This window comes from Arvicanthis niloticus, chromosome 1 (assembly GCF_011762505.2).
Source record: "Arvicanthis niloticus isolate mArvNil1 chromosome 1, mArvNil1.pat.X, whole genome shotgun sequence".
Classification (NCBI taxonomy): Eukaryota; Metazoa; Chordata; class Mammalia; order Rodentia; family Muridae; genus Arvicanthis; species Arvicanthis niloticus.
Genome location: NC_047658.1, coordinates 3,272,166 through 3,394,061, shown reverse-complemented (window position 1 = coordinate 3,394,061; position 121,896 = coordinate 3,272,166). Strand labels below are relative to the sequence as shown.

Here is a 121,896-nt window from a genome sequence, read left to right as displayed (position 1 = left end):
TAGTGTAGGTACTTTAAAGAACAAAACCATATGGCCACCATATTTTCCATGAACTACAACTCCCAGCATTCCAGGAAGTTAGCTGGACCTTGGGCAGGTAGGGTCTACAGGTTAACTTTGGGTCTTACACAATTTCCAAAGTTCAGTGTGCAGAGCTCCACTTGCCTCTGCCTCCCCTGTGCTGGGATTAAAGGTGTGCACCACCACACAAAAGTCTATTTTTTTTTTAATGTTAATTGCACACCTTCAATCCCAGCACTTGGGAGGCAGATCTCTGTGAGTTCAAGACCAGCCTGGTCTGCATAGTGAGTTCCAGGACAGCCAGGATGAGATAGAGAGACCCTATCTGAAAATCAAAAATAAAAATGTAAATAAACCCAGGACTACCTGCCCAGAGGTGACACAGCCTACACTCTGTCAATCACCAATCAACAAAATGCCCCGGAGGCCAATCTGATGGAGGCCGTTTTTTTTTTTTCTCAGCTGAACTTCCTTCCCTCTTCCTAGATCACCCTGTTGGGGTTCAGGAGTCGCCCCACAAACCACACAAACACCCATCTCACGCTAACACTCTGACAGGGATGGTTTATTGAACACACACAAAAAGACTGATCAACCAAGGCAACAGCTTCAGGCTCCAGGGCAGAAAGCTGCTCACTGGACATTTCTCGGGCCCAGCTTATAAAGACTAAACCACAAAAACCACAATTAGCTTGTGAGCAGTTGCTGGGAGTGCTGCCAGGTGGGCGGCCCCGGCTCAAGCCATTTTAAACCAAACAGTTTATATTTAATTTGATGGGTCCTGTAGGGTTTGTGGGTCCCATTTCTGCTCCACCACAGGGCTCGGGCTGCTCGGGGTGGTAGGACACAGGAAGTGACCATGTTTACCCCACACTGTTGCTGGGCGGGTGTCAGGCTGTAGGGAAGCCACAGGACATCGTTCCAGGAGTTAGACAGTTAGTCTAAGGCACAGGACCACCGGAGCTGGCACGGGGGTCCCTGGGGCTTGCAAGGAGACCAGGGCCATCTGGTTCTCGGGCTCTCGGACATCCAGGTGTTGCTGGAGCCTCAGAAGAGCTGAGAACAGAGAGACCCCCACCCCAGGCTGGATCTAGCCCAGAGCCGGAGGGGGAGAGTGGGGGAAACTCCGGCTGGATCCCACGGTGGGAGTACTTGGCTCAGCGGGTGGCAGTCTTGGGCTTGGGTTGGGCTCAGTGGCGGCCACAGCCACGGCCATGGCTGGGAGCCAGAGAGGCCTTCTACAGGAGATTAGACGGCGATCTAAAAGGCAAAGGGCTCCAATGGGCCCCCACGGTGGATTCCGATGAAAAGAGGCAGTCCATGGTTTTAAGGCATTTATTGTCATGGCAGAAAGTAGATGAGTAAAACCGTACCCCACTTCTCAGGGCAGGCCTGAGGTTAAATACTTTTTGCAGGGAGGAGTGTCTGGGAAGGAAAGTTTATTGGCTAAGCCCTTCAGACCTTTAGGCACCTCATTAAAATGGAGATCTGTCTTGAATCTGTGTGATCTGTGGTCATGTCCTCTACCTGTGGAGGGGCTTGGGGCGTTGCCCTTACGTGACTGGTAGCCACAAACCTATGGAGGGCAGAGGCCTCGTGCCAGGAGCCTGGTGCCTGGGAACAGGCAAAACGCCTACTGTCCCTTCAGGGTCACCAGGGTTTCAAGCCTTAGCTCAACTAGGAACAAGGCTACCTTTCATGGTCCTACTGGGTCCTAAGTGAAGCTTACGGTTGTGGAATTTTTTAAGATTAACAAACCTCATCACACAGAACTTAACAGGGTATGTGGTCAGCATGACACTGTTCTGAGTCAGCCTATTTTCTGTGTCAATGACGGGTAGGCATATCACAGGAACAGTATGAAATAGCTGGTGGGCATGAAACAAAATGGCTGCAGCTATGCTGGGGGTGGCAGACCTCAACAGTCTTAGCTTGTGTCGAGTTAATTAAACAAAACTAAATAGCATGCACAACTACAGAGAAATCACTGAGCCTCCTGGGTAGTAAATGAAAATAAATAACCGAGTCATCCGATAATGGTTATTGTTAGAGTCATGGTGACCTTTGCCCCACAGGTGGACCTGTGTCTGGGAGGGAAAGCATGAGTTTGTGAGTCACAGGGGTTTGAGTTAAAATCTTGGCGCTCCTAGCTGATGTAATCACTTCTTCATTCTCTTATTCACTAATAAACCGTCTGGATTTCATCACTCCCGATAGGGAGGCAGGATGGTCAGGCAGTCAAGGCCAGTCTTGACTGCATATGTGAATTTGAGGCCAGCTTAGGCCACCTGAGAGCTTGTTCAAAAATCGCAGTAACATAGGCCCATTGTGGTGATAAAGGCCTTTAATCCCAGCTCTTGGGAAGCAGAGGCAGGTGGATCTTTGTGAGTTTGAAGCCAGCATGTTCTACATAGCAAATGCCAGACAAGTCAGGGCTACATGGTGACACCCCATGTCTTAGTTATGATTTCTATTGCTGTGACAAAACACAATGACCAAAAACAACTTGAGTGGGCAAGGGTTTATTTCAGCTTATAATTCTCAGGTCACCATCCTTCACTGAGAGAAGTCAGGGCAAGAACTCAGGTAGGACCCTGGAGGGAGAAAGAAGCAGGAGCTGCGGAGAACCACTTCTCCCTAGCTGGCTCCTTTCAGCTTACCCAGCCTGGTTTCTTATGTACTCCAGGACCACCTGCCTGGGGGTAGCACCTGCCAGGTGGGCTGGGTCCTCCTGTATCAGTCATTAATCAAGAAAATGCCAGGCCGGGTGGTGGTGGCGCACGCCTTTAGTCCCAACACTCCGGAGGCAGAGGCAGGTGGATCTCTGAGTTCAAGGCCAACCTGATTTATAGCGAGGGATCCATGACAGCCAGGGCTACACAGAGAAACCCATCTCAAAGAAAAAAGGGGAAAAAAAGGAAAGAAGGAAGGGAGAGAGAGAGGAGAGAGAGAGAGAGAGAGAAAGAGAGAGAGAGAGAGAGAGACCATAGAGATATGCTCACAGGCCAATCTAATGGAGGCAAGTCCCCAAGTCCCCAACTGAGATTCTTGATTCTTTCTTCCCAGATATGTCTAGGTTTGTGTCAAGTTGATAAATAATAAGTACACTCTGACTTACACACACACACACACACACACACACACACACACACATGACCACTAAAAACAAACCCAAACAAAATAACTCAATTTTAGCAGCCACCGTCATTCACCAATCACCTAACCAAGTGCCTGGAATGTACTGGCCCTCAGGCCACGTCTCTCTGAGTGTGACACACATCTGTCATAATCATCTTCCTTTTCCAGAGAAGAGCTGTGCTCAGAGAGACAGAGAACCTGGTAATGAAGCCAAGAGGCGGGTCCCAGCTGCCTCCTATCTCGTTGACCTTCGGCCTCCGTCCCCTCTGATGTGGTTGAGGGGCAGGGCTATGTGTAATGCCACGCCCTTCTTCCTCAGCCTTCAGTCTGTACTGGTTATGGAGGGCAGGGGACCCTAGAATTTTCTATGCTGAAATCGTGGGTTATCCCCCTCCCCTCCCACCACTACTAATAGGGGTGCTGGAGGAAGAGGCTGACGGGGACTCTAACAGGTGGTGGGGCAAAGGCAGAGACCCAGCCTGTGGAGGAGGAGTGTGGCTGGTGCCCCATAAAAATCCTGAGGGTCCTCAAGGTTCTTCTACCCAAAATTCCCCGAGAGGTACAAGGACAGGACGACATGGGCTGTATTCTGGACTCGGGCCGTGGCCTCATTCCTGCCTGGGGGATGCTTCTACTAACAGGTGCGTGAGAGAATTCGGCTTCACCTCCGGCTGGGGACAGAACAGGGACACCCTCAGAGAGTCCACATAGCTCATCACACAGAACTCCTGGTTATGAAACCGGGACTCCCCAAATTCACCAGCCATCTTTTTGTTGTGGAGTAGGATCTTTTTAGAATAGTCTTGCTAGGTAGGCCGACTCGGCAGCATTGGCTCAGAATTTCCTGAGACCCTCCTGCTTCAGCTCCTCCCTCCTCCCACCGCTGGGGTCCCGGGGGTGTGCCTACACAGCCTGGCTCTTGACCAGCGGTCCTCAGTCACATCCTTTCTGCCTCCGGGGAGGTTCCAGTTCTTTTGACAAAGGAGAATTAGAAGATCAGAGAGGGACTGTCACATGCTAAACATTCAAGGCTTGGAAAGATCAGAATTAGAGGGGGCTGGAGAGATGGCTCAGTGGTTAAGAGCACTGACTGCTCTTCCAGAGGTTCTGAGTTCAACTCCCAGCAACCACATGGTGGCTCACAACCATCTGTAATGGGATCTGATGCCCTCTTCTAGTGTGTCTGAAGACAGCTACAGTGTATTCATATACATGACATAAAGAAAAGAATTAGAACTGCAGAACCCTGTCCAAATTATCACAGCTACTAAAATCATCACAGCCCAGCATTATCTCAGAGCCTGGAAGACTAAGACAGGAAGATTGCTGTGAATTCGAGGCTAACCTATGCTCGAAGACCACACTAGTCAGGACTATGTAACAAGACCTTGTCTCAAACAAACTAACAATAAACATTCACATATCAGGGTCCTGAACACTAGTCTCAGTTGGTCCATGGAGGTCCTGGGTTCCATCACCAACACCAGATAAACCAGGTGTGGTGGTATACACAGTAATCCCAGCGTTAGGCAGAAGGCAGGAGGATCAGGAGTTCAAGTCATTTCTGGTTACATTGTAAGCTCGAGGCTAGCCTGGGCTACATGAGAGCTTATCTCAAAAAGAAAAAATTGGGGATTTAGGGGTAGGCAGTGTGATAGCTCAATGGCCATGAAAGCCTAACACCTGAATTTGATCTCCAAAACCCATGTAAAGATGAAGGAAAGAACAGAGTCACACAATTGTTTTCTGACCTGTGTGTTTGTGTGTGTGTGTGTGTGTGCGCGCGCATGTGCATGTATGTATGTGTAAAGGGGTGGGGGGAGACATGGACGGACACACACACACATACACAGTAACAAAAAAAAAAAATCACAATAAGAGAATTTCAGCCATCACAGTGCATGGTCGCTGGGACTAAACACATCTACCTACCAGTCAGACCTACATGCTATCAGACAGGGAAGTTTACCTTCCACACCCACTGGTCTGCATTTCATGGTGTATGTGTGTGGGTGGGGGGGGGTGTACTACAGCTCACATAAGTTACATAGCTTCCTCAGGTCACACAGCTTGGAGGAGAGAATGAAGCTTTGAAGTACAGTAGCATTCATGTCGGAGACCACAGAGGGGCCTCTCATAACAAGCCGCCCCTCCTGGTCCAAAGTTCCGAGCCAGGGGTTGTGATCTGGGCCCGTGATGCCAGCGCTTGAAAGGTTGAGGCAGGAGGATGATGAGTCTGGATCCAGTCTGGGGCCCATAATGAGACCTAATCTCAAAAAGAAACAACAAAAAGGTCCAGTTCTGTCCATTCTAAAGCCACCTGAGGTGGGCGTGGTGGTGTCCACCTGTAATCCCAGCACGTGACAGGCAAAGGCAGGGGCCCACGGAAATCTGGAGGCCAGCCTGATCTAGGTGGCAAGTTCTAGGTTAGCCAGGGCTCATTGTTAGACTCTGTCCCCCAAACCAGCAAAACATAAATAAAGCTCCAAACTCCATTGGGCTTAAAGCTTTCCTGGTCCCCATGTCAGGGCTTTCACTGCAAGGGGGATGGAGACTCGCTGACATCTCCCTATTCTCTCTGGGTGTGCTTCTTCTCCTTTACAGCTGCTCTCTGGGTGTGAACAGAGAAAGGGGGGAGAGGAAAACAGGCCTGAGTGCTTGCACCTGACTGCTGTAGTTATGGGGGAGAGAGTGTTTGTGCTCGTGGATCTGTCTGGCTGGGGATGCTTAGCATCATCTCCCACCATCCCTAAGTCTCTCCGCCCAAGAGAGCCTCCGCCTCCCTCCACAGTCCTTGGCTGTTCATGTCCTTCTGAATGGTGGCACTGTGGGTCATTTCCCAAGGCCCCTCCTGTGTTAGCATACCTGTTCTCCACTGCTGCAGTGCAGTGGTCCTCATACAAGCATTCTTCCAAAGGTCTTTCACCAAGCCCACACCCCAGCCCCATTTCAAGTCTTGACCAAAGAAGCCTCAGATAGAGCTACCTCAGCCACCCTTGACAGCTCCAAGACTCCTTCTCTGAGCCCCAAGGAGCTGGAAGAATCAGCAGGGTGAGGTGGAGAAGTATCTCTTTGTGTTAGGTCTTGGTAGGGAATATGGTTTCTTCACATCCATTTTGTTCCTGGCCTTTAGAAAGGTCAGGGGTTGGGACTGAAGAGATAGCTCAGAAGTTAAGATCACTAGCTGCTCTTGCAAAGGACCTAGGTTCGGTTCCCAGCACCCACAGCAAGGCTCACAACCTGTATCATTAGCATTTGTGTGAGTTGTGAGCTGTGGTGTGTATGCAGAGGTCGGTAGAACAGCTATGCAGACCAAGTTCTCTTCTTCCACTTTTCTGTGGGTTCCAGGTTATCTGATGGTTCACGGCATGGCTGCTCTCCCTGAGGACCTGGGTTCAGTTCTCAGTGTGACTAATAGGATAAAGTAGCAGTGTGTCTTCTTAGTTAGGGTTTTACTTCTGTGAACAGACGCCATGACCAAGGCAACTCTTATAAGGACCACATTTAATTGGGGCTGGTTTACATGTTCAGAAGTTCAGTCCATTATCATCAAGGCTGGAGCACGGCAGCATCCAGGCAGGCAGGGTTCAGGAGGAGATGAGCCTTCATCTGAAGGCTGCTGGCAGAATACTAACTTCCAGGCAGCTAGGCTGAGGGTCTTAAAGCCCATGCCCACAGTGCCACACCTACTCCAACAGGACCACACTTTCTAATTGTGCCACTCCCTGGGCTGAGCATATACAAACCATCACAAGTGGTATCTTAGCAGGTCGTGGACAAGGTGTGCAGCTAAGAGATTGCAGCACGCTACAGATATAGCACAAGAGTGTCATGGGGGGGGGGGGGGAGAGAATGCACTGAAAGGCCATTTCAGAGAGTGGACATGAAAGAGAGATGCAGACAGACAGACAGACAGACAGACAGACCAGGACAGACAGAACGATCTGAGGTGGACATGAAAGACCCCTGCAAGGGGACCCTCACCCAAGTCCAGGCCTGCACACCCCAAGGACACACGAGAGACCTTCTTGATGCAATTGCAGAGGAGGTTTAATGATGAGGGCCCTCGGGCCAGAACATATCTTACGCAGGAGATAGAGGTTCCGACCCAGAACCCAGGAAACTTGGAATATTTATGGATAGGGGTTGAGGAGAGGGGAAAATTTGGCGCAGTTACATATGATTGGTTGCACTTTCGCACGGCTACACAATTGGCTGTTTTACAAATTTTGAACATAGTACTGGGAAGACCAAGGAAAGGAGGGGTAACCAAGAACAGTGGAACATTTCAGAGGAATCCAGCCCAAATAATCTAGAGTCATGTGAAAATCACTCTGCACACTCATTCTTCTCAAAAATGTGGTTTTTACCATGTCATTGTGTCCTATCCTGCCATTTCAGATTAACTATCTTTACTTTTTCTGGCTATAGCCCCACCTAGGTGGCAGCATCTTTATCTGTAGTCAGAAATGTGTCTTCCTGCCTTGGGCCTCTCTCACCCATAGGTGGGCCTATTGTTTAAGGCTTGATTCAGGGAATAATGTCCTCCCATCCGGAATGTGCTCCGGGGAAGTGAAGACCTGAAATCTTATTTTCAGTTCCTCGTTCTGGAATCTGCACTTTTCTGCTCAGGTCTAAGGCGAAAAATCTACACATATTTCATAAAATGGCCTTTATAATTTTTCACTCTACAGACAGAGCCTTTTAAAGGGGGTGCTTGTCTCTACTCAACTCATAGTGGCTGCCACGGAGTTTGAAAGGCAGGCTGGTAGGTTACAGCAGTGACCCAGAACTGCCTGCTGTGTGAGGGGCCCGGTAAAGAAACTGCCGACAAAATGGCTCTGTGATAGGTGGAAGTTTTTATGGTAGATACGAGCGAAAGAGAGCAAAAGAAGTGAACTGAACATGGCCAGGGACGCAGGAGGGATCGGGAGAGCAGTGGAGATGTAAGCAAATGATAGAGAGTACAGCAGAGAGAGAGAGAGAGAGAGAGAGAGAGAGACTCAGAGTAAGTAGGGGCGAGAGCAGGAGCAGAGGGGGAGGGAGTAAGAGGGAACAGCGAACAGCGGGGAATGGAGAGTAAGTAAGCTCGGAAGGGTCGGAAACAGTGGGTTGTGAGGATTGTAGTCCCTAGGGGAGGGAAGTGTCTGAGCCTCGCCTGTGGCTTTGCGATGTGTAATAAGACACCTGTGGTACTCAGGGAGCCTGGAGGCCAGCAAGCACTTTGATGTGCTGACAGACACCCCAGGTTCCCATACATTCCTTCTGCCTGAGGTAAAGAAAATGACTCCTTAGGGCTGGTGAAAACTGGTTTCACAAGTTCCTGAGGGATTCCTGCTTTCATCTAAAATCTTCCTACTTTCTAGGTTGAGATCGGTTCTGCAGATTTGAACTGCCTAACACCTGTACACCCAGATCTAGGGTATTTGATAACTCTCTTCTGGCCTTGATGAGCACCAGCACACACACACACACACACACACACACACACACACACACACACGTCTGTCAGGAGGATTGCCACAAGTGATTTCCAGGTCAGCCTGGATAGCCTGGACTACACAGTAAAGCCCAATCTATAAAACAACAGTAACAACAAAAAGAATCAGTGCACTTTTGTTTTGTTTGAGACGGAGCCTCACGTAGCCCAGGCTTGCCCCGTGGTTGCCTTTGAACTCCTGATCCTACTGCCTCTACCCAACAAGGGATAGGATCCCAGCTCTCAGCACCACAACCAGCCTCTCTAGAACTTGTATTAATACTTTGCTGTTGCAGTGGGCAAAATATCCCAACAAGCAAGTTAGGAAGAAAACAAAGGTTCATAAGGGGTACAGTCCATTGGCGTAGGGAAGGCTGGCCACCAGGAAATCACGGCCATAGGATCAGGAAACTGGTTGGTCACATTTTCTATCACACACAAGAAGGGGAGGCGTAGAGGAAGTAAGGCCAAGCTATAAACACCTAAGTCCTGCCTCCAGTGTTGCACTTCCTCCTGCAAGACTATATCCTAGTCTGTCTCCACCTTCCTAGTGTTTCTTAACCTTAATACTGCGACCTTTTAATACATACAGTTCCTCAGGTTGTGGTGACCCCCCAACCATAAAATTATTGTTGCTACTTCATAACTGTAATTTTGCTACCGTTGTGTTTTATAAAAAGATAGAGTAAGAATATGTTTGGTGGAGGTGTAGTCAGGTGAGGGGGGAAGGGGGTGCCTTTGTGGGCCCATGCTGAGGCATCCCTTCCCCCTGAGGGACCAGCCACACAATGGATACAGTATAAAATAGAGTTTATTTAGGGCATGGGGAGGGGAGATGAGAGGGTAGTAGAGGCAGAGAAAGGCGGGGTGGGGGGCGGGAAGAGTAGAGAGTAGGAGCACCACCCCGAGCATGTGGAGAGAGAAGGGGGAATGGGGAGAGGGGGGAAGGGATGAGAGGACAGAGTGGGAGAAGGAAGGCAAGAGAGCGAGGAGGGGGCAAGCAGCCCCTTTTATGGTGACTCGGGCATACCAAGCCATTGCCAGGTAACTGTGGGGTGGAGCTTAGACAAAAACAGTAACTAACAGCTACTGTTATAAATTGTAATGTAAATACCTGATATGTAGGGTATCTGTCATCTCTGCAAAAGGGGGTCACGTCCCACAGGTTGAGAACCCCTCTCCTTGAGGTTCTGCAACTTCTCCCAAACAGCACTTCTTCACGGGGACCAGATCTTCAAACAACTCGTCCACACCAACACTTTCCCCAGCATCTGTAACATTGGTTCACTTGTGGGCAGGCCACTTGCGGGTAGTATGTCTCCTGTGGTCTCACTTGTCCCTCGATGTCTCTTCCTCCTTCCTGCTTCCTCCAAGGTGTCCTGCTTGCCTCCTGCACCTGCTCACCCACCTCCAAGCTGCCCCAGATGGAAGGAGCTGGCACCCACCTGCTTGTTCCTGGAGCCCTTGAGGGAGTTCTCAGCACTTCAAGGTTCCAAGAGCATGAAGCCCAGCCGCCAGCCATGTCCTCTCCCGAGGGCCTCCCGGGACTTCCTCGCACTGGCCAAGAGGTGCCTCACACTGAAGATAGCCTGGTCATCAGGGATATGTCAGCTCAAAACTCAGAGAGCCACGCTGAGATTCTGGACGCTGTCAAGTCCCACAGGAGTCTGACAGAACACAGTCAAGTCAAGTGTGAGTGGGGCCCATGGAGAGGGACCCGTTCTCAGAAATCAGACTCGCCTCACCCCTCAGGGCCCAACAGGGTATCTGTCAGTGTTGCTAATCACCCCTGTGACAGACCCGGTTCTCTCACTAGCTGAGACTAGCTGAGACTGGATAAGTTATAAAGAATGGAGGTATAAAGTCAGGTCTTGTAGTAAGGGTTTCTATTGCAGTGATGAAACCCAATCACCAGAGACAACTTAGGGCAGAGAAGGTTAATGTTAACTTACATCTCCAGTTCACGACAAACAGAAGTCAGGGCAGGAACCTGGAGGCAGGACCTGAGGCAGAGACCATGGAGGGACAATGTTTACTGGATTGTTCTCCATGCTCACCTGTTTTCTTCCGTAACTCAGGACCACCCTCTCAGAGGTATCACTGCTCCTAGTGAGCTGGCCCCTCCCATTTCAATCATTAATCAAGAAAAGGAAGCCCGGCAGTGGTTAATCCCAGCACTCAGGAGGCAGAGGCAGGCGGATTTCTGAGTTCGAGGCCAGCCTGGTCTACAGAGTGAGTTCCAGGACAGCCAGGGCTACACAGAGAAACCCTGTCTCAGGAAAAAGAAAGAAAGATAGGAAAACAACAACAACAAAAGTGACCCCACAGACTTGCCTATGGGCCAGTCGTATAGAGGCATTTTCTAAATCGAGGTCCCTGCTTTCCTGAAAACTTTAGCTTGAATCAAGGTGAAAGAAAAACAACAAAAACAAACAAACAAACAAAACAAAAACAGTAATCAGAACAGTGGGAATGGAGACACGGGCCTGTAATCTCAGCACTTAGGAAGCCGAAGCAGGACTCGAAGTCTGGGACTATATTGTGTGTTTGAGGCCAACCTGGGATCCATGAGATTCTGTCTCAAACATACACCCTATATTTTAAAAATAACATTTGTGTAGAAGGTTCTAGAGGTTAAGGGCTAGCTAGCACTTGGTGAGGGTCTTGTATTTGCTGTAACCTGCTAGATGCTTTCATTTAACAAGATACAAGAGGGAGAAAGGCAGGAGAGTCACCCACCTGAACAACTCAGTGAGACTCTGTCTTATAAAGAGCAGAAGCGAAGCCACAATAAAGCTCAGTGGTAGAGCCCCTGCCTAGAATCCCCCAATGAGGGGTGGGGGCGTGGCTCAGTGGTAGAGCCCCTGCCTAGAATCCCCCAGTGAGAGGCTGGGGGTGTGGCTCAGTGGTAGAGCCCCTGCCTAGAATCCCCCAGTGAGGGGCTGGGGGTGTGGCTCAGTGGTAGAGCCCCTGCCTAGAATCCCCCAGTGAGGGGCTGGGGGTGTGGCTCAGTGGTAGAGCCCCTGCCTAGAATCCCTCAGTGAGGGGCTGGGGGCGTGGCTCAGTGGTAGAGCCCCTGCCTAGAATCCCCCAGTGAGAGGCTGGGGGTGTGGCTCAGTGGTAGAGCCCCTGCCTAGAATCCCCCAGTGAAGGGCTGGGGGCGTGGCTCAGTGGTAGAGCCCCTGCCTAGAATCCCCCAGTGAGGGGCTGGGGGCGTGGCTCAGTGGTAGAGCCCCTGCCTAGAATCCCCCAGTGAGAAGCTGGGAGCGTGGCTCAGTGGTAGAGCCCCTGCCTAGAATCCCCTAGTGAGGGGCTGGGGGCGTGGCTCAGTGGTAGAGCCCCTGCCTAGAATCCCCCAGTGAGGGGCTGGGGGTGTGGCTCAGTGGTAGAGCCCCTGCCTAGAATCCCCCAGTGACATGGTTCAGTGGGTAAAAAGCACTTGTCACCAAGCTTGGTGAGCTGAGTTTAGTCCTCAGGACCCACAGAGTAGAAGTAGAAGAGAACCAGCTCTACACACTGTCCTCTGACATTTTTATGTATCCCCCAAACTCCCAACAAACACATTTAAAATAAAAATAACTTTTAAAAAATATAATAAAGAAACTTAAAAGAAAATGCACCTTTCCTCTGGCGGCAGCCATCAGGTGAGCCAAGATGGGTGCATACAAATACATCCAGGAGCTATGGAGGAAGAAGCAGTCCGACGTGATGCGCTTTCTTCTGCGGGTCCGCTGCTGGCAGTACCGCCAGCTCTCCACGCTGCACAGGGCTCCCCGCCCCACCCGGCCTGATAAAGCGCGAAGACTGGGATACAAGGCGAAGCAAGGTTATGTCATTTACAGGATTCGTGTCCGCCGTGGTGGTCGCAAACGCCCGGTTCCTAAGGGTGCAACTTGCGGCAAGCCTGTCCACCATGGTGTTAACCAGCTGAAATTTGCCCGAAGCCTTCAGTCTGTTGCTGAGGAGAGAGCTGGGCGCCATTGTGGGGCTTTGAGAGTCCTGAATTCCTACTGGGTTGGTGAAGATTCCACATACAAATTTTTCGAGGTTATCCTCATTGATCCATTCCATAAAGCTATCAGAAGAAATCCTGACACCCAGTGGATCACCAAACCAGTCCACAAGCACAGAGAGATTCGTGGGCTGACATCTGCTGGCCGAAAGAGCCGTGGCCTTGGAAAGGGCCACAAGTTCCACCACACTATTGGTGGTTCTCGCCGTGCAGCCTGGAGAAGGCGCAATACTCTCCAGCTCCACCGTTACCGCTAATACACATGATATTTGTATAATTCATATCCAATAAACAATTTTAGGACAGTCAAAAAAAAAAAAAAAAGAAAAAAAGAAAATGCACAGTTATGTTTGGTGAATGTGGCACACACCTTTCATCCCAGCACTCAGGAGGCAGAGGCAGGCAGGTCTCTGTGCATTTGAAGGCAGCCTGGTCTACAGGGCAGGCTTTAGGACAGCCAGAGCTATATAGGGAGACATAGTATAAAAACAAAACAAGCAAGCAAAATAAAAAATATTCTCAGTTTTAAGAGAAATAGTTTAATATAATTGTGCCTAACTTTACTGAATACTTGGTAAGCTGGTATTATTATTATTACTAGTATAATTAATTCTGTGATTACTGTAATGGCCACATGCAATGGAACACATATAGCCCCAGTAGGGCTATACTAATGAATGCATGAATGACAGAGAATGAATGAATGTGTGAGTGAATGAATGAATGTGTGAGTGGATGCATGTGAGTGAATGAATGTTTGAAGGAATGAATGAATGAGAGTAAATGAATGTATGTGTGTGAATGAATGTATGCATGAGATGCCAGTGTCTCTGAGAGGTCACCTGGAGGTCTTGCTCTCTGTTCCCACAGACAACCCCAGCCTGATCCCACTGGTGACCTTTCCAGAGGCTTTCAAAGGCATAATCTACAGTGACCTTAACTACTCTGTGATCCTGCAGTGGGTGGCCATCATGGACCCAGAACCTGTGCTGAGCTGGACATTTAATGGGAAGCCATGCGGAACTGGGGAGAAGCTATTTATCCGGCGACTGTCCCCAAATCAGTTGGGCACATATCTGTGCATAGCCAAGAACACAGACAAAGAGCTGGTATCTGAGCCGGTGACTGTCTCATTGAGCCGTAAGTGTCCCTGGGATCTTTACCCATATGGGTCTGAAGCTGGCTTCCCGTAGCCACCCCAGATCTTTATAACCAAAACATCACTCCATGTTTTCTTCTGTATGGTAGGCAGTGGCTTATTAGTCTTTTTTTTTTAATTTTTAATTTGTTCCATGTATTATGAATGTCTGCATGAGTATCTCTGTACGTATGAAGGCCAGAGACTGACAGGTCTCCCTTAACGGCTCCCTGCCTGGTTCACTGAAGCAGAGTTTCTCAGCTGAACCCAAAGGCCGCTGATACTAGCTAGCCTGCCAGCTTGCTCTAGGATCCTGTCTCCGACTCCTTGTCACCTCCCAGGCACTGGAATCAGGAGCAGGTCATCTGCCTGACATTTACATGTGAGTCCTGAAGGTCCCAACACTGGACCCTCTTTGCACAGAGAGTATTTTATCCACTGTACCATCTCCCCAGCCCTTCATTAACCCATTTTATATACGACAGACTTGGGCTTGGGGTCCTTGGCCAATACCCTCCCCTTATACCACCAAAGTCCAACTTTGTGAAGGGATGAGTTTTAGTGGGGTTACTTACATAAATGTGGGTGAGGAGTTACTAACAGGATCACATAGGACTCAAAGGCAGCTTCACACAGCTTCGGGAAGTCCGGAACTAGCTGTAGGTTCTAGGTAACCATGTGTATGTAAGTCATGGCTGCTGACAAGTTTTCAGACAAGCCCAGTTGAGGAGACATTCGCAGGCAAACTTGAAAGACTCTGGCCAGCCCCAGCATGAGTGACAGCTTATAAAGCCGGGAACCTGGAGGGCAGAATGGAGGCAGCTCCACAGGGTCGGGAGTATCCTTTCTGGTGCCTCAGCTTCAGCACAGGACACCCCAAGACCAAGTTCTCACCCCGAGAAGGGGAGGGGAGCAAGGAGAGGAGGAGGGGGTGCGTGTCCCAGAGGAACAAAGGACTGCCTCTGGATGGAAAGGAAACGGAGTTGACCCATGGGGAAATGCTATTTATAAAAGCACAAGGGGAAGCCCTGTGTTAGGGCGAGGTGTTTAATTTTAGTTGAGCATGTTTATTAGGGCAGCCAGAGGTAGCTTTGATCGCAGGACTTCAATACTTTGATAGCTGGATCTAGATAGTCTGCCTCAGGGGGAGGAAGTGACCAAATGAGGGAGTAGACTTTTTAGCTTTAGGAGTATAATCTAACAATTTTTTAGCAAGGCAGAGGGAATAGGGGAGAAGGGCAAGGCCTGCCAGAACCATGCTAGCCTTGTTCGGCTAGCCTGAATCCTTCAAGTTTGCCTGAGGGTGTCTTCTCAACTGGGTTTGTCTGAAAACTTGTCAGTAGCCACTACTTACACGTGGTTACTTAGAGCCTACAGCCAGTTTGGGTTAGTTATAGCCTACAGCCAGTTCGGGACTTCCTGAAGCTGCTTGAATTGCCTGCTTCCTGTCTTACAGACCTTTCCCTCCAGGATGGAGGCTTTGACACCCGCCCTCCCCCAGGACTTCCTATTGTTACACTTTGTTTTTACATCCTGTGTCTTTAGAAGTTTCCCAGGTGGTGGCTCACACCTTTAATCCCAACACTCTGGGAGAGGCAGAGGCAGGTGGATCTCTGAGGTCAAGGCCAGCCTGGTCTACAGACTGAATTCCAGACCAGCCAGAGCTACACAGAGAAGCTGTCTCAAAAAACCCAATAATAATAATAATAATAATAATAATAATAATAATAATAATAATAATAATAATAGGAGTCGTTTCCCTCCAAAGTGGAAGGTTATAATCTCCATGAAAACTCCTACATAACAAACCCAGAGTTTGACACTCGCTGGGCATCTTTTGACTGTTCTCCATTTAAAAACATTTTTAAATTTATTCTTTGAGAATTCCATACTGCATGCAATATATTTATCATATCCACCCCATGCCCTCCTCAGTTCCCTCCCTAGTTCTCCTCCTCCGACTCCTCTTCTTCAATTAGTGTACACGGATTCTGCCACCCATCGGAACACCGCAGCCTACCAGGGTAAACTCCTAAATCCAACTTCACTTTTTGGAGAACAGGGTCTAGGGTTCATGAGGGTTCGTGGATTCAATTAGACCAACTGGTCAATGGGCTTCAGGGATCAGCCAGTCAGTTTCTGCCCCCAGCCCCACCACAGGCAAAGCTGTGGCCACCCTGGTTACCAGGACCACTCCATCTGGGAACCACCCCCACCGCAGAGACCAGAGCAGGCAAAACTGGGATGCGGGAACTTGGAGGTGCCATCTGAGCTGGTTCTAACATATATAAAAAAGATTATGTGGACTCTGGGCAAGAAAGGGACAGAAAGAAGTGAGGGTGTGCCAGTCCACGTACAGGGGCGCTACCCACAGGGGTCTGCAGCGCTCTGGCCCGGCTGGAGCGGCCAAAGCATTGTGGCTATCCAAGAAGGAGAGGGAGCTGGAACAAGTCCAGTTGCCATGCCTACGTGGTGCAGGCAGGCAGGATGCAGCGGGTGGCCAGGAGCCAAGGGCTGGGCCACAAACAGGAAGTGGCTTCGGGAGAGAATTCTCTTCCCCAAGGTGTTAGAGCTATAAGACTCCCAGACAGTCGCTGGTGAATTACTCGTGTACTTTATTCCGTGTGGATGGGGTCTTATATACATTTTGCGGTGGGTTGGGGGTCTAAAGTCTGAGATGATAGGGCAGCCTCATCTGCGTGTGGAGGGGCTTTGGGTGCTGTCCCTGAGTGACTGATTGTCTTGGTCTTCTCCATGGGTGTGGTGGCCACGTGTTCCAGGACAGGAACCTGGTTGGGCATAGATTAAACGCCTACTGTTCTCAGATATGAGAATCACCGGGGTTTCTGAATCTGCTGGACTTTACCAAGTTTTCTGTCTGGCGGCACGGTCCACTGCCCCACAGAGGTGGGGAGAGGGAGAGAGGGAGAAGAGAGAGGGTGGGGAGGGAGACAGAGATGGATGAACTTGGTGTGGGGAGACCACAGTGTGCAGAGAAGTCTGAGTTATAAGTTGACAGGAATGGGGCTGTAGAGGTGGAGGGTGGCTCCTTCAGTCTTGTCTCCCCTTGGTTCCCAGAAGCCACCGTGGCTCCCACAGCTCCGGCCCCCACAGCTGCTTATCCTATGAAACCAAACGACTACCTGTCCCTCTCAGGAGGATCTGCCATAGCCCTCATCGTAGTGGCCACCCTGGGAGGCCTCGTACTGATCGGAGCTGTCTGCTTCTATTTAGTCCTGGCAGTTAAGGTAATTCTACCAGTGGAATAAGCTCAGTTCTATTCCCATCCTTATAGATGAGGCACAGAGAAGTCAAGACATTAATTCCAAGTCACACAGCCAGGGAGCAGCAACAATTTAAACCCTGACAGAAAACAAAACAAAACAAAACTACCACCAACCCAATAGACCCTAGAGGTGCCTATCTGACTCACTAATACCCAAAATGACAAAGAGAAGCTATAAGTGCTTGCTTGGTTGCTGTGGCTCACATCCCTGTTTAAGGGAGCTGTGGAGAAGTGCTCAGTGTGTCCATCTGGAAAATGGGGATGGTCATAACCACACCCGGCTCACAGAACAAGAGTCTGGACACCTTTAAGCAGTGGTGGGCTTTGTGAGTGCCACATCCCATCCCACTTGTGTCCTGTGAGGGAGGCAAACAAGGAACAAGAACGGATATCAAGGATGGAAACTCAGGAAGGGGGATGAGGAGCATTGGGGAGGGGGAAGAGACATCGGGGAGGCGGACGGGGCATCAGGGAGGGATGCCAGTGAACCCAGATGGGGAGGGGACCCACCCTGCAGAGAGAGAAGATAGCTAAACAAAGCCTTGAGCAGCAGATAGGGTTCAGTTGGCAAATTCACCTGCTGCCAACCCTGAGGGTCTGAGTTTGATCTCCAGGAACCAACATGGCGGAAGGAGACAATGCCAGAGCACACACACACCTAAAAACTGTAAAATAAGGGTTAGGGCCTCCATATGTGAATTTGGAGGGATCACAGAGCAACATGTAACAGTTATGTTCTCCCTCCCTCCCTCCTTCCCCCTCCCTCCTCCCTCGCCCTTCCAATCTTTACTGCAGAACTCATAGAGATAAAGACCGTGCAGCTGAGTCATGAGCGCATGAATCTCTACCTGAAGCCGATCCCAGAACAGGAGTCTCAGGACAGGATGATGTGGCCCTTGTCAAGCTCCCTCCTCCCTCCCATTTGTCCCAGGCTAAACAAAACCTTTTCCGTCCTCCTGCCGGCCAGCACCAACACCCCCCATCTTCCATCTTCGCAGTCCACCCATCCAGGAACACTGCCTCTATTCTTCAGCTTCAGAGGGACTGCGAACAAAAGAAACTCCCAGGCTTAGGTGAAGAGAGGGGAGGGGTAACAGGAGCAAGGATTTGGCAGAAGACACCATGAAGATTTCCCAGAATCCAAGGTTGTATCTGTCAGCGTCTGCAAGGTAACGAATTGCCTCTGGAACCTAACAGCTGAAACAGCAGCAGCAACAGCGTTTGTGCAGAGATTCCAGATCTATGGCTCGGCCGTAGTTGGGCTCCGCAGGTGGTGGCTTGCTGCAGCGTTTGTGGTCCACTGGCTGTCTGAAGGGGTAGCATCAGTGGGGACAGCTGGCCCTGCTTGGTATGTCCTCTCTCATGCTCAGAAAGGCAAACCTCAGCCGATTACAAGGCCTCTGACTGAGAGCTGAACACCATCACTGCCGTCCCATTGGTTGGAGGAAGTCACCAATGGCTTCCCAGCCAAGAGGTGGAGGAGTTGGCTCTGCCTCTGCCTGCTCTCAGTTTCCACCTTCTCTTATTACAAGCTTGCTCTCTGGGAATTCACACTCTGTGTCTTCTTCACAGCCTCCTCCCTCTTTCCTCCTTTCTCTTTCATCCCATTATCCCAAAATTCCTGTCGCTGGGAGTTGACTAACTCAGCTAGCTGCTGGGCTTCCTTACCACATGTAACATCTGCTGGAGTGATGGTTTTGTACACTGTATGAAGGTGTGGCTCTGTCCTTTTCCTGCCCAAGGCGCCTTTCTGATTGATTAAAATAAAAAGCCTATAGCCTATAGCAAAAGGCAGGATAGTAAGATGGGACATCCAGCAGAGAGAGAGGGACTCTGGGAAAGAGAGAATCCAGAGATTTGCCACCCAGGCTCAGAGGAAGTTGGACGTGTGGAACTGAGGCGTGATAACCAGCCATGTGGCAGACATGGAATAGTAAATCGGGCTAATGTAAGTCTGGGGCTAGCTGAGAGCAAGCCTAGCACGAGGCCTCGACATTTATTAGTAAACACTGTCTCTGTGTGGTTATTCTGTTCGGGAGCTGGGGTAGGCATAGAAAAGCCAGAATGGTTACAGACATCCCTGGTTTCCTGCCGGGAGGGGCACAGAGATGCAGGATGCCGTCGCAGGTCCTGGGATGGCAGAGAACATTTTGCTCTGTCTTGTAAGCTGAGCAAAGCGCAGAATATTTCTTCTGAGTGTACAGGTTGTTCTTGCTTATTTTCTAAGTAAAAATGTAGATTGCCGGTGTGTCTAGAAAAGGGGCGGTCAAGGCACACCCCCAGAAATCCACGGTGTCTCATGAACGGCATTTTGTGGGGGGTCTTCAGGTTAGGGTTTATGAGACATGGTCTCACTTTGTAATTCAGGCTAGTGTCCAAATCATAACTGGTATACATGCTGCTTAGTGAGTTTGAGGCCAGCCTGGGCTACATGAGATCCAGTCTTAGGAGGAGAGGAGGAGGAGGAGGGAGAGGAGGAGGACCCTGACTCAAAAATAATAAAATATTTTTTTTAATTTTTAAGATCCCAGCACGGTCACCCCTTCTTTGGCCTACACTTCCTACTTTTATCTGCCTTATTGGGCTGCAACCCCTGCTCAGCCCTGCACAAGCTGGGAATTCCAGTCTGCCCTCCTTCCCCAAACGCTGCCTACACTGAAAAACTCCAAAGGAACAACTCCAACAGCCCAGTTCTGCATTCTTGGCAGCTCTCAAAACCTGCTCCCTTGATGCTGCCAGCCACCCAAATCTTGGCTCAGCTTTTGATCATACTTGGCACAGACCCAGCTTGAAGCTGACACATTATCACCCTTTTTCTACAATCCATAAAACTTCCCCTCTCTAGCCAGGGTGCGGGACTTCTCCAGCCCTGCTTGTTCTTCGGGACTGATGAACCCATCCAGAAGCAATGCCTAATAAACCTGACTGTGCCATACTTTTAATTTGGTCTAATCTGGCCTATACCTGCATCATCTAGGGAGAGAAAAAGCCTAGAGACCCCTTCCTTGATATCTGTCAAAAGCACTGTTGTGTCAGTCACTGTTTGAGTGACAGCTCCGTGGTGTCAGTCCTCTCTAGTTGACTCTGAGTCCCCAAGACAGAAGCAGGTGTTGGGAGGGTGGGGGCTGAAGAAGGGCTCCTTAGGGCAAAGGGAATTAAGAACCCTCTCCATCCTGAGAGAATCTCTGTAAGCTCAGGAAGTGAGCAGAGGAAGTCCCTGAAAGGAACAGGTACATGAGGCCCCTCCTTACCGTGTATATACACATTAAGGACTGAAGTGGAAACTTCCGTTTTCTCTGGAAAGTTAGTTACATCAAATGATGTTTTGCTGCGGCACACATGATAAAGCAGACACACGAAAGGACGAGTGATGAAGGAGTATAGATATGACCCCACAGACCGTGTTCATGCAAATGCCAGAGGACATGTTGGATCCCTGGCAGCTGGAATTATGGGCAGTTTCAAGCCACCAGATGGGGTGCTGGGAACTAAACCTGGGTCCTCTGTAAGACCAGCTCATGCTGTCAACCCCTGAGCTGTCTTTCCAACACCCAGCTACTATTTTTAATAGACCGGTAGTGAGTGTTTAAGAGTGCTTACTATATTAAGAATTCTGGGAAATTGGCTATGCTCCCTGGGTGTGGTGACATCATTTGGCAGTGATGTCTGCCACTGTGAATGCCGAAAAGGAGCACTTTTATTGTTAGTGATGTCTGTTGGAGGTTTAAACCAGAAGACTCTATAAATCTGAATTTGTTCCCTAATCCTCGGCAGTGTGAGCAAATATCAGGTGCGATGGCTCTTCTAAAATTCTGCTACACCTGAGGAGATCAGAACAACTCTGGCAAGTTTGGAGCCTGCTATGGCCTACTGTGATTCACTTCGCAGAGGACAGAAGATTTATTTATAGCCCGCTCTCACAATCTCGACTCACCCCGTTAGTGACTCAGAGCACCTTCTAGGTAATGGGATCCATGTTTCAGATGCCTGACTGAGCCGGGCGTGGTCTCTGCCCACACAGGACTTTTACCCAGCCCTATCGGTCTGCCAGCCCCGCCCCTATCTACAGGCTCCACTTCCCACTTATCCAGCACCTCTTCCTAAAGGTTTTCTTTCTTTTCATCAGTAGAAATTTTTCTCTAAATTGTAGTCTTTTTTTTTTCTTTTTTCTTTTTTTCTTTAAATTACTTGTTATTTGTATCAATGTGTGTCTGTATGGCACTTGAATGCCCTGCCTTGGAAAGCTAGAAGAGATTCTCCTAAAGCTTTTATTTCAGGGGGCTATGAGCCACTTGGTGCTGGGAACTGAACTCCTACAAGTGCTCTTAAGGGCTTGAGTTGTGTCTCCAGACCACGGCCCTTCCTCCCACTCCCACTCCCTCCCGTATGTGTGTGTGTGAGTGGGGCGCGGGGAGAGGGAGAGACAGATTCTCTGGTAGCCCCAACCAGCCTTGAACCTCCTATGTCGCCAAAGGGTGATCTTGAATTCTTGAATATCTTGCCTCCACCCCCCACCATCACCACCACCAAGTACTGGGATTGAAGGCATGAGTCACCGCCTCTAGTTCCTGGGTTGAGGGAGGGGTGGCGGGAGTGGAGGGCAGGTGGCAGGAGGGGCGGGACAGGAGCCGGGGAACCAGGAACAACATGGGGGGAGGGGGGCGGTGGAAGGCACCCTGCAGGCTAGGCAAGCACTCCACAACCAAGCCTGTGGCCTCTGCTTGAAATTCTCTATATAGCACCCCACTGCTCTGAAGATGCCCCGGATGGAACCTAGTCCGATAAAGCAAGCAGAGGAGCCATGGATTGTGCAGGGTTAATATAAGCCTTTTTCCTGTAAATGGAGTTTCTGGAAAGATCCCGAGAATGTTACAGGTCTCCTGGTGCCCCATAAAATCTCCCTGCCTCCCATCCTGCCTCAGGAACAGGTAGAACGGAGAAGCCCAGGGGTTCTTAACACCAGCCAGGAGTCTTGGCGAGCTTTCAGGAGGAAGAGCCTCGCCCACTACAACCAACATCTAAGGGATAAGAACATGCCGGGAGATTCAGCTACAAGCAAGGCTCAGGCACGAGAGAGGAAAGCATGCACGACTTTAGGAGGGAGGGGAGGGCGGGTGGGGTGGGGGGAGAGGGCGGACAGCCGATATCACCCTGCCTCACTCAGTCTGTTAGAGAGGAAAGGAACTGGAGAGCGCCCTGCTGACTCATTCATCAGCGGGATAGTTCTCCGCATATTTCATTTTCTCTGGGCTTTCAAAGGAAAATGGAGGAGAAAAACAGAGGGCATCATCACTGGAACGGAATGTGCACCAGAGGAAGTCGGAGCTAGCGCTGTTGCGGAGGTTGGGCCAGGGAGGCTGGGTCTGCATTCTAGCACTTTCCTACAGAGCTGAGAACAGAAGGGAAAAGCCCCGCCCCATTCTCCACCTGCCCTCAGACAGCGCCAAGGAGGCGGACTGGGGATTGTCCCGGCTGGTCAACGCTGGAGAAAATGGGCTAGGGGACTGGAATAAGGTCCTTGCAGGGATGGCTGTCTCTTTCCTTCTTTCTTTCTTTCCCTCCCTCCCTCCCTTCCTTTCTTCCTTCCATTGTTTTATTTTCTGACTGGTTCTTCTGTAGACCTAGCAGAGAATGGCCTTGAACTCCTAATTCCTCTGCTTCCATCTCCCAAGTGCTGGATCTCCACACCAAATTCATGTAATACCTACCTCACCCAGAGCTGGGATCACATGACCTCACAGCCAAGTTCCAAATTTGGAAGTTGTTTTGTTTTTGTTTTTATTTTAAGTGAGATCACAGAGTTGTTCCTGTGTTAGGAAGGAAGACTCACAAGAAACAACCCTGAGTCAAAGCGGTCAAAGAAAATGTTCCCAATGTAGGCGGCGGCTAGACTGTTACCCAGGTTCAAGATCTGGTTTGTGACTTGCGGGTTTTACAGGTTCAAGCTGGGAAAGAGCAAATGTGGAAGCAGAGGCCTTTGGGTGGAAAGATGGCTCAGGGGTGAGCAGCGGGGGCGGGCAGCGGGAGCGAGCAGGGGTGGGGGGCTGCTGGCGATTGGGGAGGACTTAGGTTTGGTTCCCTGTGCTCATACAGAGTGGAGTGGGTCACATCACCTTTATTCAGCTCTGGGTATCAAACGGCTTTTATTGGCCTCTTTAGTTGTCACACACACACACACACACACACACTTGCATAAGCAAAATTTTTAAAAAGTGCAAAGGAAAAATTAAAGCAAAGATCTTACACACTTGAGTCTTGAGCAGGCTCCATTGCTATTTTATTTTATCATTTCTCCTCCCTTTTCAAGCTTACTCCATGTGATTTCATGTAGCCCAGGCTGGACGTGAACTTGTTTTATAGCCAAGGATGCTCTTCTGCCTTCAAAGATGACAGTCAGGACTCAGGACACCATACATTTCTTTCCTTGTCACACTGTGTCCTGGAACTGACTCTGTAGACCAGGCTGGCCTCAAACTCAGAGATCCTCCCGACTCTGCCTCCCGAGTGCCGGAATTAAAGGCATTTGCCACCATGCTTGGCTTGCATCTGGAATTTTTAAGAATTGTGAAGCTTTGAGCACCTAAGTAGAAAGCATGCTATCACTTGCTTTGCTAAGACAGTCTGCTCTTGTCAGCAGTGTGGCAACATCTTCTTAAACCAGACATAAATACCCTTTTACCCATTCGGGAAGCCACAGAGCGGATACCACCACATCTGTGGGGAGTGTCAGTCAGCCCAGCACACTTTACCACTTTATTTAGTTTTATCTGGGTGCTGAGGAATCAAACCCAGGTCTTTAGGCTTGGTTGCAAGTGCCTTTACCCACTGAGTCATCTTGTCAACCCTTCCCGCTATTTTTCATAAACACTGGCTCTGCTCTGTGCTGGCCAGTCCTAAAATTCTTTTCTGCAGTGAAGTCACAATTAAGAAACTTCGTCAAGCTGCTGGCATTGATCCTGGGATGTGTTTCCTGCTGTACCACCACTGACAAGGCCACATCAAAGTCACAGCAGTGCCACAAACCAAATCTGTTCCTTCTGAAATTGCTCTGTGGACTGAAGTTCCCCAACACTAAAAAGCCACATTTATGTTGAAGATTTCACAAGGCTGATGGACTGACTGACTACATGATTGTAGAGAGTTAGGATGGTGCCAGATCATCCCAAACTATCTTTAGCCCCTTATAGCAGCCATTCCCTCCCCAAGTCTGTGTCTGATCTAATGTCCTTTTGACCATCACATGAAACCTCTGGGAACGTATTATCTTTAAAAATCACCCATTCTCACCAACCCCAAAGCCAAGAATGTCATCCGACAGCCTCAGAGATCTTTCTGGTTTGGTGCCCTTATTTGCTTACTGCTGTTGTGATAAACACCAAGATCAAAAACAACTTGGGAAGGAAAAGGTTTCTTTCTGCCTACAGGTTACAGTCCATCATTGAGGGAAACCAAAGCAGGAATTCAAGACAAGAGAAACCATTCCCTGTCTCACATTCCTGCCTAGGGAGAGTACCGCCCACAGTGGACTGGGTACATACATTAGCAATCAAGAAAATGCCTCCTAGATTTGGCTAAAGGCCAATCTAACGAGACAAGGCTTAAAATAAGGTTCACTTTAGCAAGGTGTATCATGTAGACAAACAAGACAGTCCATCAGTCATGAACCTAATATGTCTACCACCATATAGCCCTGGCTGCCCTGGAATATGTAGACAAGGTTGGCTTAGAACTCACAGGGATCCCTCTGCCTCTGCCTTCCAAGTGCTGAGGTTAAAGGCTTGCACCACCACCACAAGGCCTGAGACCCTTTTGTTGGAACATAAGAACTGGGATCCATGATCCCAAGCCTGGTCACTCACAGTCAGCTCCAGAATCACCTCTCTGTTCTCTATGAGACCAGTGTTGTGTTTTTCATTGATAATAATGGCGTCCAATGGCAGGCTCCAAGAATGACCCATTTTCCGTGAAAGAGTCTCCCAGATTGGCACCAGGCACAGCTCATGTTCAGACACTCGGCATTGTCTTCTTGGCTGGGCGTCAGTGAATCACTTCTGAAGACCAGACCTGCTTTGGTTCGGCGGGTAGTCAACTGCTTTCCTCTAAGCTGGTTGTTTGGCCATTCTTTTTTAGTTTTAATTTATTTGTGCACATCAGTGTGTATAGCTGCAGGTACTGTGGAGGTGCTCATGGAAGCTGGAAGAAGGTATTGAGGTCCCAAGACCTGAATTAATAGGCCGTTTTGAGCTGGCCAATGAGAATGCTGGGAACTGGAGTCCTCTGGAAGAATAAGAGATTCTCCCAGCCAGCGAGCCACCTCTCCAGCCCCTGCTTCCTACTTTGTTCAAAAATACTTATGTACGTAAGTATTCCTACCATTTGGCCTCTTCCTCCTCCACTTCCTCTGTTTATCGAAACCTCCATTCTAGGTCTGGGTATCCAGCCATAAAGACACTTGAGGCACATTCTGGCTGGAGAGGTGGCACAGAGGGTAAAGGTGCTTGCAACCAAGTCTGATGACCTGGGTTCGATTCCCAGGGCCCACATGGTGGAAAGGACCAACTCTGGCAAATTAACTGTCAGTCAGAAAGAAATTCATTTTCCAATTTCTGACAGTTAGACATCTAAAAGCCAGCATTCCCTTGGGGACTCGGGAAGCCAGTTCCTGTGTTCTGGGTTCAGGATAATCCAGAGATTATTGGAAGAAAAGAGAGATACTTCAGGATGAATTTACATTCTCTCAGTTGGTGGGGGGTTGGGGTGGGGATTGGGAGGGGGAATGGGGGGGGGATCAGCTTCTCAAGGACTGAACCCTGACAGTGTCCTAGTGTCTTTTCATTGTTAAATAAAAGGCATTTTTAGGAAGTCAATTTTGAAATACCAACACTTCTTATCTGATCTAGGGCATGACTAGGGTGAGCCATTCTCAGCCAAACAGCCCTCCTAGTTTGCCAGACTTGTCTGGAGACTATTACACAAAGGCTCCACAAAGTCTGCTTCAAAAGGCTGCTGCAAAAAGCTGCTTCAAAGCTAGGTGCCATCGCTCCAGATCCACGACAGATACAACAGTTCTGCTAAAATTCTGCTACAAGCTCCCGCTTGCCAATAGGAACCATTCTCCTTATCTCTAAAGAAGGGGACATTTGGCTCCTCCGCTAACACACTCCTGTGGTGCTTATCAGCCTATCAAGGGCTGTGCTGGCCTCCAGGCTCCCTCAGTCCCCAAATCCCCACACTCCAGCTCGCAGGCTCCCTTCCTCTCAGTACCCATTCCCTGATAACCCTGAAGAATTTCCCTCTTTCCTTCTCCTTGCTTTCCCCAAGAGACAGCCTGGGTGGATTAAAATAAACTTTTCCTTTTCACCCAGAGAATGGCCATTCCGTTTCTTTACCCCACCCTTCACATTCATTAATCTCTGACCTCCAGATGTTCAACCGAGGCATGGCCATATGCACGCTCATATGAAACATAGATACAATAAATAAAATGCAACGTATGTTACATTTATTTACTTTTGAAGAAGCACTTTCATCCACCCCGGCAGGCTGGAGACTTCAGGGGGCTTGCAGTAGGCTTATCCAGAAGGTCAAGAAATAAGCCTGATCATAGGGTTGGATGGACCTGATTAAGTCAGCCAGAAAAACTCAGGGGAAGTATTTATCCCCCACTCTCCTTGTTAGCCTACCGGTGATTCTCCTGATCTGCCCTTGGGCACCTAGCAACTGCTTACATCATCGTCTGCATCCAACCAGGTGCGTCAGGTGTGTGCTGTGTATAAAAGGACTACCGCCAAGCTAGCGCTTCCACTACCTCTCCCCTCCCCTCCTCTCCTCCTCTTCCCTCCTTCTCCCCTCTCCCCATCTCCCCTTTTCTCTTCTCCCCTCCCCTCCTCTCTCCTTCTCCCCCTCCCCTTCCCTCCTCCTCCCCCTCTCTACTCTCCCACCTCCTCCCCCTCCCCCACATCTTCCAATCTGTCTCTCTCTCTCCCCCTTTCTGTCCTCTGTTTCCCCCCACACAACCCCCACCACCACCTTCTTTGTCCTCGCTGCTCTCTCTACTCGCTTCTGTCTGCCTCTACCCCTGCCCTGGCCCTCACTCCCCTCCCTTCCCCCAATAAACCCCCTTTATACCAGAACTGTTGGGTTTTGTACCAGATCTGTTGCTTAGTGTAATTACTCAGGGACACATTGACATGGCCCGCCCGGTACCCCCTCGCTGCATGTATTTCATAACCCTCTTGACCCTTCTTACGCAGTGGGAGGAGCCCGGAGAATGGCTGCCATCAGTGGCAGACACCTAACCAAAGCCCAGACTCTCTCACTAGCTTGGAGACAAGAGCTGGCATGGCTCGGGAGAAAGAAGAACTAGGGACTCCGGAAAAGAAGTGAGGGGAGGGAGTAGCATTCGGCACCTCAGACGGTTTCATGTTTTGTGGTGACATTAATTTGATTTAGAAGTATTTGAAGGGAACGAGGAAATCAAAACCACCCTGGCTTTGTTCCCACTCTGCAGTAAACAGTTAACATTGCCAGTCGGTTTTACTTACTCATTTGTGTGCTGATATATACCTATCTGCCAGTGCTCTTCTCCCACCCCTAACACCACCATCTTTGATTGGCCAAGCCCACCTAGGGCTAGGCTGCAACTGAAGAGCCATTCACTGAAGGAATCTCCAGTGAAAGGGTTTCTAAAGAAGGAAATGCTGGTTTCCTCATTTAGAAAGTGACACTGAATTAGGGAAGCAGGGGCTTTGCTCATAAGCTTTATAACTTGTGGCAGATTCTCAGAGTCCACATTGTGTTGGGAAGAATAGACTCCTGAGGATTGTCCTCTGACCCTCACACATGTATCAAGGCATGCATAGGTACCACGTGCACCCTCACTCCCACTACACGAATACGCACACTCACACACACACACTTCATTCACACATACACACTACATACATATGCACAATCGTACACCCTCACATTACACTTCATATACACTACACGTACATACACTCACACATACTACACAAACACAATCAGGCACACACACTACATATATATGTACACTCATAGACACTCATATACACACTACATACATAAGCACACTCACATACATACACACACACTACATACATACACACACCCACTGCAAACACACTACATAAATACACTAACTCATACACACCCAGGCATACACATACACACATACATACACATACACACATACATACATACATACAAAAGCAGTTTAGAATCTATCAAAATTGGAAACAGTCATTAAAGAACAACAACAAAAAATAGTTATTAAGAAAAATGTAAATGTTGGTCTCAGCTTCCCCAGGAATCTGACTTTTCCATCATTTCCTTTCACTTCAGGAAGCTGACAAGCTTTCTCTCTCTCTCTCTCTCTCTCTCTCTCTCTCTCTCTCTCTCTCTCTCTCTCTGTGTGTGTGTACATGCGCTGGAGCCCACGCACAGAAAGACACAGGACCAGAGACTCAGTGACAGAACAGCCTTTGTGTGGGGAAGGACTAGAGACACTGTATTCACAGGGCAGAAAGTGGGAGGAGAAGGGAACGGAACTTTTTCCTTTTTGGGTGTGTGTGTGGGAGGTGGTTTAGTGACCTGCCAGTTTATGTCACAGCAATGGGGAGATCTGGGAGAAGGGGAACCCCACAGTCATGACAGCATGGTCAGAGAAGGAACAGAGTCTCAGTGTGGAAATGCCACAGGACACAAGAAAATCCAGAGATTTCCAAAAGACTTGCCCCTTGGATTCCCATTCAGAAATTAACGGAGCAGGAATGCAGTTTGGGGGAGCACATGCCTGTCCTTCCTGCATTCCAAGGTGTTGGGAGGAAGGTCAGGAATTCAAGGGTGGCCTAGAACAGTCGTTCTCAACCTGTGAGTTTGAACCCCTTTGGGGAAGAATGCCAGATATCCCACATGTCAGATATTCACATTATGATTCGTAACAGTAGCAAAATTACAGTTATAAGTAGCAATGAAAATGATGTTATGGTTAAGGATCACCACAGCATGAAGAACTGTATTGGGAAGGTTGAGAACCACTGACCTAGAATAGCCAGTCTAAGGCCGGCCTGTGCTTCAGGAGACCCTATCTCTTCTTGAAACAGGCTGGATTTGTTTATGTGGACCAAACTGACACAGAACTCACAGATCTGCCTGCCTTCCAGAGTGCTGTGATTAAAGACATTTCAAGCCTAGCTCCCCCACCCCATCATTTTTAATTAGAAAAAAAAAAAAAATCCGGGATGATTTCAGATGGCCTAGGCTGGCCTCGAACCCGCTTTAAGCCCCTGATCCTCTTGCCCCCATCCTCCCCACCCGACTCCCGTGTAGGGATGACAAGCTCACAGGACACTAATTGCCAGGGTGGTAGGCTCAACCCGCCCTGCGGGCTAGTTCGGCGTGTGCGCCTGCGCAGTGGATTTGGGCAGTCCCTAGGCGGCGCCGGATCAGCTGAGATTCTGGCAGTTGGCGCCAGCTCTTTGGAGTGGTAAGGCGCTCGCTTGATCGCTGCTAACTGGGAAACTCATGGACTACAAACAGGTGGATCGGACCCGGAACCACATGGCCCAATTCTCCGGTGCCTCTCGCTTCCCGGTGTGGCCGATGTGGCCGATGTCGTGGATGCTGCTGCTCTTCTGCTATGCGCTCCGGGAAGCCGGTAAGTAGCCCCGCGCCCCTGCTCCCCGGCCTGTGCGCACCTCAAGAGGCCCACCCGATCCCTTCTTCCGGGCCCAGAGTCATAGGTCTGGATTCCGGATATGAGATTCCAGAAAAATCGGGCATGGCGGCTCACACCAGCCACCCTAATACGGGGGAGGATGAGGTAGGAGGGTTGCCATGAGTTCCAAAGTAGCCTAGGCTCGGGAATGAGACCCTGATTTGCCCCGCTGCGCCCGCGCACATACACGCACGCACGCACGCGCAAAGTTTTTTTTTTTTTTTTTTTAATTGTAAAATAAATGACATACGCACACTGAGAAAAAGTATCTGGGTGACTCACGCGAGGAACTTTAACCCTGGCCCTCTCCCGCAAGCTCTTCGTGACTAACTCAGAGTTGATTTATTTGTTCTTTAACTTTTGTTGAGTTGGAGACTGAAGCCAGTCCCTCACTAGGGGATTCTAGAGCAGGAGTCTACCCTTGGGCACGCAGGGTGCTGAGGATAGACCCTTGACCCTCACACAACCTAATTAGGAGCTCAGAGCGGACCAGCAGCAAGTCACACTGAGCGCTCAGAGTGAGGGGAACAGCATGCTTACTTACTTCATGGCTGCAACCAAAACCCAAAACAAAACAGAGAGGTGGTGGGTCAGGCCTTTAATCCAAATACAGAGGAGACAGAGGCGGGTGGAACCACTGACAGGGGTACCCTAGGGTCACCATGGCGGGGCCTGCGTTCCCAGAACTGGACTCTGAAGTCGTTATCAGAGTTCTACAGAAATTCAGATTTCTACAGTGGCAGAAATGCATGCCACTGTATTCCCTAATGTTGAGGGCCTACTGTGTGTTGGGTTAAACACAGTTTCACATAGGGCCTAGCGGAGTGACTATGAACGGCCCAGATTCAAACCCCACCTTATCGTCTTATGCCTGTGTGATCCCCTAACAAACTCTTCGATGCCTCCATGTTTGCGTTTATAAGTGGTGCCTGCAGCCCAGTGTGATGGTGCATGCCTTTAATCCCAGAATTTAGGAGGCAGAGGCAAGCAGATCTCTGAGTTCCAGACCAGCCTGGTGGATGTACTGAGACCCTGTCAATAATAATAATAATAATAATAATAATAATAATAATAATAATAAATATTATGTGATTATTATAAGGCAAAATTATTGTACATTATAATAGATTTTGTAATATAAACATATTTAATTACACTAATAATATTTAAATATGATATACTTAATTATATTATAATGTATAAATATTTAAATATAACGATAGTATATTATTATTATTATTATTATTATTATTATTGAAGTAAAATAAGGGGCTGTACTGGCTCTTCTGTAGAGGACCTGGGTTCGGTTCTCAGCTCCCACATGGTGATTCTCAGTCCTTTGAATCTCAAATTCAGGGGAATTTCATGCCTCCCTTTTGGCTTCTATGGGCACTGCACACATGGGGTGGACACACATGTAGAGAAAAATCTCTTATAAACATCACCTGTCAATAAAAAAGCCAACGGGCTGGGGCAGGAAATAGGGAGTGGAACACTAGTAGGAAGAGAGGATTCTGGGAAATAGTAAGAAATAAAAAAGAGATCCTGGAGGGGGACGAGAGACGGATGTAAACCAGCAGAGAGACACTGAGGAGACTCTGAAGAAGCAGCAGGCAGGCACTGAAGGAGAGGCAACTGACCACATGGTAGATATATAGTCTAAATATATATGTGCGCGTGTGCGTGCATGTACGTGTGTGTGTGTGCGTGTGTGTGTGTGTGTGTGCGTGCGCGGGTGTGCATGTACATATGTGTGTGAGCGCACGTGTGTGTGTGTGTGTGTGTGTGTGTACGTGTGTGTGTGTGTGTGTGTGCGTGCGCGGGTGTGCATGTACATATGTGTGTGAGCGCACATGTGTGTGTGTGTGTGTGTGCATGCGCAGGTGTGCATGTACATATGTGTGTGAGCGCACGTGTGTGTGTGTGTACGTGTGTGCATGTGCGTGGGTGTGTGTATGTGCATGGGTGTGTCGGTGTGTGTCTGTGTGTGTGTTCTAAATGGGTTAAATGAACTGCTCACGGAATGAGCCAGAGCTTCTGGCCTTATTTATTCTGGCCTTAGGTATTTAGTAGTAACTAAGTAAGGAAAAATGGATTTAAAAATTATTTTTATATGTACATACATGCTAGCAAACACTAACACACATAAGCTAAAAGGAAATACATCTTTAAAATAAATTACCTTAAGAGAATGAATTATCGCCTCTGGTTTCCCAGGTGGGGATATAGCTGTGCACGTGCCCTTCAATTCGACCGGCGTCTTGGGAGGGTCGACCGTATTGCACTGTAGCCTGACTTCTGAAGACAATGTGACAATCACCCAGATCACCTGGATGAAGAAGAATCCGGACGGATCCCACCCTTCTGTGGCTGTCTTCCACCCCAAGAAGGGGCCCAATATCGTTAAGCCAGAGAAGATGAGATTCTTGGCTGCCAAGCAGGACAAGGATCTGCAGAACGCATCTCTGGCCATCTCGAACTTGTTGGTGGAAGACGAAGGCATCTATGAATGTCAGATTGCCACATTCCCCAGAGGCAGCAGGAGCGCCAGTGTCTGGCTGAGGGTGCTCGGTAAGAGCTGGGGTGAGGAGCAGGGAGCTAGCCAAAACTAGATGGCAAGATGCCCTTGGGACATAACATAGCCTCCATTTGTCCAGACCGGGTGTGGGGAAAGTCAGAAGATCCAGGCAGGATCTCATGTAGCCTAGGCTATCTTCCAACATGCTGTGTAGCTGAGGATGACCTTATCCCCCTAACATTACAGGCATTGCACCCCAGTCTCCTGAACTGACCTTTTGATATGCGATCCTCTCTAACCCTAGTTGACCTGAAACTCGCTGTGTAAATCAGGTTGGCCTCAAACTCACAGCAATTCTCCTGCCTCTGCCTTCTGAGTGCTGGGATTAAGTGGGTACATCATTATACCTGGCTATTTCTTTTCTTTCTTTCTTTTTTTTTTTTTTAATATAAACTGAAGTTTATTTAGGGGCATGGGAAGGGAGTAGAGGCAGAGAAAGAAAGGGGACAGAGAAAAACAAAAAGAGAGAGAAAGAACAAAGAGGCCGGCAGAGAACACATGGAGGTGGAGAGATAGAGAGGGAAGGAGAGAAAGACCAGAGACAGTATTTCTTCCTTCTTTAATCAAATAATACAGAGCTGTGTACCAAAGAGCAATAGATAGATAGATAGCAGAAATATATACATAAATATGATAATATATGTTACATATTCATGAAGTCCAAAAGAGGATGTTGGGTCCCCTGGAATTGGAGTTATAGACAGTTGTGAGCTGAAGTACTGGTGCTGGGACTTGAACCTTGGTCCTCTGGAAGATCAGCCTGTGCTTGTTAACTGTTGAGCCACTTCCTCAGTTCCCTCCTAAAACCCATTCTGGCCACTTGACCTGTGTATTCTTATCTGCGCCTCCACCCCCACCCCTACCATATAGACTTAACCTGCATCTATCTAAGCTCTCCAGGAATGTAGTTGAGATTTTATTTAATATTTTTCATTATATTTTATTTATTTGTGTGCCTGTACATGAGGCAGTCAAAGGACAAAGGTAGAGGAATTATCCTTCTACCATGTGAGTCTGAGGAATTGAACTCGGGCTACTGGGCTTGGCGGCAAACACCTATATCCATTGAGCCATCTTGCCAGTCCAATGCTAGGATTTCAAATTGGCCATCTCATACCTTTAAACTGTTCCTCTAGCATCATACATAGTGGCACATGCCTGTATTCCACCACCAAAGAACCAGAAGCTAGAGGCTCATGAGCTCGAGGCCAACCTGGGCTACATAGTGAGATCTTGTCTCAAAAAAAAAAAAAAAAAAAATCAAGGGTGAAGAGCTTTCTTCCTTTTGCTGCTTCTGCTGTTGAACGTGTCCTTAATGGTTCTTGCAGCCCCACCTAACAACACTGCAGAGCCCCTGGAGCCTTCTCCCGCCTTGACGCTGCAGGATGTGGCTAAGTGCATCTCTGCTGATGGTCACCCTCCCGGACGAATCATTTGGTTCTCGAATGTGAATGGAAGCCACCATGAAACGGAGAAACAAGGGTCCCAGCCGGGCACCATCACAGTTACCAGCTACTACTCCATGGTGCCTTCTCGTCAGGCAGATGGCAAGAACATCACCTGCAGGGTGGAGCATGAAGGCTCCCACGAGCCGGACCAGCTGCCTTTGACCCTTTCCCTACCATGTGAGTGTGCCTGCGCATGCGTACAAGGCCTAACCTCCCCCCCCCATCCTCCCTCTCCTTGCTAACTCACTCTTTAGACCAGCTGTGGGGGCACTGTCACTGTCTACGCTACATACACCTCCTTATTTACCCTGGTTCTCTAAGGCACCCACTGTTTCCCCAGCATGGTAACCCTCTCCCGTATTGTCTATGCCGATCTGCCCAACTACGTTCCTCCGTCCCAATCATGGCAGGCTATGTGGACCCCGCCCCACAGTTTGAAACTGTGTCCTGGGTCCTCCATAGTCCAAACTGCCGGCGCTGTCTACACTGGCGCATCTCTGGGCTGCCTGTCTCCCCGGCATCAGCACATGTAATTAGCTGTGTTCCCTGGATGTCGATCACAGTCCGTGGAGCCACAGACACCTCCCCTAGATACCTAATTGACAGCAACACCTGCGGATTTACCGACATAGACAGGGCTAGAGAGTCCACCCAGCACCGTCCAACAGAAATAGGACATAGCATACTCCGTTTGCTTGTCCAGCTTGCACAGAGCCATGGGTTCGAACCCCAGCATCACATAAGCCTGGCATGGTAGCACACACCTATAATCCCAGCATCTCGAAAGTGGAGGCAGGAAGTTCAAGGTCATCCTAGGGCAGTGGTTCTCAACCTGTGGGTCTTGACCCTCTTGGGGGGTGGCATAAGTTTCACAGGGGTCACTTAAAGCCATCGGGAAACACAGATATGTACATTACGATTCATAGTAGTAGCAAAATGACAGTTATGAGGTAGCAAGAAAAATAACTTTATGGTTGGGGTTGACGACAGCATGAAGAACTGTGTAAAAGGTCACAGCGTTAGGAAGGCTGAGGATCACCGCTCTCGGGGCTCAGTGGAAACATACTTAAGTCTAGCCTGGGCTACCTGAGACCCTGTAAGTCTGGTGTGGTAGTGCACACATGGAATCCCATGTGTGGGAGGCTAAGGTCAGAGCGTCTGGGTTTGAGGCCAGCCTGGGCTACAACACACTTACGAACAAACCCAAATGCAATTAATGTTCAATGGATTTTGCCTAAGTATCTAAAAGATTCGTTTTTAAAAATGTATCACATCTAGGTATTTATTCATTATGTGTCCAAGGGGATGCACTGCGCATGTGTGGAAATCAGAGCCCCCACCTTGTGAGAGTCAAGGTTTGACCAGGGGTATTGGGCCTGGTGGCAGTGGCAGGCACCCACTGGGCCGTCTTGCCCGCCAGAGATTATCATTTTGGCGCATGATTGACTTCTCAGTCCTTTCTCTTTTTCTTTTTTTGTTTTGTTTTGTTTTGTTTTGCTTTGTTTTTCGAGACAGAGTTTCTCTATATTGTCCTGGAACTCACTCTGTAGACCAGGCTGGCCTCGAACTCAGAAATCCACCTTCCTCTGCCTCCCAAGTGCTGGGAATAAAGGCATGCGCCACCACTGCCCGGCTGATTTCTCAGTCTTGATGAGACCTTTTATGTTCATCTTGCCAGAATAAATCTTCAAGTTTGTGTGTCTCAGACCAGCTGTCTCTGAAGCTCTGAGCGTCTGTGTGGGTGGTGGCTACCATACTGTACTGTAGGGATTAAGCTCCTATGTCGTCTATACTGCCCCATCCAGCAGGCACGCACGCACGCACGCACACGTCTGTCTTAAAAACTTTTCTTTTTATTTACCTTACTATTGTCGTCCCCCCCATAGCTTCCGTGCCCGCTCCCCGGGAGTGAACTTTCCCCTAATCCGGCCTCTGCTCTGCTCTCCCACACCCAGTCTACACCAAGATCATCAACAGTGTCAACACAATCTTGCTTTTCAGAGAGTCAGTTGAGATAGGATCTCTCAATGTAGCCCAGGCTGCCCTCAAACTGATAGCCCTCCTGCCTCTGCCTCCCAAGTGCTGGGGTCGATGCCTAGCTCCTATAGGAGCTCTTGAGCAGTCTCCACCCCTTCCTTCCCACCACTGCCCACCCTGGGCTCTCTTGACAGAGCCATGAATGTGCGCCTGTATGTTTGGAGTGTCCAGAAAAACCTTTGCTCACATGACACACAAGACAAGCCAGGGCCTAGTGCAGGAAACTTCAGTTAAAGGAGGAACCTGAGAAGTCCCCATTGTGTCCCCGACAAAGGAAGCCCAGACCTAACCATCATGGGCTGATCCCCAGAGCTGCCAAGCTGCCTCCTGCTCAGGAGAGGTCCCCTCAGGCACTGCCCAGATCTCAGCCTCATGTCCATTCTCTCCAGACCCACCTGAAGTGTCCATCTCTGGCTATGATGACAGCTGGCACGCTGGCCTCACCAACATGGTCCTGACCTGTGAAGCTCGCAGCAAACCAGCGCCCTACAGATATGAATGGAACACGTGAGTGACAGGGACCTGAACAGCGTCTGTGGGAGGGGAGCTGGGGTCAGGACCCAGAGATCTGAGACAGAAGTTAACTTTATACAGAAGCAACTAAAAGAGAATTGGGCATGGTGGCACACACTGTTAATCCCAGCATGCTGGAAGCAGGAGCTGACAACTCTGAGGTGGAGGCTAGCCTGGTCTGCAGAGCAAGTTCCAGGACAGCCAGGGCTACACTGCCCCTCCCCCCAAAAAATCAAAATCGGTAGAATCATAGTCCTAGTAAAATTTTAATCTTGTGACTGTGACTGGGGTTTTCAGGGTGGTTGTATTCAGGCCATGGCCACACCAGCTGTCCAGGGTTTTTTTTTTCCCCTCCACACTCTCTGGGAACCCCCTTCTCTGTGCAGGTTAAAGGTCACAAAGAGCTGGGACAATGGTTTAAGTCCTTAAGTGAGTCACCCAGGATAGAAGCAAATCAAAGATGTCTGCCTTCATCCAGATCCGTTTGATTCCTAACTGCCCGCCTCCTCTGCTCCTGAAGCCACCAGTCATTCCAGTGCACAGATCAGAAAGTTACCTCAGAGCTGTCAGAAGTTCCACATGCCTCTGGAGGTTAAGATTATATGGAAGGGAAAGGGAGAGTGCTTGCTGTGCAAACAAGAGCCTGTGGTCCCCAGGACCACACACATAAAGACCTCATCTCAAAGAGAAAAGGGAAAAAGAAAACCAGGGTGACTTTCTTTTCCAGTGAAGGCTAGAATCAGGGCCTCATAAACACTAGAAAAATACATTGCCACTGAGCCACACCCCCAGCCCCTCACTGGGGGATTCTAGGCAAGCTCTCTGGCACCTGCCAAATGTATAAATAATTTAACACAATTTTTATTAGACTTCTTTCTTTATTTCAAAAATACTTTGGATAAACCATTCTAGAACTTTCAAACAGACTCATTAGTGCATGTACTCAAGCATAGCCACTCACCTCCTGAAAGCCTTTGATTAGTCACACATACATGCACACAGACACACACACATGCACACAAGCACACACAAATGCACACACGCACCACCCTATTTTTCTGGTCCCCGACGGCTGTAATCTTGTCCCAGAGCAGTTTGCACATCTTCTCTCCCACCTTATAAACTGTCAAAGCTCATAGTTTCACAACCTTGTTTCCTCCAATGTCTTGTTAGGGAAATTTCCAAATATGCACAGTCATAGGAATTTTCCAAATGAATGCTCAAAAGAAAACAAAAATCTAGGCCAAGGATTTTCTGACTGATATTTCACTGCCCATAATTTGGAGTTTTAAAAAAAAAAATTATTACATTTATTTATTTATTTTGTGGGGACTAGGCAGCCAAGGCCACCATGCACATGTGGAGGTCAGAAGGCAGGAATCCAGTTTCTCCTTCCACCACCCATGTCCTGGGGATCCAACTTGGGTCTCCAGGCTTGGTGGGGAGCACTTTCCACCTGTCGCGTCATCTTACTGGCCCCATGTTTGGCTTTTTCGTAGACCTCAGCACAGCTGGCTCAGCACTGCTGCGATCCTGCCTCAGGTTCTTGTTCTGGTACTGCAGCCCATGAACTGACGACCCTGTGGTCTCAGCCTCCTGCTTGCTAGGATTCCTGCCCCCCCCCCCCCACTAGACCCTGCCCATATTTTCATGTTGTTAGATTCTACACTCTGTATATCATCGGTTATTTAACCAGTCCTGTATTGTGGGATAAGGAGATCCCTTTGCTATTTCAGCTGTGCAATCATGCTATGCCATGATGGTTGGCGGCCACACCACATTGCCAGTTTTTAGTGGAAGGAAATGACATCAACATTAGGCATCTGAGGACTGGGAGCCTGACTGAGTGGTAGAACACCTCTGAGTCATTTCAGTGCTCAGAACGCCACACTTCCACACCTGCTCCCTCCCTGCTTGGGTGCCTTCTGATGGCTTGCGCCCATCCTCCAACCCAGCTTGGTGCATAAGGTTGGCCAAAGTCTCTGTGTTTGTGAGCTTTCTGCCTCACCGAGCAAGATAAAGCTGTAAAGAATGTCTGGGAAAGATAAATGTCTGGGAAAGATAAAACAGGGGCTGGGGTAAGGAGGGCAGCTCTTCAGTGGCAAGGCTGTGCCTGAGAGCAGAAGCCTGGAGGAGGGCGGGCAGAGCTCAGCACCCGAGGAAGGGCATTGCAGGTAGAGAGAATGGCATTTGCAAATGCTTTTCTGCCACCATCAACCCTTGCTTCTGCAAAGGCCTAAGTGAGGTGTTGGTGCATGGAGCTGGAGGTCCATGTTAATGTGCACAGGTATCAGAGGGGGTGGATCTCATGGAGCCCGGGCCTTCCTCTGTCTGAGTGAAGCCTGGCCCTGAGAGCCCTGGAAATGGTTCTGTGTCTGTGTGCCCTCTGGTGGCCGTATGAGGGACAGCCGGAGGTGAGGACTTGAACCCAAAGCCAGGCCAGTATGTGGCCAGCGCAGGACAGTGTCCCTGCCACACTATTTGTTTCCATCACAGAGGCCATCTGCTCACTATCCTGTCTTCCCCAGGACCTTGGGTTCCTTACCCACCCCCGCTGAGCCTCAGGGCAATAGGCTTCTAATCTCCACCTTGGATGGTCTCAATAACACGATCTTTGTGTGCAAAGCCACGAATGCCCTAGGGTCTGGGCAGGGCCAAAAGTGCATCCTAGTTAAAGGTGAGTGGTCCTCAGACAAGGAGGGGAGGCTCAGAAGGGTGACCCTTAGCAGTGGGATCTGGGTGGCAGACTTCACCAGGGTGGCAGACAGGCTGCCGCAGGTGTGGGAAGCCTCTGACTAAGGCATGTGGTAAGGAGTTTTCCATAAGTGCATGTCTTTCCTCTCAGCCCCAAACTCCTGGAAATAACGTCTCTAAGACTCAAATGTATTTACATATAGCTAAGCCATATAGCTAGGCATGTTTGCCGACTGGTTTATGATTTAATGATCCTGTTATTCTAGTCTAAATTCTGCCACGTGGCTGTTTACCTGGTCCTTAGTTACACACGGCCATCTTTCTCTGTCTGGGGCCCAGTCCTCCCACACTTGGCTCTCTCCCTGCTGGATGTCCCACCTCCTATTTCCTGCCTCAGCATGTTGGCCATAAGCTTGTCTATTGACAGGGGCTGCTTATAAAAGATTCTACAGAGGGACTCGGAAATCTCTTTCCAAGTGTATTGGACGTACTAAGCAAAGAAAGCCTGAAAGCGGGGCAGGAGGCACAGAGATGGCTCAGTGAATAAAGGGGCTTGCTGCCAAGCCCGATGATCTGAGTTCAATCGCTGGCACCTTCACTGGAAGGAGAGACCCAACTTGCACAAGTTGTCTTCCAGCCTCCACTTACCCAACATGGCAAGGCACATGTGCACACTTCTGCAAACACACGCACATGAATAACTGTAGCTCTTACTTGGGAAAATAACTTGTTGAAAGTGCAGCTTAGGCTATGGTTGGATCCAGGGCTGGTCCAGGAATTTTCTTTATGTCTTCTATCTCTGAAGCCAGGTGTAGGGGTGCACGCTTCTCAACACCTTGGAGGGCTGAAGCAGAAGGTTCAAAAGCCTGAACAGCCAGGGCCAAGGATGGGGTTTATTCTGTAGAATGCTTGCTTAACAGGCATGAGTCCCTGGTTCAAACCCTAGCATGTCATCTACTGGGTATTGTGGTACACGTCTGTAATCACAGTGCTTGGGAGACAGACAGGGAGGAGAAATGGGTGTTCTGGGTTATCCTTGGCTACATAACAAGTTTGTGGTCAGCCTGGGCTACATGAGCCCATATCTCAAAACCAAAAACTAAAACAAACAGTCCCACTCTAATAACCAGAAAATGTGGTCAAGATCTGGGCACTGTAGACCGAGGGAGATGGGATGCCTTGGAATTTGGGGTGTTGTGTCAAAGATGCAAGGGTGATGTATGGGTAACTTTCTTCACCTGCTTGCATTTTCCAGAGCCACCAAAGACGAGCTTTAGCACAGGCTACATCGTCCTTGTCGTACTTGCTGTCACAGTCCTCAGTATCCTACTCATTGTAATCTGGGCACGCAAGCGTGGTAAGTCTTTTCCTCCTGAGTATACTCCTCCACCCCCTTGCCAGAGCCACTGCGAAGGAAGGAGTCCCCACTCTGCAGCCTTGGTCCGAAGCAGCCACAGGCATGCGTCCACAGTACAGCCAGGGAGGCTTAGTGTTTTGGATTTGGTTTTGAAGTAGTGGAGATGGAATGTTGGGTTTTGTGTATGTTAGGTAGGGGCTCTACCACTGAGCCACGCCCCCAGCCCCTCACTGGGGGATTCTAGGCAGGGGCTCTACCACTGAGCCACGCCCCCAGCCCCTCACTGGGGGATTCTAGGCAGGGGCTCTACCACTGAGCCACTCCCCCAGCCCCTCACTGGGGGATTCTAGGCAGGGGCTCTACCACTGAGCCACTCCCCCAGCCCCTCACTGGGGGATTCTAGGCAGGGGCTCTACCACTGAGCCACACCCTCAGCCCCTCCCTTTCCATAGACCAACTCTGCCTAAGCACTATCTCTGAATGCCAGTGTAGTCTGCACACAGGCCTATGCTGTGTGGACAAAGGGATGTGTGCTTTAACTGACCAACCTGCCTGCTGCAGCCACACAGGTACAGAATGACCAGTTGGTCATCGAAGGCCATCTTTTTGTGACTGCCTTATTTCTTCAAACAGGAAATAAATCTGTCCCCACCCTATCCCCAGTCACCTGGGCCCTGCCTCCTCCTCTACAGAGTTCTTTCTGACCTCTCACAGAACAAGGCAGTCTCTCCCAGACCAGCCTTGCTCAGTCCTGGTGCTCACTATTTGGGTCGTGTGTACCTCTTCTGGTGGACTGTGAGCACAGAGGGCTTGGCAGGAACTGTCAGGGTCGAGGGTATCCTCAGCTACATAGGTCAGCCTGGGCTACATGAGACCTTGCCTCAAAAAACAAAAACATGCCAGGCAATGGTGGTACATACCTTTAATCTCAACACTTGGGGAGGCAGAGACAGTTGAATCTCTGTAAGCTCAAGGCTAGCCTGGTCTACAGAGCGAGTTCTAGGACAGCCAAAATCTACACAGTGAAAGCCTGTCTTGAAGAGAAAAAAATAAGTAAAAAGAGGAGAGGCAGGGGGAGAAAATGAATCTATCAGGGTCCCAATAATTCCTGCAAGGTTCCACACCAGTGACCAACCTTCCCCCTGCTAGACTCTGCCCCTTACAGTTGAATGGTGTCCTGACAGCTTGCATTGAATCTTGACTTCTAACACATGCCTGATTCACAAGAGCCATATTCTGGGGCGTGATGACGCAGGCCTCTGTCATCCCAGCCCTTGGGAGGCAGAGATGGGAAGAGTGTAAGTTAGAAGCCAGCCTGGGCTACATGTCAGGGCCTTTTCCTCCAAGATAAAGCTACACTACAGCCCTCGTTGCAGCGGTTATGTCCCTGGGGGAGGAGTGGCTTTGTCTCTGTGGATTGACATGCTAGTGCAGATAACAAGGTTAGCACAAAGCCCTGGCTGCCTGGGAAGCCACATGCTGGGCACAGGCTAGCTGCGATCATTATTGATTTTAATAGTGATTATCATCCCTGTTAAAGCTCCAGAAAGGTGGGGGTGTCTGTCTCTTGTTCCCAGCTGCATCCCCAATGTCTTCTTGTCTCTTGTCACAAAAGAGACATATTCCATTTACTGACTGACCGCTGTTGGATAGTTCAGGGAACTCAGACACACAGAGGCTAACTCACTAGCCCCAATGTCGCACCAGCCCTAAAGGGCAGAGATGGAATTTTTGGCCCTTGAGCAAATTATTTTGTTTTAGAGACAGGTTCTCACTCCTTAGCCCAGGGTGACCTGGAATCCAGTATGTAGACCAGGGTACCCTTGAACTCACAGAGATACACCTGCCTTTGCCTCCTAAATGCTGGGACTGAAGGTGTACACCACCATGCCTGGCTTTATATTTTGTTTTGTTTTAGCATGCATGGGTGCTTTGTTTTCATTTATGGCTGTGTAGTACATGCATGCAATGCCTACAGGGGCCGGAAGAGGGCGTCAGATCCCCTGGAGCTGGAGTTCCAGGTGGTTGTGAGACACCATGTGTGTGCTGGGAACTGAATCCAGGTCCTCTGTAAGAATGGCCAGTGCTCTTAACCACTGAGCTATCTTCCCCCAACCCCACCCCACACCCACCTCTTCTTTCTTTGAGACTGGGTCTCATAAAGTCTAGGCTGGCCTCAAATTCTTTAAGCCAGCGATGACCTTAAAGTACTGGTCTACTTCTAAAGTGTGTGCACCACCATGCCTGGCTCTTCCTTGTCCTGTGTCAACGAAAAGGCCAAAGAAGCCCAGATACCCTCAGACATCCTCTTCCCATGATACCAGAGTCTCAGACATCCTCTTCCCATAATTCCAGGGTCTCAGACATCCTCTTCCCATGATTCCAGAGTCTCTTTTTTCCTGACGAATTCTCTTGTTTCTCTAGGTTGTTGTCTGCAGTCCAGGCCCTCAGAGAATGTGAGTACAGAGGCACAAGGGAGAAAGATGAAGGGATCTGAGTGGTCCACAGACCCATTTCTGGAACTGTCTCATGGGGGAGCAGGGTATGGGGCAAATAGCTGCAGTATGGCATTGGGAACTGGGATTTTCCAGGTCCCCAGTTTGTGCACCACTGGACCTTGAACACTTGGTGTTGAAATAATTATTTAAAAGGGCCTCTGGTCAAGCCAACTATCTACGCTGCAGCAGCTCTGCTGAGCTCAGCCGCCATGTTCTGTGGCCAGAGGCCATGTGCGTGCTGCAGCTAGAAACGGCCAGCCAGAAACACCAGCCCTTCCACCCACGAGACGCCAGCATGGGAGATGGCTCTGCCAATCTTCCATGCTGTCTCTGCAAGGCTGGGCATTGCCCAGACCATCCCGCCAACCACAAGGGCTCAGTACAAATGAGACTCTAATGCTTAGATTATCCAAAGGTTTATATATTTAGTAATGATCAATAAAAAGATGCCCACTCAATCAGAGGTGTAACCCAATACCCAACCTAGATATACCAACTACCTTAGACTGTGGGAGACTCATGAACATCCGCCTCAGTGTTCCTCTCCCTCTCTCTCTACCTTCCCTAGCTCCTCCTCTTCCTTCTCCTCTTCCTCTCCTTACTCCTCCCACCTTAGCTCCTCCTACAACTTGGCCCACTTGCCTCTATCTCCCCAGTGATGGGATTACAGGTGTGTGCCATTGCATCCCTGTTAAAGCCCTCTCTGTTTTTGGGGGGGACATCTCACTATGTAGCCTAGGCTAGGCCTCTGATGATCCTCCTGCCTCTGACGCTAGAGTGCCAAGGTTCCTACCTCCTAATCCCTGCCTATGTCCACTGCTTAGGGGCCAAGTGGTCCGGTTCCTTGAATGCCTCACTTCACCGGGAAGACCATTTACTTGAAAGAGGTTCTGACCGAAGTGTCATGTCTGTTGTCCCCCATCCAGAACATCCGATATTCATCTGTGAACGGCATCTCTATCCAGACCGTGGAGCCAAACAGCATGAGGTGACGGTGCTGAGGTAGACAGAACTAAGGGACTTGAAGATATAACAACTGGAACCCTACTCCCATAAATGAAGAAGCCTCCAGAGAGACTGGCTGCCCAGTGTGATAAGCATAGCAAGTTTGGGGAGTCTCCCAGGATGCTGCCAAATTCCACGTTGTCAAAGGGACTCATGGAACCCAGGGTGTTGGCTCACACTTGACATCTTGGCCAGCTGGGGGGGACATAAAGCAAGGTTGAGTCTAGCTTGGGTTATAAAGCAAAGCCCTGCCTATGCAAAGACAAGCTAACAGGCTTTGAGACAGTCAGAAACTGAAGTCTTTCTTTGGGTAAGGTAAATCTACCTCACGTATGTGCTAGACTTGAAAGACTTCCACCCTGTGATTCAACTGCACACTCTCTTTATAAATTCACTCAGTTGGGGCTATCTCCTCTGTGGACAAAGTCTCAGTATGTAGCCAAGGCTAGGCTCAAACTCTCAGAGATCCGTCTGCCTCTACCTCCCCAATGCTGGAGTTAAAGGTGTGTGTGCCACTGCACTTTTCTAGGTCTTCTTTCTGATGAAGTAACTTATATATTTATAAAAAGCTATATAGTTAGTTACATATATATATTTTTGAGAGTATTTCATAGAACCCAAACTAACCTCAAACTTACTACGTAGCCAAGAATGATGGTAAGCTAATTTATTTTAATTTATTTGTCTTCAAGTTTAAATACAGCCCAACCCCTGCTCCCTTCACTCTCTTCTCTCAATCCATTTGGTCTTCTTTTTCTTCCCAGACACTACTCTGATTTATGTCTTAATTACAAACATTTTATTGAGCTACTCAAAAATGTGTGAACCACAAATGAAAAAAGAAAGTTTGTGTTTGTCAAAATTGTAGTTGTCTTTCTGAGTCTGACTTGATTTCTCTGATACTGTTCTCTCCAGTTGTATCCAGTTCCCTGTAACTTTGTTTTTCTTAGTGGCTGAAAAATTCCAACTGTGTGTGTACATATTCTTTACCCATTCCTCTGTGGGCGGCCAGCTGGACTGGTTCCACACCTGAGGTATTGTGCCTGTAATTGTCTCTGGTGGATTTAGTTAATTCCCAGGAATACCAGGTCCTGTAGTCTGTAATGTTTGACCCCAGGGACAAGAGACTGAGGCGCATATTTTACATATCAAAGTAGACCCAGCCTCCTGGTTCTCCCAGCATCCCTCAGTCCCTACTTGGCATACCTTGCCCCCAACACTGACCTTCCCCAGAAGTTCTCTGTATAATCCAGAAATTTTGATACTCTCTCTCTCATATTCTTCTCTCCTCTCTTCTAATTGTGCCTTTTCTTTTCTTCCCTTCCACCTCCCCATGCTGACTCCCCTGGCCTCAGTCATTGGGGCCAGTGAACTCACCCAAGAGCAGCTTCGAAATAAACCTGCTTTTAATAAAATCTAATCTGGGGCTGGAGAGATGGCTCAGTGGTTAAGAGCACTGGCTGCCCTTCCAGAGGTCCTGAGTTCAATTCCCAGCAACCACATGTGGCTCTGTAATAGGATCTGATTCACGTCTTCTGGTGTGTCTGAAGACAGCAATAATGTGTACTCATATAAACAAATATAATATAATAAAATATGTGTACTCATATAAACAAATATAATCAAAATAAAATAAGATAAAATCTAATCTGGCTTAAATGGGCTCATTTCACCAGCGGAGAAATGACGTATCGTGTATATTCAGGTTTTTAGAGAAAGTACATCCACAGTGTAAGGGTGGACACACACCTGCACCAGCAGTCATACCACGGAAGGGTTCCCTCGTTCTGCAAGGGGGTTTGCTATTGTTTCTTCTTTGACCGCCATTCTTACTGGAATGAGGTGAGGTGGAATTTCAGTGTGTGCGTGTGCGCGAGAGCAGAGGCCAGAAGAAGGCACGAATCAGGAGCCAGGCTTACACGCTCTTGTGAGCAGCCCCACACAGGTGCTAAGCACGCAGTGCAGGTCCTCTGGCAGAGCAGCGCACGCTCTGAAGCACTAAGCACTTCTACGCCCTCTCAGTAGGTTTTTACTTTTTAAATTACTAATTTTTTTTTGCCTTGTTTTTGCTTTTTTTGAGACAGGTTTCTCTGTGTATCCCTGGCTGTCCTGGAACTCACTCTATAAAACAGGCTGGCCTGAAATTCCTCAATATAGGTTTTTTTTTTTTTTTTTTAAAGATTTATTTATTTCTGTTATGTATGTGAGTACACTGTCACTCTCCTCAGACACACCAGAAGAAACCATCGGATCCCATTACAGATGGTTGTGAGCCACCATGTGGTTGCTGGGAATTGAACTCAAGACCTCTGAAAGATCAGTCAGTGCTCTTAGCCGCTGAGCCATCTCTCGAACCCCCACCCCAATATGATTTTAACTTGTATTTCCTTAATAGCTTATGAGGTCGGATACTGTGATAGTTTGAGTATAATGGTCCCCATGGGCTCGTGGCGAGTGGCACTATTAGGAAGTGTGGCCTTGTTGGAGGAAGTGTGTCACAAGGGCTGGGCTTTAAGGTTTTGAAACTCAGGCCAGACACAGTATCACTCTGTCTTCCTGCTGCCCCAATCCGGAAGTAGCTCTTGGCGCCTTCTCCAGCACCATGGCTGCTTGTGTACCCCTATGCTTCCCGCCATGGTGATATTGGCATAAACCTCAGAAACTATAAACCAGCCCCAATTAAATGCTTTTCTTATAAGAGTTACTCTGGTCATGGTGTCTCTTCAGAACAATAGAAACCCTAAGACAGACATTTTTTTATATCTGTATTGCCATTTGTATTGCGTGTTTTGAGAGCTGACTATTAATTTTGTGAGCCCATTTGTTGACTGGGTTGTTGTTTTCTCGTTTGTTTGTTTTAAACAGGGTCTCTGTGTGGTTCTGGCAGTCCTGGAGTTCACACAGATTCTCCTGCCACTGCCTCCTGGGTGCTGGGACTAACAGTGTGCACCACCAGACACTGCTGAAGAGAAGGAGATCTTGAAGTGTTTTCCTCTAATAGTCCCAGATCCTGTGCTTAAATAAAAGTAAATAAAAGGCTGGGATGCATTTGGATTTGAGTTTTGTACATGGTGTACTTGGTTTTAGAATCATTAATTTTACTGAAGGGATACATAATTGAACATATAGTTTAAGATGCTGAACCCACCAATCAGAATGAGAACTAAAGGCCCAGGCAGGGCTGACAGCGGAGTTGTTGGTCACGGGAACAAGAGGGCAGAGACTGGCACCAATGATCTGTTTTACTTTTTTGTCTTGTTCCCTTTTTGAAGTTGTTCCCAACCAGAACAAGATTTTCTCGAATTATTTCTGATCAATTAGCATAGAAACAACAGGTTTCCCTAAAGCCAGACATAATCTCCCTTATCTCATGAGAAGTAAGTCTCAACCTCTGGATTTTGTAGGACCATAAGGAAGTCTAACTGTTGTTTTCACTCAAAAATGGAAACTTTTATTTTGTCTTGTTTTCAAGACAAGATCTGTGTAGCCCTGGCTGTCCTGGAACTCACTCTGTAGACCATGCTGGCCTCGAACTCAGAGATCCGCCTGCCTCTGGGATTAGAGTTAGAGGCGTGAGCCACCACTACCAGGCCAGAAGAATGGAAATTTTTAAGGTCCCAATCAACCTGTCTACTTAGTTTCTTAAAATTTTTATCTCTCGTGATAAAAGCCAATATGCCCATGATGACTGAACGGGCTTTTCCTGCTCCAACCAGAAGAGGTACGAGGAAAGGGATGGGTCTTTCTTCTTTATGGTCCAGGGTGCAAGTAAACATGTTTCCCCTTCTTCTCCGTTATGCATATATACCCGGGGACCAATGTGTACTATGGTGCATAAAAGATGGCTCTCAGCTTATACAGCATCACAAGATGCACATTTAGTCAAAACATTAGTGCTTGCCCACCAAGTAATGTCAGGGGCTCGGTAACATTGCTCTTCTCCAGATGGGTTAACCCGCAAGGCAGACTAGGGGGCATCAGAATAGGGGAAGGCCTTGACAGCTCTGGTGAGTGAATGGCTCCCAGCACTTCATTAAACGGCTGTAACTTAAAAAGTTGTGTGAGGTTATTATTGCTGGGACTCAAGGAGGATGCCAGGTGGGGCAGACTCACATGTGGATGAAAGACCGTGAATCAAGACAGAAAACCAGATAGTCAGACACAGGCAGAAGAATCATATCTATATCCTTATCTACATCTATGTCTGTATGTATACACATACAAACGTGTGTATGTACACATGTATGTATATATATATATATATATGTATATGCATATATGTACATTGTCTTAGGGTTTTACTGCTGTGAACAGACACCATGACCAAAGGTCACTCTTATAAGGACAACATTTAATTGGGGCTGGCTTACAGGTTCAGAGATTCAGTCCATTATCATCAAGGCAGGAACATGGCAGCATCCAGGCAGGCATGGTGCAGGAGGAGCTGAGAGTTCTACATCTTCATCTGAAGGCTGCTAGTGGAAGACTGGCTCACATCGATTTTTTGTTTGGTTTTTTTGTTTTTGTTTTTTGGGAGGGTTGTTTTATTTTTGGTTTGTGTGTTTGGGGGGGGTGGTTTGGTTTGGTTTTTTAGACAGGGTCTCTGTGTAGCCTTAACTGTCCTAGAATTCACTCTGTAAACCAGGCTAGCCTTGAAACTCAGAAATCTACCTGCCTCTGTTTCCCTAGTACTGGGATCAAAGTCGTGCACCACCATCGCCCAGCTTGAAAGACAACTTTATATAAGATGTTATGTTAGGGGCCATCGAGATGGCTCAGAAGGTAGAGGTGCTTGTCCTAAGCATAAGGACCTGGGTTCAATTCCTGAGACCCAAATTCTGGAAGAAGTCAACTCCCCACCAGTTGGCCTGTGACCACCACACATGCGGTGTGGCAAGTATGGGCACACACAAAATAAGTACATTTTTTTTTTTTTTTTTTAAAAGGAATGTGGTTTTCAAATGCTTCAAAACCCCACAGCTAAAGCCTGGTGGGCCAGCGGGCTGGGGCTGACAGGAGCTGGGTTATCTGATTTGGCTATGGCACGATGGGTCTCCTTACATAGAGGTTTGTCCCGTAATTCAGAGGTCACCCTCTGAATCCTGCATCCTGAGTGTAGAATTAAAGATGTGTGGCTACCACACCTGGCTATCTGCCTTTATTATTTATATTGTTTTTATAGCGCCCCTTACTGGCCTGCTGGTCACAATTCAGCTAGGCTGAGTAGGCATCCCACCCCAGGGATCCTCCTGTCCCCATCTCTCCAGTACAGAGATTACAAGCACACACTGCAGTACATGGATTTTCTTATGTGGGTCCCGGGGCTTGAACTCAGGTCCTGAAGCTTGTAAAGGAAGCACATTACCTCTCCCCAGGCTGACTCTGTGTGTAAGCCCATGTAGGTGAGTGCAGTTCCCAAAGAGGCCTCGAGGGGGCGCCAGATCCCTGGAACTGGAATTAGTGACAGACAGCTGTAAGCTACCACATAGGTTCTGGGAACCCAAGCAGGGTCCTCTGGACTAAACCTTGGTTCTCTAAAAGAGCAGCTAGTACTCTTATGTGCCGAGCCATCTTTCCATTTCTTCTGCAAACAGCTTCTAGATCAGTGGTTCTCAACTTATGGGTTGAGACCCCTTAGGGGGCCAAGTATCAGATATCCTGCATGTCAGATTACAATTACATTACAATTCATAACAGTAGCAAAATTACAGTTATGAAGTAGCAATGAAAATAATTTTATGGCTGGAGGCATCACCACAATGTGAGAAACTATATTAAATGGTCCCACAATAGGAAGGTTGAGAAATACTCTAGATTCTCAATACAATTGCTACATTGTCTACACCCACTTGGTGGCAGACAGAATAATGACAGGTCTGTAGCAGGATGACCAATGGGGGAATGCTGTAGACATCACGCTTGAGCCCTCCAGGAATAGGTGGAGGTCTGCTGCTCTATTGGAGGGCTGGGCGTTGGTCAGCAGGCTGGTCCTAATGACAGAGTTAAAGTTAGTGACTGCGGGTTGCTGCTACTCCAGTCACGCACAGGAGGGGGCGATGTGGATTCACATTTCTCAGAGGACCAGTTGGAGGGCCATTTGCAGCCAGGTAAGGAAAGGTGCCCAGGGCTCCAGGCCAGACTTCCCACCCAGCTCAGTGTGGTGTGGTGATTGTAGGCCCGGCATAAAAGCCACAATTCCTGATTGCCCCAAAGTGGGGACTGAAGGGTCTACTCTGTAGATCAGGCTGGCCTGGAGCTCACAGAGATCCACCTGCCTCTGCCTCCTGAGAGCTGGAGTTAAAGGTCTGTGCCGTCGTGCCACAGCCTGTGTATGAAGGTCAGAAGACAACTTGTGGGACACTTGTGGGACTTGGTTCTCTTCTTCCACAGTGTGGGCCCTGAGAACAGAACTCGGGTAGTCAGCCTTGGTGGCAAGCTCCTTTACCTGCTGAGCCATCTAGTGGCCCCAACATACATTTTGATCACATTCCTCCTACCATTTAAACACTTTTATAGTTAACTTCTAATTTTATTTATTTATTTATTTATTTATTTATTTTTTGGTTTTTCGAGACAGGGTTTCTCTATGTAGTCCTGGCTTTCCTGGAACTCACTCTGTTGTGAGAACTCAGAACTCTGCTGGCCTCGAACTCAGAAATCCGCCTGCCTCTGCCTCCCAAGTGCTGGGATTAAAGGCGTGCACAACCACTGCCCGGCTAATTTCTAATTTTATATAAACAGACAACATGGCATACTATTTCAGTACCAAGACAGCCCTGAACCCTCCACCCCAAGCTCAGATCAGGAAGAGCTCAAAACCCGGCAGAACTGGAGAACCTGCTTCTCCCACCAGCTAGCCTCACACAGCCCTTCCCAGTACCTCAGTGACCCAGATTTCACAGTTCCCATGATGCACTTGGGTGCTCAGCCCCACCCACCCCCTTCCTTTGCATGAGCTGGGCAGCCTGGGGCACAGGCTCGCCCATCACTTCTTTACTGATTCCAAGTTTCTCGCAAAAGGTCCCTTCCTCCAGGGAGCCCCCCCTTCCTCTTAGGTTACACGGAGGTATCCCAGGGGCTCTCTCAGTCCCCCTTGATTTTCATCTGTCCTCTGATCACAGCCTTGTCTAGGAGTGGGTCTGAAAGAGAGGCTGTGGGTGATACACAGAGGGCTGAAGACCAGGAGAACACTTCTTAAGCCCCATCAGGTCACAGGCTAGGCAAGGGTCATGGGATTACAAAAAAAAAAGAAGGAGAAGGAGGAGGAGGAGGAGGAAGAGGAGGAGGAGGAGGAGGAGGAGGAGGAGGAGGAGGAGGAGGAGGAGGAGGAGGAGGAGGAGGAGGAGGAGAAGAAAACCAAAAGAGCACAACAAAACAAAAAACTAAGTATGACAACATGTCTCAGAGGGTGAAAGCAGTTGCCGCCAAGTCTGATAACCTGAGTTCGAGTCCTAAGACCCCCATGGTGGAGGGAAGGGAGGCACTCCGCCCCCTCCCCAACACACACACATACAATAAATGTTTAAAAAAAAAAAAAAAAAAAGTGCTTTAGAGTGAACCTGCCCCAGATTTAAAAAAAAAAAAAAAAAAAAAAAAAAAAAGCAAACCAAACAAACCAAAACAAAACCCTCTGCTCCTCACTGACTTTCATACTTCCCTGAACCTCACTTTGTCTGTCCCCTGTCCTGGCTTCTAGGGGAGGTAGTGGGGATGGGTGGGGGAGTGTTGCTCAAACAGAGGCTGCCTTGCTGTTTCCCCTTAGCCAGCCACGCTGAGTGGGAAGAGAATGGAGGAGCTGGGGAGGAGTCCTGGGAAGACTGGTCCAACCTGTGCGTAGGCTTCATCTTAGGGCCTGGGTGGAGCCCCGAGAGAGAGGCTGGGAGACAGTGGAGGGGATGCCGGGCTCAGCAGCCTCCGAGCCTGGCTGTGTCCCGAGCCATCCCGCTGGTTGCTCCACTGAACTTCACTCTTCAGAGAGCCAGCCCCCAGCCTGTGGCTCGCAGTGCCTTTGCTGTCTCTACGGAAAGCAAGATGGAGATTCGGACCTGGACCCCAGGCTGCTTCTCAAAGGGCCTCCCGTTCTTAGGTAAGGAGGAAACAGCCTCAAGGGGCTGAGGAACAAGATGGGGCAGGGTGGTGACATCATCGCTCCATCCCTAGTTCATCTATGGAATCTTCTAGAATGTAACTATGAGGGTAGGAATTAGTGTTTGGTTTCCTACTGGGTTCCGGAGAGTGAGCGAAGGAGGGAGGGAAGGGACTAGAGACTGAGCCTGGATAGGTGAATAGACTCCCAGAGTTTGGAAGGTAGAAGAACATTCTGAACTACATAGCCAGTTCAAGGCTGGCCTGGTCTACTTGAGACCTTGTTTCAAATAAAAAACAAAAATCTAGGAACAAGCCAGGCACAGCGGTGCACATCTGAAATGGCAGCACTTTGGAGGCTGAGGCAGGAGGATTACAAATTGGAGCTGGACTGCATAGTGAGTTCAGTTCCAGGCAACCTTGACTCAAAAAAGAAGAAGAAGAAACCAGGAGGTGGTGGCTCATGACTTTGATCCCAACATACAGGATGCAGAAGCAAATGAATCTCTATGAATTTAAGGCCGGCCTGGTCTACAGAGTGAGTTCCAGGACAGCCAGGGCTAAACAGAGAAACCCTGTCTTGAAGAATGAGGAGGAAGAGGAGGAGGAAGAGGAGGAAGAAGAGGAAGAGGAGGAGACAAACCTAGATGATGTAATTAGCCCATGATGAAATGTAATAGATATACCTGTTGTGGTAAATCTTTGACCCAAATAAGTCCGGTCAAGGAAAACACAACTCAATATTTATGATTATAAACTTCAAGCCTAGATTGGGCAGATTTACCATTGCACTACTCTGTTCCTCAGCTATGAGATCCCTTATAACTTGCGGTTTTTCTAGGCCATGTTCTCCTCCTCCTCCGTTGTCCTTCCACCTCCGGCTCCTCCGTTGCCTTGCCTCCATAGCCTCTCTCTTCTGTCAACTTCCTCTTCTGACTCCTCCCCTTCCGACTCCTCCCCTAAGCCTTTTTCTCCACCTCCCCTTCTACTGCCCAATCACTGGCTCTAGCCTTTATTTTACAAATTCAATTGGACAGAAGGTTCACAAGATTCACTCCTCCTCCACAGCCCCTCCCAGGAGTAGAACTACCATTAAAACACGAGGCTGGGGCTATCCACAACATATACCTTTAAAAATTGATTGAATAAGTAAATCCAGAGGGTCCAAATGTTTAGGGACAGACCACATAGCATCTCAGGGCAGAAACCCTCTGCCAATGGGGTGGCAGATCTGTGGCATCTGTCCCTATAGTCCTACTCTCAGGGCAGACATCACTAATCAATCTCATTGTCATTTCCAATGTGCAGCCCTTACAGTCTTTGCTTGTGGTTGAGATCTGTAGAGAGGAAAGGTTTGTTACCTCCACCAACCCTTGACCTCAGGCCTCCTCCATACTTTCCAACAGCCTTGTTCCTGGCCCTTCAGTTGCCCCAAGGCTCCCAGGCAGCCCTCCACATCCAGAGGATTCCAGAGCAGCCTCAAAAGAACCAGGACCTTCTCCTGTCCCTTCATGGTGTCCCTGGCACTGCCCAGGAATTTGTCTGGTACCTGGGGGAGGAGGCTTCTGGGGGCACAAGGCTGTTCTCTTATATCCCTGAACTACCACGGCCCCAGAGGGATGGCAGCGCCATGGGACAGCGAGACATTGTTGGCTTCCCGAATGGTTCCATGCTGCTTCGAGGTGCCCAACCTTCAGACAGCGGCACCTACTGGGTGGCAGCCACCATGAACCCTGCCTGGACAATGAAGGCCAAGATTGACGTCCAGGTGGCTGGTAAGTGGGATGGCTGTGGTGGGAGAAAGGCCACGTGCAAACACCATTTCATTTGGCCTCCTCATTCATTATGTACGGTGTCCATTGTCTGAGCACCTGCTGAGTACCAGACCCTGGATCTCCCAGACCCTAAGATACACCCCATTTCACTAGTTCTCCCCATACAGTGATTATCCCTACATCCATTGAGCATCTTTTATAAGCCTGGCCCCGATGAACTGCTCAATTTTCTTGATCACAACTCAACTATTTATTGATGTAGCCATTCCAGATAAAGGTTTGGAGGACAAGTAGGAAACAAGAGTGCTATCTAACACTTCTTGGACATCTTACCTGGCCAAGGATGAATCAAAATACCTTCCCTAGGTCACACTAATCATTAGGACTGGCTAATAGCTTTGGATAGAGGACTGTGCATCTCTCATAGAAGGGTTTCAGCCTCTTCTTATGAGACAGTACTAGTGCTTGCTACTCATAAGAATCATATGCTAGGTTTTGGCAAGTGTCCTCCAGAACCAGGGTCACCCTTGAATGAGGACCACCACAATACAGTAACTACTTTGCACTTAAAGAAGCTTCCTAAGGTGGTCCCCATTGTTCTCTCCATTTTAAAGATGAGAAAACTGAGGCATACTGGAGTTATAATTTGCCTGGCTCAGAAAATGTTAAACAAGTTAACATGACCAGGAGGGGACGTCATCAGAGAGGTCTCGCTGAAGAAGACGATCTTCAGTTAGGTGCAGTGCAGTATAAATGTCACCCAGCACTGGATGGGCTGAGGAAGGGCAGTGGGGATTCTCAGGCAGCCTAAGCCACAGAATGAGTCCCAGGTCATACTGGGCAACTGAACAGGACCATGTTTCAAAAATGTCAACAGGGTCAGTAAGACAGCTCAAGAGGTAAGGCACTCGCTGCCAAGCCTGATGGACTGAATTTGTCCCCCAGGACCTGCAAGGTAAACGGAGAAGCCAACTCCCAAAAGTTGTGCTCTTATCTCTACTTGCTGATGCAGGCACACATGTGACTAAATAAAGAAATAAACTCATAAAGAAAAACAAATATTCAAACGCTGGGTAATAGTGGTGCTTAGTTTTACTCCCAGCACTAGGGAGGCAGAGGCAGCAGATCTCTGAGTTCAAGGCCAGCCTGGTCTACAGAGTGAGTTCCAGGACAGCCAGGGCTACACAGAGAAACCCTGTCTCAAAATGCCAAGAAAAGAAAAAAGAAAGAAAGAAGAAATATCATGTCCCTAGGCCCTCACTTCTAGGCAGGGGCTCTACCGCTGAGCAGTAACCCCCAGCTCTCTTAGCTGCTGCTAACTCTGTCCTTGTCCCCATGCAGTGTCACTGATGTGTCATTTTTTTTTATTACAAGCCAGTCAGTGTCCCACATTCAAAGAAGAGGGCTAAGGTAAGTGATGGAGGCTCACACCTTTAATCCCAGCACGCTGGAGGCAGAGGCAAGGGGAATCTCTGTGAGTTTAAGACCAGCCTGGTCTACACAGTGAGTTCCAGGCTACACAGAGAAACCCTGTCTGGAAAAACAAAAAACAGCCAACAGAAAACAAAAAAGAGGGCTCAGACCTTCAAGCTTGTTAGAATAACAACTCACACCACAGAATGGGGTGTGGGAGACACTGTTTCCTTTTGAGTTCTGGAAATTAAAAGGTTTATGCAAAAAAAAAAAAAAAAAAAACCTAGTAACATGTTAGCAGAGGGAGACAGCTCACCCGGAGGAGACTGCTTCGGTCTGCTTCGGTCTGACAGACAGCGATGAGGAAGTGATGAGGGACTTGGAACACTTTAAATACCCTCAGCCCAGGGCCTTGAGCCCTGCCTGGGTTGAGATGCAAGCCCAGCTTGGTGACGGGGGCAAGGGGATGGAAAGTCCAAAGCCAGGCTAGGCAACTTATTGAAATTTCCCTCAAAATTACAGAAAAGAGGAAGGCAAGGAAGGGAAAATGAGGAAAAGAAAGGACTGATTTCTTTAAAAGGATTTACAAGGCTCTAGGAGAAACTGCTCACAGATATGCGCACCGGCTGCTCTTCCAGAAGACCCGAGAGTGGTTCCGAGCATCCACATAGCGGCCCACGACCATCTAGAGCTCCAATGCCCTTTCTTGCTTCTGCAAGTACGTGGCATGCACATGGCACACCGACATACTTGCAGGCAAAACACTCATGCACACAATAAAATTTAAAAACCAGTTCACACAGGCTGTACATGTAGCTCAGTTGGCAGAGCGCATGCCTGGCATACATGAAGCCCCGGGTTAAGTCCCTACCAACATACAAATCGCACGTGGTAGTGAACAGCTGTAATCCTAGGTCTGGGTCAGTCTCAGAGGCAGGAGGATCCCTGAGATTTGCTGGTCACCCAGCCTAGCCATGGGTGGCTCCAGACTCAGTGAGAGACACTGTCTCAAACACCAAGGTAGATTGAAGAAAACACTTGACATCCACTTCTGGTCTTCATCTGCGCACACACACACACACACACGCGCGCGTACACACACGCGTACACACACACACACACACACACACACACACACACACACACGCATGCACACCCGTGTGCAGGAATATAAGCATCCTTAGCAGCATAATTCAAGGTCATCCTTAGCCACACAGTTCCAGGGCATCCTTAGCTACATAGTAAATTTGAGGCCTGTCTGGACTATAGGAGACCCTATCTCAAAATAACAATATTTTTTTAAAAAATGATAGCTTATAAGAGTGGGCTGAGAAGGTTTAGCTCAGCAACAGAGTCCTGATCTAGAATCCCCCAGTGAGGGACTGGGGTGTGGTTCAGTGGTAGAGCCCCTGCCTAGAATCCCCCAGTGAGGGGCTGGGGGCGTGGCTCAATGGTAGAGCCCCTGCCTAGAATCCCCCCCAGTGAGAGGCTGGGGGCGTGGCTCAGTGGTAGAGCCCCTGCCTAGAATCCCCCAGTGAGGGGCTGGGGGCGTGGCTCAGTGGTAGAGCCCCTGCCTAGAATCCCCCAGTGAGGGGCTGGGGGCGTGGCTCAGTGGTAGAGCCCCTGCCTAGAATCCCCCAGTGAGGGGCTGGGGGTGGGGCTCAGTGGTGGAATGGATGCCTAGCCTGCTTAGCATGGCACTGAAAAGTAAGGAATTAGATGAGGGCAGACCAAATTTTTCCCTGAGACAACCCTCACTCCCAGATGCACACGGGCTCTCCTCACACCTCTCTGTCAATGCTGGGATCACGGCAGCCATCATCATTGGGAGTCTTGCTATCGGGTCACTACTTGTATGTGGCATTGCCTACCTCCTGGTCACTCGAAGCCGGAAGGGCCGGAGCCCCAGGTACAATTCCCAGAACTCCCTCTGTGCCCTCCATCCCTTCTCTCTCCCCTCTAACTCTCTTGTCTTTCCCAGTCTGGGTAAGAATCAAGTCAATAGGTGGGAATCATGGAGACAGAGTCTCCAGGATGCCGGGGTCCCTTTCCCCCCACCCTAGCATCTCAGGGTTCTTCTATGTACCCCTAGGAATCCAGCTACAGGGAAGCCAGAGGTGAACACGAGTCCTGAATCTGGTAAGCCAGGAAAGTGTCTTTCTACCCAGCCTTTCTGTGTCTCCCCAGCTAGAGGCCCCCAGCAGTCAGAGCCCTCGTGGACCCTTGGACACATGAGGGAATCAAAGAGATTTAAGGCCCCTCCTAAACCTCTAGGGTCCCTGCTCTTAACATGTCTCCTGCTAATAAGCCTTCCACAGCTTCCCCAGTGCCTCGGGACAGACTTCTGTCTCCCTAGCATAGCTCTCAGGTCCCTCACTATCTGCACAGTGGCTCTCTTGCCAGGCTCCTGCAGGCCTCCCTCCTGCCTCTACCCACTTCTCACTTCCCACTGTCTCAGATGACCCCCTCCTCCAGGTAGTCCCCCCTGACATCCAGGCTGGCCAGGCTTATTTCTGTTTCCATATCCCCAACCCCAGTCTTAGACTCTCTGGATTGTCACTCTCTGGGTGTGGGTCTCTTCTCTCCCAGGGGACTTTGAGTTCTAGAAGGGTGCAGCCTGGATTGTCTGGGCCACCACTGTGTCCCCAGCACGCAGCTGACAGGAGGAGGAATTTGCATAAATGTTAGTTGAGCGACTGAGTGAGTGAAATGGGCAGGCAGGCAGAGCGGGTCGACAGGAGTGAGTCATCTGCCTGTGGGACTCCCTTCTTCCTCTATATCAGGTGACAGCAACATCTATGAAGTGATGCCGTCTCCAATGTTCCTGGTGTCCCCTGTCAGTGACACAGAGTCAGGAAACCTACCCATGGTGAGTCCTGTTCCCTTAAATCTTGCTTCTCAGAAAACCCCTACCCAGAGTCAGCCATGGTGCCTGGGCACCTGGAAGCCATGACTCCTTCCTTTCTCCAGTCAACTTATTCTGTCTTTGTCTCCTTCATTTGTGTATGGGGGGTGGGGTGGGGGGAGGAGCGTGCGCCATGGCCTGCACGTGGCGGTCAGAGGACAACTTGTGGGAGTCAGTTGTCTCTTCTACCATGTGAGTGCTTGGATTTGAACTCAGATCATCAGGGTTAGTGGCAAGCACCTTGCCACATTGAGCTGTCTTGCCAGTCCCCCCTCTCCAATTCTTGTGTCTCTTCACCTGAGATAGCCCAACCTGAGATAGCCCAACGGCAACTAAATCAACAATTTCATCCAAGTCCAGAGGTGAACCAGAGAGTTTTCTGTGGTTACTTACAGGATCGTGGCAGCCACACCCAGAACTGGTGAGGCTCATGGAAGCTATACAGTGTGCAGGCAGAGCCGCCAAAGAATCATGATTTCCGGCTGGGCAGTGGTGGCGCACGCCTTTAATCCCAGCACTTGGAAGGCAGAGGCAGGCAGATTTCTGAGTTCCAGGCCAACCTGGTCTACAAGAGTGAGTTCCAGGACAGCCAGGGCTACACAGAGAAACCCTGTCTCGAAAAACCAAAAATCCTGTCCACTCTTATCCCAGAGTGTGGGCACTGGAGGCAGAGAATCAGGAGTTTACAGTCAGCTCCAAGGTTGAGGCCAAACCAGAAGGGGAAAGCTGAGCGGGGGACTAGGAGGATTCCAGTTCGGTTGGCAGCAAGTGCCGGAGGGGCGGGAGAGAAGGGAGAAGGCCTTCTTTGGGAATCTTAGTTTCTTTTTTTAAAAATCACTTTCTTATTGTATGAGCGCTGTGCTGCATGTACACCCGCACGCCAGCAGAGGGCACCAGATCCCCTTAGAGAATCACAATGTGGTTGCTGGGAACTGAACTCAGGACCTCTGGAAGAGCAGCCAGTGCTCTTCAACGCTGAACCATCTCTCCAGCCCCTTGTTCTTATTTCTTTATTGGGCGTGGATGTAGACGCATATGCTTTATTCGGGGTGAATCAGGGATTATATAATTTTGGGAAAGGGCATTAGAATATCCAGGAAGGGACACTCATTGGCTAAGGCTATTGACATCCTCCATACTGGAGGCAGAAGAACTCCAGGTGCTGTGCTATGTGATTGAGTGCCATGGGCCTCTCAGTTGGTGGCCATGGTTACGTGGTGCTCCAGAGCAGGCATTTGAGGCTGGAGTGGGGCAGCTTCACTCCTGCCAGCTCAGATCTCTGAGATTCCTACCTCAGCAGTTCTGATGCCCGTCTGGGTAGTGCCGTCTGGAGTGCCATACAAGCCTGGGCTAGGTTGAGACCCTGTCTCAAAACAACAACAAAAGGAGGTGGAGGGAGTTGGCTGGAGACATGGCTCAGCATGTTCTTGGTACTTTTAAGGACCCAAATTTGGATCCCAGCACCCTCATTGGGCAGCTCACAACTACCTATAACTAGCTCCAGAGGACCTGAGGTCCTGTACTGGACCTCAGTGGGCAGCCACGTGCACATGCTCACACACACGCATGCACACACAGACATATATGCATCCATACAAACAGATACATGCACACAGTCACACACAGCACAAACACATACATATACACACACAACACAGACACATACACACAGACACACAGACACACACAACACAGACACATACACACAGACATACAGACACACACACCAATAAAAATTAAAAGAAATCTTTAAAGGATCAGGAAAACAAGGAGCCAGAGAAACGGCTGAGCAGGCAAAGGCACTTCCTCTGTTAACCTGGGGGCCTGAGCGCCATCCTGGCACCCACATACAAGTCAAAGATTCCCCAAACTCACCCTCAGACCTCTATGTGTGTGCTGTCACACCCTACATACAACTGTTGTTGATGATCATTTGTTTTGTGTTCTCAAGAGAGAGATTTTTGTGTAGCCCTGGCTGTCCTGGAACTCGCACTGTAGACCAGGCTGGCCTTGAACTCAGAGATCACCTATCTCTGCTAGGATTAAAGGCATGCACCACCACCGCCTGGCAACAATCACATTTTTAAAAGGTTGACAGAGACAGAGGGAGAATGTAGAAAACAAAGGCAAATTCTTTTTTTGTTTTGTTTTGTTTTTTTGAGACTGGGTTTCTCTGTGTAGCCCTGGCTGTCCTGGAACTCACTCTGTAGACCAGGCTGGCCTCGAACTCAGAAATCCGCCTGCCTCTGCCTCCCAAGTGCTGGGATTAAAGGCATGCGCCACCACTGCCTGGCTCCAAAGGCAAATTCTTAAACCCTGTGTTGGGGAGAAGCTAAGCTCCTGAGCACACCAAAAGCCCTCACTGTGGGGCCACTGCCTAAGACGTGTTGACCTGCACTAAGGGGCCTCATAACCAGAAGGCCAACGGGGACTGAGTCTGGGTCCGTACATCATACATAACACCAGGCTCAAAGATTAGAGGCCATGAGGAACCCCCTCACCTGAACCGCTCCCTTGCAGAGGCTGCCTCCACCACCTCCACCAGCCTCTCAGGAGCCACAGCCAGAGAACCAGTACTATCAGGTATGGATTGCTCCCCACCACCCCCCAAGAACCCCATGGAACCATGATCTGGGAGGTCAACTGGGCAGGGACAGGGGCTGTCCTCTCCTCTCTCCCAGTGAGACCTGCTTCAGCATCCTTGAGACTGATCCACTGAGTAAGCTGTTGCCTTCCTGGGCCTGGGCTCCTCCTCTGTGGAAATGATCAAAAACTTCAGGTCGGTACAGGATGAGCAAGGCCCAGAGAGGGAAAGGAAATTGCTCAGGGTCACACAGCAGACCAGGTCAGGCTTTATGGAACCCCAGTGCATGAGGGGACCCATTTCTGGATTGGGTATCAAGTCTCTACAATCTTTTCCTGGGCGCCCCTCTGTCTCCTCAGTCTGTCTCCATCCATATGTGTTTCTCTGCTCTTCTGGTCTCTTTCTCTCTCTCTCTTTCTCTCTCTTTCTCTCTCTCTCTCTCTCTCTCTCTCTCTCTCTCTCTCTCTCTCTCTCCCTCTCCCCCCTTTCTCTTCCTATAGGTCTCCCAACTCTTCATCCCCCACCTCCTCCTCTCTCTGCATCTCTTCTTCCTCCCCATCTCCCTTTTCTCATTATTCATTGTCCTCCCCCTCCTCCTTTCCCTTCCCCCTCCTCCTCTCCCTTCCTCCTCTCCCCTCCCCCTCCTCCCCTCCCCTCTTCCTCTCCCCTCCCCCTCCCCCTCTTCCTCTCCCCTCCCCTCCCCTCCCCTCTTCCTCTCCCCTCCCCCTCCTCCCCTCCCCTTCCCTCCCCCTCCTCCTCTCCCCTCTCCCTCCTCCCCGCTCTCTTGGTTTATCAGCATCTCATTCTCTCCTTTTTCCTGTCTGGCCTTGCCCCTGTTATTTTGGGTCCATCTCTCCCGCTCCCTAGTATCCCCCAACTCTGGGGCTCACCCCCGTTCAGTCTCCTGGTTCCAGTCTCTGTCTGTCATATCCTCAACCCCAACCCCGCTCCCAACCACCCCCAATGTCTCTCTTCCATCTCCAACTCTCCTGCCCCTCACAGTTCCTGTCCCCCTCCTCCTAGGACCTACTAAACCCCGACCCAGCCCCATATTGCAAGCTGGTGCCAACTTCCTGATGGGCCCTGGGCCCAGTCTGCACAGAAGACAGAATCTCAGCTTCCAGACTCTACCCCTCAGGGCCTCACACCTATAGAAAGGACACACGTGACACCCACAGGAGACCGCTGTGGGGAAACTGGCAAGACAGGCTCTGCCATAGACCCAGCATGACATGGGGCCAGTGCCCCGCGGGACAAGAGACTCACAGTCCCAGATTCCCAATGTCCCAACAACCTTCAGTCTGTGCCTCTTGAGTCACCTGCCTCTAAGAAAGCAGGCTCCCGTCCCACCCAAGGCCAGGGGCCCCATCCAGGTATTTGAGGGACAAGAATAAAGCCTTGGATCTACCTCAAAGGTACCCCACCATAAAATTCCATATTGCTTCAGCCAATTACCCAGAAGCCCTTTGATTGGGAAGAAAGCACTACCAGTAAGACCACGCCACCACCAGGGTTTCTCAATCTGTGGGTCGCGACCCCCGTGGAGAGTCAAATAACCTTTTCATAGAATTCACCTAAAACCATCAGAAATCTCAGATATTTGCATTACAATTTATAACAGCAAGATAACAGTTGTGAAGTAGCAACAAAATGATTTTACGCTTGGGGGTGTAGAGTGAAAAATTATAAAGGCCATCTTATCAAATATGTATAAATTTTTCGCCTTAGACCTTGGGCAGAAAAGCACCTGCCAGCAGGTTTGGGTCCATCTAATTAGTTACAGAGGAGGGGGGAGTTACAGTACAAAGGCCTGTTAAGAACATCCCAGAAACTGACTGGCCAAGGGAAGAACTACACCCTGCCCCATGGTACGGCCTACTAGTGTTCAAAAAAGGTAAAACAACCAATCCTGTGCACCCGCGCGAAAGTTCGATTTTTCCCTACCCCGCCCATATATAAGCGCTATGCCCCTGAGCCACGAGGTCAGTCCCTCTATCCCCTATGTGAGATATGGGGATATGGGCTGGCCCAGAGCTCTGATATAATAAACCACCTCATGTATTTTACAGCAAGACGGTCTCTCGTGTGTCCTTTGGGTGCGTGTTATCCTGAGACTTAAGTGGACCCCTTTTTGGGGAGTCCCGGACCTTTCAGGGGTCACCACAACGCGAGGAACTGTATTAAAGGGTCGCAGCGTTAGGCAGGTTGAGAACCTCTGCTCCTACAGCCAACACCTGTCGGAAGATAACAGCCCTGGACAAATTACCTGCCTAACCCCTGACTTGCTTCAAAATCAGCCACGCAGAGGCCTGGGACAGTAGCACCGCTGTACAGTGCCCACCTAGAACCCACCAGTGAGGAACTGAGAACACGGCTTAATAAGTCAGCCCTCGCCGGAAATCCACCCGTGAGGGATAGAGGCACGGCTCTGCAGGCGGACTGCCTGCCAAGGAGGAGAGAGGCCTGGCTGGGTTCAATCCTCAGCCGCGGGGGGTGGGGGGGGGGGACAAAACAGTAATTATCTACCACTGGGAAGACACAACAAGCCTGACAGAAGTCTCTGGAAGCTTAAAAGCTCAAGGAACTGCCCCAATCCTGCAGGACAACCCTGTGGCCTCAACAGCCCTGCAGGACAACCCTGTGAGCTCAAAAACTCAAGTGATGTCCACTTTGGACTCCCGACATTTGATTATAAGATGTGATAAACTCGCATGGTTTTAAGCCACTCGTTCATAGCAGGTTGTTCCAGCAAACAGGAAATGGGAATACTGAAGGACCCCAGGCAGGGGAAGTTACAGCCACAGCTGATTGGCAATATGCAAATGAGCCCCTCCAAGGGACTTCCCCAAGCTTTGATCTCGTACACCCAGTGCATGGCCACCCAGATCAACCATGTGACCTAAGGGCCAGAGGAGTCAGAATGAGTAAATAAAGCAGAGCTCTTAATTACGTCTTTTTTAAAAATTATTTTTTGAGACAAAGTCTCTCTGTGTAGCCCTGGCTGTCCTGCAACTTGCTGTGTAAACTAGGCTGGCCTCGAACTCACAGAGATCCACCTGCCTCTGCCTCTTGATTGCTGGGTTAAAGGCGTGTGCCACCAGCAGCTGGCCAAATTTATAATTTTTTTAAAAAATTATTTTTATTTGAGTGAGTGTGTGTGTGTGTGTGTGTTGTGTGTGTGTTTGGTCAGATGACGTTCACACTGTGCTCTTCCTCCCTCTTCTGGCCACAGGTGGAATTGCACTTCCTCAGCCCCTAATTAGGATACAGAAGGTGACATGCTCTGATTAATGAAATGTGAGCGCAAGTAGTACCCAGTAGTCCAGGTGCGCCATCACTTTCCCTCCCTCTTCCAGTAACAGTGACTAGCCCTGTCAGTCTGGTTCCTGAATAAGCCCACATAAAGCTGAGTTCTCCTGACCCTTTTCACAGCTGTCGACCTGTGACAGAAGTGTCGCAGGAGTGAGAAATAAACCACCCTAAATGAGCCACCCTGTGGGTAAAATGGGGCTTCTTAAAATGGAGCCTAGCCCAGCTCACTCTGACCACAGGTGAGAAGACACAGCCTCTTCAACATTAAAAACTACATTTCCCAGATGCCCTTGCAACTAGATCCGGCCTCTGCGTGGTTAAGTTCAGTAGAATCAAAAATAGAAGTTTTATAAACAGTCCACAGAGAGATCTTCTTAAGAAACAGAGCAAGTGCGAGAGTTGGGGTCCTGGGGATGCTGTAGACAGATTCACCATGCCAATTAGATAGTTATCTGAGCAAAAACGCCCTAACTTAAGTGTCTTCTTTGGGGAGTCCATTATTCCCAGCTCTTTCTAAACACACTTTCAACCCATGTCCAAGCAGCATTTTCCAGATAAGGCCTCTGAGCCTGTTTCACTTTCACAGACAGTCTGGAGAATGAACTGCCGTAGCCATGCTGTCCCTTTTGAATGAATGCATTTATTAAGTGTATAGCAGTCAATGTAAAAAAAAATAATGTAAAAAAATAATGTAAAAAAAATAAATGGCATGGTGTCACAGGCTTTTGATCCCAGCACTCAGAAGGCAAGAGAGGCAAGCAGACGTCTGTGAGTTCAAGGCTAGCCTGGTCTACAGAGCAAGTTCCAGGACAGCCAGGGCTACACAGAAAAACCTTGTCTTGAAAAACCAAAAGTAAATACAAATTTAAAATAAATTAAAAATAATAAGTAGCAAGCCTAAGGTAGATAGCAAAACATCATCAAAGCAGACGCTATCCAGCGGGAACCCACTTCCCGGGGGCGGAGGTCAGGCGGCAGCAGCCGGAATCAGCTTCTCCCCAAGCTGAGCTCCTGGCACCTTTGGCTCAGCTCACTGCAGGCACCTTTATATCAGAGGACAAAGGCTAACAACCGCGGCTGGAGAGACAGCTCAGGGGTTAAGAGCACATGCTTCTTTTCCTAGAGGACCTGAGTGCCATTCCCAGCACACCTGCCTGTAACTCCTGAAGTCACAGACATATCCGCACAATTAAAAAAAAAAAAAAAAAAAAAAAAAAAGAATAGTAAGACCTTGAAAATGGCTTGTCTTCTAGCTGTTCTCAAAGGCTCAAAGGCAATACTTTTTACTCCTGGGTTGTTTCGCTGTCTTTTCCTCCTCGCCACCGAGGTGGGGATGTTTAACCCTTCCCCAGCAAGGGGCCTCGGGGAACACTGAGACATGAGGGGCAAGTAGCCCCACCTCCGGGAGCTAAAACAGCACGTGATTATTTGCCAATCTAGTGTGCACTACACCTTGTCATCTCACTGCCCCCTCCCCACTTTGAGACAGGGGTGTTATATAGCCCAGGCTAGCCTCAAACTGGGTATATACCTGAGATTTCCTTTGAACTTAGGATCCCCCTGTCCCCAATTCCACAGTGCTAGGAGAACGGGCTTGTAGCACCTCTGGCCTCCTTACTGACAGAAAGGTGTCATCTCCCATTATATGCCAAAGTCCTACACCAAATATGACAAAATTTGAAGTTTCCTGGAGGGATGGTTCAGTAGTTAAGTATGACTGCTGCTCTTGCAGAGGAGCCGATTCAGGTCCCAGCACCTACACTGAGTGGCTCACAACCGCCTGTGACTCCAGCTCCAGAGGACCCAGCGCCCTCTTCTGGCCTCCTCAGGTCCTACACTCATGTGTACCACACCCCCGCAGAGGAACACACCTACACATAAAAATAAGTCTCTAAGCCAGGCCTGGTGGGCTTTTAATCCCAGCACTTGGGAAATGGAGAAACCCTATTTTGAAAAGACTGAAATAAAGAAATAAACAGATCTTTAAAATCAATCTAAAAATCAATTAAATCAGTGACAAAATCCTGTATATCTTATTACATATTATGTATATAATATACTGTATCATATAATATTATATACTATATTATATAATTTGTGGGTGGGCCATGACCTCTGACCTCAGATTTTCAGGAGTCTTAGTCTGTTACGTTGTCACCTTATGACTGGAGACGCCGGGGGCTGGAGAGTTTGTGGCTGTGTCGAGGCAGCATGCTGGTGATGGGAGAGAAAAGGATGTTGTCGTAGTCAGGATGAGCTGGATTTTGCTGCAGTAACACTTGGCCCCGTGCTGTCCTCAGCTTGAAAAGCTTATAAGATTTATATTTTTCCCCTCCTACAAGTTTGTCTCAGGTGGAGAGGTGTGACAAGAGTCATGAGAACTCGGCTGCATGTGGACATATTCAGGTGGACATCTCCAGAAACCAGGCTGACAGAGCTACTCCTCATCGTTGTACGGAAAAGCAGGGCGCGTGGGTGTGCACGCAGCGACACTCCGAGCTGGAAACAAGGCTTCCACTCACTTTTCATTGGCTGAATCAAGTCACGTGCTACAGAGTTTTCTTAGGATGGCAGATACGCAATTTTACTCTGACCGGAAGAGGGAGCCCAGGAGCACCTTATGCAGAGAGCATCTTGGGAATTGAACCCTGATCCACCTCCCCTGACAGAAATATCTAAGCAAGCCTGCCCTGCTTAACTTATTTTTTCCAGGGTCTCCATTCATCCAGCAGACACTGGACCAGAGCATGGAGGCTAGGGACAAACCGCAAGTGCCCAGAGATTGAGAGATGCAGCAAGGGTAACCTTGGTTGTAGATGGAAAGGGAAGGTTAGAAAGCAGGAAGAGTGAATAGAACCCATCCATTCATGAGTATTTATTGAGCACCTGCTGGATACAGCACTGTTTTAGGTCCCAGGAGACATCTACATAACCAAAACAGAGACTTCCCTCGGGGAGCTGAACTCACAACTCACTGCAAGGAGACTACGGGACAATGGAAGAGGTGCGACAAACCCACAGAGGTGACATTGTTGGGAAGAACAATAGAACAAATGTCCGGACCATTAAGATTTTTGTGCTTAAATATCCATAAACTAAAAACAGGCCAGCGAGATGGTTCCGTGGGCCAAGCTGCCAAGCCGGATGGCCTGATCTCTGGTACCCACACACTGGAAGGAGGGAACTGCCTCTCACAAGCCACTTACTGAACTTCGATATACACACAATAATAAATAAGTGGGGTTTTTGTTTGTTTGTTGCTTTTTCTTTTTTAATATAAAAAGGGGGCGGGGAGGAGTGTGAAAAGCAGTCATTCTTGAATCCAGGAACCTTGCAAATCCCACACAATTCATTAAATAGGTGTCCATGCTGAGCCGGCAGGAGGCAGCAAAGGCCAGCAGACAGGCCGGCAAGCACAAGCTCGGCCACATGATACCCGGCCCCCACCCCACTTTTGCCTGCCTGTGAGTTCTCACAGCCCAGTCAACTGCCTAAGGCCAAAACACCCGACCTTGATCGGCCTCTGCCTGCAGCAAGAACAAACGCTATCACCCCCTGGACTTAGCTTTTCCTGTCCCCACAGCCCAGCCTGGACCAGGCAGCTCCCCTCCTCTCCAACTCAGCCTCTCTACAGTCTGTCTTTCTCCCCACACAAAGCAGCCCAAAATCAACCCTTCCCCTCTCTGTCTAGAGCCAGCCATTGCACCCAGTGCCTTTAAAGACAAACTTCTCAGGCCGGGTGTGGGGTGCGCCCCTTTAATCCCAGCACTGGAGGAGCAGGTGCAGATGGATCTCTGTGAGGTCAAAGCCAACCTGACCTACATAGTGAGTTCCACGCCAGGCAAGACTCCACAGAAAGACTCTGTCTCAAAAACCCAAACCAAAACAAACCAGCAAACAACCCCCCCCCAAAAAAAATCATAGCAGCAGTGTGGTGGTGCACACCTGTGATCCCAGCGGGGACTTCTGGTCGCCCCCTTTAGTATTCTTTATCCCCTTATCCCCCATTTTGGGATCTATAGGACTGAACTTCCTTCTGCACCTCAAAACTCAACCTGGGATTCTCCTCTCCCTCTCGCTGGAAGAATTCAAACATGAAAAAAAGAAGGTCCCAAAATGCAACCAAAACAGGAGTCAGTGAGGACTGGACTCCAGGCAGTACAGCCTGAGCTGGTTGTCTTTGGGACTGGGCAGCAGCAGGATCTTCCCCCCAGGGGTCCCTATCACCCCGCCCTGCCACTCCCAGGATAAGCCAGCTTCTAAGAGTTAGTGGCTCCTTGTCTGACAAATGAGGAAGTGGGCCTGGGGAAGGAAGTGGGCTGGGCTCTCACGGGGAAAACCTTCTGTTCAGAAGCAACCTCTGTGGGCGAAAGGGCCTGTGCCCACTCAGCAGGGTCACAGGATCACCCAGCATATAGACTGGTGACCAGAAGTGTAGACACCCCTCCCAGCTCTCAACACAGCACACCTCCATGAACACTCAAGGGCGCCAGGGACAGTGTGCAGGCCTTTGTAGGGTCACAGGGATGACCCCATTCTGCCCCGGTGGAAGGTGAGCTGAGATGGAGGCGGCCCTGGGCCGGAGAGCATGGCTCCACCATAGCCCACCTGCATAGACTTCATCTGTCAGAGCCTATGGGCTCTACCCCTGGGCTACCCCATCTTTAAGGAGAAAGTACTCATTGGCTCACACCTTGCAATGCCATGGCACCAGCCACCATGGCACCGGGCCAACGTGGCACCAGCCACCGAGGCAGGAAAGTGAAGGCTGGAACTGAAAGCAGGTGTCCATAGCACACCAGTCAGGAAGAGAGAAAGGAGTGCAGTTAGTAGTGTTCAGTGACTTCCTGCTGCCTGCCTGCCTGTCTGTCTGTCTGTCTGTCTGTCTGTCTGTCTGTCTGACTGTCTGTCTCTGTCTCTGTCTCTGTCTCTGTCTCTGTCTCTGTCTCTGTCTCTGTCTCTGTCTCTGTCTCTGTCTCTGACAGCAGCTCACTATGTAGCCCTGGCTGTCCTGGAAGTCACTCTGAAGATCAAACTGGCCTCAAACTCATAGAGATCCTCCTGCCCCTGCCTCCCTCCCCGTGCAGGGGTCAGAGGCATGGGCCACCACTGTGGGCTTTCTTTATTCTCATACAATCCAGGGCCCCAGACCAGGGAATGGTGCCTCTCACTTTGAGGTGGGTCTTCCCACATCCGTTAAGGGTCAGACTGTTCCCCCACAGACGCGCCAGATGCCAAGCTGCCCTCAACAGTCCCTCACTGAGACTCTCTTCCCAGTGATTTTTAGGGTGTGTGAGATTGAGAATTAGGACTAATCATCACGACGGAGGATTCTAGGTGCTTCTCTACCTCCAGCGTTGGCCCTCCCTGTCTGAAGTGAGCCCCCCATGCACACTTCCCAGGTCCCAAATCATGGGTTCTACCAACTATCCCCAATATATGCACAAGGGACTGGGAAATGGTGGGTGAATTTGGGTCTCCACGCTGCCTTAAAAGCTGGCTTGGCCCTCTGTGCACCTATAACGCCAGTGCAGGAGGCAGAGACAGGAGGATCACTGGAACTGGCTGGCGGCGGCTGGCCTAGCTCTAGGTTCAGCGAGAGACCCTGCCTCAGGAACAGGTGGAGATGTGGATATCCCATGTTTCTTTGGGGGCTGGGGGAGGGAGGAAGCACACACATGCACCCACCCACCCACCCAACACACACAGAGAACACATGCAGTGGAGAAAGTGCTTGCTTTTTGAGGAATGAAGGCCTGAGTTCAATGCCTGGCATCAAGGTAAAAACCAAGTGTGGCAACTCGTGACCAAAACCACAGCAATGGGGTGGACGGGGTGGTGGTGGAAGGGGTGTCCATGGATCTCACCAGACAGCCACCTCATGGAAATGGTGGGCTCCAGGCTTGGTGAAAGACCCTGGAGAGAGAGAGAGAGAGAGAGAGAGAGAGAGAGAGAGAGAGAGAGAGAGAGAATGGTGGTTGCTGGACATAAAGCCATGGCACAGGTACCCAGTTTTAGGGGTCCTGAGTCTACCTCCTACTGCTTACATACAAAATGAACAACAGCCATGTGGGACTGGAGAGACTGACAGCGCCCACGAGGTGGTTCACAACCATCTGCAACTCCAGTCCTGGGGGGTCCTACATCCCCTCCTGGCTACTTCAGGCACTACACATGTGTGGAACACATACATACATGGAACCTAAATACGACCCACACAATAAAATAAAGGTTAAGGTTGAGGTGGCTCAGTGGTTAAGAGCTCTGACTGCTCTTCCAGAGATCCTGAGTTCAATTCCCAGCAACCAGCATGTGCAGGCTTTTTCCTGCTGTGGCTCCCAATAGCGGCAGTGTGACAGGGCAGCTGCACACGCTTGACAGCCTTTGGTATGCTGAGTTGTACAGGGATGGCTGAATGGACCCAGCAGGCTGTGGTGGGTCTTGGGCCAATGCTACTGTTGATCTTACTGATCAACACTGTCAGCATCTTGGGCTTGGGTAACCATGGAATTGATTCCAGATCTAGTCCCAGAAGGACACCCAGAACCTTGTGCCATCAGATGGAGATGGGAGGGGGACTATGACTGGCTGTGAGTGTGACAGGGTGATCAGATGGAGATGGGAGGGGGGACTATGACTGGCTGTGAGTGTGACAGGGTGATCAGATGGAGATGGGAGGGGGGACTATGACTGGCTGTGAGTGTGACAGGGTGATCAGATGGAGATGGGAGGGGGACTATGACTGGCTGTGAGTGTGACAGGGTGATCAGATGGAGATGGGAGGGGGGACTATGACTGGCTGTGAGTGTGACAGGGTGATCAGATGGAGATGGGAGGGGGACTATGACTGGCTGTGAGTGTGACAGGGTGATCAGATGGAGATGGGAGGGGGACTGTGACTGGCTGTGAGTGTGACAGGGTGATCAGATGGAGATGGGAGGGGGACTATGACTGGCTGTGAGTGTGACAGGGTGATCAGATGGAGATGGGAGGGGGGACTATGTCTGGCTGTGAGTGTGACAGGGTGATCAGATGGAGATGGGAGGGGGACTATGACTGGCTGTGAGTGTGACAGGGTGATCAGATGGAGATGGGAGGGGGACTGTGACTGGCTGTGAGTGTGACAGGGTGGTCAGATGGAGATGGGAGGGGGACTATGACTGGCTGTGAGTGTGACAGGGTGATCAGATGGAGATGGGAGGGGGACTGTGACTGGCTGTGAGTGTGACAGGGTGATCAGATGGAGATGGGAGGGGGACTGTGACTGGCTGTGAGTGTGACAGGGTGGTCAGATGGAGATGGGAGGGGGACTATGACTGGCTGTGAGTGTGACAGGGTGATCAGATGGAGATGGGAGGGGGACTATGACTGGCTGTGAGTGTGACAGGGTGATCAGATGGAGATGAGAGGGGGACTGTGACTGGCTGTGAGTGTGACAGGGTGATCAGATGGAGATGGGAGGGGGACTGTGACTGGCTGTGAGTGTGACAGGGTGATCAGATGGAGATGGGAGGGGGACTGTGACTGGCTGTGAGTGTGACAGGGTGATCAGATGGAGATGGGAGGGGGACTATGACTGGCTGTGAGTGTGACAGGGTGATCAGATGGAGATGGGAGGGGGACTATGACTGGCTGTGAGTGTGACAGGGTGATCAGATGGAGATGGGAGGGGGACTATGACTGGCTGTGAGTGTGACAGGGTGATCAGATGGAGATGGGAGGGGGACTGTGACTGGCTGTGAGTGTGACAGGGTGGTGATGCACAGTTGTAAGTCCAGCATTGGAGGGCTGGGGCCGAAGACTATGTCTAAAAATAATAGTGAAAAACCCCACATACTCTTTCCTGCCCCGGGACCTTTGCATCTACTGTTCTGTGCATCGGGAAACACTTTCACCTTATACCTGCAGGCTCCCAATCACCCCAGTGAGGCCTCAGTTTACTTCCTCAGACACCTACTGACCCTCTTAGCCTGAAGAATGGCCTGTGTCCTCCCTGTCCTCCTGACCTGTCTTATCTTCCGTCTTGAGGCATATGACACTAATCTTTCTCTGACACTATAGGCTAACTAGGGTTTGGGTTTTTTTTTTTTTTTTTTTTTAATTATTGCTTGTGTCCTCCAATAAGATTTAGCCATATAAGAGAACAGCTCTGTCTGTTGTCTGTGTCCCCAGTGGTTTGGCATGGAGTCAGCACTCAGTAAATATTTGCTAGGTGATTAAATGACTTGGAAACCCCCGAGCAAAGAGAAGAGAAGAGGAGGGAGGAAGGTGCCAAAGGGTTAGGGACAAAGGGTTAGGGTTTCTCCAACCCACCTGCTCAGTGGGCTGAGAGCAGGGGTACATGTATGTGCACGCATGTTTCTGTGTGTGTGTTTATATGGAGCAAATCAAAGGTTTTGGATGTGATAACCAAGTTCTCTCCCACTGAGCCACTCCCCCAGCCCCTCACTGGAGGATTCTAGGCAGGGGCTCTACCACTGAGGTACTTTTCTGCACCTTTTTTTTTTTTAACCTTTTATTTTGAGACAGCATTTTACTTAATGGTCAGGACTCGCCTGGAAAGTACAATATGTGCCTCAGTCTCCCAAATAACTGGGATGACAGGCCTGTTCCACCAGGCTTGACTGCTCACTCCATGCTGTGTGTACAGTGAGGGATGAAGAACACTTGGGGTCTTTTGAACAGTCTAACAGCCTCCATGGCCCAGCTGGAAACTGGGATTTTGCCTTCCAGCCTTTTTTTGGAGAGAACCCCCCCCTTACAGGTCAGGTTTACCATAACTGCTCTGCCCAGTGTCCTCAGCTCCCCAAGATGATTAGGGGAGTGGGGAGGGGAACTCTTCTCCTGTTTCACTGAGACAAGGGTCCTGCTGTGGAGCCTCCCCAACCCAACCCAATCCAGGTTCCCAGAGTACTGGATAGGTCAGGAGTAGGCAGTCTTGACGGAGAGGGAGATGGCTGCTCCACTTCCAGCCCTGAGCTCCCCGGGGAACTATTGAGGTAGCAGATGAGATAAGAGGACTTGGGAAAGAAGCCCCATAAAACAAGGTCACAGACTGTGTCCTCAAATGGCCCAGGCAAGCAAAAGATTAGCCTGTTTGTATGTGTTTTGTTTTTATGTGGTTTTGAGGATATTTTATCATTGTTGATTTTGTCATTTTTAAATTTTGCTACATTTTATCTATTGGGGCATGGCGGGTGCCCATACCTTGGCACAGGTGTAGAGGTCAAAGGACGACTTTTCTCTTCTTTCACCATGTGGGGCTAACGATGGAGCTGAGGTCATCTGGCTTGGCAGCCAGGGCCTTTGCCGGATACACCAGCTCACTGGCCCTGTTTCTGGGGTTTTGGGGTTTTGGTTGTTTTTGCTTTTGAGACAGAGAGTTGTTGTGTGACTCAGGCTGGCTTCGAACTGGCAGCAGTCCTCTTGCTTCGGCCTCCCTAATGCTGAGATTAGGGGTGTGTGCCTCACCAGATGCTGCTCCCGCATCCACCCTAAGGCGGTGGCTCTGCATCTCACTTAACCTCACATGATTTGGGGTGGGGCCAGAGGGCTGGATAAAGGGGCAGTAAATGTGTCACCATTGTTAGCTTCAGTTCAAATGGCTCACACAGGGACCAGGGATGGGCAGGTTTTGGCACCTGCAGGTCCAGCTCCTTTAGAAACTGGGGCAGGAAAACTGTCTCACGTTCAAGGCCAGCCTAGGCTATGTAGCAAGATCTCCATGTAGCAAAAAGAAAATAGGCCAGTGTGGTAGCACAGATCTCTTGTCTTTGATCCCAGCACTCCAGAAGCAGAGGCAGGTGGATCTCTGTGAGTTCCAGGCTAGCGTGTTCAACATAGTCTGGTTCCATGGTGAGACCTCATCTAAAGAAAAGAAAAAAATGAAATTGAAAAGTAAGGTCCAGGAACTCTGGTCAGTTTGATAAAGTGGTTGCCTGTACAGAAACCTGAGTTTGAGCTTCTGCATGGAGTAAACTCTGTGGGGCGGTATGTGCCTGCAATCCCAGCATTCAAGAGGTAGGAGGCTAGAGGCAGGTCAAGGGTTCAAGGTCACCCTCCAGCACACAGTGAGTTCCAGGCAGCCTGGGTTCCATGAAGGTTCATTTCAAAAACAAACAAATTTTAAAAAACCACCATCTCCTTCTAATGTAACATTCTAGGCCATCTGCCTGTGTCAACTTCTCAGTTGGAAGTTGAGCTGATGGCTTATTCTGTTCCAGGCTGGGACCCCAGTGTCCTGGGTGATGGTCACACACAGACAATGCTTACACACAGTTAATGCTCAGCCAGTGTGTTAGTCAGAGAGTGGCCAGTGCGCCCCTCCACCCCCTGCACCTTCCTGCTTGGCCTGCAGCCCAGGTACACAAGCTCTACCCGCAGAAGGAAGAGTCAGGAGTCAAGGTTGTGACCACCCACTGCTCCCTTCAACAGAAGGGCTGACCGTGCAACCCTGGGCCAAGCACATACTAAGTACCCAAGCAACTGCAGCTTTTGCTTGGACTCCAAGGGTTCACGCAGGGGCCAGGGATGGGCCGTTGTTGGTAGGATGCTTGGCCAGCATTCCAGGGCTGAGGGTGGATTCCCAGCCCTATATAAAACCCCCTGTAATCCCAGCACCCAGGAGATGGAGACAGGGGGAGAAAGCCAAGGTCATCCTGAGCTACATAGTGAATTCAAGGCTAGCCTGGGCAGCTCAAAAAAAAATGTTCATATTAGCAGGAGACCAGGGAGTGGAGACGGAGGATGGAGCAGGACAGAGACAGCAAGGTCAGCAGACAGAGAAGGGGTTATTCGATGCTTTGAGGACTTGAAGTCATGACACAGGTTTGGGACAAAAGGTAGCTCTGCCCAGAAACCTGGGCCTCCCTGGAGACTCTCAGCTCTGTGTCATCCACACTTGGTGTCAACTTCCACAAGCATTCTGAACCACCACACAGTGCAGGGAGGGGAGAGACATAGCCACCAACAGTGAGAACTGAAGGTGTCCAGGGTTCACATGGGGGTGGAGGGAAGCTGGAGTCATCCTGGGAAGACCCACGGGAGGAGGGAGGAGGCTTGGATGCAGGCACTGAGGAATCTGTATTCTGCAGAGGGCACTGGGCAGCCCCTGCGGCCGCTGTGGGAATAGAGAAAGAGAGGCATAAGATCTGAGACCCAGGTCCTTCTACCAGTCTCAGGGGCAGTGACATCTTCCTGGCTGAGAGCAGGAAAATGGAGCAGGTCTGGGAAGATACTAAGGTTGATTTGGGACAAGGTGACTGAGTCAGAGGCGTCCAGGGACATTGGGGAGCCATTATGAACAACAATGGGACTCAGTCCCAGTACTTAGGGGACAGTGTGAGCAGGGCCAGACAGGGAGAGCAGAGCAGGGTGAGGTAAGGTCACAGTTGAAGGGGGGCAAGAGGATGCAAGCCCAGCCTCTGCCACCCCTCACCCTCCCCACCCTCCGATCCTCCCCACCCCCCAGCCCTCCCCAGCCTCCTCCCCCTCTACACAGCCTGTCCTTTTTGAGGGCAGCCCAGGACACAGTGATAGTCAGGAGGAACTGGGACAGGAGAGCTGCAGGTATGGCCCCCTGCCCAGATTTAGGCTGCAGGGCAGCAGAGGAGCCAGCACCCACAAACTATGCCATCAGTGACGCCATCAACGACTGTTTGTCAGTGTTTGTCACATGCTGATCAAGGACTCAGAGGTTGCTGCCTGGACATCCTCCCTCCACCCCAGTGCAAGGGGCAGACCCCTTTTCTGATTTTGAAATGAGGGTTTTGTTTTTGGTTTTAGACAGAGTCTCACTATGTGCCCTAGGCCAGCCTGGAACTCACAGTGATCCTCCTGCATCAGGATACCATTGAACCTAACCTTTAAGCTTTTCTGTTGTTTTGAGACAGGGTCTCACATAGCTCAGGCTAACCTAGAACTTCCCAGGTAGCTGAGGATGACCTCTGACCCTCCGGCCCCCATCTCCTGAGTGCTAGGATGAAGGGCGGGCATGGACACCACACCTGGTTTATGTAGTGCTGGGTATTGAGCCTGGGGAATTTCATGCACGCTAAGCAAGCACTCTACCAGTTGAGCCCCAGCCCCCAGATAGTTCTGAGTCTCTCATTCATCCTCAAAAGCATGGGGACTTAACTGATTTTTGGTAACTAAACTCTCCCAACATCTATAACAAGGCTGGCACACAGTAGGTGCTCACTTGGTATTTGTGAAAGGAATAAGTTTGTGTTTTACTGAGCAGTTAGTGTGTGTCAGGCACAACTGTAAGCACCACGCTTGTGTTTCAGGACCCACACAGGGGCGAGACAGCTGCCCCTCGTTACTTGGGGTGGATACTGGCTTCAAGAGTCCCCGAAGACACCATCGTTCACAGTTGCTTCCTATAAATGGCCGAGGGTTTTGAACATCCTCAGCACAAGGGTTCTACCCCTGAGCCACAGCCACAGTCCCTCACTGGGGATTCTACACTCTAAACTCTACACTGAGCCACACCCCTGGTTTCATTTTTATTTATTTATTTTTAAAGAATTATTTACCTATTTTATGTATATGAGTACACTGTAGCTGTTTTCAGACCCACAAGAAGAGGGCATCAGATCCCATTACAGATGGTTGTGAGCCACCATGTGGTTGCTGGGAATTGAACTCAGGACCTCTAGAAGAGCAGCCAGTGCTCTTAACCACTGAGCCATCTCTGCAGCCCCATAGAGTTTGTTTTTAATTACCAAAGGAGTGTGAAGAGTTCAGGTAATCCAGAAATGTCTGTTTACATGCATTAGTCAGCCTTACCTTCCAGAATTTTGCCTGTGTCTTTCCATGTATGGTACCATATGCCAATCAAATATATATTTAGTTACTTAAAAAAAAAACCATTCTGAGCATCCTTGTGCCTCTAGTCACCTAGATGGTTATTATGCAAATGATATGCAAATTGTTGTTGAAGAGAAAAGAGGGGGCTGGAGAGATTGCTCAATGGTTAGAGCTTTTCCAGAGGACCCAGGTTTGATTCCCAGCACCCAAAGGCAGCTGACACCTGTAACTCATGTCCTAGGGGATCTGATGTCCTCTTCTGGCCTCCGTGGGCACTGTATGTACATACAGGCAGACAAAACAGCTATGCACATACAGCAAAATTTTAATTTAAAAAAAGAGAGAAGGGGAAAGAAAGAGACTGAAGAGATGGTTCAGTGAGTAAAGATACCGTCACTAGCATGATGGTCGGAGTTCAGTTCCTGGAGCCTGTATGATAGATAAGAGAGAGAGAAACCTGGCTCCTGCAAGTCGTCCTCTGACCTCCACAAACCCACTGCGGCAGGAGCATCTTTGCCAATAAATAATAAAATGTGATTAAAAAAAAAAAAAAGATGGGTGTGGTGGGCTGTTAGGAGCCATGCTGCATTTGCTGAAGTAGCTATACGCTCGCCATTAGAAGATGGCGCTGGCTTCCTGTTCCTGGTTCTTCTTGGCCTTGGTGTCTGCAGCTGTGCGCACGCGTAGGCGCAAATTTTCCCTGCTGATAGTACTATCAGTGGATATGTAAATGAGACCCCAGTCTGTAAGGCAATGAGGACAGATCATGTGACCCCAGTCTGTAAGCCAATGAGGACAGATCATGTCTCTTTGATAGTATATAAGTCAGTACATTCTGGGGCTTGGGGTCCTTCCTTTGTTCTCCATCTTGCATCCTTCTAACTAAAAGAGCTGTAATAATTAAAGACGCTGTCAGAAGAATCTTGAGTGTGACGTGCTCCTTATCGGCGAGGTAGCGTGTCGCAGTGGGCCATGCCTTTAATCCCAGCACTAGGGAGGCAGAGGCAGGGTGAACTCTGTGCGTTCAAGGCCAGCTTGGTCTATATAGTAAGTTCTAGGACAGCCAGGGCTACAGAGAAACCCTGTCTGGAAAGAAAAAAAAATTTTTTGAAACAGACGCAGTGGTTCACATTTGTAATTCCAGCCCTCAGAAGCGTAGGCAGGAGGTTTATGAGTTCAAGGCTTCTTACTGAATGAGCTGTGGCCCATTGACGCCATGTAGTGAGACCCCGTGTCACAAAAGCTGTTTAGTGGGTGGGCTGCTCTTGCAGAGGGTCTGACTTCAGTTCCCAGCACCCTAACTGGGAGGCTCACAACCTCCTGCACCTCCAGAGGACCAGACACCTCTGGCCTTCATGAGCACCTGCACACTCATGTAGAGAGCCACACACAGACGTATAAATACACATAATTAAAAAGTAAAAATAAGTGGTTTTTGAAAAAGGGAAGAAATACCAGCGAGGTGGCTCAGTGGGTAAAGCCACTTGCTGCTGAGCCGGATGACCTGAGTTTGATCCCTGGAACCACAGACAGAAGGTGAAAAGACTCCCAAAGGTGTCCTCTGGCCTCCACATGCATGTGATGGCACATGCCACCCACCTCGTATACTAATGATAAAACCAAGAAGGGAAAGTAATAGGAGAGAAAAGAGAAGGAAGGGAGGGCAGGGCTTAGCTCAGACAATAGAGCATTGCCTGTGTACCCACGAGGCCCTGGGTTCCTTTTCCAGCACCACACATGCCAGGCATGGTGGCGAACACCTATCATTTGAACACTCAGGAGGTAGATGTCAGAAAATCAGGTGTTCAAGGTCATCCTTGGCTACACAATAAGTTCAAGTCTAGCCTGGGCTACATGGAACCCTGTTTCAAAAAAAAAAAAAAGAGTCTTTTATTTCCTCTTGACTTTTTGAGACAGGGTCTCAGGTAGCCTGGCTGGTCTTCGAATCATTACCTAGCTGAGGATGACTTTGTAGTCAGGATTCTCCTGCCTCAACCTCCCAAGAAAACGCAAGTGTTAAAGCTACCCACCCCCACAGACTTCTGCCATCCACTGTGATGACACTGGCCATTTCCTGGCAGTACCGAGGGCTGGAGCAGCAGAAGTCTCCAACATCTACCCTTCAGTGACCCCACTATGCAGCAGGGAGCCCACAGGCATGGTCGTCAAGAACTGCCTCAGAGTTTTTCTGCGTCCCTCCTCCCTCCTCCCTAGCGACCTGGTTCTCCTCTCAGTACCAAATCTGGGCCTTTGGCACAAAGTGGATTAGGCAGCTGCCCCAGGAGGCCTGGCCAGGTCATGGCCCCTGGCCGGTGCCTGCCACACCCACCCTAGTGCCCAAACAGGGCCCCAGATCTTCTGTGACTCGATCCCTCCAAATTCCGGTGATCCGCCCCGGTTCCAAATTGCCGAAGGATCCCAGGTCCAGTGGCAGACTGAGCCAAGCCTCAACCAGGAAGGGCCTCTGATCGACTGGGACACCACCACCACCAACCATCTCGGACATCAGCCTTGGATGAGAATGCCATTGACCTGGTGCAGCTGGTTCCTCCTCAGTGGTGAGCGAGAAGGGGTCCCCCACTTCATCAGCCCACTCCCTGCACCTCCAAGAGCCTCAAGACAGAGAGAGGAAGCCCTGCCCGGGAGAGGGAAGGTGTGAGCCTTCTGCAGGCATGCACTATAAGGAGAGCAACTTTGCTTCCCTCTGGAGCAGTTTGCTCTCGAGAGGAGGCCTGTAGGGCAGTCTGGAGACTGCCACTAAGAGAGGTTAGCAGAGGCTTTAGAGCAGCCAGAATAAAGCAAGCCACAGAGCTGACTAGTGTCAGATCTTCCAGACTCTTGTTTGTGGCTTGGTGTGGGTATCTTTGAGGTAAAGTCTTCTATAGCCCAGGTTGGCCTCAAACTTACTTTGTAGATCCTCCTGCCCTTCCTCCCAGTGCTGGGATTTCAGGTGTGTCATCATGCCAAGTTTTTGGGGTGCTGGGGGTTGAACCCAGGATTTCCCAAGCATGCTACAGAATGAACTACAACCCGAGCACCTTTATGTCTCACTGTGGCCCTGGCTAACCTGGAACTCTCTCTGTAGACCAGGCTGGCCTTGAACTCACTGAGCTCCGCCTGCCTCTGCCTGCTGAGTGCTGGGATTAAAAGCATGTGCCAGCACTATGGAGATTGCTGTGTTGTTGTTGTTGAGACAGGACCTCATTATATAGTCCAGATTGGCCTAAAACTTGAGACAATCATCGTGACTCAGCTTCCTGAGTGTGACCACCATGCCTGGTTTTTGCTGCCCAGCCTCAGGTTACTTAGCTGTACATAATGGCCTAGGTGACAGGATCCGCCAGAGGCCCTCAGAAGCAGGGTTGATTAGCATCTACTGTTTCCCTACTTCAAGTCCTTTCTCCTGTCAGCAACCACCGGTGAGAAGGATGTTCACTTGTGGCCCAGCCTCCTAGAGAGGAGACCCAGGGCTTGAAGAGGTGGCTTTCTGGCCAGGGACTCACAGCACAAATGGCAGAGCTCTGCCTTAAGCCCAGAACCTGCCACAACCATCTGCATCCTTTCAACTGGGAGGAGACTGAAAGCCAGGCCAAGCCTGCAAGTGTGTCTCTTGTGAGAAATGCCAGTGCCGAGGGTCGGTCAGGCAAGCAGGGTCAAGAAGGAAGAGTGAGAAGCAGCTCTGCTGACTGGGACTTGTCTGTCTGGGGAGAAGGGGTGGGGAGGCTCAGGATGTGGCTCGGACTGTCGGGTGTTTCCCTAACATTGGTGAAACACTGGGTTTGATCTGCAACACTGCATAAACTGGGTGTGGTTCTGTGTGTCCAGTCTCACCACTCAGGAGGTAAAGGCAGAGAGATCAGAAATTCAAGGTTATCCCTCATCAAACTTAAAGCCATCATGGACTATCTGGGGTCACAGATGGGGGGCGGGAGGGATGAGATGACAAAAAAAAAAAAAAAAAAAAAAAGATGGAAAGGAAAGAGAGGGAAGGACTTCACATATCTCTGCTCTATATGTGAGGATCATTGGGCATACAGGAGCACCCCCGGCTGGGGTGAGAGGCTTGGACAGGCCCTGATGTTTGCACAAGGTCACAGACACAGTTGGCTCCATGAGTGGAGTGGCCCGTCTGAGTTTCAGCCTGGTGCCTCTCATGGAAAACTTTCTGTGTCCTACCTTGGTCTGCAAAGTAGTGGCCAGGAAGAAGTCAGGCCAGGTGGCAGGAACTGGGGGTGTGGCTCAGTGGTAGAGCCCTGCCTAGAGTCCCCCAGTGAGAGGCTGGGGGTGTGGCTCAGTGGTAGAGCCCTGCCTAGAGTCCCCCAGTGAGAGGCTGGGGGTGTGGCTCACTGGTAGAGCCCCTGCCTAGAATCCCCCAGTGAGAGGCTGGGGGCGTGGCTCAGTGGCAGAGACCCTGCCTAGAGTCCCCCAGTGAGGGGCTGGGGAGTGCCTAGCATGGGTAAGGCTCTAGGTTTTGTCCCAGGGGAAGTGTGAGTATAGGAGGCACAAATCTTGCTTTTGTCTGACCTTGTATACACTGGAGTTGTCACTCTCTGAGCTTTTCACCTCCTGTCAAATGAGGTGACAAGTCAATTCTGCCCCTTCTGTTCTTTCTCAGCCTGGATCCTGAACACTGGGGCTGAGATCTCCATCACCCCCGAGCCTGCCCAACCTGCAGAGGGGGACAATGTCACTCTGGTAGTCCATGGGCTTTCGGGGGAACTGCTTGCCTACAACTGGTATGCGGGGCCTACGCTCAGCCTGACCTTCCTGGTGGCCAGTTATATTGTCAGCACTGGTGATGAGACCCCAGGACCAGCCCACACAGGGCGGGAAGCTGTGCGTCCCGATGGCAGCCTTGATATCCACGGTGCCCTACTTGGGCACACAGGCACCTACATCCTGCAGACTCTTAACAGGCAGTTTCAGACGGAGGTGGGCTACGGACACATGCAGGTCTATGGTGAGCCACCCCCTCTGACATCTCTGGCACTCTCCACTCTCTTCCTCATCCTCACCCCTCCTTTGAGGACCAAAAGAAACATATATTTATTCTTCAAAATAGCATCGTGTGTGTGTGTGTGTGTGTGTGTGCGCGCGCGTGTGCGTGTGCGTGTGTGTGTGTGTGTGTGTGGCACAGAATACACGTGGAGGTCAGAGAACAACTTTATAGAGTCAGTTCTTTCTTTCTTCCCTGTGGAAGCCAGGGATTGAACTCAGGTCATCAGGTTTGGTGGCAAGCGCTTTTACCCACTGAGCCGTGTTGCCAGCCCTTAAAAATGCTTTTAAAGTAGGTTGTGGGGTACCTAAATCAACACAAAAATGCTCACCGTCTCCATTCTGGCTTCCAGGATGATATCTGTCTTCCAAAGCCATTCTTTGTCACTATGGCTGGGGTACAGAAGTACAACTTGGTGGTACTTCTTGCCCCGGGGACAGGAGGTGCCCCTCCCCTCCCCCTTTGTCTCTCGCTCCGCCCATAGAGATCCTGGCTCCTCCCACGGTCATGGCCAACGACACTGAGCTGGTGGAGCGTAGGGATACCCTTCGCCTCATCTGTAGCAGCCCCAGCCCCGCCGAGGTCCGCTGGTTCTTCAACGGTGACGCTCTGCCCGTTGCTGTCCGCTTGGGCCTGTCCCCTGATGGCAGGATGCTGACCCGGCATGGCATCCGCAGAGAGGAGGCAGGCGCCTACCAATGCGAGGTGTGGAACCCGGTCAGCGTCAGCCGCAGCGAGCCGCTGAACTTGACGGTATACTGTGAGTCTTTCCAAGGCACCTGGTATCCATATCTCACATATGGGGAAACTGAGGTCACGAGAAGGAGTCCACAGTCACACAGCAAGTCAGCAAGCAGGCTGGGGAAGGAGCCAGAGCCCCTCTTAAAATATACCTGACTGGTCGGTCACTTTATGAAGTGCAGGTTACGGCTGATAAAGCCAGGTCGATGTAGGACCCTGTAGATGACAGAGGGAACACATGCCTGCCATCCCAGGTATCCGGAGGCGAAGGGAAGAGCATTACTAAGACCACGGCATATGTCTGGCACGTATCAAACTCCATCTGCAGCACCACAAAACTGCTATGTGAGTGTACAGCAATAATCCTAGGGAAATGGAGACAGGCTCCTGAGCTCCGGTCCTTGTCAGCTGCATAGTAAGTTCAAAGTCAACCTGGGCTACATGAAGGCCTGTCTGAAAAGAAATAGGAAAAAGGAAAGATGCCTAAAGAAACGGATAGCACGGACACAGGCAGCTTAGCTTTGGAAAGGTTGTGAGGTTAACTGCCATTGGAACTCAGGGCTCAGTGGAGACATCACAAAAGCGCATCACAGAAGCACACGGTACTTCCTGGGCCAGCAGCTGTGTGTGTCAAATCCTGAGAATACAAATGACTAAGTTGCCCGGCCGTAGTGGGGCACCCCTTTAATTCAGGAGGCAGAGGCAGGCGAATTGCTGTGAGTTCAAGGTCAGCCAGGGCTACATTATAAGGCTTTTTCTCCAATAATAATAATAACAACAACAACAATAGTAATAATTTCAAAAATAAGGCTGGTGTACAAAAACTAAAATTTTAGAATCCTACAACCAGAGGATTCCAGGTGCTGGCAACTCTAGAACCAGAGACAAGTCTCCAGAGTCTAGACTGTAAAGCCTAGAATCAAGTTCTAACAATTGATAGACACCCAGATTTCTAGAGCCTGGGAAACCTAGAACCTAGAAGCATGAGTTCTTTTTGTTTGTTTGGTTTGTGTTTTAGTTTTTTTGTTTTTCGAGACAGGGTTTCTCTGTGTAGCTCTGGCTGTCCTGGAACTCACTCTGTAGACCAGGCTGGCCTTGACCACCTGCCTCTGCCTCCCAAGTGCTGGGACTAAAGGCATGTGCCATCACTGCCGGCTCCACACATTCTTTTATATAGATAAAAACAAAACAAAAGAAAAACAAACAAAACAAAATACAAAAAAAAAAACAAAACAAACAAACAAAAAAAAACCGAGTTCTCACGGGAGGGGAAGTGAGTCTCGAGCTTGCAGAGTGTTAGACCTCGAGACGTGATTGAGAAAGACTCAAGTTCTTTCTTCCCTCTACTCAGCCCTGCCAGCCCCAGGGGTCCAATCCTCTTTCTCAAGTTCTTTCTTCCCTCTACTCAGCCCTGCCAGCCCCAGGGGTCCAATCCGGTAGACAGAAGACCTAAGGTGCACACCTTTGTCCCCTCCCACCCCACCCCTGCCCCTCCTGTGTCTCTCCCTCCTGCCCTACAGTCGGCCCGGAACGAGTGGCTATCCTCCAAGATTCTACCACCCGCACGGGCTGTACTATTAAAGTGGACTTCAACACGTCCCTCACCCTGTGGTGTGTGTCCCGGTCCTGCCCTGAGCCAGAGTACGTGTGGGCCTTCAATGGGAAGGCCTTGAAGAACGGTCAGGATCATCTGAACATCAGCAGCATGACGCCAGCCCATGAGGGTACATACACGTGTATTGCTAAGAACTCCAAGACGCTGCTGTCCGGCTCTGCCTCAGTGGTGGTCAAGCTGTCTGGTGAGTCAGTCCCAGCCTGATAGCCACCTGCTCTCTAGAGAGGCTCCGCTGGCCTTTGCTGACTGGGCCGCCACTTTCCCAGAAGACAACTGGATTCCCAGCACACTCATTGGCCAGTTGTGACAAGATGGCGTATCAGATTGTCCCGGTCTTGTCAAGGTGCGAAAAGAGGCAGGCAAAGAAATGGTGACTCATATACTCTGCCTTGAGGTTAGACTGAGTGATAAATGAACCCCACGTCCCCTTCTTGTGGGGTGGACCAGGATCCACGTCCTTCCATGTAATTACCCTGCTTAGTAAAAAGGCACCAGCTGCAGAGAGCCCTGCCCAACCCAAGACACACAAACCCAAACTTCTTCCAACTACATTGTGCATCAATTAGTCTAGATGGGATGTGGGCATGCGCGAGTGCCCTTGTGAGCGCCCGTGCGCATGCCCGTGCGCGAGTGCTCTCTGTCCTCTCCTCTCTCTCTCTCTCTCTCTCTCTCTCTCTCTCTCTCTCTCTCTCTCTCTCTCTCTCACACACACACACACACACACACACACACCACAGCTGAAAAACCACACACCAGAAGCACTGTCTTCACACCTCTGTTCCACGCATGGGGGTGGGGTGGGCATTGAGAGACAATGAGGAACAGAGCTCATGCCCCAAGGATAGTGGCTTTGAACGTCAAGTCCTCATTTTACAGCATATGTGGAAGTGCTCACCTATAATCGCAGCATTTGAGAGGCTTCGCAGGAGGATCAGGAGTTCAAGGCCACCCTCAGCTACACCTCAGCTACACAGTTCAAAGTCAGACTGAGCTACATGAGACCTTGTCTCAAAAAAAAAAAAAAAGTCTCATTAATTCTACCTGGGTTTCTGGGTTTCTTCTCAAATGGCCACTGGGGACAGTGGGAATCGTCCACCCCTCCTCCCTCCCTTCTTCCTCCACTGACAGGCTGGGTCTCATGCAGAGGGTGGGAATGAACCCTCTTTCACGCAGAGCAGAGATGACTGTCGCAAAGGTAAGTGTGCTTCCTGTCTTACCTGTGAGGGACCTTGGATGGAGACAGGGTGGACCAGATGACCTCAGGGCCAACATGGGGGGTGTCCAAGGTCTGCAGGTAGGTGCAGGGTGTACCTAATGTAACACTCCCAAAACTGCTTCCCCACAAGTTGCCAGTAATCCTGTGGCAGGTGCTGAGATGGAAACAGAGAGACATGGCTCTTATCCCACCTGGGGAACAAGCGGAGGTGATGGAGGAGGCATGGTCTTTCTCTGACTTCAGAGGGATTAGCGAAGCTGCCAGTCAAAGAAAAGAGGCAATGCCTCACCTTCTCTGGGCTCCCAGGCACTGGTGTGGGAGACATAAAATCCTCTAGTCAAAGGAGGAGGCACAGCCTGGAAGAATTTCCAGGACATTAGGAGACATGTCACTACTTTAAATTTCCTAGTCTGATGGGGGAGACACAAGTCCCACTTTGGGAACCTGTCAAATCTGATGGAGGAGTATAATCTCCTCACTTTCTATGAAAATTTTCTATAAAACAGAGAAAATTACTCCCAACTTTGGGGAGTCTCCAACTTGATCAGAATGTTTCACTCCCAATAATCCACAATTTCTCAGTCTGATGGAGGAGATGGAAGCTCCCACCTTCTAGGGAATCTTAAACCAATGGAATAGTCTTCCCAGCTTCTTGAGTCCCAAACTTGATTGAAAAAAAATGTATAATGTCCCAATCTGATGGAGGAGACACAATCTACACCTTGTGAGAATTTTCCATGTGATATAGGATGCACAGCTTCGTCTTTCCTAGAGTCTTCCAATCTGATGGAGGAGTTGTCATCCCCATATTCTTGGGTCTGCTGCTCTCACAGAAAAGACACAGTGTGGGAGATGTTCCAACCATCTGATGGGGGAAACACAGCTCCATATTCTAGGATTTCCAGTCTAATAGGGGAGGCATGGTCTCCAGAGTTTATTTTCTACCCTGATGGAGGAGACATGGCCAGGCCCTGTGAGGTCTTCCAGTTAATCACATAGGACCTGCACCATCATCCAGGGCTGAAATCTAAACAGGGGAGATGTCTTCCTGGCAAGTACCACTGAGAAAGAATCTATGTGATCACCCTAGAACTCACCTCCATCCCGTCTCCTCCCCAGCACCTCATGAGGAGCACCATCAGTGGGGGAGCTGGCCAAGGGAGGGGGAGGACACGGCACTCAGGGCAGTCCTGGCTGACAGCGGCGTTCTCTCCCCAGCCGCAGCTGTAGCCATGATGATCGTTCCTGTACCAACTAAGCCAACGGAAGGCCAGGATGTGACCCTGACTGTCCAGGGGTACCCCAAGGACCTGCTGGTCTACGCCTGGTACCGTGGACCTGCCTCAGAACCCAACCGACTGCTCAGCCAGCTGCCGTCAGGGAACTGGATCGCCGGCCCGGCGCACACAGGCCGGGAGGTGGGCTTCGCCAATTGCTCACTGCTGGTCCAAAAGCTGAACCTCACAGATGCTGGACGCTACACACTCAAGACCGTCACACTGCAGGGCAAGACAGACACTCTGGAGGTGGAGCTACAGGTGGCCCGTGAGTGAGCAGTGTGGGATGGGGGGGGCACCCAGAGATGTTTTTCTCCTCCCTCACATGCCTGTGGGACACAGGCATGTGCCTCTTCCATCTGACCTGAGTGTCCCCATACGGGTGCTTGCCTTGCCTCTCAAACGATGACGTCCACCAAGGTATATGCCATATGGATATATAGCCATAAAGAGGGGTGTCGTGTGAGGGTGGGCATCTTTTTTCCTTAGGTGAGTGGAAACTAAACCATGTGAATCCAGCCTCTTCCACCACACTGGGGAGCTGGGGTGAATGCAGGTGTTTTCCTCCCCCATGAGACATGACATGAGGGCAAAAAGTTTTCACCTTCAGACACCAGAACTCTCCCAACCTGAAAGTGCACTAGGATGTAGGCTGCTAGGTGTGTCTCCTCCATCAGACAGAGTTCTCTGTTGGGAACCACCTCTCCCCCATCAAGCTGAGGGCTCCCACAGTAGAGAACCATGTCATTCTTATCAGACTAAAAATTGTGTCTCCTCCATCAGACTGGGAGCTCCCAGAGTCAGGAACCAGGTCTCCTCTGTTAGACTGGGGGCTCCCAGAATCAAGGACCATGCTTTCTCCATCAGACTGGGAACTCCCAGAATCAGGGACCATGTCTCCTCCATCAGACTGGGAGCTCCCAGAATCAAGAACCATGTCTCTTCCATCAGACTGGGGGCTCCCAGAGTCAGGGCCATGTCTCCTCTATCAGACTGGGACCTTGTCTCCTAGATCAGGCTAGGAGTTCCCAGTCAAGAACCATGCTCTCTTATAGTTCAAGGCTGTGTCTTTTCCATGAAACTGGTATCACCCACAGTCCAAGGCCATGTCTTCTCCATCAGATTGGTATCTCCCAGAGTCAAAAGTCATGTCTCTTCCATCAGACTAGGAATTCCCAGAGATCTTCAAGACCTTGTTACTAGATCAGGTGCTCTGGACAGGTGCTCCCAGACGGAGAACAAGAGTCTGGAGTCTTGCCTGTCGCATCAGATTAGACTCTCAGAAGTCAAATTTCCGGAGCCAGGACCAGTCTGGACCCAGCCACCAGATGTCTGGGTTCTCACAGGCGCACTCCTAAGCCTGTCCACCTGGGGATTCCTTTTCAGCCTCCTTTGTCACAGTCCAGCTGGAGGACCAGTCTTTCTTCATGCAGCACCAGACCCCAGATCATGGCACAGGCTGAGCAGGGCGGGTGGGGCCCGTGGGAGGCGCGGTGGGCGGGGCCACGGGAGGGTCCTCCTGCTGACTGACAACCTCCTCGTCCCCGCCCCGGTTCTCCTGCACAGCCCTGGAGTAAGCACGGACGCCTCTTCAGCAACAGCGCAGGCCGCTGAGACCTGGAGAGAAACGTGCCCTTGCAGCATCTCCCCGCATCCGCCCCTGAACCCAGGACCGCTCACCTGCAGCACGGATGCGGGCCATGGTCCCGCCATCCTGCCTCCATCTAGACTTAGCGCCGAGCTGTGGGAGAGCTGCCCAGTCCATAAACGCCCCCAATGAATGCACGTGGTTGTCAGCCTCTCCTTCTACCGCCGCCAGCCAGGCCAAGCACAGCTACTGTCCCTTGCCTTGGTACCCACCCTAGAGCATGCTCAGGCTGGGCGCATGAGCACCTAGGGATTCTTCGCCACACACCCTCTGCTCCAGGTCAGGGCCTGGCGCCTTTGCATAGGTGTGCAGTTCACACGGAAGTGTATCCTGTTCCCCAGGTGGCTAAGGACCGGACCTCTCCGAAAAGTGTGGAGTAGGAAAAGACCCGCCTCACTGGGTAACTCCTGCCTTCACCCTAGCCTAAGGCAGGGTTACTTCCCCTCAGAGAATGGTGTTTCTCAAGGGACTGTCCAGCACTTTCTGGACCTCATCCATTACATCAAGAACGCAACTGAACACGGTGATGCGTGTCCATAATGCCAGTAGAGCTGGAGGCAGAAGATTAGGAATTCAAGGCATAGCCCAGTCTACCCAACGAAGTTTAAGATGATCCTGAATTACATGAGATAGTATCTCAGAAAAAATTTAAAAGGTATAAAGAAACTAAATAGAGTTGACATTGTTAAAGTAGCTTATATGGATCTAGGATTAGTTATCTCACACATTTTTTTAAAAAAAAGCTCAGAAGTCCATTGTTGAGAGTAGAGTGGAGTCCCCACAATATCATCAGCAACAGACTTTTATCTTCCTTAGCGCGGGTCTTTCAATTTCTCAATCATCTCAAGTACCCGAATGGCTGTCGGGGGTTTTTTTCTGGTTGCAAAGGACTCTGGGAAGTGTAGTCTTTCCTTTGGGTTTGTTGATGCCTCCGAATGCTGTCAAGACTGGTCAGGAAGTAGTTCCAAAGTGAGAAGCTGGCAGCCTCTGCTACGATGAGCTGAAAATTCTGCCTCCCCAGCTAGACAAAATGGTCTCTGTCGCATGCAGCCACTGTGTAAGAGCCATGGCCAGATCCCAGAAAACGTGGGGATCCTGCGATGCCACCTGAGGCTGGGTGGATGGGGCTTTGTGTGCGGGGTGGATGCTTAATTAGGCCAGAAGGAGGGGGAGAGGGAAGAGACCTCTAAAGATTCTAGGTCAAGCTAGATTCTGTATCCTTAGTGCAGGGAAGCTCAGGTGTCCCCACGACCAAGTCACACATCCCTCTGGACATCTCTAGGCACCATCTCAAGCCAATTTAAATCTCCTTCATTTACAGTCCATGAAAGAAATGACAATCATCACGAGATAGTAACAGTTCTTGTAGGCAGGTTTTGTGGTGAAGGGCACTTAGCTCTGGGTTCCAAACCAGAAAGAGAATGATAATGAGAATAATGTCGGTTTTTTTCGTTTTTCATTGCTGAGGAATGAACCTAGGTCCTTGTTAAGACTAGAAAGGCGCTCTACCACTGAGCCACGCCCCCAGCCCCTCACTGGGGGATTCTAGGCAGGGGCTCTACCACTGAGCCACTACCCCAGCCCCTCACTGGGGGATTCTAGGCAGGGGCTCTACCACTGAGCCACGTCCCCAGCCCCTCACTGGGGGATTCTAGGCAGGGGCTCTACCACTGAGCCACGTCCTTTGCCCCTCACTGAGGAATTGTAATAGCAATAACACTAGGAGCTACACCCTCAGCCTTAGATAAATGTGTTTGTTTTCTGTCTGTGGCTAAAGGCAAATACCTTGTTCTAGGTCATGAGCATTATTGACGGGCAGGGTTTTTTTCTGCATAGTTAGATCTTCTTCAGTCTTAGGAGGTAAGTACTATGATGACGTATTTGTGACAGGTGAAGAAATGCAGCCTGCTGAGATTTAGTATTTGCTTGTTCAGAAACACGACCCGTGCCCTCTCCTGGCAGCCTTGGGAACTACAATAGCTGGAGTAAAGTTTACAGCATTCCCAAAACTTGGTTTCCTCACTTGTGAAAGACAGATCTGGCAGCAACTATGCACAACAGATGTCATAGGAATTGATGAGGCAAAAGGACAAAAGTAACCTGGTTATGTGGCACACACCCAGAATCCAAACACTAGAGGGGATACAGGCGACAGGGTCAAAAGTTCTATGCCAACTTGGTCTACATGGTAAGAACCTACCTCAACAAAAACAAAGGAAATGGTGGGCTGGGTTGGAGGCGTGGCTCAGTGGTAGAGCCCCTGCCTAGAATCCCCCAGTGAGGGGCTGGGGGCGTGGCTCAGTGGTAGAGCCCCTGCCTAGAATCCCCCAGTGAGGGCCTGGGGGTGTGGCTCAGTGGTAGAGCCCTGCCTAGAATCCCCCAGTGAGGGGCTGGGGGCGTGGCTCAGTGGTAGAGCCCTGCCTAGAATCCCCCAGTGAGGGGCTGGGGGCGTGGCTCAGTGGTAGATCCCCTGCCTAGAATCCCCTAATAAGGGGCTGGGGGCGTGGCTCAGTGGTAGAGCCCCTGCCTAGAGTCCCCCAGTGAGGGGCTGAGGGCGTGGCTCAGTGGTAGAGCCCCTGCCTAGAATCCCCCAGTGAGGGGCTGGGGGCGTGGCTCAGTGGTAGAGCCCCTGCCTAGAATCCCCCAGTGAGGGGCTGGGGGTGTGGCTCAGTGGTAGAGCCCCTGCCTAGAGTCCCCCAGTGAGGGGCTGGGGGTGTGGCTCAGTGGTAGAGCCCCTGCCTAGAGTCCCCCAGTGAGGGGCTGGGGGTGTGGCTCAGTGGTAGAGCCCCTGCCTAGAGTCCCCCAGTGAGGGGCTGGGGAAGTGGCTCAGTGGTAGAGCCCCTGCCTAGAGTCCCCCAGTGAGGGGCTGGGGGCGTGGCTCAGTGGTAGAGCCCCTGCCTAGAATCCCCCAGTGAGGGGCTGGGGGCGTGGCTCAGTGGTAGAGCCCCTGCCTAGAATCCCCCAGTGAGGAGCTGGGGGCGTGGCTCAGTGGTAGAGTCCCTGCCTAGAGTCCCCCAGTGAGGGGCTGGGGGCGTGGCTCAGTGGTAGAGCCCCTGCCTAGAATCCCCCAGTGAGGGGCTCAGTGGTAGAGCCCCTGCCTAGAATCCCCCAGTGAGGGGCTGGGGGCGTGGCTCAGTGGTAGAGCCCCTGCCTAGAGTCCCCCAGTGAGGGGCTGGGGGCGTGGCTCAGTGGTAGAGCCCCTGCCTAGAATCCCCCAGTGAGGGGCTCAGTGGTAGAGCCCCTGCCTAGAATCCCCCAGTGAGGGGCTGGGGGCGTGGCTCAGTGGTAGAGCCCCTGCCTAGAGTCCCCCAGTGAGGGGCTGGGGGCGTGGCTCAGTGGTAGAGCCCCTGCCTAGAATCCCCCAGTGAGGGGCTGGGGGTGTGGCTCAGTGGTAGAGCCTCTGCCTAGAGTCCCCCAGTGAGGAGCTGGGGGCGTGGCTCAGTGGTAGAGCCCCTGCCTAGAATCCCCCAGTGAGGGGCTTGGGGCGTGGCTCAGTGGTAGAGCCCCTGCCTAGAATCCCCCAGTGAGGGGCTGGGGGTGTGGCTCAGTGGTGGAGCCCCCGCCTAGAATCCCCCAGTGAGGGGTTGGGGGCGTGGCTCAGTGGTGGAGCCCCTGCCTAGAGTCCCCCATGGGACTGGCTCTTGGCTAGGATGATGAGTTCCTGGGTTCCATCCCCAGTAGTTGGGGGAAAAACAATAATACGTATCTCTAGGATGCATCTTTCCACACGTGTGGATTTTCTCATTTTATGTAATACTTAATAGACATGCCATGAAAATAATTTATTCTGCCTTCCAAGAAAACAATAACCCTAAGCCGGTGTAAGTTCTTGGAATTACAATATCACTTTAGCAGCATCTGGAACCTGTGATATGGATGAAGTTTCCAACTCTCCCCTCCAAGCTTTGCTTTGAAAGGGGCTCCAGTTCCCAACGCTCCTGTTTATACACACACCAATCTCTGTGAATCTGAGGCCAGCCTAACCTACAGATCTGGTTCCAGGACGCCAGACAGCCAAGGCTACACAAAGACATCCTGTCTCAAAAAATACACACACACACACACACACACACACACACACACACACAGCCTATAGCTAGATGAGATGGGGTAATCCCAACTCTCAAGATACTGAGGCAGGGGGATTGCTTTAAATTTGAGGCCACACAGGGTTATACTGCAAGAACCTGTATCAGAGAAACAGAAAGAGCAGCTGGAGATTTACTGTGTTGGTGGACTGCTTGCCTGCCGAACATGAAGCCCTGGGCTTGGTCCCCAGCACCACATAAACCCAGTGAAGTGGCATCCAATTGTAATCCTAACTCTCTGGATGGAGGTGGAGGCAGGGCGTCGGAAGCTCAAGGTCATTCTCAGCTATATGTCGATCAAGATCCAAGCCAGCGGGGGCTGGAGAGATGGCTCAGTGGTTAAGAGCACTGACTGCTCTTCAGAGGTCCTGAGTTCAAATCCCAGCAACCACATGGTGGCTCACAACCATCTGTAATGAGATCTGATGCCTCTTCTTGTGTGTCTGAAGACAGCTACAGTGTACTCATATATAATAAATAAATCTTAAAAAAAAAAAAAAAAAAAAAAAAGATCCAAGCCAGCCTGAAGTATGGAAGACCCTGCCTTTGGCCAGGTACAGTGGCGCACATCTTTAATCCCAGAACATGGAAAGCAGAGGCAAGAGGAGTTCTGTGAGTTTGAGGCCTGACTGGTCTACTTACATGGGTTCTAGGCCAGCCAGAGTTACACAGTGAGAGCCCGTGTAAAATAAGACAAAACAAAGCAACACAAAGAAAGCAAGCAGAGGGGGCTGGAGAGATGGCTCAGCAGGTAAGAGCACCATCTGCTCTTCTAGAGGTCCTGAGTTCAATTCCCAGCAACCATGTGGTGGCTCAGATGCATCTAGCCTGAGATCTGATTGCTCTTCTGGTATACATAGAGAGAGAGCACTTATATACATAAAATAAATGCATAAATCTTTAAAAGAAAAAAGGAAGAAGGAAAGAAAGAAAGAAAAAAGAAAGAAAGAAAAAAGAAAGAAAGAAAGAAAGAAAGAAAGAAAGAAACCAAGCAGAGAGGGGGAGAAGCAATTTGTCCCAGTTTTAAATTAAGAAGTAGGATCAATAGGGTCAATCACACACGATATCTCAGACTGAGGCCTCTGCCCAGACAGGTCAGTGGTTCTCCACCACCACTGAGACGAGAGAGAGAGAGAGAGAGAGAGAGAGAGAGAGAGAGAGAGAGAGAGAGAGAGAGAGAGCGCACAGCCGGGCAGTGGTGGCGCACACCTTTAATCCCAGTACTTGGGAGGCAGAGGCAGGTGGATTTCTGAGTTCGAGGCCAGCCTGGTCTACAGAGTGAGTTCCAGGACAGCCAGGGCTACACAGAGAAACCCTGTCTCGAAAAACCAAAAAAAAAAAAAAAAAAAAAAAAAAAAAGGAAAGCACCTCCAAGACACCTCCTCTAGCTCCTTCAGCCTTGTCCTCAGATGCCCCTTCTCAAGCATCTGCCGTAGATGGACTTGGACTGGACAGGAAACGACCTTGAGGCCATACACACAATGGTCCAGTTGCCTGTGGAGCCCAGCCAGGAAAAGGAAGGAAGTCTGACCCCGTCTTTTTTTTTTCCCTACAGACTGCAAGGCCAACGTGGGGAGGAATAGAACAAGGAGGAGGCCTCTAGGGGAGGGGGAGGATCCGGGAAGGGAGGGGCTGGGAAGGTGGAGGGGCCTGCCGCCAGGCTGCCTCTGTTCACCTTTCAGAGCCAAGAAAGGTATCTCACCCATGCATCCGATCCCAATGCCCAGAGAGAGAGCCCTCGCCTCTAGAGGGCGGCACACCAGCAGCTGCCAACCACGACACACACACACACACACACACACACACACACACACACACACTGTTTTAAAGGTGGGGTCAGCCTCTTCATTCCTCACAGGAGAAAATCAAAGCCTCTAGAGCTAAGGTTTCTACTCTCTTCGATCCAACAGCCCTAGGCCTTTTTTGAATGTCTGTGGATTTGTTTTGTGCTTTGTGGGCAGGGTTCTGCTACACAGCTCAGGCTGACTTGGAAGCACCTCCTGAATACCGGCAGGACAAGTGTTTCCAGGAGCACCAAGCTTCAGAGTTCTTCCCAAGGTGGAAATGCCTCCCTCTCTTCACACTCATCCCTCCCCTTCCTTTATATCCCAGAATCGCAGAGAAATAAAGCAAATAAGTAAATAAATATGGGAATTGGGCTGGTGGGGGTGGCTGGGCAGCAAGATGGCTTATGGGTACATGCACTGATGGCCTGAGTTCCATCACTGGGGTCCACACGGTGGATGGAGAGAACTGACTGCCACAAGTTGTCCTGGGACTCCTGCCTACATGTTGTGACACATGCACACACCCAAATACATAAATAAGTTCATATCAAGAGTTGAGCTGCGATACAGCAGAGCCTGTGCAATGTCTGCCTAATATTCACAGCCACTGTCACATGAACCAGGCACGGGGATGCACACCTCTGTTCCAGTGAAGCAGAAGGCAGGAGGTTTTAACTGAGTCCCAGGCTAACCTAGACTACAGAGTGAGACCCTGAAACAAAAGACCTACCCTCTTTGGCTGGGAATTGTGGGGTACACCTGCAATCCTAGGACTCCAGAGATGAAGCAGGAGACTCATAAGTTCAAAGTCATTCTTGGCTACAAAGCAAGTTTGAGGCTAGCCTGGGCTGCCAAAGAAACTATCTCCCAAAAGCAAGAATTAACAGAGTGACCGAGAAGGCTGGAGGTGGGTCATTGTCCGCTTGGATGTCCAAGACCAAGGCACTGGTGAGGGAGGTCTCACCATGAGGACTCCTGCCTGGGCTGGTAGGCAGCCAGCTTGCTTTGACCTCACACGAGTCTCTTCTCTGAGATACACAGAGAGGAGGAGCCAGATGGAACAGCACCCAGGCTCTCTAATAAAGGTACAACTCTCATCAAACCACAGCCCCACTTGTTTAATTTTGTTTGTTTGTTTGTTTACTGAGACATGGCTTCTCTGTGTCACCCTGGCTGTCCTGGAACTCACTCTATAAACCAGGCTGGCCTTGAACTCAGAGACTAACCTGCCTCTGCCTCCCAAGTGCTGGGCCCTGTAGAGCCCCCTCTTTTATGACCCCACTTAACCTTAATGATGCTCTGTCTCTTAAGTGCAGTTTCTTTAAGGAGTTGGAGCACATGGGAGTGAGAAGCACACACTATCTCCACCTGTGTCGCCGACCTTCAAGGATAGTGCCAGGCAAACAACTGGTGCCCAACAGACGCTTGCTAAACGGGCTAGCGGGTGAGCACCTTGGACCTGCACGTTGGCCATGCAGTCTGTATACGTGCCAGGTAAAGTTTAGGGGTGTGCATTGAAGAGGGCAACAGGGTCTTTAGCCTCAGCAGCCCAGATAGGAAGCAGAGAATTATGAAAGTCTGTAAACAAGTCATTAAAGTAATATCCTGAAAGCTGTGAACAAAGAAACACAAGGGTATGGGATTTAGACAGGAGATCAGAAGCAGTCTCCCAGCCAAGGACGTTCAAAATATGCATTAGAGGGTGGGGGCGTCACTCAGTGGTAGAGCCCCTGCCTAGAATCCCCCAGTGAGGGGCTGAGGGCGTGGCTCAGTGGCAGAGCCCCTGCCTAGAATCCCCCAGTGAGGGGCTGGGGGCGTGGCTCAGTGGTAGAGCCCCTGCCTAGAATCCCCCAGTGAGGGGCTGGGGGCGTGGCTCAGTGGTAGAGCCCCTGCCTAGAATCCCCCAGTGAGGGGCTGGGGGCGTGGCTCAGTGGTAGAGCCCCTGCCTAGAATCCCCCAGTGAGGGGCTGGGGATGTGGCTCAGTGATGGAACACCTGCCTAGTATTATCAGCCCCTGGGTTTAATCTCCAACACTTCAGTACAATGGAAAAATTAAAAACTAGGCTGGCAAGATAGCTCAGCTGACAAAAGTATTTACAGCAAAAGCTAAAGTACCTGAGTCCAGTCTCTAGAACTAAACCTGAAAGAAGAAAAGAAGGAAGTCCTGAAAATTTTCCTCTGGTCTCCACATGGGTGTTTTGGCATACAAAGCAGCAGGCATTCACATGCGCACAGACACTAATCATGGTAACAACAACAATAAGAACAACAGAAATAAATAGAATTAGGCGTATGTGGGTTTCCTGCTGCTGTTGAAACATATAACCACAAATTTTGTGGTTTAAGATATGTCCCCTAAAGCTAAAACTAAGATGTTCCCTGAGCTGCCTTCTCAGGGCTCCAGAGAAGAAATTCTGCCTCTCATTCCATCCCTGGAAGCTGTCAGTGATCCTCTGACCTGTGTGGTCTCTAAGATCAGAGGTAAGCCCTCGAGGAAGCACATTACTGACAGAGGGCGCTGCACGTGCCATGGTTAGGAGGCAGACGGGTGGGGGTCACAGCCAGTATGACCCAGGGGAGAAAACAATCGAGGAGGTGGAACAGGGGTGGGAGTCAGGACATTTGGCCAGTCGCCTGAGGAAGGTGGGAACTGTGGAGAGCTCTGGGCCGAGACTGGACCAGCTCTGACTTGGATGCCACCAGCTCCCTCCCTGCAGCTGTCTAGGCCTCACCGGAAGGGAAGAAGAGAAGCAGGGGCATGTCAAGTTTTGGGGCCCAGTAACTGCCAGCTAAAGCAGAAAGGCAGGTGAGGAGGGACCAGAGAATAGAGTAAGACACACATCCTCTGGACCCTGAGACACAGGGGCTCCGGAGGGAAGTGGGTGACGAGTGGGCTGTGGTTTTTCACCCATCTGTGAAGAAGCCTCGTTTTCTCTCCAACTTCCCCTCCCGCCCCGCAGAGCTGCCTTGTTTGTTCCCCCATCCTTCGTTTATGATGGGAAAGGCTGGATTTCCCCTAACCCAGCAGACACCTCTTCCCTCTGCCTAGCCCTACCCTCCCACCTCGGGAAGCCCCGTGCGGCCTCCCAGAATGTCCCAGAAGGATGAGTGTGCTGATATACCCTCTGCTACCCATTCATCCAGCCAGACGGGTCTCCAAAAGAGGAAGGAGGTCACCCGCAGTCACCCAGCATGTGGCCAGCTGGGAACATCAAGACTTCACCTTCCTATGCCCCTCCCAGCACCCCAAGACACTCATGTGAGAAACAGGTCTGTAAGGACAGTCTGCAGAAGAGGCAGTCTGGATTCAAACCCAGGTCTCTGAATTGCTTTTTCCGTAAGCTTAGAAGCAAAGACCACAGATGAACAGATCCTGGTGGCTAGGAAGACAAACCTGTCCCCCAGACAATCATGGCCCACCCACCAGATAGTTCCAGTCCAGGTAGGAGCTGAGAATAGTCAGGAAGGGCTTTCTGGGGGAAAGGTACAGCTCTCTGAGGCTCTCTAAGTATGGGATGGATCAGCCTAAAGGTTCCCCTAGCGATGGAACAGTATATACAAAGGCCGAGGGCTAAGGAGAAGCCTGAGGCTTTGTTATTACATCCATCGCTCTCCTGGTTTAAGCGTAAACAGTTCAGCATAACATGTATCCACTCATTCATTCAATAAACACTTCCCGGAGTGGGAACATATGCGGAGAGAGAGCATGACTACCGTGGTCCCACTGGATCGTGACCTTGTCCTGGGAGTCAAAGAGGGTTCTGGAAGAAGGAGGAAGTGCAGAAGAAACGAGAAGGGAAAAAAGAAGAAAGGAGATCCAGGCAAAGGAACAGCCCCTGCAAAGGCTAGAAGTGGCTTCTCAGAGTGACACGGTTCTGCGTGTAGTTCCTCTGAAGCTTGGGGTCCTTGCTTAAAGAGCCATCCGTGTGGCCCTTTGGAAACACAGGAGAGAAAAACAGTAGGTTATGCCTCAGAAGTGAGCGTCCTCGATGCCCACGGGGATGAATACAGGGAAGCCGTTAGAATGTGTACCTAGGTCTCAGGGAATTAATGGGTCCTAGATCGCAGGAAATGGGTTCAGAGGCCTTTCTTCGGTACCGGCCTGTGATTTGGATGTTGGCTCGTAGCAGCCTCCAGGTGGCGCCAGTGAGCCTGCCGCAGAGCCGCTCCTGCTACAAAGGAGTCTAGCCTGAGCGGAGCACCGTGGTCTTCCAGTCGCCTGGCCTTGCTCCCTGACCTGTTAGAGGACAAGGATTCCTGATCCATTCCCTTTTGCCTGGGGCACCTTTCTCCCCACTCAGACTATAAGAAGCCTACGGTGTCACCACCAGATCTGCCCATACTCCTGTGAAACTCTCCTGGGCTGGGGACGGAGGGAGAGGGGGACAAGAAGAGGGTGAGGATGGTGTTTTCTCATATCCAAGGTAGGAAACACGCCTGTTTTGTATAGAGGGAAAGTGAGGCACGGGAAAACGAAGCCCTGCCACCCCACCGAGCTGCAGATGAAGCCCCAGGCTCCCCTGTTGACCCCCTGTCTGCACCTGCCTCCCAGCCCCACGCCCTGGGTAACTCCCCTGGCACAAGGACCAGGGGAATTTCTGCCCCGCCGCCCTCTGGGCCACTTGCCTGCCCTTCCCGGCGCCAGCCCCAGCCGGGGGTTAAAGTCCAGAGCCGAGGCGACTCCTGGCTGATAGGAAGGGAGCCCCATGTCCTGCGGGGACTCCCCTGCTACCACAGGGCTCACACCCATCCTTGGGAGGCAACATCAGCTCCGGGAATTCTTTTCCCGTTACTGGTTCTGTAGCCTTGAACGTGGAGCTTCACTCCTCCCGCTGCTCCAGCCTCAGTTTCCTTCAGCACTGAGCTCCAGGGTGCAAGAAAGTGAGACTTTGCTGCGGATGCGAGTCCCGCGGGCTCTGTGTGAGATCCTGAACCAGCCAGCCCATTGCTCCTTGCCTCAGTTTCCCCAGCTGTGGAATGAGGACATTTGGTTTGGTGATGGTTAAGGCTCCACGTGGGGAAGAGACAGCTTACATTCCGCCTCCCCTGCACAGAATGTTACCTCCCAAGTCTCTAGATTTTTCTTTTCATTTTTCATTTTCTTTTTTTCTTTTTTCTGTTTTTTTTTTTTTTCCCAAGACAGGGTTTCTCTGTGCCCTGGCTGTCCTGGAACTCTCTCTGTAGACAAGGCTGGCCTCGAAGATCCACCTGCTCTGCCTCCCACTACTGTCTGGCTTTTTCATTTTTTTTTTTAATTTATTTTTGTTGTTTTGTTTTGTTCTGTATGAGTGTCTCACTATGTAGCCTTGGCTTGCCTGGAACTCACAGAGATCCCCCTGCCTCTGACTCTGGAGTGCTGAGATTAAAGGCTAGTACCAAGTTAGTCTGTTTTCCTTTGTCTTGTTGCAGTTCTGGGGATTGAATTCAAACCTCCCACTGGATAGTCAAGGGCTGTACTATCCAGCCCTCCCTAATCCGCTCATTGGTGGATTCTAGAAGAGCCTATTACCACCAAATTACAGTCCCGTCCCCACCCCAGCAGCGGTTCTCAATGTGCGGGCCCAGATTCCCACAGGGATGGCATATCAGATATCCTGTATACCAGATAACTTACATTCCGATTCATAACAGTAGCAGAATTACAGTTATGACGTAGCAGCGAAAAGAATTTTATGATTGGGAGACTGACCACAATGTGAGGAGCTATATTAAAGGGTCGCAGCGTTAGGAAGAACGAGAACCACTTCACGGAGTCCAATCCGAGATACTTAGGAAACCAAGACAGGGAGAGCACAAATCAAGGCGAGCCCTGGTGAACCTGTCACAAAATAAACAGTGACTGCTGTGTGGGTGACTCAGTGGGTAAAGTTCACGCTGTACAAACACACAGACCCGAGATCGGATCCTGAGCACCTACAGAAAAGCAAGCCATGGCAGTGTACACGTGTTAGACCAGCACGGGCGCGGGCACAGGAGGACGGATCCCTGGGGTTTACTGACCTGCCAGCCTAGCAGAAACAGCTCTGGTTGTAGAAAGAATCTCAAAACATAACGCAGAATCCAGGTGTGTTGGCAGAAGCATTTGTTCCCAGCACTTGGGAGGCAGAGGCAGGGGGATTTCTGTGAGTTTAAGGCCAGCCTGGTCTACAGAGCGAGTTTGAGGACAGGAAGAAATAGGAACCAAGCCTAAAGATACCAGGGGACCCAAGGGGCCTAGATGGGCTTCTTTCTCTCTCTTCCCACTGCCCTTTAGCCTTCCCTTTTTAATCTTCCTCTTCTTCAGTAAAGGGCTTCTCTGTGTGGCCCAGACTGTCCTGGAACTCTGTGTAGACCAGGCTAGTCTCCAGCTCATACTGGCCTCAAACTTACTAAGTCACCAAGGATAACCTCGAACCTGTGACCCTCCTGTGAGCACCACCACACTGTTTCTTGGTGTGCTTGAGACTGAACTCCATGGTTACAATGTCTAGGTGAACACTCTACCAAGGGACTACATCCCCAGGTCTGTTTTTTTTTGTTGTTGTTGTTGTTTTGTTTGTTTGGCTGGACTCAGACTCATTATGTAGCCCAGGCTAGCGTTGGGTTCCTCCTGATCCTTCTGCCTCCACCTCCCAAGTGCTGGGATCCCTGCTGTGCTGTCCTGATGGTACCTTGCTCAAGCTCACATTTGTTTACTGTTGCTTATCCTTTGTACGCATCTGGAGCCTCACGCAAGCACTCTATTCTGAGTCCCAGCCGCAGAGCTGATAGGTTGACTCTCCCCTCTCCCACCAGGCTTAGGACCTTTTGGTATATCTTTAGCTTCTCAGAAACTTGGCTAAGAAGAAGGGGAGGGCACCACAGATGCCTCAAGTATCCCTGTAGATGTGCCCAGGACATATGTCCAAACCAAACAGAAGAGCCTTGTGAGTTTTTAGGGCAGAACTGGCCACAAAGTCCAGAGCAGCTGCCACCCACTTCTGTGAGGCAGGGGTGGGGCCTGTTCCTGAGCCTGTGCCTGGCACTGCCAGTCACCAGCTGCTTCTTTTCACTCCTTTGGTTACCTGGGAAAGTAAAGAGCCATCCTGGGTCTCACTGGGTGGCATCGGGCCACAGTTAAAGAGTATTATTTTGTAAACCAAGCATGGTGGCACATGCCTTTAATCCTAGCACTCAGGAGACAGGTGGATCTCTGTGAGTTCAAGCTCAGCCTGGTCTTTAGTGAGTTCTGGAACAGCCAAGGTTACACAGAGAAACCCTGTCAAAAAACAAAACAACAACAACAGAACAGGAGGATCAATGTGTGTTGTTCCTGGGATTTTATTTAACATTTATTTAATGGGTGGAGATGGTTAGAGAACACAAAGCTTCCATGAGTCCAGTCCCTCCTTCAGTCATAGAAGGTCCAGCAATCAGACTCAGGTCCTTAGCCTAAGCGGCAGGCACCTTTACCTGCTTAGCCTTGACCTAGTCAAGGGCTTAAGAAGGTTTGTTTAATAGTCTGACAACCATATTCTACATTTCTGTCATTTTATTTTATATCTTTGTTCTGGAGGTTTTGTTTGCTTTCTGTTGTTTTTTGGGTGGGGGATAGTTCTTTTGTTTGGCTCTTTCTCTCTTCCTTGGTTTTATTTATGTATTTATTCATTTTGAGTTAGGGTTTCTCTGTGTAGCCCTGGCTGTCCTGGAACTCACTCTGTAGGCCAGGCTGGCCTCCAACTCAGAGATCCGCCTGCCTCTGCCTCCTAAGGGCAGGGATTGAAGGTGTGCGCCACCACCCTGTACCGTTTAGCTTTGTTTGAGGATCTCTTGTAGCTCAAGCTGGTCTGGAAATACTGGTGTCGCAGAGGATGGTCTTGAACTCCTGCTTCTGCTTGAGGACTGTAGCACTGCCGCAGCAGGTGATAGAGTACTAAGAGTGGAACCCCGGGTTTCATGCATGCTAGGCAAACGCTCTACCACTGAGCCAGATGCTCTGAGTTTGAGGCTGAGGGGAAGGGGTGTGAATGGGTAAGCAATGAGGAGAGGCCTCAGCTAAGAGTCCACGTGGAGTTAGGTGTCTGCTGCTGCAGTGCAGATGGGAGTATGTACTTTCTCTGGCTGTCTATCTGGGCCAGGGCAGCTATCTTAGAATCCATCCATGTGGGAAGGGAAGCCCAGGCAGGCAGGAGCCAAGAGAAAAAGGCCAGGAATGAATGGGGAGGACACAGGAGGAAAGTGGAAGCAAGAGTGGCTAGGGCACAAGAGGAAGGTCGACCAGAAGTCTAGCCTGCGCCCTCACATCTCAGTTCCCACCTGCCCGGGAGGCCAGACTTATGAAGGTTCTTTGTTTCTCAGTTCAAGATCATGATGAGTCTAATGGTCACACAAGAAATCTGGATCATTCCTACCTTTGTGAGAATTTTATTTTCTGTTTTATTCAATGTTAGGGTACACTAAGCATGATGTCACAGCCCAGATCCTCACTAGGGGATTCTAGGCGGGGGCTCTACCACTGAGCTACGCCCCCAGTCCCTCACTGGGGGATTCTAGGCAAGGGCTCTACCACTGAGCCACGCCCCAGCCCTTCACTGGGGGATTCTAGGCAGGGGCTCTACCACTGAGCCACGCCCCCAGCCCCTCACTGGGGGATTCTAGGCAGAGGCTCTACCACTGAGCCACGCCCCCAGACTCTCACTGGGGATTCTAGGCAGGGGCTCTACCACTGAGCCACGCCCCCAGCCCCTCATTGGGGGATTCTAGGCAGGGGCTCTACCACTGAGCCATGCTTCCTAACTGTACTATACCTGCCTATGCAAACACAGCTCTCTATGATCCCTATATTCAGAAATTAATTTATTTGTCTTCATCCTGTTTTGTTCTAAGCAGCAAATGAAGTGGAAAGCAAAATCCAGAACTCATGCTCTGAGTCCCTGAGTATCTGAAGTTAGGTTTTAATCCCTCAAAGAAAACAGAGACCCAGAATGCTGGAATCCATGTAACTAAAAGTCTTGGATTCTAGACTTCGTCTTAAGATCTTCATATGCAGGGCTAAAGAAACAGCTCATTGGTTAAAAACGAGAATGGCTTTTGCACGGGACCAGAGACAGATTCCAAGCTACCACCTCATGCAGTTCACAACTATCTGTAACCCCAGCTCCAGGGGATCCAGGGCTTTCTTCTGGCCACTGATGATGCCCCCCTCACATGCACCAATTCACACAGATATACAAGTATGCGTACTAGAAAACTAAATCTTATTTCTAAAAAAGTGTTAGGCTTGACTAGGTGCCAAGGTACGGGCCTATCATCCCCACTATCCCAGAGGCTGAGGCAGAAGTATTAAAAGATCAAGGTCTTCCCAGGCTACAGAGTAAGATCCTATTCTAAGTTAGCAACTGTTAATGAAGAGAGACCCTGCCTAGAATCCCCCAGTGAGGGGCTGGGGGCGTGGCTCAGTGGTAGAGCCCCTGCCTAGAATCCCCCAGTGAGGGGCTGGGGGCGTGGCTCAGTGGTAGAGCCCCTGCCTAGAATCCCCCAGTGAGGGGCTGGGGGCGTGGCTCAGTGGTAGAGCCCCTGCCTAGAATCCCCCAGTGAGGGGCTGGGGGTGTGGCTCAGTGGTAGAGCCCCTGCCTAGAATCCCCAGTGAGGGGCTGGGGGCGTGGCTCAGTGGTAGAGCCCCCGCCTAGAATCCCCCAGTGAGAGGCTGGGGGCGTGGCTCAGTGGTAGAGCCTCTGCCTAGAATCCCCCAGTGAGGGACTGGGGGCGTGCCTCAGTGGTAGAGCCCCTGTCTAGAATCCCCCAGTGAGAGGCTGGGGGCGTGGCTCAGTGGTAGAGCCCCTGCCTAGTTTGCCCAAGGCTCTAAATTTACTTCTCATTGCCAAGCTTCCCATTGGCTTTTGTTTAACTGAACCTACTGGAAAAGGTGTTCTGTGCCCTCAGTGATCTAGGAAATGCACCTTATATCTGTGGGAAAATTCTGACACACAAACTCATACACTAATACTAAGATGACTCACAGATCTGAGGGATCCAGAGCTAGTAAGGATGTGAAGCAATCAGAAGTCCCAGCAGACACTGGAGATCAAAGTAGAGGCTGACTCCACCCTTTGAGAACACTGGCAGATAAGTCAGTAGCTTGACAACGTGGTGTCCAGCAAGTTCACTATGGATAATGTAAAAGAATGCCTGTTAGCAGCCAGCAAGATGGCTCAGTCAGAAATAGTGATGACCTGGGTCCAACCTTCAGGACCCACGTGGAGGAGACCAACTCCACACATTGTCTTCTGACCTCCACATGAAGGTCATAGATCACAGGCTCTCAGGGACACACAGACACACAGGTACACACAAATAAAAAACAGCCTTTATAAAAATGTGTGGCTAGGAAATTATGTGGCCATAGATGATCTTAATTCACACAGTATGGTGGCCACACCTGTGATCTCAGCTATTTATTGAGTACTAGAGACAGGAGGATCATAGTTTTGAATGATCCTGTATTGGGAGTTTAGAGGCAGTCTGGACATCATGAGACAGTTCTGAGGAAACAAAATCCCCTTGCTAAAAATTAAAAACTGCCTGGGCCCAGTGGCTCATACCTTTAAATACAGCATTCATGAGACAGGCGGCCAGATCTTTATGAGTTTAAGGCCAGTCTGTTCACATACTGAGTTCCAGAGCTGCATAGTAAGACCACGTCTAGATGGATAAACAAATAGACAGATAGACAGACAGACGGATAAAACTAGATCAAATACAGTGGTCCACACCAGCAATCTGAACAATCCGAAGTTCAAGCTCTCCTGGCCTAGGTAAGGCAGAGCCAGTAAAGAAGCAGGTACCTGAGATCTACAGTGGTCAGACGTGCATTCACTGGCAGCAAAACTATGAAGAAAATCAAGTAAACCGTACCTAAAATTCAAAAGCAGGTTCCCTGGTGAGGAAGGAGCTTGGGGTTTAGAGGAGAACTTAGGGTCCTCACTAGAGTGGGCAACCCCGATACTAAACTGGTTGTTCTTATCATATTTTGTGAAGTGGTTGTGCTGCACTAAAACTATGTATGTATGTATGTATGTATGTATGTATTTGGTTTTTTGAGACAGGGTTTCTCTGTGTAGCCCTGGCTGTCCTGGAACTCACTCTGTAGACCAGGTCTGCCTGCCTTTGCCTCCCAAGTACTGGGATTAAAGGCATGTGACACTCGTCTGGCTAAATTTCCTTTTTATGTAACATATTTTAGTCATATTTCCTCTCTCCTTATCCCTCTCAGATCCTACCCCCTTCCTACCTATCCAACTTCATCCTCCTCCTCTCAAAACAAGAAAATCTAAAACAAACAAACAAACAAAAGAACCCAAAAAACTAAAACCACAATAATTTTATAAAAAAAAAAAAAAACATAAACAAAGCAAGAAAACATGGAGCCCGTTTGTGTTGGCCTGGAGTGTGGAGCCTGCCTGGAGTGTGGTTGATAGACCCAGTGACAGTCCACCGGAGAACACCAGCATTTTCTCTCCCAGTGGGCATCAATTGCAAATAACTGCTTAGTTAGGGGTGGGGCTTTCTGTCCTCTCCCCGTTCTCAGTGCTGGGTTTGGTTTTGTCCGGTTTGACCCTGTGTGGGTCTTGTGTGAGCTGGCACAGCTTTGTGGTGTCCAGAAGATGCTATTTTCTTGGAGTCACCCACTCTCTCCGGCTCTTACCATCTTCCTACATCCTCTTCCACACAGATCCCTGAGCCTTGAGCAGAGGGGACTGATGGAGAAGTGCAGTTAGGATGGAGTACTCCAAGGTCTCTCACTGTATACACACGGGCCAGTTGTGGGTCTCTGTGGTAGTTTCCATCTACTGTGAAAAGAAGCTTCTCTGATGAGAGCTGAGCTAGGCTCTGATCCCAGCCAAGTGTGGTAAGCAGGGGCTCTACCACTGAGCCACGCCCCCAGCCCCTCACTGGGGGATTCTAGGCAGGGGCTCTACCACTGAGCCACGCCCCCGCCCCTCACTGGGGGATTCTAGGCAGGGGCTCTACCACTGAGCCACGCCCCCAGCCCCTCACTGGGGGATTCTAGGCAGGGGCTCTACCACTGAGCCATGCCCCCAGCCCCTCACTGGGGGATTCTAGGCAGGGGCTCTACCACTGAGCCACGCCCCCAGCCCCTCACTGGGGGATTCTAGGCAGGGATTCTATTGTTTAGCCACCTCCCTTTTAGGGTTTTGGGGTTTTGCTTATTTGTTTGTTTGTTTTCCTGGTTTGCCATGTCTCCCTGTGTAGCTCCTTCTCCTGGCTTCCAAGTGCTGGAATAACGGGAGTTCTCCACTACAACCTGACCTTTTCTTCCTGGAACTTACACTGTTCCAGGACTGTCCTGAGAGGGGCTGAGCCCGCTCAGCCCTCACAACTATCTTATAACGTATACATTTCACCATTGTATAAGTGAGGGAGCGGAAGCTTAGAGGGCTAGTCGCTGTCCCCTCTTCCCTTAAAGTCTCCCAAGGGGGGGCGTTTAGGAATCAGTGAGCTGTCTCAACAAAGATGCTTGCCTTCAAGTCTAAGGACCTGAATATCCACCTTGGGCTTTTCACAGTGGAAGGAGAGAATGGACCCCCAAAGTTTGTCCTCTGACCTCTACGGCATACACAGACACATACATCCCCTAAATAAATAAATGTTATTTAAAACACAAGTTTAAAGAGAGGTCTCCTCAGGACTGGAGAGATGGCTCAACAGTTAAAAGCACTTGTTGCTCTTGCAGAGGACTCAGGTTTGATTCTCAGTGCCCAATTGGCAGCTTACAACCATCTACAACTTCAGTTCCGGGTAATCTGGCGCCCTCTCCAGGCCTCCAAGGGTTTTGCACACATGTGGTATACACCCATAGACACATCCAGGAAAAAAACTCAGGGAAGAAAAATAAGTCTAGAAGAAAGGAAGAAAAGAGTGCTTCTAGTCTACTGGTGGAGGCTTGCCTCGCTCCACAAATGGCTAGACTGATGGCAGACACGTTTCCTCAAATCAAGGCTTAAGAAGTAAGCACTGGGAAGCGGACTGTCGGTAGAGCTTGTCAGCATTGTGGGCCAAGGGTTGCTGCCACAGAATCTTCATAAACAGCTGTGGCTGCCCAACCCTGTTATCCCAGCACAGCGACACAGAGGCAGGCGGATCGGAAGCCCAATGGCATCCTCAAATCCTTGCCCTATTCTGGGGGTAAAACTTAAACATGCTCTCACAGGCTCTGATGGAGGAGTCAAGCAGTGCAACCGTGTGAATTCTAGTCTGATGAGAGAGGCAAGACCCAGACTGACCTTTGGGGAGGTGTGCTCACTCTGTTCCAGATCCGCTCATCCTCTTGTAAATCAATCAATCAATCTCTCTCTCTCTCTCTCTCTCTCTCTCTCTCTCTCTCTCTCTCTCCTTTTCCTACCTCAATTCCGTTATTCCTTTCCATAGGCTCTCGCTATAGCCCAGGCTAGCCTCTCAAACTCACCATGTCTGTTCCTACCTCACCTCCCGAGTACTGAGATTATAGGTGGCTACTACCATGCCAGGCTCTAGTTCTAGAGGAGTGTGGAGAACTGAGACACAATCTTGCTATGTGGCCTGGGCTGGCCTCAGACTTCTAGCAATCTTCCTCAGCTTCCTGAGAGCCAGAACAACAGACAGGTCTATGTTCCCAGTGGGCCAGAACCAACTTTCCTTTTTCATAGAGATTAATTTTTGTCAGGTATAGAAGTGCACACTTGGAAGCAAGCGAATCTCTGGGTTTGGGACCAGCCTGGTCTACAGAGCCTGGTCTACTCCAGCCTCATGAGTGTTTAAGTCAGAGGGTCATTTGAGGGAGTCTTTTCTCACCTTCCACCACATGGGTTTTGGGATCAAACTAAGATCTTGGGCATGGTAACAAACGCCTATGTCTGCGTAGACATCTTGCTGGCCTTGAACTGGCTATGTGGTCAAGGACGACGTTGGACTCCTGACCCCGCTGCCTCCACTAGCTAAGTGCTGGGATCAAGGCACACACCACAGTTTATGTGACTCGTAAGACAGAACCCAGGGCTTCATGCACGCTAGCCCAACACTCTGCCAACCCAGCCGAGCCCTCAGAACCTTCTTTCTTGCCCTTTCTCCCTCTTCTCCAACAGAATGAACCAGAATTGGGGCTTCCCCTCCCATCTTTGAGGTGACTTCTTAGAAGCAGGAGCTTCCTCTGGTTGCATACCATGGTTCCCAGCCTGGGACTTCCCTTGCTCAATCCAATTCCTGTCTCCCTGGGGGCACAGTCCTGCTTACCTGTCTGTTACCCACAGGTGCCATGACACCATCTGGCTAATGACTGTCCCTGAAAGTGGAGCGTGCCAGGCTCCCAGGGGGTTTCCACAGCCGACCTCACTCTGTTCTACCCAGGAAGAAGGAGCAACCCCACCTTCCAGACAAACCAGGAGGGAGTGGCGGGGCAGGGTGCTGCGGAGGCCACACTGCCCAGAGCTCTGGGTCCTCCCACGGCAGGACAGAGATGCTCTCCGGAGGCCCCACTGTGCCAGGCACAGCCATGCCAGAATCTTAGCTGCCGAATCGCTGAGTCTCCCAAATGTCACATGTCATTCTCAGTGTCGTCATGCCAGTGTGAGATCACTGGGGTGGCGGACTGAGGCCAGATCCGTCAGCTGCCTGGAAGGCTGGGCCCTGTTTCCAAAAGCTCCTGTGGCAGCTTGTGCTGTCCTGCGGTCTGGTACTTCTGTGGAGCCAGACAAACAAGACTGATGAGGAACAGCACAAGAGCTTGGGCCAGCAGGCTGACAGAGTGCTGCTGTCAAAGCCAAAGACCTGAGTTCGATCCCCAGGGCTCACATGGGAAGGAGACCTGACTCCCAAAAGCTGTGTTCTCCTTTCCACATGAGTGCTGTGACATGTGGACACACACACACACACTACTAGATGTAACTAGTGGGACAGTGGTGGCGCAGGTCTTTACTCCCAACACTTTGCTTCTAAGGAGTGGGATGACAGGAGAGTTTAAGCACAACCTGGCACTTTTACTGAGATTTATACTGTGCCAGGCCTGTCCTGAGAGGGGCTGAGCTATCTTGACCCTCATAACCATCTGATAAGGCATATATCTCACCCTACCTTATAAGCTAGGGAGCTGAAGCTCACATCTAAGTCTTAATCTTAATGATAAGGAAGATATCAGGCATGCAGCTAGTAGGTCTGGTTTTTTGTTTTGCCTTTTTTCAGATATGCTCTTACTATGTGGCTGAAGCCGACCCCAAACTCATGACTCTCTTTACCTCGGCCTCCAAATGCTAAGGTAGCAGATATCCACTGTCATGCCTGGTTCAACCCGATCTGACAATGTTTCATTCACAGATGACGACCTGGTGGACACAGTCATCACAGCCTGACTGCCAACTCCTGAATCCTTCTGACCTATATATACCCAACCTTCCAAGACACCCAGCCACCCGCCAAGGGGCAGGTGCCAACCTCCCCATATTCTGACCCTGTCCATCTGCCCTGATCAACGTGGTTGGGGGAGGGGGCACACGGGTGTCACGCTCCCAGGACTAAAAGAGAACAAACCAGATGTTGCAATGCCCTGACTCAGCTCCTGCGTGCAGAGCCAGTCAGAAGAGAGAGAAAGAAGATTAAGACTTGGCTGAGCCCCAGATGGGTTGACTCTGCCCAGTGCCAGGGACTCAGGCAGCGCCAAGGCCCCGGGGCGGAGCCAAGAGGTCCAGATCTCCATCCAGGAAGCTGGCCTGCTTTCAGCCCTGGGGGGCAGGGCATCCTAGGGGAAGAGAGCAAGCCCTGGACCTAGGGCGGATAACCAGCCAGGAGCACGGAGAAGAGGCTCCTTGTAACCTCTTCATCTAGGTCGGCATTTCCCAACCTGTTGATCACAACCCCTGGCCTGGGTCTGGGGGCTGAACAACACTTTGATAAGGGTCACATGCCAGACATCCGGCAGATCAGATATTTGCATTACAATTCATGTCAGTAGCAAAATTACACTTATGAGGAAGCAATGAAATAATTCTATGGTTAGGAGTCACCAAACGCGAGGGTCGCAGTGTTAGGAAGGTTAAGGGCCTCTGCTCTGGAACCTTGCTTGTTATGTGACTGAAATCTAACTCCATTCCCTCTTGCTGCAATGGGCATCTCTGTTCCCCTGCTAACCCCTCCCTGCTCCAAGCTACAGGTATAGGCTACGCTGTCAGACCTCTGTAGATGCCTCCCAAACCCACACCTTCACCCTTTCATGCCTCAGTTTTCCCATCCAAATTATCTCTTCCCAGGGAGTAGGGACAGACAATTAGAGCTAGTTTGAACCTTCTGGCTTCAAGTAACCTCTGGCTACTTGGTCAGCTCAGGTTGAAGACATTACTGGAGCCACAGGAAACCCTGATTGAAACCTGAGTCCTTTCAGTTCCTTGTGGTGTGAGCTGGGGAAGCAACCACAACTGAAAATCTACTGTATTTCATTCCATATCTAGATAAGCTCTCAAGTAGCTCAGGCTAGCCTGGAACTTCACAAAGTAGCTGAGGATGGCCTTGAACTTCTGATCCTGCTGCTCTGCCTCTTGGGTGTTGGGATTATAGGCCTGTGTCACCTCGATGGGTTTATGTGGTGCTGGGATGGAACCCAGTGCATACTGGGAAAGCACTCTACCAACAGAGTTATAGCCCAAGTTGTATTAGTCCAGAAATATTAGGTGAATTTCATCACAGGGTATGGCAGAGATTAAGTGGGCTGACCCCTGGGGGAACTTGACCAGAATGACCTAGGCCTTCTGTCTCGCTTGTGTAGAGAGGAGGCCTGGCTGCAGGGGTGAGAGTTAAGACAAGCAGTGTGGTTAAGCCAGGACAATATACACCAGTAATCCCAGTTAGGAAACTGAGGCATAGTTTGGGTCCAGCCTGGACTACATAGTGAGTTCCAACTTCAACTACATAGAAGCTTACACCAGAACAACAACAATGGAGCTGGAGAGCTGGCTCAGCAGTTAAAAGCAGCAGCTGCTCTTTCAGAGGACCAGGGTTCGATTCCCGGCACCCACTGAGTGCTCACAACCATCTGTAACTCCAACTCCAGGGCATCTGGCACCCTTTCCTGGCCTCCGTGGACATGGCATGTACAAGGTGCACAGACACACATGTAGGCAAAGCACTCATGCACATATACATAAGATGAATAAATCTAAAAACTAAAACAAAAAAATTTTAAACCCACTTAGGGGGCTTTAGGGGAAGGACCTTGAACTACACAGCAATACCCTGCCTCAAATAGACAGACAGAGGAGAGGCCAATAGATGGAGAAATTGCAGTCTATAAAACGCTTGCCCCACCAAGCTCTGGACCTGAGCTCAGTTGTGGAAAAAACACATTTAAAACGCTAGGTATAAGCCAAACTGTGGTGGCGCATGCCTTTAATCCCAGCACTCAGGAGGCAGGCAGGCAGATCTCTGAGTCTGAGGCCAGCCTGGTCTACAGAGGGAGTTCCAGGCCAGCCTGGTCTACAGAGTGAGTTCCAGGACAGCCTGGGCTACAGAGTGAGTTCCAGGACAGCCAGGGCTACACAGAGTAAAGTGATTGTCCTGCCAAGCACAGGACTTGAGTTCACCTGTGAAAAACCACATTAAAAACAGCAGGCGAAGCGCGACCTTGTCTGTAATTCACACACTGAGCACAGATTGACAAGCATAGCCCCAGTGCTTGCTGGCTTCTGGTCTGCTAACCTAGTAATCAGGACAGTGAGAGACTGTGTCAAAAAGAAAAAAGAAGTCAATGACATTGACACTGAGGAACTGCACTCAAGGTAGTCCTCTAGATACACACACACACACACACACACATACACACATACACACACACATACACACATACACACATACACACACACACACACATATACACACTCATACACACATATATACACATACACACATATATACACACATATACACATACACACATACACACATACGCACATACGCACATATACACACACGTATACACATACACACATGTATACATACATATACACATATATACACACGTATACACATGTATACACATATACACATACACATATATACATACACATATACACACATATATACACATACATATACATGCACATACATGTACACACACATACATACACACATACAAACACACATATGTGCACATACACACATATATAAACACACACATACACACATATATAAACACACACTTTTTTTTGACAAAGGCTTTGTGTAGTTCTGACTGTCTGTCCTTTATCTCACTCTGTAGACCAGACTGGCCTTGAACTCACAGAGATCCTCCTGCCTCTGCCTCCCAAGTGCTGAGATTAAAGGCATGAGCCACCACTGCCCAGCCAGCACACACATTTTTTTCAAAGGGGAAAGACAGAAAAGAAAAATGTGTTTTCTTGAATTGGTCCACTTTGCAGATGGGAGGATCAAGGTTGGGTCATTGAATTCCCTGAAAGTCACACAACTAAAGTGCAGTTGGTAGGATCTGCACCCAGGCCTCTGAAGCAAAGAGGGATGAACAAATTGATGTGAGTGAGAGAGGACGAGGGCCTCCACCTGGCCTCCCCCTCCGGACAGGAATGAAGGCCCAGGTGCTCAGCCTTTAACTCGGTTCTCCTGGGTACTTTGATTGAGTGGGCCAGGTCTCTTTCCTCTCCCCTCCTCCCCAGGAGCACTTAGGGATGATGCAGGAGGCAGAAGGAAGGATTGGAACAGAAACAAAGGTCTAGGTGTTAGTATGAGGGAAAGTGGTCAGACACCAAGCAGGACTTCCCAGCCCTCCCTGGGAAGTTTTTGGGACACATCCAGGGGCTGCCCCTGCCAGTGGGTGGGGGCCTCGAAAGCTAAAGTGCCCTAGAGGGGAGACCCTAGTTCTCCCCGCCTGGGGTTCAAAAAGCCAGGGGGGAGACAGGGGGAGGCCATCCTGGCTCCACATCCTCCGTTCCCGACACTGGAGGGGAGGCTGCTGTGGGATCTGGGACTTTCCTAGGCAGCTAAACTTTCTGGGAAACCAGAGACAGCTGCAGGGCGGGGCTCATTCCAGGCCTGCCTCCCTCCTCTCCCCTCCCCTCCTACACCTTCGCTAAGTGAGTCCTCAAAAGCTGTTCCTTTAGGCCAGTAAGATGGCTCAGTGGGTAGAGGTGCTTGCTGCCAAGCCTGGCTGCGTGAGTTCGATCTCTGGGACTCGATGTTGGAAGGCGAGAACTCACTCCCACATGCGGCCCTCTGCACTTGTGCACCCGTGGGCACACACCAGGAAGCTAGTAAGCAAGTGTAAATGCAAGATTGGTAAACACAGGACTCCTGCCTTAGGCCGCTTCCTCTGATCACCTCCCTCAACTGACTTTCGCTGAAGATCCTTTCCAAATAGACCTCCTCCTAGGGCCTTCACCTCCTCCCTTAGACCTCATCTCTTCCCTTAGACCCTCACCTCCTCCCTTAGACCCTCACCTCCTCCCTTAGACCTCATCTCTTCCCTTAGACCCTCACCTCCTCCCTTAGACCCTCACCTCCTCCCTTAGACCTCATCTCTTCCCTTAGATCCTGTCTTTTCCCCCATAGATTCTTCTCCCCAGGCCCTCCACCCCCCCTCCATTCTCACAAGACCATCAATACCACCTCTCCTGGCACCTCTCGGCATCTCTGAGTCTGGCACATAACACTTTGTACCACCTGCTCCAGTCTCATAAGAGCCAAGCCACTGCCCTGCCTGTCCAGAGGCAGCAGGCAGTGTGAGGGTCACCCCTAAGCCCTGCGCCCACCTCTGCTTTCCTTTCTGAACTGTGGTCAGCTCTCCACCTTTTCTTTGGATTTGAGGGACCCAGAAGAGTGTCACCCCTCCCGTGCTGGCAGAGGTGACACTGCCCTGCAGTCTAGAGCAAACTGAGTCTCAAGAGAGAAGATTGACTACTCTGAATTCATGGAGAAGGTCACTGAGGTCATTGGGGACGAGGAGCCCAGGGGCCTGGCATGACAAGAAAAAGCACTATGATTGAGCTGTACCCCAGTGCTATTGTGTTAGGTATATACGACGTTTACTTAGTGCATGTTTGTGTGTGCACACAGGGCAGGACCTGTGGAGGACAAAGGATACCCTGTGGGAGTCAGGTGTCTCCTCTAACCCAATACTGAACTCAAGTCATTCAGCTTGGTGGCTAGCTCCTTTATCTGATAAGCCATGTCACTGGCCACTTCTTCATTTTTGGGACCATATAGCTCAGGCTGGTCTCAGACTTTCTCTGTAAGTAGCTAAGGCTAGGCTTTGTCCTAGCCTTCACCTCCACGATGCTGGAATACCAAGCAAGCACCATCATACTTAAGCTGCATTTTTGGTTTTGTTTTGTTTTTTACTTATATTTGAGATAGAGTCTCCACAAGTTGCCCAGTTAGCCTTCAACTCATTCTGTAGCCCAGACTAATGGCAGCCTTTCTAAACTCTTTCCCCAGCTCTCTCTCTCTCTCTCTCTCTCTCTCTCTCTCTCTCTCTCTCTCTCTCTCTCTCTGTGTGTGTGTGTGTGTGTGTGTGTGTGTGTGTGTAGCCCTGGCTGTCCTGGAACTCACTCTGTAGACCAGGCTGGCCTCTGACTCAGAAATCCACCTGCCTCTGCCTCCCAAGTGCTGGGATTAAGGGCGTGCGCCACCACCGCCCGGCATTTCCTCAGCTCTTGAGTATCTTGAATTACAAACTAAATTCTTCAGGTGGCTTGGAGGTGAGATTTGACAAATATCTTCAAATTAGTAGCCTCCCCCCTGATTCACCCTAATGGCACACTGTGGGGTGGGGTGGGGTGGGGGTAGGGCAGCCAGAGAGAGACAAAAGGCGATGGGAATTGGTAAGGTGGCCTGGCACTTCGAATCCCACAAACCAGGTTAACCATCCACCTGGGTGCGGCCCCAGCCGGCCAAAGTCCCTTCACAGACTCCACGCCCACTTACATGGTTCCAGAGAAACACCAACGGAGGGCACAGAGACAAAAAGGGACAGAAAAATGGAGGTGGTGGCTCACACCTGTAATCTCAGCACCGAGGCCAAGGCAGGAAGATTGCCCCTAGTTCGTGACCAGCCTGGGCTACAGAGACTCTCCTTGTCTGGAAAAAAGGAGTCAGAGAACAGGATACTGGGCTAAGTTTGTAGAGACACATGAACATCCAGAGAGAGAACCAGGGGACCCCGAGAATCCTCTGGGCAGGTTTGCGATGCGGTGCCTGTTCCCCTGCCTCTCTAAATCTACAAAGCCGCTCCGCCTCCCTCCGCCTCTCTGTGACTCAGTGACCTGGACTCAACCCCAGTGTGTGCTCCACCTCCCGGGATGTCCGGGAAAGCCCCGAGCTGCTGTCCCGCCCCGGGGCGGAGCCGGAGGAGGCGGAGCCTCTGCCCCGCCTCCCGGGTTCCAGCGCGTTTGAGTCAGGGCCCCAACCAGCCCGGCCTGTTCCCCACCAGCCAGCCTCTCCTTGGGGTGGGAAGGGAAGTGGGGAAAGCTGAGGGAGTCACCCTGCACCCCCAACCCCCCACAAGTGTCTGGCCTTGAGCCCTAACTGAGGCCTGCTGGTCCAACCTCTTAACTCTCCCTATCTACACTTGCATCTCTAAGGATCTGTCTCCAAGTCTCTTCTTTCTCTCTGCATCTGGGATTCATTGGAGCTTCGTTCTCTGAGGCCCCTGGCTGGGTGCTGGGACCGACAGGGAGACACATTCAAAGCTCTCCTGCACCCCAGCCACCCTGTGCTCTGCGAGTCAGGAGGGACGAGGAAAGCAGAGGGTGGCTACTTTCTGGGCATCAGCCAAGAACCAGTCCCAGCCCTGGGCTGGGCTTTTCTCTCGCACAGAGAATGAGTGTGAACTCACAGTGATGGTGCAGACCTGCCATCCCACCTCAGGAGACAGGCAGGAAGATTTCAAGTTGAAAGCCATCCTGGGCTACAGCACACAGGCAAGGCCAGCCAGGACAGCTTAGTCTTAAAATGGAAAGCAAAGAGGGCTGGGTGGTAGCTCAGTGTGCACAAGCGCCCAGGCTCCAGCGTTGCAAAAAGGAAACGGCTCAGAGGGAGAAGTGCGAGGCCAAGGTCACCCAAGAGGAAGTAGGACTCAGGATTCAGACCCATGCCCTAGCAACCCTGTGGCCTCTAAGAACTAAGGGTTGGGACCCAGAATGATGGCCGAAAGACTCAGAAACACTAAAGGAAAGATGGGACCAGTGGGAGCGGAAGGTGCTCACAAACGGAGACTCCGACAGTCAGACACAGCCAAGAAATTCAGAGATAGGGGGCTTGGGGGAGGGGCTGAGAAGCATGAATCCCTAGCACGCAGGAGGCCCCCTCTCAGCCAACAGAAACTTTTGCCGGTTATGGTGTTCCAGGGGAGACGGAAGGTAGAGGCAGGAGGATTAGGGGGAGTTCAAGGTCATCCTCTGCTACACAGCAAATCTAAGGCTAGCCTGGGCTACATGACCCCTGGTCAAAGAAAAAGAAAGCAAGGTTGGAAAGATGATAGATAGGTAGATAGATAGATAGATAGATAGATAGATAGATAGATAGATAGATAAATCGATCAAGGCATGATGGTACGGGTGTCATTTCAGCACTCAGGAAGTCGAAACATGAGGAACAGAAGTTCAAGACCACCCTCTGCTACATATCGAGTTCGAGACTAGCCTGGGCTACATGAGCTTCAGTCTAACAAAATGAGAGACAGACAGAAGGTGTGGGAATCTCAAGGACTCAGACCCAGACCGAGCTCCTGGCCAGAGGCACACTGAGCAGAGTGGCGGGTGGAGACCAGGAGCTCCGCCTCCCAGACGCGGGTCCAGGAAACCCCTGGGGCGGACGGGTGGCCCCGGGGGCCCGGGGGCGGGGAGGCGGGAGGCGGGCGCCGCCCCGACTGACAAAAGTCCCTTCAGTTCAGTCGGCGGCAGGGGAAGTCCCGCAGCCCGGCGAGACCGCCTTCCCGTGCCGAGCTCGCCGCACGCCCCGGCGTCTCCGGGCGGCCCGATGCCCCGATGCCCCGCGGGGGCCATGGACGAGGGGCCCGTGGACCTGCGCACCCGGCCCAAGGGCACCCCGGGCGCCGCGCTGCCACTCCGCAAGCGCCCGCTGCGCCCCGCGTCCCCAGAGCCCGCAGCCACGCGCGGCCCCGCTGGACCCCTAGACGCCCTGCGCAGCAGCTGTGAGGTCCCGGCTGTCCCTGGGCCCCCCCACTGCGTGGCCAGGCCAGAGGCCCTTTACTACCAGGGTGAGTGGCCTCCCCCATGAGAGTCAGGGCCGGGTGGGAGGCACCTAAGGTCAGCAGAACACAGGACACAAATAGATGGGGTTCCTGGTAGGGTGGAAGTTGGTGTCCTAGAGACAGCTAGAGGAAAGAGGTTGAGAAGCCCCGGAGCTCAGCCAGGAGGGTGCCAAGGAGTTCACGCAGCCAGGTACCCAAGGGTCAAACGGCCTTGGGAGGTGGGAGTCAGAAGACAGTGTCCAGTGTCACAGATATGGGGTCCCAAGACACTCCGGAGACGCAGAATATCAGGCTGGACGACATGAAATGTTCAGTACTATGAATAATAGTCACTTGGGCCTTGGAAACTGGGTTCTGGTAAGCAGATATGGGGGATGAATAGAAACGGGCTTGGGATCCAAGAACGCTCATACCTTGGGTTAAAATCCTGGGAACTGAGATTTCAGGGGGTATGGGGATTGAGAGAAAGGCATTAGGGTCCGAGCACCCCCGTGTTTGGGCCACAACTCTAAATGATGACACGAAGAATCCCCAAGAACCCCAATATTGCAGATGCGGAGGAGTGAGCAAGCAGAGCAAGCATTCTGTAGGCTAGTTGTGTGAATTCACAAGTGTCCCTGGATCAGGTGGCCCTAGGGGCAGGCTTGGGGACTGAGGGTTCTAAGAGAGGGAACACAAGGTGTTTAGAAACTGAAGGGCTTTAGTCTGAGGAGAGGGATTTGGGGATCTGGAAAGGTGGGACTTTAGAAAGGGACCCCGAAGCTGGTCAGACAGCAGGAAACCAGATAGCCTTCTCATCTGCTAATACCCCAGAGCTGGTGCGCTTCTCTGGACCCTCCAGGTTCTCCAGCTTCTACCTACCTATCCGTGTTTCAGCCCCGGACGCTGTGTAACAGGAGACCTTCGGTCTGATGAGAACCCCATCTCCGTTTTCCTATCTGTGCAATGGTCCTTCCCAACAGTGCCATTCAAAAGGGTTCTAGGGACAAGTTTTCTGACTGTCCCAACTCCCCAGACCCTAACACCCAGATATTAGTTTGTCATTTATTCCTTCAGCTACGAAATTACTCACAGTGTAATTTTATAACTGAGGTCCCCTGCTGAGTGGTGACAAGGCTCTCTCTGCCCTTATGGGTCTTTTCTATAGATGGAGGTCAGACATTTGTAAGAGAAGAGACATGATATAGGAAGGAATAGGGCTGAGGGATAGGAGTTGGGGGTGAGGGATGGAGGTTAGGGATGAGGGATGGAGGTTAGGGATGAGGGATGGAGGTTAGGGATGAGGGATGGAGGTTAGGGATGAGGGATGGAGGTTAGGGATGAGGGATGGAGGTTAGGGATGAGGGATGGAGGTTAGGGATGAGGGATGGAGGTTAGGGATGAGGGATGGAGGTTAGGGATGAGGGATGGAGGGTGCATGAGTAGGGAGGAGGGACATGAACAAGAACATTGTCTTGGGCCTTGAGGATCAAGTTTGAGGAGCTGACAGAACTTGGGATAGTCAAACATGGTGCTGCACGCCTGTAATCCCAGCACTTGGGAAGCTGAGGCAAAGAGGTCTCCTTGAGTTTGAGGCCTGTCTGGGCTCCATAGTGACACAGTATTTCAAGGAGGGGTGGGACCAAAGAGATGGTTTGGTGGTTAAGAGCACTTGCGGCTCTTGCAGAGGATTAGAATTTGTTTCCAGCATCCACATCTGACAGCTCAAGGTTCTGGGAATGCAACGCCCTCTTCTGGCCTCTGCGGGGGTCAGTCAGGCATGTGGTACACACTCAAGCAAAACATTCGCACGCATTAAAAAATGAATACAACCTTAAAAGGTAATAACTAAAAATAGATCTTTAAAAGAAAAAGGACCTTGAAACAGAGGAGATGGCTCAGCCATTAAGTGTTCACTGTTCTTACAGTGAGTGGGCTTGAGTTCAGATCCCAGCACCCATGTGGTAAGGACTTACCACTCCTTTTTAACTTCAGTTTAAGGGGATCTGGCACCCTCTAGTGGCCCCCATGGGCACATGCATAAATATGGTACACAAAACATACACACATACACACACAGAGAGAAAGAGAGAGAGACTTTTAAAATAAAGAAATCTTTTATTTTTTAAAGAAAAAAATTTAATAGTACAGGTCTTATAAGTCCAGCACTGAGGGGACGCAGGCAGGAGGATCAGGGGTTTGAGATTATCCTCAGCTACATATGACGTTTAAGGTCAACCTGGCCTACATAAGAATGGGAACAGGGGATCTGGGAGGATGCCAATAGCTGAAGAGAGAGACTCCCTGGACAAAGGCCTGTGGGTTTGTCTTCACCTGGGTCTCCTCTTGCCTCTGCTCTACCAGGACCTTTGATGCCCATTTACTCTGCCCCGACTATGGCCCCCCACTTTCCGCTGCTGAACCTGCCTACTCACCCATACCCCATGATGTGTCCCATGGAACACCCCCTTTCAGCTGACATTGCCATGGCCACCCGGGTGGATGAGGATGGAGACACGTAAGTGACAGGGTGTGGGAGAAGCTCAGACTCTACGACAGGGGGATATCAGGCTGTGCGGCCACAGCCCGCCAACACCGAGAAACGCTCTCACTGTGTCTGACATTGACTGTTCCTTTCACAGACAATGGACACTTAGGGGACTCATTGGCTAATACTGGTTTGGGGGACAGTGACTTTTTTTGGTTGTGGGGGTGGGAGACTGAACCTTGTGCACGCTCTGCGCTTGCTCTAACTGGAAGCCACACCCCCAACCTCTCAGAATTTTTATAATAATCCAAATATGAGGACTATATATCTTTGTTTTCATTTCTTTTACTGTTATTTATTTATATGGGTGTTTTGTCCCTATGAACTTCTGTGCATTGTGTGTGTGCCTGGTGCCCAGGAGGCCAGAAGAGAGCACAAGAACCCCCTGGAAATGGAGTTTTAGATGGTTGTAAGCTTCTATGGGTCCTCTGGAAGACCAGCCATTGCTTTTAACCGCTGAGCCAGCTTTCTAGCTCCATCCCATTTTTGAGTCAAGGTCTCACTATGTGGCCCTAACTGGCCTGGAACTTACTCTGTAGTCCAGGCTAGCCTCAAACTCATATAGATAAGCCTCCATCTGCCTCCTGAGTGCTGGGATCAAAGGTGTGCATTGCCACACCCAGCTCTGGGAACTGTTTTATCTGCTGGTTTTCTGGAGGTGACACACACACACACACACACACACACACACACACACGCATGCGCGTTGGGAGTCGGTGTGCCGTATGTATGTCATGTGTTTAGTAAACTTCAGTTAGAGCTCTGTGTGGTGATGTACTGGTAAGCCTCATTCTGGGGAGGCTAATGGTAGAGGCTAGAGAATTCATGAGCTCACAGCCAGCCTGGACTAGAGAAAACAAAAGGAGGGCTGGGGGTGTAGCATAGTTGAGAGTGCTTGCTTGGCTAGCACACAGGCAGGAGACCCAGGTTCCAGGCTCAGCCCCACAGAAGCCAGAGCATTGTTTAGCATCGATGTTCCTGTGTGGTGGGCGAGCCGTCCTCTATGGTGGGTGAGCATTCAGGGTCCGTGCACACTCACCTTCACAGACGTGAGGCAGGACTCACATAAAGGGAAGCTCTGCTCTCCCCAGCATCCCCCCAATCTTGGATAATTGCTACTATTAATCCACGTCATTCCTTCATGGTCATGGCAGATTTCCCAATTCTGTGATTTATCTCTTGGGTATCTGCTAAGCCAGGGGAGGGTTTAGGCCTGGGCGGAGCATAGAATGAACATTTCATGCAGCTGGCGGCTGCTGCCCAATCAACATGGACATGTATCTCAGCTGGCTGTTTTTCCCTCCTCTGTGCCTCAGTTTCTCTCTCTCTTAAAAACAGAAATCATAAGTATGCACCTTTTTGGAAGAGATTTTTTAAAAAAGATTTGTTTTTGTTGCGTAAAGGTCACATGTAGTCCAGGCTAGTCCAGAATGCACTAACTAGCCTAGGACAACTTTGATCCAGCCTCTGTCTCCCAACGCTGAGATCACAGACCTGTACCACCATGTCCAGCTTCTTCATTTAAATTGAGACAGGATCTCACTCTGTAGCCCAGATTGGCCTGGAACTCACCATGCAGCCCAGGCTAATTTATAACTCATAGGAATCCTCCTGCCTCAGTCTCCTGCATGCTGGGATTAGCATTTGGCTGAAATGACTTCTAAAGAACCCTCGGGTGAGAACTGGTTTGGGGGTCTGGAAACCCTAGCCAGAAACCAATAGGCCCATTTGTGTAGAGGAAGGCTCAATTGCTGTTTGATTGTTGTGGAGCCACAGTTTCTGTTTGGAAACCAGGCCTGGTCATAGAGCTTTCACAATCCCGTATACACAAGGTACTCAGAACAGGGCTGGGCAAACAGTAAGCGCTCAATACTTGAGAAGGTATTGTTTGAACAGAGCCGCCCTGGGAAGGCTGTAGGCTACGTGAGAAGCTGGAGAAAGTGTCCTTAAAGGAC

At 50.3% G+C, this 121,896-nt stretch overlaps 5 protein-coding genes and 1 pseudogene across 7 annotated transcripts in view; all 6 read left to right on the top strand.

The window, feature by feature from the left end:
* Nucleotides 1-3,465: 3,465 nt before the first annotated feature.
* On the top strand, nt 3,466-19,604 carry Igsf23 (immunoglobulin superfamily member 23). The gene is made up of 5 exons (XM_076929244.1): nt 3,466-3,800; nt 10,013-10,330; nt 13,521-13,790; nt 16,867-17,036; nt 17,870-19,604. Exons 1-5 carry the CDS (start codon nt 3,737-3,739, stop codon nt 17,876-17,878), a joined length of 831 nt encoding a protein of 276 aa, XP_076785359.1. The 5' UTR covers nt 3,466-3,736; the 3' UTR covers nt 17,879-19,604.
* LOC117714405 (large ribosomal subunit protein eL15 pseudogene) lies at nt 12,242-12,975 on the top strand (annotated as a pseudogene).
* Nucleotides 19,605-29,538: 9,934 nt separating the features above from the next.
* Nucleotides 29,539-45,591, top strand: LOC117698686 (nectin-2-like). The gene is made up of 8 exons (XM_034490284.2): nt 29,539-29,753; nt 32,031-32,384; nt 33,720-34,016; nt 36,266-36,383; nt 38,918-39,066; nt 40,339-40,440; nt 42,865-42,896; nt 43,865-45,591. Exons 1-8 carry the CDS (start codon nt 29,621-29,623, stop codon nt 43,928-43,930), a joined length of 1,251 nt encoding a protein of 416 aa, XP_034346175.1. The 5' UTR covers nt 29,539-29,620; the 3' UTR covers nt 43,931-45,591.
* A 6,190-nt stretch (nt 45,592-51,781) lies between these two features.
* Nucleotides 51,782-62,777, top strand: Ceacam19 (CEA cell adhesion molecule 19). Of its 3 annotated transcripts, none has more exons than XM_034486856.2 (7): nt 51,783-52,029; nt 53,435-53,803; nt 56,981-57,125; nt 57,309-57,355; nt 58,000-58,085; nt 60,642-60,704; nt 61,729-62,777. In XM_034486856.2, exons 1-7 carry the CDS (start codon nt 51,975-51,977, stop codon nt 61,780-61,782), a joined length of 819 nt encoding a protein of 272 aa, XP_034342747.1. In that variant the 5' UTR covers nt 51,783-51,974; the 3' UTR covers nt 61,783-62,777. The 3 variants fall into 3 exon arrangements, with proteins under 3 accessions (XP_076785330.1, XP_034342747.1, XP_076785338.1); XM_076929223.1 differs by lacking the exon at nt 61,729-62,777 and adding an exon at nt 60,803-60,882; XM_076929215.1 differs by lacking the exon at nt 61,729-62,777 and having other exon boundaries at nt 51,782-52,029; nt 60,642-61,333.
* Nucleotides 62,778-79,174: 16,397 nt separating this feature from the next.
* Ceacam16 (CEA cell adhesion molecule 16, tectorial membrane component) lies at nt 79,175-88,457 on the top strand. The gene is made up of 6 exons (XM_034523361.2): nt 79,175-79,385; nt 81,443-81,787; nt 82,308-82,583; nt 84,085-84,363; nt 86,614-86,940; nt 88,239-88,457. Exons 1-6 carry the CDS (start codon nt 79,343-79,345, stop codon nt 88,247-88,249), a joined length of 1,281 nt encoding a protein of 426 aa, XP_034379252.1. The 5' UTR covers nt 79,175-79,342; the 3' UTR covers nt 88,250-88,457.
* Nucleotides 88,458-117,025: 28,568 nt separating this feature from the next.
* Bcl3 (BCL3 transcription coactivator) overlaps nt 117,026-121,896 on the top strand; it is a 13,207-nt gene continuing 8,336 nt past the window's right edge. The window contains exons 1-2 of the mRNA XM_034489541.2: nt 117,026-117,420; nt 119,758-119,911. Coding sequence (XP_034345432.1) covers nt 117,180-117,420; nt 119,758-119,911 — 395 coding nt within the window. The 5' untranslated portion in view covers nt 117,026-117,179. The remainder of the gene's footprint in view (nt 117,421-119,757; nt 119,912-121,896) is intronic.

Coding starts and splice junctions, on each gene's coding strand:
- LOC117698686 (XM_034490284.2), top strand. CDS start 29,621: ATGGACTACAAACAGGTGGATCGGACCCGGAACCACATGGCCCAATTC. Junction 32,385..33,719: donor TGTCTGGCTGAGGGTGCTCG/GTAAGAGCTGGG, acceptor TGGTTCTTGCAG/CCCCACCTAACAACACTGCA. Junction 42,897..43,864: donor AGTCCAGGCCCTCAGAGAAT/GTGAGTACAGAG, acceptor TCCCCCATCCAG/AACATCCGATATTCATCTGT.
- Ceacam19 (XM_076929215.1), top strand. CDS start 51,975: ATGGAGATTCGGACCTGGACCCCAGGCTGCTTCTCAAAGGGCCTCCCG. Junction 53,804..56,980: donor GATTGACGTCCAGGTGGCTG/GTAAGTGGGATG, acceptor CCTCACTCCCAG/ATGCACACGGGCTCTCCTCA. Junction 57,126..57,308: donor CGGAAGGGCCGGAGCCCCAG/GTACAATTCCCA, acceptor ATGTACCCCTAG/GAATCCAGCTACAGGGAAGC.
- Igsf23 (XM_076929244.1), top strand. CDS start 3,737: ATGGGCTGTATTCTGGACTCGGGCCGTGGCCTCATTCCTGCCTGGGGG. Junction 10,331..13,520: donor AGAACACAGTCAAGTCAAGT/GTGAGTGGGGCC, acceptor CTGTTCCCACAG/ACAACCCCAGCCTGATCCCA. Junction 13,791..16,866: donor GGTGACTGTCTCATTGAGCC/GTAAGTGTCCCT, acceptor CTTGGTTCCCAG/AAGCCACCGTGGCTCCCACA.
- Ceacam16 (XM_034523361.2), top strand. CDS start 79,343: ATGAGAATGCCATTGACCTGGTGCAGCTGGTTCCTCCTCAGTG. Junction 81,788..82,307: donor CGGACACATGCAGGTCTATG/GTGAGCCACCCC, acceptor CTCCGCCCATAG/AGATCCTGGCTCCTCCCACG. Junction 84,364..86,613: donor AGTGGTGGTCAAGCTGTCTG/GTGAGTCAGTCC, acceptor TTCTCTCCCCAG/CCGCAGCTGTAGCCATGATG.